A 124298-nucleotide genomic window follows, 5' to 3' on the forward strand; every position below is an offset into this window, starting at 1 on the left:
CATTTTGTTACGATAGATCTGGTTTGGCTTCTTACACTGTGTGTCTGTAACGAATCATGATAATGAATTTGTCACCGGCTACTGCCCTGCCTGGAATGTCCCGCAATATGGCATTAAAGTTCTACTGCTTTTATTTGAAATGTGTTTTTCTTGTTTAAAAATACCTTGAAAACATGTCTTCTCACTATGAGCGAGGTCACGTTTCCATAGATCTGGCTTGTAACTTTACACCTTGTGTTACCTGCTTGTCTCTAAGGAGATGTCACTGCTAGCCAGGAATGTCCCACAGTGTGGTTTTAAACTTGAGCATTTTACAAAATCTATTTTGCCTTCAATAACAAGTTTTAATGCTCAAAAATATTAAAACATTTTCACTGTGAGCGGGGGTCGCCTTGCCACAGATCTGACCTGTAAATTTACCTGGTAGTGGTAGCATCACTGTTGCATGTCTCCATGGAGATGCTATTGCTTCACCAAGAATGTCCCACAGTACGGCATTAGGTGTATCTATCTTATGTTATTTATGGAAACAGATAAGTTTAACACTACACTGTGAATCATTCCTTACAAAGCAGTAACATCTCCATGGAAACCAGCAAGTGGCTTCAGAAAAGTTACATAGTGCTCCTTTACAGTGGGACAAAACCCCTTAAATCCATCCAAACCCACATTTCAGTGGTGTTGTTAAACTGTGTAAAAGAGTGAGGAGGAGGAGGGGCGGGGTCTGGAAGTATAAGGAACAGTGTGATTGGTCTAACAAGGTATCCACACTTCAAAACCTCGCCCCTTCAGCCAGGTGTTTGTAATAAGAAAACACATGGCTGAGATCAGAGCAGTCTTTTGTGATGTCACCAAGTACATGAACCTGCAAATGCCACTGGAGGCAACACACACTCAGTTTTATCAGGTTTTGACCACAAAGCTGCAAATTTACCTACTTTGCACTAAACTGACCAAAGAAAAAGATGAATAGGACCAGTAGATAATGTTATAAAACACCGTGCACACACAGTTTAGAGTTTAGTAGTGAATAAAAAAGTGGATTCAGTTTTGAGTTCACCTTTAAGTGCTTTTTCTCATCTCAGCCCACAGCTCAGTGTTTATGGTGGACAGTTTAACAGGACTGACATCTGATCATAAGACCCCCATAATCCTCCTGAGGCAAAGTGGACTTTGGCTGTGTTGGCGTCACACACGTCTGTACGTCTCATGGTATCATATAAAGAACAGAGCAGGTGACATTATACAGGCTCTGTACAGAACATAGCAATTATATAAGACCACTTGTCACACAAATAGATGTCCTGAACTGACCAGGATGTACTTGGAATGGTTTCAGATTTAAGTCTTTACAGTCTTAAAACATGCAAAACTGAACTATAAAGATACTATATTATACGAGATGGACTCTTGTGAGCTTTTAGCCATGTTATAATGCTCTTAATTACGGAAGCCGAGAGGGCTCACAACAAACGCAAACGCCGCAACAAATACAAATGTGACAACACAACAAAAAGCCACAACAAACTAAAAAAAGCTACAATGGAAATGACCGCAGGACTCTATTTTAATGCAAACGCCACAACAAATACAGACGCCACAACACAAACACAAATGCCACAACACATTAAAAAGCCACAACACATCAAAAAGCCACAATGGAAGTGACCGCGGGACTCTATTTTCTGATGAACCGATCAAGCGGCAAATGAAGAAGAACAAGAACTACAACATGAAAAGTAAAGGAACAGAGAACTTGGAAACATAAGTAAAAGTAATTTATTGTTTTATCATCATTCGTTTCACGTTGTAGTTCTTCTTCTTCACTTGCCGCTTGATCGCTTCATCAGAAAATAGAGTCCCGCGGTCACTTCCATTGTGGCTTTTTGATGTGTTGTGGCTTTATAATGTGTTGCGGCACTTGCATTTGTGTTGTGGCGTTTGTATTTGTTGCGGTGTTTGCATTAAAATAGAGTCCCGCGGTCATTTCCGTTGTGGCTTTTTGATGGTTTGTTGTGGCTTTTTGTTGTGTTTGTGGCGTTTGCGTTTGTTGTGACCCCTCTCGGCTTCCGTACTTAAACGTATCTGGAGTTGTGTTTTGCTTCATTCATGTTTGAATAATCCTTTATTATCAGCCTGTCTACATCTTCAAAGCTCAAAATGCTCTGTTCCACCTTGTGATGTAATTAAACAGTAGCTTTTAAGTTAACAGCTACTTTTTCTTTTCTGTTTAGTAGAGATTGGCAATTCCAGAGATTAAATGATCCAAATAATTCTAGTGAAGGTGTATAGAGTTTAAAAACACAGTGGAGCACTTACTTTATTACCGCATGACAGAAGAACTCAGCCATAATACACAGGGTTTGTGTGTTAAATGTGTGAATGTAACAAAACACAACTCCAGGTCTGTTTGTGATGAGGAAACAACATTAGAACATAGATCAGAAAAGTGCGTCATATAAGCTCTTAATGGGAACAACAAAACAGAAAGATGTAAACACAGGCCTGACCTTAAAAAAACTCTCGATCTCTTGGCTTTGAGACTTGGAGAGCCTGTCTTATCCCTCCGTGGTGTAAAAGAAACACATGAGTGAAGGCAGTGTTGTGTAGGAGCTGTCATATCAGGAGCCAAACCATCCATCTACTTATAAAAGAAAGTCTCGGGAGAAATACTTTGTGATTTATGGGACCCAGGTTTACTATAAATAATGAGAAATCACTGTATTTTTTCATTGTTTTGTTCTTTGTCAGATCCAATGGCTCGTACATTAACAATTCCTCATTAATATTTTGATGTACGAAAGGATGTCCTGAAAATGTTCTTAAAAGTTTCTGTTTCAAGTACTCACAGTGAAGTGAATCATGATGAAAATACAGATCAAACTGTAAGAAAAATAAAATATTATGTGTCACACTGTTCTGAAATGAAACTAGACTAAACAGAATACATGTTTCCTACTTTGTCTAAATACACCAGGAATTCTAAGTGCCTGTAATAACCCAGATTGCAACTTTAGCAGTAGGGTCCGGTCAAGTGGTAACGGAGGGAAACAGGGGCAGATTTTTGACATTCAAATGTCTCTTATTCAGAAACTAGAGGGACTATTGAAATAAGTAAAGTATCAGAATGTAGGAAAGAGTTACACTCCAACAGGGTCAAGTTAAACCTGTGATATTCTTTCAAGTTCAAGACAAAAAATTTAAAAACTCATGTCGGTAACGGAGGGAATGAAATATGCAGCACTTTTTGGGCAATAAATCCAAACAGTGATAACTCTTGGTTCTCACTTACATATCCTTAACAAACTGGTTTGAATATTTGCTTCATATAGTTTTCTACCATATGGTACAAGATTAGGTTGAAAAACCTCTTACTTTTTGACTCATGAGATTTTTTATTAAGAAAGGTCATGGTAACGGAGGGAAAAGTAACGGAGGGAAAATTGTGCAAACAAGTAGAAGGTGCAGGATTTTACATCATTTGTCAACTTTTTTCTTCCGAATACTTTAATATTACTTCAAAATGAAAGGAAACTATTTCTATAAAATATGTCAGTCCTTCCAAGCAAATTTTTATCATTTTAAATACATTTTTTGGGAAAAATCATGAACCTTCATCAACAAAGATGGAATAACACAAGATATGATGAAATACATCTATATCTATATTTATTTACATGATTTTCAGGTCTTTGAAATTTGGGAAATAATTTTTGTTCCATGTTTCATACATGGTCTGTTTAAAACATATGGAACTTTAGAAGCAAAAATGGTACAGAAAAAAGGTCAACAGTTTGATAAACTAGAGTACATATGTATCTGTTCAATACATTTTTATATCAGATGCATTAACTTGAATTTTTGGCCTTGATGTTTACTTCTGCTTGACCGGGTCCAGTTATTAGAGGAACAAAGTATTCCACAACCATAAGAAAAATTTAAAATTATTTACAAAAGGGACAAAAGTCAAACACAAGCATGATGGTAACCTGCACACAGACACAGCACCTCCCCTCGACAAAGGTGAGAGTGGTTTCTTTTATACGCCGCCTCCGTTAACTGGGTGAGCTCATTTCAAATTCCAGATAAGTACAGGTAAGAGATCTCAATGTTTAAATATTTGAACATATCAAAAACAGTGCAGACAAATATCCATTCAAATCTAAGTACAAAAACAGGTATCGCTTTATTCATTTCTTGGTGTTTTCATAATGTAAAAATACTAAATGCAAGATGAATTTGTTTAAAGTCATACCATGGAACATTCCAGGTGAAGCAAAAACATGGAGACAATGGAGACGAGCAGGTAGCCGACCCTCCTACAGAAAAGTAGCACAGTGCACCGTCTGGTACGTCAAATCATCATTCGAGGAATCTGGGTTTCCAAACGTGTGGAAGAACTCGCTCGACCTTCTCCTCTGATGTTGATGATGGGACCAGATCCTGTAGCTCTGCATAAACAGTCCAACTCTTTACATTTTTGGCACCAAGTCTAAATTTGTTTTCCAGTTGGTGAAGTTTTTCCAAATGTTGCATTGAAGCTGCACAGTGTTGGGTGAGTGTGTGAGCAGATTCTAAGACGCAAAATGACTTCTGTTTGGGAGTGAACGGCTCAACCTGAAAACAGAACAAAAATAGAACATACAAAATAAAATCTTGATCTGTTTCTGTACATTGCCAATTGCCAAAATGCCTGACCTGTGAAATGATGTCGCATTTTTGGGACAGTCTGTATATAAGAAACATGTATGTGAGCATAAAGTGTAGCTTTAACACAAACGAGGACACGTCTCTGGAGCTGGATGTGTTTCTGAATCGTTTTCCGTCTGCTCTCTTACAGTTCACCTTTCACATTTCACCAGCAGTGACTTGGAGCTATGCTGCTGCTGGCACATGCAGTGGAAAACAGTGGATTTGTAAGGCTCATAAAACACCATGGGAACGCACCCCTCTCCTCCCTCCTCCTCCTCTCTCCCTCTCTCCTTGCTCTCACTCGCTCTCTTCTTCCTCCTCTCTCTTCTCCACCCCCTTCCTCCTTTTTTCTCTCTCTCCCTCAATGCCCCCCCCCTTCCTCTCCTCCTCCCTCTCACTGTTTCACAACTCTCTATCCATTTCTCTCCTTGCTCTCACTCCCTCTCTTCTTTTACAGTCTCTCCCTCTCCTCCTCTCTCCATCTCTCTCCCTCCCCCACTCTCTACTCCCTCTCTCTTCATTCTCTCTCTCCTTATCCCCCCTCTCTATTGCTCCACCCCCCCTCCTCCTCCTCCTCACTTTTTGTCTCTCTCTGTCTCTTCTTCCCACTGCCCTGTCTCTCCCCCTCTCTTGCTCTTTCGCTCCCTTTTCTCTCCTCCTCCCTCTCTCTGGTTCACGACTCTCTCCCTTCTCTTCCTCCCGCTCTCTGTCTCCCTTCCTCTCTCCTTGCTCTCACTCCCTCTCTTCTTCCTCCTCTCTCTCCTTGTCCACTCCCCCTCACTCTCTTCCTCTCCAGTCCCCTCCTCCTTTCCTCTCTCTCTCCCTCGGTTTCTCCCCTTTCTCTTACAGTCTCCCCCTCTCTCTTCCCTCCTTGTCCTCCTCTCTCCATCTCTGTCCCTCCCCCCTTTCTCCTCCTCTACTTCCTCTTCTCACCCTTTTCTCCCACCTGTCCCTTTTCTTCCCTCTGTCTCTCCCTCTCTTCTCTTCTCCTCCTTACCTCCCTCCCTCCCTCTCTTCTCCTCTCTCCCTTCCTCTCCTCCTCTCTTCTTCTCTCTCCGCCTCTTCTTCCCACCGCCCTCCCTCTCCTCTCCTCCACCCTCTCTCTGGTTCACGACTCTCTCTCCCTCTTCCTCATCTTTCTCTCTCCCTCCCTCTCTGTTCTATCTCTCCAATCCCCTCTCGCCCTCTCTTCACCCCTTTCCTCCTCCTCCTCCTTCTCCTTCCCTCTCTCCTCCTCTTCTCTGGTTGAGGGCTGCTCCAGTGTGGATTTACAGATGTTGTCCTGGTGGAATGTAGGGGAAAGGTCTCGGTGGCGGTAGACCAGGGGAGCGGCCATTTCGTGGGCTTTGGACGTGCAGCTGTGGCCCCTCATCAGAAACATGTGGTGGTGCAGCGGGAACAGAACTCACACGAGCGTCACGTACCAGCGCGGATCACACACGCCAACCAGCTCCCTGTGATCAAACTGTAATCAGAAGGATCCAAGGTGTAAAAGGGACGTGTCGGGGCAGGAGTGTGTTTTGAAATAATCACTAGTACAGTACAAGTGCAACAGTATGAAGATGTACAGTATGTAAACAGTGTTGGGAAGGTGACTTTTAAAATGTAATCACCTACAGATTACAGATTACATACCCCAAAATGTAGTTTGTAACGGAATCCATTAAATTACTTAAAATGAGTAACGTAATCTAAATACTTTGGATTACTTGGTTTGCTGTAGAGAAGCAAAGACGAGGAAATCTTCACATAAGATGTTTTGTCTGCTTAAAGACAAAGAAAAGCCCAAACTTTACTTAACTGTATTAAAAATATTATTAGACAGCATGGTTTAGTCCTGGTTTAGTCCTTGTTCAGACCTGTTTTAGACCTGTTGTAGACCTGGTTTAGTCCTGGTTTTAGTTCTAGTTTAGTCCTGGTTTAAACATGGTTTTAATCCTGGTTTAGTCCTGGTTTAGACCTGGTTTAGTCCTGTTGTAGACCTGGTTTAGTCCTGTTAAATCCTGGTTTAGACCTGGTTTAGTCCTGGTTTAGTCCTGTTAAATCCTGTTTTAGACCTGTTGTAGACCTGGTTTAGTCCTGTTAAATCCTGGTTTAGACCTGGTTTAGTCCTGGCTTAATCCTGTTAAATCCTGGTTTAGTCCTGGTTTAGAACTGGTTTAAAAGAGTGGAATTACAGAGGAAAAAAAAAAAAAGAAGGGATATAGCTCCAAATGTGAAAACAGGAAAATCACGCCGTGTAATCCATTTTTTTCAACAAAGTAACTGTAATCCAATTACCACTCACTGAAACAGTAACTGTAACTGAATACAGTTACTCATGATTTGTACTCTGATTACGTAACATGTAATCTGTTACTCCCCAACACTGTATGTAAATAAATCAAGTCATCAAGTAGCAGCAAGTTTTAAAGATCTAGAAAACACTTAATGGCTAAATACTCACTGTGGTACTTTTCTTTTCCGTCAAATACTTTGTTCATGGAGATGTTATTACTTTGTCTGGAATGTTTCGCAGTATGGCATTAAACCTTTTTATCTTCATGGAGACAGAATCAGACCAAATTACAGGTCAGAATAAAAGCATAAATGCAAAGTAGAACCGTTTAATGTCATACTGTGGAACATTCCAGGCAGAGCAATAGGAGTGTGCAGAAATATGAAAATATCGATATATCGTATCCTTTAATGTGATGGTAAAGTATCGATCCCGGGGGCGGTCAGAGGTGGGACCAGGTCATTGTTTTGCAAGTCTCAAGTCTTTAACCTCAAGTCTGAGTCAAGTCCCAAGTCAAATACAGGTAAGTCCAAGTCAAGTCCAAGTCGTCTGCTTTGAGCTTCAAGTCCTTCCAAGTCTATAAACCAAAGTACCAAATATAGATTGATAGATTTTTGCAATTTATATGAATGAATTTTAAGATAAATTGTACTTAAATCATAGTATATTTATATAGGAGTATTTATAGAGTATAAAAGAGTTATAAAATGAATTGAGTTATTTTTTCCTTTTTAAAAGTTTTTACAAGACCAGAATGGATCAGAATAGAAAGAATTCAAATTTAAAAGCGCTTCTCAAGTCTTCTCAAGTCACAGGCCTCAAGTCCGAGTCAAGTCCGAGTCAAGTCTGAGTCAAGTCTCAAGTCAATGACCTTCAAGTCCAAGTCGCGTCCCAAGTCTTAGTCCATTTTATCAAGTCAAATCTCAAGTCCTAAAAATAGTGACTCAAGTCTGACTCGAGTCCAAGTCACGACTTGCAAGTCCTACCTCTGGGGGCTGCTGTATCGATATATCAACAAAAGTACTTTTTGTGTATTTTGTTAAATAATTTAGTTACAGCGACAGTTTTCTTGCTTGTTCAGAGAAAAGAAACTCATTCATGTGACACATTTGACATGTTCACTGGTTTGATGAGTAAAATGTTTGTTTCATATGAACATTGCACAAGAAGTGGTTTAACAAAGACTTTTAGTATCACAGCCATGATTTAACCTTTATTTTTTATTGAATCAAATGAAATAGAAAATGCACACCAAAGTTCCTGTAGAGGTGCAAATACAAGGAACAGCAAAAATAAAAAAAATATAAAAATAAAAAGGCTTTTAGACATCGGCCATCTGAGTGTGTTATGCATTTTTTCACTTTTAATTTATTTTTTATTGAACCGTATTGAATCAATTTGAAATATATCGTACTGAATCAAAAGTGCACGATATCGAGATATGTATCGTATCATGGCCTGTGTGTGTATGTATGTGTGTGTGTGTGTGTGTATGTATGTGTGTGTGCGTGTGTGTGTGTGTATGTATCATAGTTTTACATCAGTTAAGTGTCAGTTTGTGAAGAAAAGTTTGAAAAAAAAGTTAAAAGTCTAAGGAAGTAGTACTCAGAAGTAAAAAGGAATCCCTCTGTCTATGTCACCAAAACACAAAATGTGATCCATAAAGCAGGAGTACTTCAAGAGCATGTAACACGTTTTCAGACAGTTTAAACATTCATTTAAAGATGCATTGTGTAACTTTTCTGGTGGAGATGTTATTTCTTTGTCTGTAATGTTTCAGAGGACGGTATTAAATCTTTCCATGGAAACCAGACCAAGTTACAGAGGGTCAGATCTTTGGAGAGGCGACCCTGTTATTTTCGAGCTGTAAATCCACCTGTAAATGAATAAATGTAAAGTAGATCTGTTTAATGTCACACTGTGGAACATTCCAGGCAGAGTATTCACATATCAATAGAAACAAACATCCAACTGAGTAAATGCTGCGACCTTTGACCCTTGTGTACAGTATGCTCGATGTGTAAAGTTATGCGCTGACCTCTGTGCCCAAATGATTTCTCTCGTGGATCAATAAAGTTTGTCTAAGTGCAAGTCTATACAAGTCACATCTGCTGCCTCTGTCCAACGTGGAACTTCACCTGTCAACACTGTGAAACTAGGTGAAACTTGGTAGACTGAATGAACAATATGCACTCACTTTTATTATTTATATAGCATCTCTGAGTGTTTAGAAAAACACTATATAACAAAACATATTATTATTGTTATTAAGCTCTGTATTTATGCCAGGTTCAGTGGTAGGACTGGTTTTGCAGAGTTTGTATGTTTCGGTGAATATAGATGATATTGTGAATGCTCTTTTTAAGGTGCACTGTGTAACTGGTTGGGATTGGAAGTGCATCACCTCTTTGTTTTTACGGAAACATCTTTATTCTTCTTCAAATGTTCCACAGTGTGACATTAAACAGCTCTTTATTCAATTACAGGTGGTTTTATAACTCAACAATACCTAGAAAATCAGGCGTTGCCTCTCCACAGATCTGACCTGTAACTTAGTCTGGTTTTCTTTCCATGAATATAGAAAGGTTTAATGCCCTACTGTGAAATATTCCAGATAAAGCAATAACATCTGCATGGGGAAAAGCATTTGACGGAGCCTCCACCAGAAAAGTGATGCACCTTTATACATACAAAATGTAAATGTTTGGTATATCATTTAAAATAAAAAGTTGTAGAAAAAAGAGCTGATAAAAAATGAAAAGATAAAAAAACATGTTTTGTTTTTTATCTTTCTAACAAGGGTATAAAGTGATCATTCCCCCGTCAGTTCACATTTGTTTAAGGTGCACTACGTAACATTTTGGTTGAGGGTCAGTTACCTTTTTGTTTCTATGGAGATGTCATTGCTCTGCCTGGAATGTTCCACAGTATGACATTAAACAGTTCTACTTTACTGCACTGTTGTCTTATGACCTCTTGTATATAACTGTGATATACGGGATTTAGATTACAATATTTGTTTTTTACTTACTAGTTAATACATTTACATCATTTACCAGTTTCTTGTTATTTTTATTGCTAATTATTTGGAAATATATTAACTTTTTTGAAAGATATTTTTTTTACTCTTTGTTATTGTAATATAACCTGAGGTGAATTTCCCTCATGGATCAGTAAAGTCTGTCTGAGTCAAAAGCTAAATAAGTCTAAGTAAGTCTTACATTTATTCTATTACAGGTGGTGTTATAGCTCAAAAATACCTAGAAAAACTGTGAGCGGGTCGTCTCTCCACAGATCTGACCTGTAAGTTGGTCTGGTTTGATCTCCATGAAGATAAAAAGGTTTAAAGCCATACTGTGAAACATTTCTGACAAGGGAATAACATTACCTCCATGGAGAGAAGAATTTGATGGAACCTCCACCGGAAAAGTTACACAATGCAACTTTAAACATACAGAATTTGATTGTTAAGTTTATAAATAAATGTTGGAGCAAAAAGATAAGTTACACAAAGCACCTTTAACTAAAACTAAACTAAAAAAAAGAAATTATACCACATTTATGTTGGATTGAAATAACATTGTCTGATTATTGTTATCGTGAAATTCCTGAAAATGTCCAGTGTAACTATTGTAGAACAGAACATTCTATTTTGAAACATCACTATTTCTCATCTTTACAACGGCTACTAAAACTGTGATAATGTAGTTTATGTTTTGAAGTAATATATTCATTTAAAGCCATAGTATGTAACTTTTATTAATTATTATTACTATTATTATTCAGTAAAAGCTTTTTTTTTCATTATGGATGTTTTTATTTTTTATTTAAAGTGTCCTTACTGTGTGCACTGAGCAGGCCTGCATCTCTGACTCTGTTGGCCTGTTATGCTGCTTGTTTCCATGGAGATGTTGAAATCTTTGGCTCTAATATTCCACCGTACGCTATAAAATGTATCTCTCTCCATGGAGAATGTTCCAAAGTGTGGTTTTAATGTTCTGTTTCCATGGAATTTACCACTACTACTTTAAATATTCACTATTCAGAGATGCCCTATTGAATTCATGTGTAGTGGACATTTTCACTCATTGTTTACAGGAATACGTGTTTGCAGTGAGTCATACATCTCCACACAATTCAGGAACTGTACAAACATTAGATCATCTCCACTTTGATATCAACAAACCAAAAATTCTCCTTCTATTTCACCGGTTTGATCCGCTTAAGCCCGCTGGAGCTGAGCCATGGCGGTGGAACTCCCCGGTGGGTTGAAATAATAGCCATTTGTTACATACCAGACGATTCCAGCTCTGTTCCCCAGGGCCGGAGCTTCGTCAGCACTCTCCCGTTCACCTTTCACCCAGTTGGGCTGCGCTTGCCTGGGCATGACGGGGTTAATGGTCTGGTGGAGCTGGTTTAAAGGGCCATGGACGGTGAGAGGAGAAGGAGGAGGAGGAGGAGGACGAGAGGAGCCGTGAACTTTCCCCTAATTCTCACAGTCTCGTAGCAGGTTCCTTGGTATGACGTGAGCAAATCACTAGATAATCACATATTAATTGATACTAAAACTACATAATTTGAGCAGGTATCTAAACTAAAAAGTCAAGTGTTGTTGTTCTTTTCTTTCCTTTATTTCCTAAATAATTGTAGAATGATGTTGAGCTGTATCAGAACAAGTGTAAGAGCACATAGACTAGTATACTATTATTATTTTATTTATTTAAAACATGGACAGTGCAGAGAAAACATTAATCTCTGTGCCAGATTTAGCTACAAGCTCCTTTCCATCTGCAGTCCTCGAGCAGGTACAAAATATATTAAACACAGTATTTACATTAAACCAACTCTAACAACATTTCAACATTAACAGTGTCTCCTTAAAATAACCACTATCCAATTCATTAAACAATGAACAATTAATTCATTCTAATTTCGATAAATACAAGATTTCAAATTCATCATTATCTTCTAGAAATACTCAAATTCATTGTCATCAAAATCCTCTTAACAAGTTCATCAGTATTATGATCCTCTAAAATACAATTCATCAACAACACGACCATCAAGACAAACGTCATGAGTCAAACACAAAACATTGACATCTACACAAAACATGTGCAGTACTGTCAGAATGTTCAAATGTTTGAAGAGGCTTGATGTTGAGGGTCATCTGAAAACATCGTTTTAGCCCATGAGAAAAAGTGTGGGAGCTAGTGCAAGTTTTAAGTTCAGCTGAAGCGTGGTCCAGTTTTTTGCTGCAGTGTCTGAGAAAAACGACTGTCCCATCACAAGACATTTAAAGAGAACAGTCAGATGAGAATGTTCAGAAGAGAGAGATGTTCTAGTCATCTGCTCTGATCTGAACTGGAGGAAGTCACTTAAAACAGGCCCACTATATTTAGACAATGCAGTGTGATTTTATTGGTTTTATAAAGATTTTTTTTAAATATATCTTGGCAAATGTATATATGTGGATATTTTTAAAGGTGCATTGTGTAACTTTCCTGTTGGAGGGTCTGTCACCTTCTTGTCTTCAATGGAGATGTTATTGTTTTGTCTAGAATGTTCCACGATAGAGATTACTGTATTTTCTGGGCTATTAGTCGCTCTGGATTATAAGGCGCACTGTCATTAAATGGTCTATTTTCTAAACTTTTTTCACAAATAAACCTCACTGGACTTTAAAGGAAACCCAACAGTGTGATGGGTGAGTGGTTTTGTTTGTTTGTGGCGTTCACGGTGACTCTGGGCTTTGTTCAGTTGTGGCGTGTAGGGAGGGTGCTGTCTGGGACCAACGGATTGTCGGCGTGTTCACAGTGACTCAGTTGTTCAGTTGTGTCTAGAAGTGGCACATTGCACTCGCTTTTTCGGTTCGTTCCTCTGTTCCGTTCCTCGTCGGTGTGGAGTGATGAGTGTGTCTGTGGGTGTGTTTGGCTGTGCGGTCGCTGTCTGCTCCGTGTGTGTTTGTGTGTTCTGCGGCTTAGTAGTTTACTGAAGTCGTGCTGGGACACCTGAGTGGATTCGTGTATAGGGCGCTCGGGATTGTGGGGCGTGCAATCATTTCTTGATGGGGTTGGAGGCTTAAGAGCGCGTCTAATAACCCGGAAAATACGGTAAACCTAAAATATAAATCTATCTCAAGGGAGACAGGTATAGGCTATGTCACAGGTCAGATCTGTGGAGAGGCCACCCCTATTCACAGGAGCAATTACAGTATTTTGAGTAACAGAAAAACCTGTAATGAAGAAATGCTCGATACAGATGTGTTTAATGTTATTCGATGGAACATTCAGGGACTGCAATGACCTCTCCATGGAAACAAGCAGGTGACAGACCCTCCACCAGAACGTTGCACAGTGCACCTTTAATCAATAATAATGTTTGATCACAGTCTTCACAGGTGACAGGAGATTGTATTCCTGTACCAAGTAGAGGTGATTTTTTTATGGTAGTCTTCAGAAACATCGATGAATTAGACGATGTGTGTAAGAGACATACAGTGTTACCCAAACACACATAAAAATCTACATTACACACGACACAGGGCCTGTAAAGTTTAATGTCCCTTTAAAGAGACAGAGACATACACACATGGCCACTGTGTCGTTCCATTATCTTTACATAACGCCATGTCCTTTAATAAACTGATTATTTTATCTGGAATATTTAAAATCAAAATAAAACGTCAATTAGTACATTGAATTTTCATTTAGTACAACATCAGTGATCATTTTCTGTGAGGGTCAGCATTTTGCTTTTGGTCAAATATGCTGAAATGAAATCATATCTGCTGAATACAAATGTATGTGTTACACAATGTATAGAAGGGATGGGACAAGATCTCGCAAGACTGTGCTCCTGAGGAAAATGATCTGCTGAGTAAATCCTCTTGAGAAGCTGTGTTACCAAAAAAAAAAACACTGCTACAATGACAGCAAAACGGTAAAAGTAAATAAGCAAAAATGATGAATCGCAAATCAAAATCTAATCTTGTCTCAGTCTCGTGGCCTGAATCTCAACACATACAGTGTGTCTGGTCTCGCAAAAATTGTGTCTCATCCCGTCCTTAATATACAGCTTCATTAAACAGGTGAATTACTTTGATGGAACATGATTAGTTGCTGGGTTATTTTCTCTCAAATGCCTTTAGCGTCATCACTACTCTCATCTCTCTATTTCTTTAAAGTGGTTCAATAAAAAATAAAGGCTAAATCATGTCTGTGATACTAAAAGTCTTTGTTAAACCAGTTCTTGTGCAAAGTTCATAAGAAACACAAACATTTTACTCATCAAAACTGTGATAAATGTGTCAAGTGTGTTGCATAAATGAGTTTCCTTCCTCTGAACAAGCAACACAACTGTAGCTCTGTAACAAAATAATTCAGTAAAATATACCAAAAAATACTCTTGGCGATATATCAGCAGCCCACGATATCGATACTGTATCATCACATTAAACGATACGATATGTTTAATTTCAGTATTTTTGCACACCCCTATTCTCCATGGCGACAGATAAGTTTTATATTATACTGTTGAATTTTAAAAACAAGCAGGAAGAGGCTCTTCTATAGGTGAACTAAGTCAGGTCTGTGGAGATGCAAGTCCTCTCAGACTAATAAAAACATCCATGACTTTATATAACAAAAGAAAAGTTACATACTGGGGGCTTTAAGTAATTTATTCATACATTCCTAGAATATTAAAAGGTACACTATGTAACTTTTCACCATTTGCTTGTCTCCATGGAGATGCTGTTGTTTTGCCAGGAAGAGCACTTTAATTGAATACATGTCTTTGTATGACATTGTCATTCCAGTGACGAGACGACAACACGAAATAATTCAATCAGTGAGGTGAGTAAGGTGAGAGTGAGACTTAAAACTTGACTTAAACTGTATTGATCCACAAGGGACATTATTTGGACACAGTAGCTCAAAAGCCACAATATATAATAATAATAATAAAGAGCAACAATATAAATGGTAATAAAAAATTCTAAACAAGTAGCAAAAATAGCAAGAGACAGGTGTCAAATAAGGCATAATCCTATAAATGTATATGTACAAGTACATATACACCCGGCCCTGGATAAACAGAAGAAAATGGATGGATTTACAAGTATAAAAATATAGTAATACAACTATATCTCTATCTCAGCTACATCCATCTTATTCCGCCCGACCCACTTTTGTCTCTAAACACTCTTAAATCTCTTTTGTTGTGGCATTTCCTGTTTAACGGGAATCCCATTCATGTCAATGGAGAGCTTGGGAAGTGTTTTGTGTCTTAAATCTGACATAAAGTCGGTTCTTTTGTGTCAGATGTTCAGTGTTCATGTGCACCAACATGTCACACTGCATGGAGTCTCTCGGGGCTTTAAACAGCTTTATCGTCCGTATTGAATTTATTTGCTGTCAAGATTGGCAGCCCCGTACAAAATAATACAACCCAAATGATGACAGAAGCGCCCATGGCAACTTCCGGAATAAGATACAAGATACAAGAGGTGGATCATGACGAGGCAGAACCCTGAAATAGGACAGACTCCAGACTCCAGTTTAAACCACTCCAGCCCACTCAAGCTTCATTCAGATCTGAGTGAGATGATAGTATAAGTAAATGTACACTGCGTAACTTTTTATTTGGGGGGCTGTCACCTGCTTGTTTCTATGGAGATATCATTGCTCTGCCTGGAATGTTCCACAGTGTGACATTAAACAGCTCCACTTTACATTTATTCAGTTACAGGTGGTTTCATAGCTCAGAAATACCTAGAAAAACAGACATTCTGACTGTGAGTGGGGTCGCCTCTCCACAGATCTGACCTGTAACTCGGTCTGGTTTGGTCCCCATGAAGATACACTATCATTCAAAAGTTTGGGGTCACCCAGACAATTTTGTGTTTTCCATGAAACGTCACACTGATTTACCTCCATGAGTTGTAAAATGAATAGAAAATATAGTCAAGACATTGACAAGGTTAGAAAATAATGATTTATATTTGAAATAATATTTTTTTTCCCTTCAATCTTTGCTTTTGTCAAAGAATCCTCCATTTGCAGCAATTACAGCACTGCAGACCTTTGACATTCTAGCTGTTAATTTGTTGAGGTAATTTGGGGAAATTTCACTCCACGCTTCTAGAAGCACCTCCCACAAGATGGATTGGCTGGATGGGCACTTCTTGTGTACCGTACGGTCAAGCTGCTCTCACAACAGCTCAATAGGGTTTAGATCTGGAGACTGCGCTGGCCACTCCACTACAGATAGAATACAAGCTGCCTGCTTCTTCTCTAAATAGTTCTTGCACAATTTGGAGGTGTGTTTTGGACATTGTCCTGTTGTAGGATGAAATTGGCTCCAATCAAGCTCTGTTCACAGGGTATGGCGTTGCAAAATGGAGTGATACCCTTCCTTATTCAAAATCCCTTTTACCCTGAACTAATCTCCCCCCTTACCAGCACCAAAGTAACCCCAGACCATCACATTACCCCCACCATGTTTGACAGATGGAGTCAGGCACCAGCATCTTTTCAGTTGTTCTGCGTCTCACATATGTTCTTCTGTGTGATCCAAACACCTCAGACTTTGATTTGTTCACCCATAACACTTTATTCCAATCTCTCTGTCCAATGTCTGTGTTCTTTTACCCATATTAATCTTTTTTTTCTTTTATTGGCTAGTCTCAGATATGGCTTTTTCTTTGCCACTCTGCCCTGAAGTCCAGCATCCTGGAGTCGCCTCTTCACTGTAGGTGTTGACACTGGCATTTTGCAGGTACTATTTAATGAAGCTGCCAGTTGAGGACCTGTGAGGCGTCTATTTCTAAAACTACAGACTCTAATGTACTTATCTTCGTGCTCAGTTGTGTGGCGGGGCCTCCCACTTCTCTTTTTACTTCTCTTTCCATGCGAGAAATTGCCAAGAAACTGAAGATTTCCTATAACTTTTTGTACTACTCCATTCAGAGAACAGCACAAACAGGCTCTAACCAGAGTAAAAAGAGAAGTGGGAGGCCCATTCAAAAATAAGGACATTTCTAAGTGACCGCAAACTTTTGAACCATAGTGTAGAAAGGTTGAATGCCATACTGTGAAACATTCCAGACAAAGCAAAAACATCTAAAAGCCTTTGACGGACCTTCCAGCAGAAAAGTGACAAAATGCAGTTTTAAATATAGAAAGTGGAATGGACATTTGTGCGTTTGAGCTCGTGCTATGATTGTTTTTTAGATCAGTGGGTCCCAGGCTGTGCCTCTGTAGCAGACACATACCTCCACTAAATATAGATATGATGACTGGAGATTCCTAAAGATTTTTTTTCTTCTTAGTCATCCATTTGTAAATATTAAAAGGCACTGTACCTGATTTTTTAAAAAAACTGGCTCATTTTAATGTTTGGCAATGGTCCAAAGTTATTCCTCATTTATCATATGTATTCTGAGCATCTTAATTATTCACCGTGATGAGTTTATAAGCACTTTTCACAATTCTCAGAAACCAGAGCTGAGTTACTGTACGTTGCGAGAGAAAAGCTAACAGCAACTAGCAAGCTAAAGTGCACTTCCTGACTATCAATCAATAAAAGGCTTTATAAAGAAGAAGTTTTGACCTGTTTTTTTTTTGTTTGTTTTTTAGCATTACAGTGCATTTAAGCATAATTAAAATGATGTCTATTTGGAATAAAATACTTGACACACTTGCTACAGCTGATACTTGACACTGGTACAGCTGATAGTGACATCATCACGCTGGGGGTGTTCTACATGTATGCAAATTGGCGGAATGTTCACCAGTTACCATGGAAACACAATGCACACATTAGTAATACGTTTTAAGATCATCTGAAAGCTCAAGAAAAAAAATACTAAATGGATTTAAACAAATTTTCTGAAGTGGGTGATCAAAACAAGCATTCATGATCATGTTTAGGGCTTTGATTTTCAACAAAAAGGAGAGAGTGACAAACTGAAAAACTATCTTGTGACTATAATTTTATGTGAGATAAGGGAGACCACACGTCCCTATTTACCCCAGATAGTCCCAGTGTTGAGCCTGTGTCCACTGTCCCAGCAGATTTATTCAAAACCAGTGATTTGTCCCAGTTTTATACAAGACATGTCCCAGGTGACAAATTTGTTGCCTGCCAATAGTTAAATGAGGCATAAAATACAGAAAAGCTGCTTAAAAATGACCAAAACACAAAGAAAACGTGACTATACTGACCCATGTTTGTCATGAATGGGCCAAGCACAGAACAATTTTACACACTCGTTTCACAATTTTATTATTACCAACCACCCCAAACCGGGAGTGTCCCAGGATTTTGATTTTAAAAATTTGGTCACCCTATGTGTGAGACACTTGTACATACATATCAGCTCTCCTGTTGTAGTTGCATCTAAATGAGCTTTTTCTGGTCAGATTGTATTAAAAATGTCTATGATGTTGGATTTTGACACTAAGATAACCTGTTTATTTGTAAGATAGTTTTTTTGTTTTTTTTTTAATATAGCATATATATGCATATATAACCTCAATTTGTCCTTCTTATCTGAGAGGAAGTCATTAAACAGGCCATTGCGTAGCTCTTCTCTCTTCTCCACAGCTGATAGCCCCCACTGCGCTCAGATGAAAACCTGCTCTTTTGTTATATCACGTACAGCCTGGTGCCTCCTCCTGTGTGTCATGAATACTTAACACAGTAACCCGAGACCTGCTCCTGAGCCCTCCCACTCCCCCTCCAACTCCGACCAATCAGATGCCACCTTCCCCTGGCTCAGTTTGTATATAACCCTGCAAGGCTCTGCTGAGAGACCCAGGAGCCTGAGCTCTCATTCAAACCTCAACCACAACAAGCAGGACTTCAGGAAACACCAACCGGTAGATATGAAGACCAGCCTTGCAGTGTTGATCTTATGCATCGTCCCACTACTCACCACCAGCTTCCCCTTTGAGCGAAAAGGGGGTTCTTCCACATCTGGAGGTGGTAAGGAAAAGCGCGTCCAGTATGCCGCATGGGACGACGTCAATGTTCTCGCGCATGGTCTCCTCCAGCTGGGACAGGGTCTGAAGGAGCACGTGGACAAGACCAAAGTCCAGATCCGTGACATCTCCACCAAACTCAAGATCTTCAACCGCACCGTGACCGAGTTCGGCAAGGAGAGCCAGAAGTTGCAGCAGGAGGGAGAGGCGCTGAAAGCCAGAGCCAGAGGGTTGGAGGACAGAGAAGGGAGGCTGCTGAACGTGACCGTTGAGTTGCGAGATAGGGCCGAGGAGATGCAGCTGGACAGGAGGACGTTGGTGGAGAGGGTCAGCAGACTGGAGGAGAAGGTGGAGGGGCTGGTGCAGACGGAGAGAAATGGGACAGATGCACGCCACATCCAGGTAAGCAAGAAATCTGCACAAAAACAAGTAGTTAACATGACAATTCCCAATAGAAGCTTCAATATAATATTTATGGACTTGTTAGAATGGAGTTCTGTTGATATATTGCATTGAATATGGTGTTATATGTCTTAAAGTAGGCAAAAAACTACAAATAATGTATTCACTTTAGTATCTTCAGCTACTCATTCAAATGCTTTTACAGTTTGGAAATCAGTTAAATCGAATAAGACTCAGAAGATTCGTAGTAAAATATTGTAAAAAGTACTATTAAAAATGGATATTGCAGTAGTATATGATAAGTGGTACTCTGATATCTTGCAATACTGGACTACTACTATTTATAGATTCTATACCTTTATGTTTGGCCAGTGTGTATTTAATATTGTACAGTGAGTTCAAATGTCATGTTTTAGTTGCTGGTTTAAATACAATGCTTATTATAAACTAATGCATGTTATAAAGCTAAAAGAACAGTAAATATGCACGTGTCAGTCAATCAGTATTGCAACCAATTAGTTGTAAAATTTAACGCTAATCAACCCAGCGTTGCCGGTGCCAATATTACATCAGAACGGCTCAGTACAGTGTCCATTATCGAGGCCAGTTTAACACGGGTTCAAATGCCAGAGCGAAATGCACACGGGTCACTGACAAAAGGGGGGCCTAGGGGTGCGGGATAATAGCCCCTGTGGCCGTGACGAACGTGGCCTACGTGCAGTTCTGCGTGACGCATGAAGCTGTGCACCCCGCGCCGCCGCCACCCCGCACCTGTCAAAACACGAACCATACCAAACACTGACTGTGCATTTCGCTGTGCTTTAGTCATGATGCCCTAAATACATAGATGCATAGATCCCTCACTGCAGCCGGGGGCTCCTTTCATTTTGTAGTGAATGGAAAATCCCGCGCTGCGAGTTATGTAACCGAGAGCGCACAAAGACGCATGCGTAAAGGGGGAAAAAGACTACAAAAATGTTAATAGTTTTCGCTTTTTTCTTGCAGTTGATGCTAGAGGCTCAGAACAAACGTATTGATGATTTGATGGAGCGGATAAGACTTCAACAGGAAAAGCTTGACAAGCAAAACGTGCGCATCAGAACGCTGCAGAGCCAGGTAAGAAAAAAAACAAAAAAAAAAAAAAACAAAAAAAACGTGTTAACAATGTAGCTTCGAGGCACTTTGTTTCATGATTTGGTTCTAACGGTGAATTAATAACCTGTTTTAGATACAACAGTCCAGACAGAGAGGTGATGTCCCGCGGAGCCCGAGCCCAGACGCGGTGGTGGAGCAGCGGGATTCTCCGGCAGCCGGTAAGGGCCAAATCCACTCCGTTCTTTAAACCGCACGCTAAAAGTGGGAGCCATCTGTTTAGCATAAAGAGAAGGCAAGGAGATTAAAGCTTTTAAGCAATTAAAAACAAGGAATCGATTAGAGGAAGCGCTGCGGGAAGTCTCACATGAACTTTAATTAAATTGGTGGATTAATGAAATAAACGATTAGCTTGAGCAGAGGCGAAACAACGAGGCGTAGAAAAAGGGCAAAGGGTTGGGCACCGTGAAAAGGGGGCCACATATATTAAATAAAAATAAAACATAAAACTTGAATAACCTACAATAATACGAATATTACTAGTTAGGTTTAATTAAATAAAAATATGGACCAAGCACCAAGAGTATTGTAAGCTGCTCAAAGGTTAAAAGTAGCGCGCTATTAAAGTGTATCCAATATAGTACATAAACTTCTGTTCCAATTGAAATGCAAGGGCCTTGGTCATTTTTATGCAAGCATTTTAAGTACAAATATCACTAGAAAGGCCTAGTTAGAAATAAAAGTATGGAATAAAAGCTAAGAGTATTATAATTTGCTATTTGGTTAAACGAAGTGCACTATAAACACTATTAGTATTTTGTGTAGTATTTGTATAAACTTCTGTTCAAATACAAATAAATTATGTAAGTATCTCTAGTAGGTTATTCCTCCAAAAAGTAAGTGAAAGTGTACTCTGTCTCTCTAGTTACAAAATGTTAGTCAGCTGAATCCAAAAGTCCACGTTCTAGCTACTAAAGCAGAAAATCTGTAGAGTTCAACTAGGCTCAGAGAAGAAGTAGGGGAAAGGTGAACGCGCCCCGACTTGACTTGGCACCGAAAAGCACCGCAACACTTCTCTATTGTGACATCAGCTGGATAGCAGGGAGAAAAACACTAATTTCACTGGACAATTTTCAACTGGGGGAAAGTTCAGCGGTCTCGCAAGGGTCAGAAAGCTCGGCGGATTACTGGAGGGGTGGGGTGTGGAGGGGCGTGTGGGAGGTCTGGCTTTGAGAAAAATCTACAAGGAAAAAAAAAAGTGAAAAGAGGTCAAATTTAAGGAAAAAACAAAGCTATATTTATCCACGACCTTTATACAGACTTCCATAACTCCGCCCACTCCCCTGTAAAACAAACTGGAGTGAATGAGATTACCTTTGGCCCACTTTGGCATCCGCTGGTTCACGGTGGATCAAACACACTCCCCCGCTCGCCCCTCTACACACTTTCATGTACTTCCTCACGTACTAAGAGTCATAGTATGGAAAAAGTGTGCGAAAGTTCAGGAGAGCCCAGACGCAGTACACAGCCTTTGAAGCAACAAGTGGTATTACTACTACTACTACAGAATCCTATAGAAGTACACATGACCAAATGAACTGGCTTGGGGCGATGGAAAAAATAATTGATGTGACTTGATGTTATCGCTCCAAAAATATGTAGTAGGGTTAGATAATTAAAAAAATGAAAAAGCCTGACACGTTTCAACAAGTGCGTAATTAAGAAATAATGATATAATTATAAAATCTTGACACATTTTTTAGCACTTAAACTGGTATGTTAAACAGATTACAAGAATAAAATTGTAAGGGGCCAAGAGTTTGTAAAATTCTTCTTTTTTTTTTTTTTTTTTTTTTTATTCATACACAATACACAATTATTGGAACATCATGTGGTCTTTTTTTAAAATTGTGTGTGAATTAAATTACAATATTTAAATTTTTATCACTATGACATGAAAGGGTTTTTTAAAATTATTTTTTATATTTGCTCTTTTATTTTTTTATTATTTAGGCTAATTTATGTTTTTTGGGGGGGTCTTTTTTGTTGTTGTTGTTGTTGGGCTCTTATTCATAAACTTTTGGGATGCCATTATCAATGCTCCTTCAGTGGCCAAACGCGAAAACAACTCACAATTGCCACTTCTCAAATGTCACCCTTGTTTTGCCATGAGCCCCACCCCCCCCCCCACCCTCCATACCACCCCACCCCCACCCTCCAGCCACACAGAGCCCATGCACCGTCCATGCAGCGTCCATGCAGCCTCCATGCGCTCCCACCTCACCGGGGGCTAACTGCGCACGTGAGAGACGAGTGACAAGTCAAAGCGAGGGTGGGTGGGGGTTGCGGTGTGGTATGGCCCGTGAGGAATGCGTGGGCCTGGTTGGTAGTTGGTAATTCAATCGGCGTAAAAAAGACTCGAGAGACAGAGAGAGGGAGTGAGCTTGGGAACTGGGACAGAGGTCGAGACACAAATTTCGAAGCATTGTTAAGACTACGGCGATATCAAGGCACGCGCTCCTATCTGCAGACTTCAACTCCGGAGTGATAAGACTTAAGTTTGTAAACAAGGTGCTGTGGAGGTCTGAGTCAACCTTTCACCTGGTTTGGAAGTGTAGTGACCTTCTTAGAAAGACGAGGAGGCCGGTGGAAAAAGCGGAAAACATAATTCCCAAGTGTAGAGAAGAAGAAGGAAGATGATGGAGAAACAATTAAGCATCTGTTGACAATGGATACACGCCAAAAAACAGTATCAAATAAGAAGGAAATCAATACGGCATTATCCGGAGTTGTTGTTGACACTGAAATCCGGGTTAAATCAGGACAAAAGTCAAGAAAAAATTGGATACAAAAAAGTTAGGAGTTTCTGTGCTCAGTGCTTTCTCCGAGCTTTCTCATTAACAAACATGTTTCTTTTTTTTTCTGTTACAGATACTGCTTCAGATTGTCATGAGCTGTTCTTAAGAGGAGAGACCACCAGTGGAGTCTACACCGTTCAGCCGTTCAACTCCGAGCCCTTCCAGGTGTACTGCGAAATGACTCCAGGTGAGTTCACAGTTGGAACATTTGATACTGAGAACAGACCAGTGTATTGTGATGTTACCATGTTACCCAAAGTGTACAGAGAATCAAACAAAAGACATTTTAAACTTGTTATTTTGAGTTGTGAAGTACCTGAAAGAACTATTAAAAGACAAAAACAACAAGCTTAGACCAGTGTCAACTCACGATGCAACAGGCAATAGTCCTTCACCTTAAACAGTCACGATACTAAAACAGTTTCGATTATGATGCTATGAAATTTACTCAATACCCAAAATCAAATGTAATTTTCATACACAAAATAATAGGTCTTGTATTTGTTCTGATAAAGCTCAAAATGACACCAAAACTGTTCAGGAAAACTCCAATTTTTCGATTTTTAAGATTTTCGATACTTTCAACAATCTTACTTGTATGTGTTTGTAACATTGTAAAAACATATGATTCAATTGTAGTACTTTTTGCTAATAAAAACTTCTCTTCTCTCGCAGCTGGCGGTTGGACAGTGATCCAGAGACGTCAGGACGGTTCTGTGGATTTCCATCAGCCCTGGGAGGCCTACGAGCGCGGATTTGGCAACCTCAACGGTAAATACGCTTAAATTGGGCTTTTAAGTGTACGCTCTAACGGGGCTCAGATTAGTCATGTGCCATGGTACCAAACAAGGTCACAAACAGCACCTGATAAGATAAGACAGTTTTATATATATAGACTGTTTATGTGGATAATTCTGACGGAGATGCAGAAGACTCAATATCTTAGAGCTTGCATTTCAGACTTCAGAAAATGAAAACAAAGAGTATGAAAACAGACCGACCATTTCAATACATTATAATGTTTGGGGTTAGAAAAATGGAGCAGAGGGTTTTAGAGCTGTTCATTCACACAAAACAAATGTTAGACTTGGCTCTGTGGTTCAGATGGTGTAGGGTGACCAGAATTTAAAAATAAAAAACTGGGACATCCCTGTTTTTTTTGTGGTTGGTAATAATACAATTGTGAAATGAGTGCGACTCATCCATGAGTCAGAATAGTCACATTTTCTTTGTGTTTTGGTCATTTTTATGGTCATTTTTAACCTAACTAAATTACAATATATTCCTCCGGTGTAAAAAAGCAAAAACAAACTTCATCATTGTTTATCTTGCTCAATGTGGCAAACAGAAATCCTTGAAAATACGTTTTGACTTTCCAGCGTTATAATGTCAATTTTCTATCATAAATTTGAATCTAACCCAAGTTTCCTCTTTGCCTCTTCAGGTGAATTCTGGTTGGGCTTGGAGAAAATGCACTCAATTTCCAAAGACGGTGGCTACGTTTTGAACATTGCCATGTCCGACTGGAACGGCGACCTCGCTAGCGTGCGCCTCCCCTTCACTCTCGGTGGACCCAGCTCCAAATACGCCCTGTATGTCAAGAAAGAGGGTCCCTTCAGCCCCCTGGAGAGCTCCCTGGGCCCCGACGCCAACGCCCTCCCTTTCTCCACCTTCGACCAGGACAACGACCTGAAGAGTGACGCCAACTGCGCCATGAACCTCTCCGGTGAGTTGAGCTGAAATTTCTCTCTCTATCCATATATTTTGTATTTTAGCCATGTTTGGTCTAACTTCATTTCTTTTGGTTTTCCAGGAGGTTGGTGGTTCAGCAGTTGTGGCCAGTCTAACCTGAACGGACGCTATTTCCAGAGTCCACCCCCCAAACAGCGGCACCAGAGAAAACAGGGAATTTTCTGGAAAACCTGGCGCGGACGCTACTACCCTCTCCGATCGACCTCCATCATGATGGCGCCCGCCGAGATACAAGAGAACCGGAGTCGTGAATCATGAACAGAATGGACTAAATGACTAAATCTGGTTGGGGCTGGTTTGTTGGGACTTCGAAAGCACTGAAACGCGAGTCTTAAGGGGCCACGTGTGAAGCAGCTGGAACAAGATCAAACCTGCTCACTCCGCTTCCAGCCGAGACAAGTCAAGTCCCGTCTCTGCACAGAATGATGGGAGATAATGTTTCATCAGATTTTGAATTTTAAATGCAATTGAATTTGTCATAGTGACTCAAATTTAGAATGTTGTTTTTTCAGTGTTCAATAATTTCATTCTGAATTTCAGTGGATTTTTTATTTTTATTTTTTTCCTGTTAAAAATATCATCAATCAATCATCAATATCATTTCATTATACATTTAAGTTACTGGACTTTTCAGCATGTTTAAAATAATAATAATAATAATAATAATCATAATAAAAATAATACTATAAAAAAAAAATCACCTTTTAAATATTCAGCCTAAATATTTTTAGTCCTTAAATTCAAGAGTGTAAAATTTGCACTGAAAAAGATCCAAGATGCAGCAAAGATCAGTATGTGCAGAATATATTAAAGGTGATTTTTTTTTAGTATGAATTTTTAAACATTGAAATGAATAGTCAAATAATACAAAAATTTTCAAAGTGAGAAATTCAACAGCATTTACATTTCAAAATCTGCCTGAACAAATTCTCTTTCGGACAGAATGGTGTTGAATTTTCCGCACAATAAGCTCTGAATATACAAGAGCTGCTCGAACTCTTTTGTATGTAGCATTAAGTGAATGTGACCAAATGGACCTGTACAAACGCAAACGACTGAAAATACAGCCTTTTTTTTTTTTCGATCTGTAACTTCAAATCGAACTTTCTTCGCTGCCTCTAAGCTCCAGTGGAGATTTGATGTTTCTGAGTCATATTGACTGTAACGATGCCAGGCGTTGTTTTACATGATGATGTTATGAATGTGCTCTGACTGTTCATTTGAGAGTTTTATTGTTGTAGAAATGTTACTTTTACTTATTTAAATCAGTTTATATATTTGTGGTGCTGTCTACTTGTAATTTATACTGTCCGTGTTGTGATGATGTAAGATGTTTTTTTATAAAGAGATTATAACCATTTTGGCCTCGATGTGCCAATAAAATTGATTGAAACTATTTTTGGTGTTTGTTGCATTTCATGGAACATTATAAGAAGCAGATATGTGGTTTATTCATAGACTGTAGAAACAAGTGGACTAAGAGAGTGTCCGGCTCCAGTCAAATGAAGCTCACGGAGGCCTGCAGTCATAGGAGTCGAGTTTCAGATTAGGGATGGGAATTTATTTACAGGCAAAACAGCAAAATAATAACACCAGGACCATGTAGAGCAGGATAATACGAACATTTTAAGACTAAAATGACGAGGCTCACAGCAGCAGTTACACAGAGAGGTGTGACAGTTTTTCAATGTAAAGTGAACTGGAGCCAGAGTTGATGGAGCCAGACGCACACCCATGAACACTTCCTGTTTGGAACGCAGCAGCTAGAAGTTTAGCTATGTCCAGTTACATATCCACTCTATGGGCAGTGTTGGGAAGATTACTTTTAAAATGTATTCCCCTACAGATTACAGATTACATACCCCAAAATGTAGTTTGTAACATAATCCATTAAATTACTTAAAGTGAGTAACGTAATCTGAATATTTTGGATTACTTGGTTTGTTGTAAAGAAGCAAAGACCAGGATATTGTAACATAAGAATTTTTGTCTGCTAAAAGAAAAGAAAAAAGCCCAGACTTTACTGAACCAAATTAAAATTATTATTGATAGAAGACGAAGAGACACGTCCACACAGCAGGATATAGTCCTGGTAAATCCTGGTAAATCCCAGTTAGTCCTGGTTTAGTCCTGGTTTAGACCTGGTTTAGTCCTGGTTCAGACCTGGTTTAGTCCTGGTTTCAGACCTGGTTTAGACCTGGTTTTAGTCCTGGTTTAGACCTGGTTTAGTCTGGTTTAGTCCTGGTTTAAGACCTGGTTTAGTCCTGGTTTAGACCTGGTTTAGTCCTGATTCAGACCTGGTTTAGTCCTGGTTTAGACCTGGTTTAGTCCTGGTTTAGACCTGGTTTAGTCCTGGTTTAGACCTGGTTTAGTCCTGGTTTAGACCTGGTTTAGTCCTGATTCAGACCTGGTTTAGTCTTGGTTTAGACCTGGTTTAGTCCTGGTTTAGACCTGGTTTAGTCCTGGTTCAGTTCAGACCTGGTTTAGTCCTGGTTTAGTTTCCAGCAATGAGTGGAATGAGTGGAATTCCCCCCCCCCCCCCCCCCCCCCCCCTTTTTACATTTAGTTTTTGTAAATATTCAGATATCGTCTGCTATACACAGTATGTTCATTTGTTTATTTATTTGGATCCTCTTTGGCTGTCACCAAATTGACAGCTCTTCTACTTTTCTTTCTTATTCAGAAATACTAATAAAAAAGCATTATGCATTTAAAACACTATTTCACAGATAACACCATCCTCGTATTCTTCCAAAAATACTTCCAATATTTCTTTCAGAGGCAGATTTTGTAGAAGCTTCAGTAAAAGTTGGTGGCAGTTTAATATAATCAAGATGGAAAATAACTAGTGTCATGAAAAAACTACTATTTTCTTCATTATTTGTCTCATGTCTAATGAAAAAACAGATAACGATTTGTTTTTTCAGTTTCAATTTTGTGTTTAAATGAAAAATGGACAAAACGGATAACAGCCGTTTCCTCTTTACGTGACTTAAACTGTGATGCCAGACTGAACCAGAACTGAACCAGAACTAAACCAGGACTGAGACTGGGACTGAGACCGGGACCAGACCTGGACTAGACCAGGACTGAGACCAGGAACAGGATCAGAACTGAGACTGGGACTGAGACTGGGACCACACCAGGACCGAGACCGGGACCAAGACCAGATAGGGACGGAAACAGGGACCAGACCGGGACTGAGACCGGGACCAGACCAGTTTAGTCCTGGTTCAGTCCTGGTTCAGTCCAGCATCTCAGTTTAATTCACGTAAATGGGAAACGTCCATTATCTGTTTTTTTCCCCCCATTATTCATTAATTTAAACTAATCGTTATCTGTTTTTTCATTTTGATTTTGGAGACAAATAATGAAAAACACAGTTGTTTTTTTTTCATTTTCTTTGGTTTTATATTGAAAAACAAATGAACAAATGATACACAGATTGTCAATATACTTTTACGTTATGAGTCGACTCACAGTAGTCTTTATTTAGTATTTTTTAAACCTGATTATATTAACTATTTTTCAGAGTCCGAGGCCATCAGCTTCACAGAACAACGGGCCAGACAAAAACACAGATATAACGGGAGAGACGAGAACAAAATATTCAACCACAAAGGAAAAAGTGATGCAACCAAGTTATTAAACAAATAATATACATTTCAAGTAATAAAGTAGAAGACGCACACACCACGTAGATATGACACAAATTAATTAAGGTTAGGATTAATTGCAATTGAATCAAAAGCACAGTTTGAGTGGTGACAGTTGGCAAAGGCAGTTAAAGCTGTTAAGTAACATTCAACAAAGAGGAGTGTGTTAAAACTGCAAAACACACGACTCCTCCTCGTTGTTTAATGTGTTTATAATCTGAAAACTGAAATGTCTCACTTGTGATTGTGAAGAACTTGTCCACTGCTTATAAATGTCTCAAATATCAGTTACGTCAGTGTTTTAAACAAACCTAGTCCCTACATTCTACTCCGAGCACTTAAGCAGTTGAATACTCATTGCTATGGCGTTGTCATGGCGATGGCCACAGAGCAGAGATACAGAACAGTGATCTGGCGGTCGCTGGACTACTTTTGCGTTATGCAGTATGGCCGGGTTTCAGATGACATCACAGTATTCTACAGGATCAATATCAGTGTATACAGACGGGGGCAACTGTAATAAATCTTCTTAAAATGCAAAAGGATGTTGTAATAAAATGAGTTCTTGGGTTTAGTCAATAACTGAAAATACCAGGTTCAACATTTTGGATATTTCAGTAGTACAATGTAATATGAACAGGGAAATCTGACTCTTGCCTCCATTTGAGAAGTGTGAAGAATCCCTCAGTCGTCCAGGTAGAATCTACGGTGAGGAGAAAATTCAGTTTGTCGACTGGACAAAAGTTGAAGACGTTTCTCAGCTCATCCAAGCTGCTTCTTCAGTTCTGGTCAGACACTGGTGGACACTTCCTTATATCTGTCTGCAAGGACGAGCTAACTACACTGAAACTAACACACACACTTGTTTACAGTTTGTGTTTGTTAGTTCGGTCTATTGACCTGTACAGGGTGTGGGGTTCAATTAGCAGAACAATTCATGGTCATAATGGAGCTTCTACACCTCTGGACCTGACCTGATACACCTGTTGTTCACTTGTTTGTTTTGATTTAGGTTTGAGGATGGAGTTGGAAATAGGAGATAGATGGTGTCTGAGTCTCCATTTCTGTTTAGAGAAGGATTCTCATTCTTAATAAAAATAACTTCTTTCACTCTCCTCTCAAACCAATTCTTTTCTCTGGCTAAAATCTGTACCTCACTGTCCTCAAATGAGTGGCCCGTGGTTTTTAAGTGGAGATGAACAGCAGACTGAGGTCCACTGCTGCTCTCTCGTCTGTGTTGGTTCATCCTCTTGTGAAGTGACTGTTTAGTTTCTCCATTGTAGCTCACTGCAGTCTTCACTGCACAGAATGAAGTAGACCAGATTGCTTTGTGGCTCAGTGTTTTGTCCTTTGGGTTTTGTCCTTTGGGTGGATTGTGTTAGTTTCACAGTAGTTTCAGTGTAGTTAGCTCGTCCCTGCAGACAGATATAAGGAAGTGTCCACCAGAGTCTGACCAGAACTGAAGAAGCAGCTTGGATGAGCTGAGAAACGTCTTCAACCAAACTAACTTTTGTCCAGTCGACAAACTGAATTTTCTCCTCGCCTCATTTGAGAACATGACATAATCACACTGTAGAATCTGGAAATTATCATTAACTCACAGTAGTCAGCTATTGGAATTCTCTCTCAGCGTGGTATAAAATAATATTCTTGGGTTGTGTAAGTGTGTAAAATGTAGTTTACACTTCTCTAAACCTGTTCTGAAATGCTCTGGATTCTTGGGTTTTATTAGCAGTTCATCGTTCAGTCTTTTCTTTATATCTCTTGTTTAAATGCTTCTTAAAACATGCAGTGTCAGCAGAATGTTTTTTGTTTTTTTTTGTTCTGTCTGATGATCTGATATGAGCTGCCATGTGGTGTGTTTATTTGCACACCAAACATCTGATCGTTATCTGGATCTGGAGTAATGACACTGATGAAATGTTCTGTAAACGGGGCAGGTTTTTACAGAGTTCACAAAAACATTATGCAAAATAGGAAAACTCATGTGAAAAAGATTATTTCAATGAGCTGTAAACGGTAAAGTCCTCGGATTTGTGTCTGATCATGGTCCCTGTGGTTTCTCACATCACACTGTGCAGTTTGAGCCTCATGAAATCATGAGAAAGGTCCAGAAATAAACCAGGATCTCAACTGGATCTCAACCGGATCTCAACTGGATCTCAACTAGCTCATATAATCCTGAGTTAGTCTTGGTTTTACTATAGTCCTGGTCCAGTCCTGGTCTCACAAATAGTCCTTGGTTCAGTTCTGGTCCAGTCTTGGTTCAGTCTTGGTTCCATCCTGGTCCAGTCCTGGTCTCACTATAGTCCTGGTCCAGTCCTGGTCTCACTGTAGTCCTGGGTCAGTCCTGGTCCAGTCCTGGTTCCAGTCCTAGTCCGGTCCTGGTTCAGTCCTGGTTCAGTCCTGGTTCAGTCATTGTTCCATCCTGGTCCAGACCTGGTCTCACTATAGTCCTGGTCCAGTCCTGGTCCGGTCCTGGTTCGGTCCTGGTCCAGTGCTGGTTCAGTCCTGGTCTCACTATAGTCCTGGTTCAGTCCTGGTTCAGTCCTGGTCTAGTCCTGGTTCAATCCTGGTTCAGTCGTGGTTCAGCCTGGTCTCACTATAGTCCTGGTCCGGTCCTGGTTCGGTCCTGGTCCGGTCCTGGTTCGGTCCTGGTTTAGTCCTGGTTCAGTCCTGGTTCAGTCCTGGTTCGGTCCTGGTCCGGTCCTGGTTTGGTCCTGGTTCGGTCCTGGTCCAGTCCTGGTTCAGTCCTGGTCTCACTATAGTCCTGGTCCAGTCCTGGTTCGGTCCTGGTTCGGTCCTGGTCCAGTCCTGGTTCGGTCCTGGTTTAGTCCTGGTCTAGTCCTGGTCTCTCTATAGTCCTGGTTCAGTCCTGGTTCAGTCCTGGTTCAGTCCTGGTTCAGTCCTGGTCCAGTCCTGGTCTAGTCCTGGTCTCTCTATAGTCCTGGTTCAGTCCTGGTCTGGTCCAAATGGAAGAACCAGTTTTGTGAGATAATAATCAGATTTTGTTGTACATGTGAACAAAGTGAAAGAAAATGTAGATTCAAACAGATATTTGAAAATTCATTGCACTTTGTTTTCCAAATATGACAAGCTCCGATCTAAATATTGTTTTATCTGATTATACTCTAATTATCTCATTTCTTTGTGGCCGTGTAAATGTACCTGATCTGAATTATGACAATTAGCAAATCACAAAAGCTGCAAGTCACTGAAATGTACCACAGGGTCTCGTTATGTCTTAAAGATGCACTGTGTAACTTTTCTGGAGGAGCGTCTGTCAAACGTTTTTCTTTATGGAGGTGTTATTGCTTTGTCTGGAATGTTTCACAGTATGACATTAAACCTTTCTATTGTCACGGAGACCAAACCAGACCAAGTTACAAGTCAGATCTGTGGAGAGGCGACCCCACTCACAGTCAAAATGTCTGTTTTTCTAGGTATTTATGAGCTTTAAAACCACCTGTAATTGAATAAATGTAAAGTCAAGCTCTTTAAAGTCACACTGTGGAATATTCCAGACTGAGCAGTGACATCTCCATAGAAACAACAGTTGACAGGTGACAGACCCCCAACCAAAAAGTGAACCTTACCTGCTAACTCTGTAGTTTAGACGTCTACAAACATGTTCTGAAATGCATGAGTTATTTCAGTTCATATTTCAGTCTCTCTAATAACAGATGCTCCTAAACATACTTTTATTTCTTCAATTTATCAACTAAAACAGTATAAAAATCCAAGTGATATATTGTCCTATTTGTCCAGTGTCCCAAACTTTAAAGTTCCTATATTACTCAAAGTGACTTTTGTGAGCTTTTAGTCATGTTATAATGTTGTTACCTCATCACAAACACACCTGGATTTGTTTTATGTTTCATTCACACATATTTAAGTAACACTTTATTATTACTCTGTTTCCAAAGCTCAATATGTTCTGTTCCACCTTGTGATGTTGTAAGATAAGATAAAATAAGATAAAATAATCCTTTATTGTCTCCCATGGGAGAAATGTGTCTTGGGACAGGGGGTCACATGCTTTATCAAAAAACAGGACAACACAACACAAAGCAGCACATAAACAAACACCATAGAACAAAATAAATATGAGACCAAGTCTGACCACGAGTGATGCACCAACAAGACCTTTAAATCATTCTTTACAGGGAAACCCTTTGTATTCTTGTGTTCTATTAATAACTGCACATTCCCTGAGCCTTTTACATTTCTTTGTTTTATTGCACTATCTTAGTTTAGTAGATTAACGGCTAATGGCACAAAAAGAATGTTTGAATCTGTTCAGTTTACAGTTTGGGACCCTGAATCTTCTGCCTGACACATCAACTCAAACTGACTGACTGACTAAGAAATAAGAAATAAGAACGGTCACTGTGTTCCAGCCTGATTCATCAGCTGTTTTCACTTCCGAAAAACCGTCTGACATTAAGATTTGTTCACTCGACAGTAGGTGGGTATTTTTTATCAGTTGCTGTTATTTGGTGGTGATGTATGTAATACTCCGCTAACAGGACTAACTGGTATATTAAGCTTTTCCCAAATCCTGTAGGAAGAAGAACAATAACGTCTTTCCCCTTGATAAAATTCACCAAACATTCTGTTTGTTTCGGCTTTAAATCCTCGATTTCAGGAATCATTGCCAACACAAAATGTCTGGCTCTTCTCTGATTGGCTGGTGCCTGAACTCACACTTCTAGGGTTTTTACAAACCGTCTAGTGTTTTCTGATTCTGACCTAGTCGTTGGAGAGAAATTAAACTGAGTGGAGGATCTAGGCGGGGCCAGCCTGGCTCCTGATGTTATAGTTTTTAAGTTAACAGCTCCTTTTACTTTTATTTTATTCAACACCATTAGTAAAAACAAGTCAAATCCAAGAGTTTCATTTCAGGTATAAGACTCAATGTCCAATCCTAAACCCCGTCTTTTTAATGATGTATCCACTGAACTGTGTCAACAGTTTTTAAAGCATTTTATTAATAAAGTTTCTGACATTAGAAACCAAATATCTGCCCCGGACCAAGCTGTTTATGTAAATAGAGAAGCTCTGGAATTTAATTGTCTTACTCATTTTATTCTTTTATCCCTTCCTTACCTTCTCAATTTTTTATCTCACATGAAAGCCACCACGTACCGTCTGGATGTCATACCCACCAAATTCCTCAAAGACATTTTTAATGTGGTTGGACTCAGTATTTTATCTGTTGTCTCGATCAGAAGGTCTTGTCCCATTCCATTTAAAACATACTGTGCTCCAGCTGCTTTTAAACAAACCTCATTTAAGCACCTCTGATTTGAACAACTTTAGACTATTTCAAAGCTTCCATTTTTATTAAAGGTTTTAGAGAAAGTTGTTTCTAAACAGATTTTAGATTTTATGAAGAGAAATAACATCTTTGAGAAATTTCCATCAGGTTTTAAAGCATCACACAGCAGTGACACAGCCAAAGTCTCAAATGATCCTCTTGTAGCCGCACGCAGAGGAGAGTGCTCGAGTTTCATTCTATTTTAATGATTAGATTTAAGTGATATCCAAATCTCTTGGCACGATATTTTCACGATATACATCTCACGATATTTACTGCGATATTTTGTTTAGGTCAATAAAAGTGTGAATATGTTACTTTTTCCTCTTTAAATCCATTGACATGATTTAATCCAATGAACTAAAATTTAAAAGTGTTAGAACTGTTATTTCTTCCTGTAGTCTGCACTGAAACGGAGCAAAGGATCATGGTCTATGTAGTTCCTGCTGTCTTTTTTACATATTGCTGCACCAGAACTAATCATTTAAGCGGAGAAACTCAATGCATTGTGATGGTCCATGATATTACTGAGAGACCTTTGACGATCACAATTTCACAGTATTTGGGTTATTGTTACATCCATCGTGAGAGATGCCTTGGGAGCTCTTATTGTATCATTTGTCATGTTTTATGAATGATGTGTTTGATGTGGCTGGTCTTGGTCCAGCAGGGGTAAAGATGGTAATGACCTTTGGCTACAATCCTGAATATTTACAAGTACAAGTTTTTTTTTTTCTTCTGTATTATGTTGTCTTTTAATATGCATTGTCCCCTTAATAAACACAAATACAAGAGGAGATTGGCAGTTCTAGGTCTGAAATTACAAAACACACCTCCACGTGTGTTTGTGATGAGGAAACAACATTATATATAAATCATAAAATAACCTAATCTGGTCCTTTAATTCCCCGCTCCACAGCTCCTGCTCACGTGTGGCTCTCCTCAGGTGTGGCGTCCTTCTTAAGTCTTAAGCAGCTTGCCTCACCTGGACCAGACCTGGAGCTGTCCGCTTTAATCTCTCCTTCTCCACTTTCACTCTTTGGATTTAATTCATTAATCTGTGAACCTGAGCAGAGGTCAGAGCCTGAAGTGAAGAAACAACATGTGAATTATACTAAACTTACATCATGGAGGTTATGGATGCTCCAACTGATACTTTACAGTCACATCATGGTGGGGGTGTTCTACATGTATGTGTATGCTGGAATGTTTAGGAGTTACCATGGTGACCCCATGCACACATTAGCAACAAGTCTCATCTGCACAGAACTGTGGAACATAAATGTTTCAACAGAATTTTTAAATGCAGTTGAATTTTGCATAGTAACTGAATTATTATTATTTATTTATAATTCATTATTTAAATAAACAAATAAATAAAATCACCTTTAAATATTCAGCCCAAATATTTTTAAGTCCTCAAATTCAGCTGTCAAAATTCAGTGTAACATCTACACTGAAATAAATTTGCAGCAAAGATTCAATACCCAATATGTGCTGAATATTTAGAAGGTGATTTTTTTTTTTTACACATTCAGGAGCCTGTGATCAAGCCGAGCGTTCATGGTCCTGTTTAGAAGTTTGATTTTCATTATAAAGGTGAGAGGGACTCACTGAAAAACTGTTGTGATTGTTACATGTGAGACGTTTGTTTTAGAGCACACATCAGCTCTCCTGCTCTAGTTCCAAATCACCTCTTTCTGGTCCGACTGTATTAAAGTAAAGATCAGATTAAAGTCTAATTTGAGTAACAGCACTTCAGACAGAGCAGTGCTTACAGTTAGCATCACATCCCAGGCGAATATTGATGACATCAGTTGCAAAGTATCAGTACGGACTTTTTAATTCTTATTTTTCAATCACCTCACAGATCAGACCTGGGCCTGGTGGCGTCTCTGGTTTGCCTCCCCAAAAAAGGTTGGTTTAATGCCAAACTGCGGAACATGACAGGTGAAGCAGCATTTCTATACCTCAGAAGTCACATAAGGCACTTTTGATGTTAGATAAGATATGGGGCAGTTGAAGCTTCATCTCTTTCTTGTTGAGTGTGAAGTGCGTCCATGTCCAGGCTCCTCTTGAGGCTGATTCTCCTGCACTGTGACGACCACAGACTGTGGACTAGTGTGTACACGGTGAGGACATGAGATGGAAAGCAGCTCTCTCACCTCCACACCTTCTCATGACGTCTCCATGGAAACGGGGCTCTCACCAGTGGAACAGCAGAAGATAAGAGGCGCCTGAAGAGCCTGGAGCACTCTGCACCACTCACCCGGTGAAACACATGGAAGAGAATGACGGCAAACATTTACATCTCAAACCATTTTATACACACACAATTCTTTATTTTCATGTTTGTTTGTTTTTTTTCATTGTAGATTCTCACTGAAGTCGTCAAAACTATTGAGGAACACATGTGGAACGTAGAAACAAAATGTGTGAAGTAACACAGAATATTATTTTCTGTTCTAGACTCTACATAGACGCCTGTTCCTTTGCTCTTCCAGTGATGAACAATGACAAGGCACTGTGGTAAGTGAAAACCATTTCAGGAGACCAAGGGTTTGCAGCAATGTTAACAAAGCAAAGGGTGGCGGAAACTAAAACAAAAAAGGTATACAGTATAGTTTTTTTTTTCTTTGCTACATAATTCTCTACATCTTGCTTCATATATTTGATGTTTTCAGTTTTTATCTAGAACATGCTGCAAATTTCTCTGATCTGGCCAAGATTTTAAAACTTATACCAGATTTATTTATTTACATCATGTTTTCAGATTTATTTTCTACTCACTAGTTCTGAGACGCTTCATTCTAGTCTAGAAGTCGTTTATTTTAAGAGAACTTGTCAAGTCAAATGATCTTGCTGCATGGACAGATCATTTCATTAGTTTTTAAGTAGAGGTGTAGACGATATCCAAGTTTCACAATACAATATCTTCACGGTATGAATCTCATGGTACGATATTTATTGCAATATCGTGGGAAAGCTCACGATATGGAGGGGAGGCTCATGATTAGGGATGTAACAATATCGAAATCTCAGTACGATATTTTCACAATATTCATCTCACGGTACAATATTTATTGTGATATTTTGTGGAGGTTGACAAAACTGTTAATATGCTTCTTTTTCCTCTTAAAACGCCTTGACAATACTTAATCTAAAGAACTAAGATTTAAAAGTGCTTAAAATTGTTATTTGTTCTTGTAATCTGCATTGAAATGTAGCAAAGGATCATGGTCTATGTAGTTCTGTCTTTTTTTTAGCTGTTGCTGCACCAGAACTCTTGATATATAAAAAAAGATTTGTAATTCAATATATTGTGATGATCCATGATATTATTGTGAGAACTTTGACGATACGATATGATATTTCGGTTATTGTTACATCCCTAATTTTAAGTAATTTTCTGATAAACTGAAGTGTTTGTATCTTAAATTTTGGCCAAGCTTTTTTGCACTGTAGAAAAAAGAAGTAAAACCGTTGCATGTGAAGGTTTTGTTAAAGGTGCACATTTCTAGTGAATGGTCCATCGACTGCTCTTCTCCATGGAAATCTTATTGCTTTGTCTAAAATGTTCCACAGTTTAGATTAAACCTGTCTATCAGCAAGAAGACAAGCACTACGCTACATTACAGTTCAGATCTGTGGAGAGCCATCGCTAAGTTCCAGGTTTAGAATACCACTTCACTTTCATGGTTCATCATTTTAAGAAGAATTGTGACATGGAAACTTGAATTGCCCTCTTTAGCATCTCTCTCATATTGTGTCACATTCGAAAGCAATATGTGAATAGTAATATATACTGTTATCTGTACTAAAATAATATAAATGTTTGTCCACTGATTTGAGGGTCGGTGGTTCGAATTCTACTCTCGGCATAAACATCGTTGGTTGAGTGGTCACATCCATTGACCCACAGGTTGGAGGTGCAATTCCAGCTCACAGATGAATGTTGTTGTGTCCTTGGGCAAGAGACTTAACCCATCTCACTCCCAGTGTGTGCGTACACGGGCGCTGTAGAAAAAGGACAATTTACCAACACCTCAAACTCTATTAAACAAAAAAGTTAAAAGGTGCACAATGTAAAGTTTTGGTTGGGTTCTGTTATCTGTTTGTTTCTATGGAGATGTCACTGCTCTGCCTGGAATGTTCCACAGTATCACATTAAACAGCTCTATATAACATTTATTCAATTACAGGTGGTTTTATAGCTCAAAAATACCTAGAAAAAACATCATTCTGACTGAGTGGGGTCGCCTCTCCACAGATCTGACCTGTAACTTGGTCTGGTTTGGTCTCCATGAAGATAGAAAGGTTTAATGCCATACTGTGAAACATTTCAGACAAAGCAATAACATCTTCAATGAGAAAAGCATTTACTCAGCTTTTCCTCCACGGGAAAAGTTACATAATGCACCTTTAGTTTCTAATGTAGACCCACGTGAGTTCTGAAGAAACAAAAGGGAGTTGATGTGGTTGAATCATACATTTATTCATTATCATGTACAAAGGATTTCCGGTGGTACAAAGCTGTTGTAATACTCCGGTGCTCACCCTTCTGTCTGTTTTATTGCAGTAAAAAAAGGAAATACCGGCATGAGTCGAGAGGTACTTTGGCAAATATAAATTATGAGTTAAGAAGGCAAGCAGACGACTCGCGTGATGCTGTGAGAGGGGACAAAACCTCCACGAGGTCATAAAACGTCATAAAAATAGTTTATTTAAAGAGCTATAAGCAGAGGACACAGAGGCCTGGGTCTGTGTCTGTCTGTACAAAAGCACCACACTGTAGAGACGCTGGCCCAACTGATGCACATTTGATACAATTTACACACACACACACGCACAAGTGCATATGGGGTGCAGACATGGACCAGACTGACGCAGGCATTAAAAGCTCCTATATTACACAGAATGGACTTTTGTGAGCTTTAAATCATGTCAGAATGTTGCTGCCTCGTCAAAAACAGACCTGGACTTGTGTTTTGTTTCATTCACACATGTCTGAGTAATGTAGTGGTAGTTTAAGTTAACCTTTTACCGTTAGTTTAGCTCAGTAGATTGGAAATTCCAGTGCTGAAATTATCCAAATGATTGTAGTGAAGGTGCATGGAGTTTAAAAACACAGTGGAGCACTTCATGAATTACCCCAAAGTGGAACAGAGTGTTTTCTGCTTGAGAGAAGAATTCTGCAGGATTTAACATGTGTGAATGAGAGAAAACACAGCTCCAGGTCTGTTTTGGATGAGTAAACATTCTAACAGAGCTCAGAACAGTGTAATATAAACCTTTTAAACTAGGAGAAAGTCAGCATGTAAATATATTGGTTTTATATGTCAATAGTTAATCAGATTCACTTGAGTAGTATTGTTTAAAATGCACAATTTGCAATAATGAACTGAAAAAAAAAACACCAAGTACCCTCTAATGCTCTGGGTAATGTAATGCTAGTGCAAGGTGATAGGGCAGATAAGAGACAGAAATGAACAGTCATGTCAGTAACGCTGAATAATCCAGATAAGCAATAAGATAAAAAAAAAATTAAATAAAGTAGCATTGTTTGTTGCTATTGTTGCAGAGAAATAAAGATTCCAATGAAAGCATCAAGTGTAATTAAAAAGCAAAGCTCATTTTGTGATAAAGGTCAAAGAAATGTACCCGCCCTCAGTAAACTGTCAACACAGTTTTTGTCCAGAAAGTATATTTATGTATTTAAAACTTGAAGTGCGTATGACAGGTTTTGATGATTCTCAGATTTTTACTTTTTGGTGAACATTTAAATTATAGTTTTACACCAATCAAGAAGCAGTTTGTGAAGAGAAGTTGAAAAATATGGTGAAAATTACAGGTAGAGAGTTCGATTTTAGAGAATCCCACACTGATGACATCACACTGGGAGAAATTCATCAAAAGTTCGGCACAATTTACACACAAGAAACGCCTTTTCTGATACTTTAATAACAATAATAACATAATAATCTCTGTATACGTAAGAGAACATTTGGCTTACTGTACCTCATGGTTGCTGGGTAACAGTTATGGAATTCCCTAGTGCGATGTCACAATTTCTGAGCAGAAAGTAAAATTTGAAACCTAAAATATGCCAAACTGGGAAAAAAGGTAAAATATTGTGTAAAATCTTAAATATAATGGTTTGAAGTGTGTTTTAGTAAAATGAGTAGTCCAACCTGTCATAGGCCCTTTAAGAACCCATGTTAGTAGTAAGTAAAAATATCTGTTTAACTTAAATAAAGATCTGAGCCATGTTTACACCCCAAGTTTCATGCGTCTATTGTAACTTAAGGATAAAATACTTGTCAGTTGAGACAATCTCTGCAGTAACGCGTTTGGTGGTGCGTGTCATTTACATATATGAGCCCGTCCATTTCAAATATAAGACTATTCTCTAGCACAAACTCACACAGCGCAAACGGGCACAGGGCAGTCGAAACAACACGTTTGGCAAAAGGGGCAAAGGGTCAAAGGTCAAAGATGGCGAATACCGAATAAGAATAGAGGACCTGGGTGAGCTGGAGACCACACCAAGCAGCCATAACAGCAACAAACGTCAACAAATCAGGTTATCTGCCAAACAGCCCACCTTCACTCCAAAGTATTTAGTATGAAAATCCAGTTTGAAGAGCTAAAACGACGTAGTTTCTTGATAGAATATTGTATCTGATATTCTCATAAAAACTTAAAACGCAAAAGCAACAGACGCAGTTCATTCCGTGATCAAATCTCGGCCCAGACTCTTCCCAGTTCCATCAGCGAGTTATGAATGGTTGGTGCGTTTCTCCTTAAGTCCATCGTCTCCTCCACTGTCTTCCTTTTAAAAGCTGGCTGCACGGGCGCGTTTGTGGGCATGAGACGGAGGGTGAAGGTGCCATGGGTAGGCGGGTGGGTGTGCGGGTGGGTAGGGCATGTGTGGTAAGCTGGGGGTGGGTGACACAGGGCAGGGCATCAGAGGTATTGTTGTAGAAAGTGCAGCAGCATTATCTCGTAGTGCTCTCCGGACTCAGGGCAGCGGATACTGTGGCGCTCGTTGGGATAAACCTGAAATAAAAAATTAAAAAAACATTTACTATTGATTGCCTAGGCCTGTCAGTCATTACTGCGGCCGCATCACTGCTCTGCACCAATCACCAATGACATCAGCACAGTGGATAGAAGCCGTGGTATAAACACATTATACAACCTGGAGCCGGGCATTGTGCAATTTTAACGCACTGCTGCTCATTGTTTTTTTTGGTTCCATGACAACCGAGCGGTTGCTGCTGGTTCAGTTTGAAACTTCTTCTTTTTTGAGCTCAGTTTTTAACATCCTGTCATGGGGTTTTGACCAAATAATAAGTGCAACATGTGCAGTTCAAAGGGCACAAGTAACAGACAGTTGGATTTTGGAAAATGGGTTAGTTTTTCCCGTATCCATGGAGACCATGCAAGAGGCTAGCTAAGGAGCCAGCGAAGGAACTAGCTCTAGCTGTGGACAGCAGCAAATGTGTCAGAAGATCTTCAGAGGAAAAACTTTGAGGGACTGAACACAAGGGACTGCTGGATTGTGTGAAATGAACTGTTATCCATGGAGACTGTGTCCATGGAGACAGTGTGAGAGGCTAGTTAAGGAGCTAGCTACAGACATTTGAGATGTTAGTTTAAATCTGCTCTTGGGTCATTGTGTCAGGGACATAAATGAGTTTCAATATTATCGCCTGTCGTCTATGTTTAATTCAGCAAAATATTAGCAATATACATTAAAAAATGTGTTATCGTGACAGGCCGAGAATTTGTTCACTGCCAACTCAGTCCTTGTTATTAATGGTATAATACTCCCTACAACAGAAGCATAACCAGACTGGACTGGGCTAAACTGGAATGATAACACTATCACAATGTCTTGAGCGTTCATGTCTGATGTACTGATGTAAATAAACTTCTCCAGCCTCATGTTTCTCAAAGATTCACTGAAATCATTAAACCCCAGTGTGAGAAGAGGAGGAACAAACGCACAAATGTCACACAGTAAAACTTTCCATCTTTCATAAGCTCCGCCCTGTGCACACGATCTGTCTGGTTGTCTTTGATTTGTCGGCACGTGTTGTATCGGCTCATTTCCAGCTCTGTGTGAGCCACACACACTGATGCAGACAGAGGAGCAGAGCAGGTTATCAAAGACCACACAGCACGTGTGTGGAACCTTTTGTATGAGATAAGATACAGCGCAGCAACAACAATCATGAGCCATACTGGAGAAGTGAAGTTTATCTATTCTTATTTGTTATCATCATGTTGTGCACAATGTCACTTCTCTGGAGGGCTTCAGACACCTGCTTGTCTCCATGGAGAGCCAGGAGTGTTCCACAGTATTTAAGGTACACTTTATTGTAGGGAACAGTCCATCCAAAGCCACATATCCTCTTCTATGGAGACAAGTCAGTCAACTTTTACAAAGAAATCTGCTTTGTGTGTTCAAAGTTAGATAACTTCACATTCCTAGTGAAAGATGTTTTTGCCAACTTTTATAGCACCATAATCTGCAGTGACTGATGGGAGGGCAAGTCTAGACTGAGTTTGTCCTGAAAATACTGAAAGGAGCACAGATATTCACGCTCATGTGTCCTGCTGTCTCTACACGTCAGGAACTGTGCCCATAAAACTGTGAAAAGAGCTGCATTCTGAAGACGTTTAATGGTTCATGGGAGAAAGACTCAACAGGCTTAAGTTACGTATGAAGATATACTTCATTTTGATCTACTTTCTACTTCTCACTAACCTGATGAAAGGTCCCATATTGGGCTGTTTTCTGATCTATGTTCTAATGTTGTTTCTTCATCACAGACTTTGAGTTATGTTTTGTTTCATTCACACATTTAATGCACAAACCCTGCACGTTTACATTGTTCTTTTCTCAAACAAAAAACACTCAATCTTAGATAAACTAATTAAAAAAATACTCAAACATGTGTGAATGAACCAAAACCTAACTCTGTGTACGTTTTTGATAAGGAAAATACATTTCTTTCATTGGCAGTTCTCAAAAGGAGGAAATTTGCAAGTGATCTCAAACACAGCACAAACTCACCTGCAGCTGGTATGGCTTCCCCGCGCGGATTATCTGTGACACAAGGAAGTTGGTGTGGAAAAAGTGCACATTCTCGTCTAAAAACCCATGAAGAATCAGCAAACGGTTGGGCCTGAAAGGGATGAGACAGATTTCAGATTTTAAAACGGCATCAAAATCTTAAACTTGACATGAACTCAGGAGAAACTGTTCAACACAGGAATTGTAAACCTGAAGCTACATATTTCCTCTGCTGTGGCATGACTCGGGCCTCCAGGCTGTCCATGCAACTCCTCTATACATCCAGGATTCTGAACTAGTACTCTTCATATCTCCAGCAGTTCTTTTTATAACGTAGCAGTTTTCTTCTTTATAAGACCAGCATGACTAGACTAGGGTTGTCAAAAGAACTAAACATCAAATACTAATAGAAATCGAGCAATTCTCTCTCCTCTTTTCTCAATTTAAACCAAGTTATGGATGAAGAAGGCCTAAATATGTCTTTGTGGATCTTTTTCAAATTGTGTTTAAGTGGAAAACACTGCATGCTCCGTGCTGTCTGTGCGTCAATTAGACACGTGTTTATTGTCATTATAGCTTTTCGTAATCTTTTTGTACAAACTTAAGCACTGATTATTTGTGTCAATATTGGTGCTATCACTACGAAATAAAAAGTGGAGCAGAGTTTAAGGTGTGCCACTCTCTGTCTGAATATGTGACCTACAGTCTGTGTATGGAGAAGTCATTTAGCTACAGCTGCTCAAAGAAACGCAGCTTCCAAGAACTTGGGCGAAGCGTAACCCTTTCGTGCCCGTGCCAAAGGTAAGCAGGATAAAAGGAGGATACAATTTTGTGACATAAGATCTTGTCTAAAAATCGTAAATATAACGCCACAGTTTGTACAGAATAAAGATCTTTGTTTAATGGGCCGTACTCGCTGGGCAGTTTGTCCACATGCAGAGCCACAGAGCCCTCCTCGTAGCCCTGCTGGTTGTTCTCCGGCACGTCCATGTATCTCTCTGTGTATCCTGTGTCGTAGGCCATCCACACGGTCACTGGAGCTCCAGCTATGGCCAGCTGAAACACAACACACACATAACATTAAGACCAAAGATCATGAGAACTCTTCTTTCAGTTGATCTTATAACTTGAGTCCTGCAAAGATCCTTCATAAACCTATGAATACAATGAGGTACAGATCCAGTGAAAAGAGGTGGTTTGAGAGGAGAGTTAAAAGTGCATCGTGTAGGGTGGAAGGTCTGTCAAATGCTTTTCTCTGTGGAGATGTTATTGCTTGTATGGAATGTTCCACAGAGATCAAACCAGACCAAGTTACAAGTCAATTCTCTGAAGAGGCAACCCCACACAAAATCAGAATGTCTGTTTACAAAGTCTAAAAACATCTGTAATTCAATAAATGTAAGGTAGAGCCGTTTAATGACACATCCACAGAAACAAGCAGGTGACAGACCCCAACCATAAAGTTTAACTTTAAACAGGCTGTTTTCCATCTTTGAACAGAAACGAGGGCTTAGACATCATTTATCTCTTAATTATAGCTCAATAGTCAGAGCTAAATCAAAACAAGGGAAACAATAGTGATTGCCTGCATGCAAATAGGTGAGTCAGGGACAGTTGGCTGGATCTACTGAACTAGCAGACTAACTGAAACTGTAAACAAGTGGGTGTGTTAGTCTCAGTGTAGTTCAAATGCAGGAGAAAACGCACACCAAAGTTCTTGTAGAGGTGCAGATGCAATGTCCAAAACTTAAAAAAAATATTTAGATAACCTTTCGGCAAAAAGTCTTCATCAGATCTTTTTTTTTTCTGTTTTGGACCACAGTCTGGGTGTAGTTAGCGCTTCCATTCAGCTGATAACTTTTGTCCAGTTGATAGAACTAAATTTCTCCTTTACAATTCTTGATAAAATAAAATTTGAATTCAAAAATGCATGAGAAAAATCATGCTATGTTCACATGCACAGCCAAATCTGATTATGATCTGATTTCTGGAACTTATTTCAGTGACATACAAACTGCTGCATGTGTAAGTAATCAGAGGGACCATGTTTAGAAAAAATCTGATTATTTTGCTGTTTACATTTTCATTTTAATAATTTTATAACTCCGAAAATATAATGTCTGAATCTGATCTTTTCCAAGTTGGCTGACTAAGCACAGCCCAACAGTAACACCATGTGGAGGAAAAAGGTATTACATCAGAACTATCTACTACTAGTACATGGTTTACCAACAGTTTTTCAGTTAGTCACTCTCACCTTTTTAGTTGAAAATCAAACACATAACACCTGGGACTGTGAATGTTCACAGGTTACTGAAAATGTGTTGTTTAAATCCCTTTTGTATATTTCTTGTGTTTTCTTAAAACTTTTTTGTCAGTATTTGCTCATGAGTGCATCTCATCACCATGGTAACTGTTACACATACTGCTACAGACATGCATGCAGAATCCCCAGCATGGTGTCACTACAAAGTACCAATCAAGCTCATTAATCAACATTTATGTAAAATAATTCTAAAGAGATTAGCTAAAGACATAGCTGATAACTGACCTTGAAGACGTTGGGTCTCTGGATGAGCCCCATGAGCGACAGGAAGCCCCCGTAGGACCAGCCGTGAATGGCCACTCGACTCAGGTCCACAAAGTTAAACTTCTGTGCCACGTACTGCAGCCCCTCCACCTGGTCCTCGATCTCCACCTGACCCTGAACACCACACACATATTGGATATTATTTTCTGATCTGTTATAATGTAGTTTCCTTATCACAAACAGACCTGGAGTTGTGTTTTGTTTCATTCACACATGTTTGACACACAAACCTGCACATTTAGAGTTCTTCTCTCAAACAGAAAACACTCTGTCCCACCTTGTGATGTCATGTGGTGATACAGGAAGTCATCTACTGTGTTTTTAAACTCCGTACACCTTCACTTGACATCATATGTCATCACACTTGACTTCACATCATTTGGATCATTTCATCCTAGGAATTACTAATCTTTACCGAACCAAAGCTAAAAAGGTAGATGTCAACTTGAAAACTACAGCTTCATGACATCACAAGGTGGAACAGAGCATTTGGAGCTTTGGAGGAGATGTAGACAGACTAATAATGTCTGAATGAAAAAAAAACACAAGTTTTTGTGGTAGGTTTTTGAGGAGGTAACAACATTACAACATGGCTTAAAGCTCATAATAGTCAATTTAATGTAATTTAGAACCTTTAACATGACATTCAAAAGTCCCCAAAAAATCCAAGTCTTTTATTTTTACCATTTTGTTTTTAAGCGCTCCTTCGAACTCCAGCCCCCTCTGACAGGACCCCCTGCCATCGATCACCACCACGGCGTATCCCAGGGAGGCCAGAGTGTTGAGCCGCAGGTACTTCATCCCCTTAAATGTGTTGTTCACTAACTGCACCTATGCACAAAAAAATATTGTATTTAAAACAGTTGGTGAAATCTTTGGTCTACCTGATGACCCATAGAATTCTAAACTCAGACACTAGCAAAGCATTCAGCATTTTTGTTTATTTAAAATGTGTATAGTGTAACTTTTCTGGTGGAAGGTCCGGCAAACACTTTTCTCTATGGAGATGGTATTGCTTTGTCTGGAACATTTCACAATTTCACAGAATGTTTCTATCTTCATGGAGACCAAACCAAACAAAGTTACAGGTCAGATCTATGGAGAGGCTCACACTCAGAATGCTTTGAATGTTTTTCTAGGTGTGTTTGAGCTATAAAACCACCTGTAATTAACCTGTAATAAATGCAAGGTGTTTAAGAGCTGTGTAATGAAACAGAGCAATGGCATATCCAAAGAAACAAGGAGGTTACGGACTCCAAATCAAAAAGTTACATAGAGCACCTTTCAATACATAACAGTTCTATCATAAGGAAAATGGACAGAAAACACAAACACATAAGTGAATCACAGTGCTCCAAACACTGTTCTCTTGAGATGTTTTTGAAAAAGCAAGAAATGGCTCTGGATGCAAAGTTTTTTGCAGTCCATTAGTTCCTGGTTTGGCAGAGTAAAGGAAAGTGATTTTAGCATCTAGTGTAATTGGATTTTCTCAGAACTTGGGTCACGTTTTATATTTATTATATTATATTCAGGAGATATTCAGGAGCAGTGTGGAGCTATGTGTAATCTTGTGCTTTTGGGCAAACGTTTAGAACATGCTCTCTGTATCTGTTAGGGACTAAATATTTAAACACAATCTCCAGAAAATGCGTTGTTTAAATCCATGTTGTATTTTTTCTTGAGTTTGCAGACTATTTTGAAAACTTATCAGGCATTGTTAGCTAATGTGTGCATGGTGTCACCATGGTAACTGCTGAACATTCGGCCAAGGACATACATGATGTCACTGCCGAGTGTCAATACAAAACAGAACGGTCCAAACCTGTGGCCCTCCGTAGACGAAGAGCACAGTGGGGTGTTTCCGGCCCGGCTGCAGGTTGTGAGGCTTGTACACCATCCCGTAAAGCTGAAAGCCAGACTTCCCCGGAAAGTCAAAGATCTCTGGGGGGTTATAATCTCCGGGGCAACCTGGAGGAAGACATACACAAAATATAATGTTAAGTGCACTGTCTCTTTAGGCTGGGTCAAAGTAAGAAAATGTGTATCTGCTTTTAGGTGTTCCAGTTGATACTTTGGAGCTGATGTCAACATTTCCTGGGGGCGTGAATCTGACTGTAGGCACTGATCTGTCTGAAGCTGTTAGACATGAATCTGAGTTTTATTTTACTACAATCTGACCATAAAGAATCGACTTAGCTGGAAATAAAACAGGAGAGTTGATTTGTGCTGTTAAACAAGTCCTTACATTACAATCACAAGACAGCTAGTACTAGTCAACAGTTTTTCAGTTAGTCACTCTCACCGTTTGTGTTGAAAATCAAACAGGACCGTGAAAGCTCGCATTGCTCACAGGTCCTGAAAATGTGTTTAAATGCATTTTTTCTCAAGTTTTCAGACTGTTATATAACTTTTTAATAGTGTTTGTTAATGTGTGCATTGTGTCTCTATGCTAATTGCTCAACCCGCAGTGTGATGTCACTGTAAAGCATCTATAAAAATGGAAAAATTCAGAAGAGAGTAGGTGGTTTTGTTTTTGTTGGTATTTACAGGTCGTGTTGTTTGCTTAGATTACCGATTCCTGCTCGTCCTCTTGGTGAGGAAGGCTCAGAGCCATCTCCACATCCAGTGAGGCCTTGTCTGGAGGACGCCCCAGATCAAACCCCAACACTATGGACTAAAATAAGTTTACAGATACACTACCAAAAGGAAAAAAATTTGTCCAAAAAGTGTTCTTAATTTTCATGATTATTTATATTGTAGACTCAATGAAGCCATCAAAAATATGAATGGACAGCTATAGAATGTTGAAAAGATAAAATGAAGTGAAAATAACTCCAAACTTGTTTTACATTTTAGATTTTTTTAAAGCCATCCTTTGCTTTGATCACTGCTTTACACTCTTGGCATTTCTTAACCCTGACAAGGCAGAGCTGTGAAGTGAAAACCATTTCAGGAGACTTCATCATGAAGCTCAAGTGTTTGCAATGCAGTATAGTTGAGTTATTAACTTCCTTTGCTACATAATTCCGTACGATTGCATCATATATTCAATGTCTTCTGTATGTATCTAAAATGTAGAAAGTAGTCCACCAAGAAAAAAAACAACACTGTATGAGAAGGTGAGTCTAAACACTGACTGGCAGAGTATGTGGACAGCCTTCACCTCAGCTCACACTGGCTTTGTTTATACACACACCAAAATTATTACCTGTTTCTGGACATTTCAGATTATTTACATGACAAATGAACAGCAAAATCTGTGAGTGATCAGAGGGACCATGGCCAGAAAAAAATCAGGTGACTTTGCTGTTTACAATGCATTTTAATCTTCCAAATCTGATAATTAACTGATTTTGAGTGTGCATGTAACCACTGCCCATGTCACAAATGAACTACAACGGAAGAATACAAGTGGTAGAATCCTAATGCATATACCTGGGGACTCCATCATACTGGCCCAAAACTCTGGCACCAGGCTCAGCGGGTCATCCTCACTGCTGTTCAGTTTATACACGTGGACACAAGGGGGCGTGCTGACATTACTGTAGTGGCTAATGAAGAAGTCAAAGTTCTGAAGAGAGAAACACAGCACAAATCCCAGGTCAAAATTATAGTAAACAAATTTCAGCCTACACGGAAGCTTCATATGGAGACATTCAGTCCTCTGCATTGTTTTGTTCTTTTTTGCACGTTAACTTCAGTGTTAATTTTGAACACACTTTGACCACGTATTTGTGTGAACTCTGAGATAAGAAGAGTACACATCTTTGGAAAGATTGGCTACAAATATGTCTGCATGGCAGTTCATGCTTTTCTTATATTGTACAATGTTTGATCATGAAGGAAATACAAACATCCTGGGCAATTCTGCTGTTTAAAGGAACTGTATGTAGTCTGCTCTCTTAAAAAAGGCAAAAATCACAAATGAACCTAGGTTGCCAGTGACTCAACCTGCAGATAGAGGACACACACAAGTTTTCTCATCCTCAGGGTATGGCCTTCATATACAGCAGCAGCATTAATGATTGTGACCCAAATGATACTCGTGAGGATGATTCTGCTTTCTCTCAAGAACCAAAATATCATTCTATAACAAACCACTTGGCCATCATGTACAATGTTTTTGTAATTAAAAAGAAATCAGCATTACAGTTGTTATCAGTAAAAGCTATATTTGATTTGAACATGTTTATCTCGTATCTGGGGACACCGGTTCATGGAATTTAAAATCGGAATCTTACATACAGTTCCTTTAAGATACCACAACTGATTCACCCCAGGAACAGGAAGAAATCATTGTTTTGTGAGTGTGCTTCTATGCACAGGCACCATCACGGCAAACTATGAGTGATGCGTTGGTATGGGGTCAAGATAAAAATGAAGATTAAGAATTTATTGTAAATTTTACTCAAACACAAAAACAAGATATTTTTTCACAGAACCTCTTAATGGTGCAGTGCGTAGCGTTTCTAGTGGAGAGTTTGCCACCTGTCTTCATGGAAATGTTATTGCTTTGTTTAAAATGTTTCACAGTAGAAATTAAACCTATCTATCACAAGGGAGACAAGCAGGTTACAGCACTACGCTACATTACAGTTCAGATCTGTGGAGAGTCACCCTAGTCAAATTGTATTTTTGAGCAACAGAAACACCCATAATGTATAAATGCTTACTAGATAAGTTTAATGACATACCATGGAACGTTCCAGGCAAGCAATAACATGTCACTGAAGACAAGTAGGTGGCAAACTCTCCACTAGAAATGTTACACAGTGCATCTTTAATTCAGTATAAAAATAGCAAGATGTTAATAAATATAAAACGTTGTGATATACATGGTGTACTATAAAAGACTGCTGCTGAATGTCTTATTTAAAGTTCATACCTGACTAACAGAGCAGCTGTGTGAGAAGCCAGGTTTGGTTAATCTGACCACTTCCCCCGGACATTCATAGCTCACTACATACAAGTGATGCTCCAGGGGTGTGTCTTTGGTGCCCTGGAAAAACACCACTTTGGTCGTCTCGTTCACCCAGATCTAAGAAAGAAAACACACAAATAAACAATTATTAGGATACAGAATATGATAATACAAATGTATACAATACAAAAACTATGTGTATGAAAGGGGCTGCACTAGATTTTTCTTTCAAAACAAAGTTACATTTGTTTTGCCATAGTACAGATATTAGTGTTGTCATGATACTAACATTTCAAGCTCAGTTTAGGTACCAAGGAATAGACTTAATACATAATTAAAAACACTCTTCAGACAACAGAATGTGATTTTCAACATTAAATGGTAGTAGTTTCTTTTCTATTGTGTCTTATTTGTGTGTAATCCCTCAGTAGTGCAGGTGGGTTCTATACTGGTCCATGTGTGTATGTGTGAGGAATAAGTTTGGACAGCTACAACATTTAAAAAAAAAATTCTGTTACAAATTTAAGACAGTGATGACCAGATACAGATAATAGTAATCGTTTTACCTTTGAACCATGTCTTGCCAAAACTTCCCACTCCCCACACGTCAATACAACCTCCTCCTTGATTGCACATGTAAAATCTCCTAGAAACAACAAACAGCATTGTCAGTTAATGGTATTGGTACTGATACTTCGCAGTGACATTATGCTCCAGGGGTTCTGACTGTATGTCTATGATAAAATTCCAACAGTTAGTAACATACACACAGTTAATAACATAATAACTAAGCAAAACCAGACTTACCTTTTGAATGCTGGTAACCTTCTGTCCACCGATAACACCGCGGTTGAAACAGAGATGTAATTTTATACAAATGGCTAAAGCCTGTTTTGGACTCATTGACCCAAATGAAGCTAAACTCCTCCTCTGACGTTTGAATAAAAGGATAAAATATGTCATGGACCTGTAAGAAACAAAACACAATCAGTATCGTGACAACACTACTAGTAACTTTCAAAAATACTGAGATTTCAAATTAAATTCTCATACTAAGAAATAAACTCAATACTCAATACTAGATTCTGATATCACAATGATAATTAAAAAGTACTCTTTATTTAGACAACAAAATGTGATTTTCAACATTAAATGGTAGTACTTTCTTTTATATTATAATACAGTCTTATATGTGTGTAATTTCAGTGGTCCAGTAGGTTTATAGTGTCCATGGGCCTATACTAGTCTATGTGCTCTTATACTGCTTAAGGTTCATTTCTGTCCTGTGAAGGTGATTATTTTAGTATTGATACCTGCTGAAATCAATACTAGTTTTAGACTTGATACTTTTCACAGCCCTAGCTACTAAACAACAAATCAATAAAGTTTGATAAAGTCGTACATTGATCCAGACATCTGTGGTCTCTTCATAGATGATGTAGGGCTGTGTGTTGGGGGGTACAGACTCTACATGCTCCTGCCGTACTGTGGGGTCATCTGTAACGGGGATGAAAAGAGCGGGAGGGAGGAGGACTGCAGTTTCCTCTGACTGCGGTCCAATAGCACTGCCCAGCCACTAGAGGGAGACAGGAGATGAAAGTGAAAGGTGCACTGTGTAACTTTTCGGTTAGGGTTGTTTCTACAGTGATGTCAGTGCTCTTGCTTGGATTGTTCCACAGTATAACATTAAACAGCTCTACCTTATGTTTATTCAGTTACAGGTGATTTTATAGCTTAAAAAACAGGCAGTCTGACTCTCCAAGCCAGACCAAATTACAGGTCAGATCTGTGGTCTCCAGAAGATAGAATAGTTTAAAGCCATACTGTGAAACATTCCAGATAAAGCAATAACCATGGAGAAAAGCAGGTGACAGGCCCTCCTCCAGAAAATTACACAATACATTTTTAAAGAACACACTGTGCTTTTGTCTACTATGTAGTTATAATAAATGATACCTGTGGATCCTTATGTTATATTTTGGACATTTTAAATACGTGACGTGTCTGGTCACAGCAACATCACGTGACCACTCTGAGGAAGACGCTAGTGAGCAGTCGAAACTGTCAGGTATGAAATAACACTCTAGGTCTGAAAAAAAGAACCTAATAACATAGAATATCGGAACACCAAATGAATCTCATGGGACACTCTAGATATAACCTTTCAAACAAATATAACATGATTAAAAAAATGATTCTGCATAACATGTCCACTTCAAGTGCACACTAATGACTCAATAAATACCACATCAATAAGCTACAAATAGAAAATTATAACATTAAAAACACATATTAGAAAATGGCAGATGTCACTCACTATTTTCCATCACTAGTCCACCCCACTCTCGCGATGTATTCAGTCCCAGGAAACAAGGAGTTGAATGGGACTACTAGCTCTTTGTCTTGTGTGCTGATAATCTGTAAAGACATATGTTAAGATGTTTTTAAAATGCTTTAATTATGATGAATAACCATAATTACTTGTCACTTACTCTTCCTTGATGGTCTGTTTTGATCTCTGCTAATTTGAGTGTTGCCTGAGGGTTTTTGCTTCCTGAAATGAAATATATATATTTTTTTGTTTAAGCACAAATATAAAAGACTACAACTCTGATAAATATTTAGTTTGTACCCGACATTTGAAACAAGAAAATCAAGGAAACAGTAGGAAAAAAACAGTTAGCTGTTAAACAATAGGGACACTGCAGACTCAAGGCACATTCATCATCTTACTTTCTGAGTCTGTGTGTTGGAGATTAATTAATTGTTGTAGGGTGACTCAAAGTGTCACCCGACAACAATTCATCTTCCTGTATCGCTCTGCACAGCCACAGCAACAACAGAGAAAACTACTGCCATTTTGCAGTATAAAGCTAAACTGAGCTTAAAAAATACTCTATGGACCAAAATTAGGATAAAAAAGCAAAGAAACACATTTTGTCTGGGCCCAGGTTATCCTGCAAATCCTGCAAAGGTTTAAGTTTAAAGTTCTTCTCTCATATTGAAAACACTCTGCTCCACCTTGTGATGTCTTGTGGTAATACAGTGCTCCACTGTGTTTTTGAACTCCATACACCTTCACTAGAATCATCTTGACAACTTCAGCCCTAGAACTGCCAATCTCTACTGAACTAAAGGTAAAAGATAGCCGCTTCATGACATCACAAGGTGGAACAGCCCATTTTGAGCTTTGGAGATGCAGACAGTCTAATAGCAAAGGGTTACTCAAACATGTGACTAAAACAAAACACAACTCCAGGTATCCAGGTTTTGAGGAGGTAACAACATTCTAACATAGCTTAAAACTCACAAGAGTCAATTTTGCGTAATATTGGACCTTAAAGATGGCCATAGTTCTGCCTCAGTGCCCCTCAGTGTGAATGTTGAGGGACACATTTCAGATATAATGCTGTCAGTGTATAATCTGTGTAGCGTGAGTCTGACCTGTGCGTGGGTATCTGTAGGCGTCTGCTTTCCGTTCCTCCAGCGCTGGCGAGGGCACGTGGATGATTTCTACGTCTGTTTCATCCACCTCCTCGTACAAAAGGTGCACCGTCTTTCCTCCATCGTTGTCTAAGGTGGGAGATAAAACACAAAATAAATATGTTCTGGAACCTACAGAAAATTATCCAAACAAAAAGAGATGTAGAATTGCTGTATAATTAGTTTTAAAGGTGCACTGTGTAACTTTTCTGGTGGAGGGTCTGTCAACTGCTTTTCTCCATGGAGATGTTATTGCTTTGTCTTTGCCTGTTTATTGTTTTTTTTTGTAAGTATTTTTGAGTTATAAAACTACCCATAATTGAATAAATGTAAGGCAGAGCTGTTTCATGTCATACTGTGGAACATTCCAATCCAGGCAGAGCAATGACATCTCCATAGAAACAAGCAGGTGACGGACCCCCAACCAGAAAGTTACATAGCACACCCTTAAAGTTGCAGTGCAGCAAATAGTGAGCTCATGAGATGTCACTATGAGAAGTGTTCATATTCAAACCATCTTCATGACTCTATTCAAAGTTGTGTCATTTCTGGAAAGACTCTTCTTTGCATGCAGCCCTGTTGTTGACACAGTTTGCAAGGCTGAGCTACAGAAGCCCAGAGGACCCTTCAGGAAATAAAACTGATTTTCATCCAGACAAAATTTAAAATGTATAGATTAAACCAATTTTTCTGTCCAGCCCTAAGCAGTAGTATTTTTTTTCACTATATTAGTTATTAGGAATGTAACAATAATAAGCAAAATATTGTGGCATTGTATCATCAAAAGTCTCACAATAATATTGTTAATAACTTAGTTCATTTGCTTAAATGCATTGTTATGGTTCAAAAATAGAGAACTACATATACCATGTGTTTCAGTCCAATTTACATGATGAAATAACTGATTAAATGTTTTTACATCTTAATTATTTGTGTTATGACAGAAAATCACAATAAATATTGTACCATAAGAAGTATATAGTGAAAATATTTTGTCAAGAGATTTAGATAACGTTACATCTCTATTATTTATATGTGCTTTGTTGTAGAACATTTACATTTAACGTTGCATCGTTCGTTTCCTTAACTGGGCACTTGCTTCACTGTCCTTATTATTATTCTCGATGTAAGATTGCAGAGTGCCTTGGTAGTGGTCTAAGGTCTATCATTCAATTCTGTGTAATTCTGTATATTTACCAGGGGTGGGACGAGACACATTTTACACAAGACAAGATGAGATTTTAGCATAATTCATAATAAATAAAAATAAATCAATGATGTGATTCAGTTCATAATTTTGGCCTTAACATTTATGATTTAGTTTGTTGAATACTTTTTATGTCATTGCAGCACTGTTTTTAGTACATCATCTTCTCAAGAAATTTTACTTTCCAGCACTTAATCCTTTTTGGCATGAGATCTTGTCCCATCCCTAAAATGTATTGCAACTGTTGTTTTTGTTTCCACTGGTTCTTACTGCTATAAAAGCTACTAGCCCTGCAGTTTAGACATGACACACATTTTCAAAAGGCCTGTGATTCTTGTACTCATTTAGCAGTTTCTATTTTTTTCTCTCTAAGCTGATATCTTCCCCAAATCAAAACTACATCTTACCTTCTACAGCTGAGGGACTCCACCAGTACCCAGTGAAGCGGTCGAACTCCTCCTGAATGACAAACGTTGCTACGCCTGCAGATTTGGGATCTTCTTTGACATTATCTAAACCTAAAAAAACATATTTATTAATTATTATTCTTTTATTTTATTCAGACATGTTTAACACACAAATCCTGCATATTTAGGCTGTGTTCTTTTTCTCAAACTGAAAACACTCTGTTCTTCCTTATATTGTCATTAAAGCTGCGTTCAGAATGCGGCGTCAAAAAACAAGCTTGGACGCCTTTGTATTTGAGTGCAGACGCCGCTTGGAGGAATAGGAGATAAATACTAATCTGCTCCGGTCTGCGAGTGCCTTGTTTTCCAGGTCAAGAAAGTGTCTTTAGTGTATCTATTACATAAAACCCATCAGTGGAGGCGATCAGCTTGGTGGTTGTAGTGTGTATATATTTACACTCCACTCATGACATGCTGTAAATTTCTTGGGTCTTTCTCTTTCTTCTCCCTCATCTGGGTAATAACTTCACTATGTCACTGATAGTCGTCCCTGATTATTTGAAGATGCTAAAAGTTCAGCTTTTACAACTTCTGACGCAAACGCTCTGGATGTGCGTCCACATAGACTTTGCATGGAACCTAGAGACAACCTCAACCTTAAAACTACTACTAAATGACAACATAAGGTGGTAATAATAACGATTACTTAAACAGGTGTGAATGAAACAAAACACAACTCTAACTATATATTATATTCATGTCTAAAAGCTCATAGGAGTCAGTTTTGCACCTTTAACCAGGACTAACCTTTGTGGCAGAAAGTTAGTCTCCTCTCCTCCCCGGTTTTAATGTTTGCTATCCATAGGTCGTTGTTGTTGATGAAGGCGATGAAGTTTTGGTTGGCGGGGCAGATTTTGGGGTCCATGCGCGTCCCCGTGCACTGAGTCTTGATCTCCACAGGCTTGACTGGGGCAGACTGCTAAAACATCAACAATAACTGTTAGATGGGACTAGTTTTAAAACAAAGACTCTTTTGGATTATGAACCAGAAGTGGAGCAATATATATTTAAATCTCCAGCTTATCCAATATTGTGTTATGGTCCATCTGCTGCCTAAAGAGTGTAAGGCTCAATTTGAATGCTTTAGTGTGAAGAGATAACTGCAAAAACGTGACTGAACAGCTTTCTTATAGGTCTGTGATAAAAAAAAAAAAAAAAGGGCTGTGGGTGAGTTGGTAGTATATTTTAATCACAAAATTTGGGGAAAATTATTCAAATCTGTCCTATACACTGGGCCAAAAATATCGTCAGAACATTGGCCATAAAAGAAAAAAAAAAAAAAAAACATATTGGTCAATTTCTAGATATTCCAGACATCTAGTGCCTCAAGTGAAGCTAACTTGAGTCACTGCTCTGTCTGAAGTTCTACTACTCAAGTTAGACAAATTAAGACTTTGAGCTGAGCTTTGTTTTCCACAGGCTCCTGAAACCTGCTGTTTAAATCCATTTTGTATGTTTTTCTTAAAACTCATCAGGCTGTGTTTGCTGATGTGTGTATTGTGTCACCATGGTAACTGCTTAATATTCTGCCTTAGACACACAGGCAGAACCCCCCAGCATGATGTCACTACAATTATCAATTGGTCACAACAAGGGAAATGTCAGACATCATCTCAGACTATCCCTAAAACTAAAATAACTGATAACGATAAAAAGTGTTGCTACTCTTGCTATTTCTGCTACTTATTTAGAATTTATTATACCACTCATACTTTTCTCTTTGTTATTCTAATATATTGTGATGTGTGAGTTAATGTGTCCAAATAATTTCCTTTGTAGATCAATAAAGTTAGTCTAAGTACTGACTATGAAGCCGTTGTTGCCTCCGTCTTGGCAGTAGAAGAGACTGTTGCTGGCCTGGAAGAGGAACAGGCCGGTCTGGGGATGGTAGTCGTACGACGTGATCCCAAACGCTCCTAATCTTTTACGCTCCCTCAGCAGCTCCTCTTCTCTGGAATAAGCTCCTTGGTGTGGCGTGGCCTGAGACAAAGAGATACGAGAGTCACAGTTTAGATCAGATTCAGTCCATACACAGTCCAATATCTATGTAACAAAAGCCCATAATGAATTGTCTTAAAAGGTTCTATAATATGCAAAATTGACTTTTGTGAGATTTAAGCCATGCTAGAATGTCGTTATGTCATCAAAAAGATATCTGGAGTTGTGTTTTGTTTCATTCACACATGTTTGATTAATCCTGCATTATTAGTCTGTCTACATCTGTAAAAGTCAAAATGCTCTGTTCTATCGTTTACCTTTTGTTCAATAGAGATTGGATATTCCATGGCTGCAATTATCCAAATACAGTGGAGCACTTTCTGTATTACCAAATGACATCACAAGGTGAAACAGAGTGTTTTCCATTTCAGAGAAGAACACTGCCTAAATATACAGGGTTTGTGTTAAGCATGTGTGAATGAAACAAAACAACTCCAGGTCTGTTTGTGATGGGGAAACTACATTCTAATATAGATCAGAAAATAGCGTCTATAAGCAAACCCAACACAATAGTACAGACTGAGGATGCCCCTTCACTTTTCCTTCACATTTTATAGCAGAGTCACTAATGAAGTACGAGTCACAGTGCGTGTTGGCTCCTGTGTGAGAGGATGTGTGATGGACATGAGTATTCTCAGAAGTCTGACCCTGTCATGGTGACCTGGTCCAAACATGAGGGGCTCAACAGTGAAGCTCCGACACAGGCTCTTTACAGGACACTGCTAAATATATACAGCCATTCACACTTACTGTACAAGGAAGCCACCATTTTCCACAAATGTATTTCAAATATTATTAGAACAGTAAAAGATGCAGGTGTAAAATAGTCTGAAGGGGCCAGTAAAGGCTGCACCCATTTTTTTTAACTTGCTATTCACCTTCTGGAATGACCTGCCATTGTCATTTAGGTTGTATTATTTTCTGCTAACAGAAAGGTGTCCAAACTATGGCCCGGGGTCAAATGTGGGCCTCAGAAGAATATTTATTGGCCCCAAGGCCTCCTGCTGAATTGGCCTCAAATTATAAAAAGTATTGGTTTTCAATGAAATTTCTGAACATGTATGCCATCATAACCCATCAAAAAAGACATTTTGATGTGAAACAGAGTGTTGCCTTGTTGGTCACATGAACATTGAACATTTCTTTATATCAACTTTATATCAGATTTTAGCAGCAAAATGTGGTTTGGAATTCAGATTATGTTCATGAAATCAATACAATTTAATTTTGTGTTTGAAAAGACTAAATAAAATGGAATCAATCAATATGTCAGAAAGAAAATCCCATACTGCCCAGCCCTGGATAAAGAGTCCATTTATATCTTTCACAACTGAATGTTTATGTGTTTTATCCCACTTAAAATCAAACAGTATCCCCACACACATCTAATCTGAAAACAAATATTTAATACACTGCAAACTTCAGTGAGTAAAACACGGATGTTCGCAAACGCTACTGACCTGGAAGTGGTCCAGCATTTGTTTCCAGGATAAAACTAGCAGGGCCTCTTTGCGAATCTTCTTGGGGATTTCTGAGTAGAGCAGGGAGTTTTCTCTGCTTCCATAAGGCATCCCTGAGAACAGACGCACTCAGAGTTAACACAACAAACATGCCTGTGTGTATACTGCAAACAGGTGGACATGGTGGAAAGAAACAAATACAAATAATATTCAGTAGGGCTGGGAATCACTGGGTCCCTCACGATTTGATAATGATATATTTTATACATATGATAATGCAATACACGTATCACTATTTTTAAGAACCAAATACATTTTAAAGAGCAGTGGAGGGTCTGTCAAACCATGAAAATGTTATTGTTTTTTTCTGAAAACTTTCACAGTATGTCATTAAACCTTTCTATCTTCATGGAGACAAAACCAGACCAAGTTACAGATCTGATCTATGGAGAGGTGACACTGCTCACAGTCGAATGCCTGTTTTTCTAGGTATTTTTGAGCTATAAAAACACCAGAAATTAAATAAATGTAAGGTAGAGCTGTTTAATGTCACATTGTGGAACATTCAGGTAGAGCAATGGCAGGTGACGGACCCCAAACCAAGAAGTTACACAATGCACCTTTAACAATATTTCTTTGTTAAACCAGATGTAACCAGGAGAATACATCAAGTGTATTGCATGAACATGATTACTTTCACTGGACAAACATCAAAATTGTAGAAATGTCACAAAATAATTTAGTAAAATATTAAAAAAATACTCTTGGTGATATATTGATACAACAGTTCACAATAACAGCTGTAGTATCAAGATGTATTGATATTTCACTATGCAAACCCCTAATACTCATGTTACTATATCTGAGTAGATTTTGGGTTGTTTTACTTTAAGTAGAATTTGTACTTTTAAACTCTAAGTGGGTGTTATTCTATCCATGTAATTGTAGTTAGTTATATATTAATCACAGGAGCTATTGAGTACTGTACAAATCCCAATCCAATTTTATCTCTGCTACTTTCTATTGATACTTTGCAGCTCGCTCATCAACATTCTCTGGTGGGCCAATGCTAACAAGAGGCACTGCTCTGTCTGAAGCTCTGTTACTCAAGTTAGACTTTAATCTGAGCTTTATTTAACTCAAGTCCAGAAAATAACTCTTATTTAGAACTACAACAGGTGAGCTGATTTGTGCTGTTAAACAAGTCTCTCACACATAAAATTACAATCACAAGCTTTTTTTTATTTTTTATTGCTCTCTCTCACTCTCTGGAAAACTCTCGAAAACCAAACTCTTAAACAGGACCATGAACTCGTATTGAGCACTAATGAAAAGGTGTTTGTTTTCTTCTTGACTTTCCAGCAGACCATCTTAAAACTTTTTTGACAGTGTTTGCTAATGTGTGCACTGTGTCACTGTGGTAGCTGTTGAACATTTCACCATACATGTAGAACACCCCCGCATGATGTAAGTGCATAGTACCAACATCCACCAACACAGAACAGTATCGCCTCGCTAGCTTTCATTGGCCAGAGTTCAGAAAGTATGCAGATTATGGTTTACTAAAATGCTAAAACTGTTAAAAAGTAACTAGTAAATAGTACTTTGACTGGTGTGAACATTTTACTTGTAACATTATTAGCCATTAGGGATGGGAAGAACAAGAACAAGACAAGTTTTTTAACATAATTCCTAATATACATACATATACATTTCACAGTTCAGTCTCCAATTTTGGCCTCACAATTTAGTTATTTATTTAATTTAATAGTTTTCTCTCCATTTTAGTACTGCTTTTTGGAACTGTAAGAGATGAAACTCACCAACCCCTTTTTGTCCCATCCAAATATTAACACTTGGAAAAAAATCAAAAAGATTATTTTTTCTCTTGTGTGCACGATCTTGTGGCAATTTTGTCTCATGAGATCTTGTACCATCCCTATTAGCCATGTAACCACTTTTACTTAAGTACAAATTTTCAGTGCCCTTTCCACCCCTACATGTGAGACAAAAGCTGTTTACAGACTCCCAAGTCAATAATGAACACAACTCGGTACACAGTAATGATAACATCTGGTGTAATTACTGTGTGGACGGACGCCATCATAGAATTAAAGGTTTTGTGAATGCGTCAAGCAGTTGAGTTGACATAATAATAACAATAATAATGATAGTTTACAGTTGAAAGTTGCCACACGCCCAACATAGGGCTGCAAAATAAAACAAATATCTACTTGTAATTTTTCAGTGTTACAGCACTGACATTGCTTACGCTTCATTTTCATTCTTTGTTTAAGTTACATTTTAAAGTTGTCTAGAAGAATTGAGAAAAAGACTGAAATATAATCCGATAAACTAACACAAGAATCACATTTCAGAACAGGTTTGTACAGATCTAAAGCACAGGGTTTGCCATTTTTATGCCGAATAAGATTTTTAGTATGGAGAGAAAATTAAAGATGCATTGTGTAACTTTTCTGGTGGAGGGGCTGTCAAATGCTTTTCTCCATGGAAATATTATGCTTTGTCTGGAATGTTTCACAGTTTGATATTAAACATTTCTATCTTCATGGAGACAACACCAGATCAAGTTACAGGTCATATCTATGAGGAGAGACGACCTTTCGAGGTATTTTTGAGCTATAAAACCACAAGTAACTGAATAAATGTAAGGTAGAGCTGTTTAATGTCACACTGTGGAACATTCCAGGCAGAGCAGTGACATCTCTATTGAAACAAGCAGGTGACAGATCCTGTACCAAAAGGTGACATTTTGATTAATCTTGCAAGCCTAAGACTAACAATATCATTTAAAAGTTTTGTTTTCATGTGATGTGTGTTAAAGGTGCAACTTTCCTTGGAGATGGTACTGTTTTACCTGGATTATTTCACAGCATGGAAATAAATGTAGTAATCACAATGGAGACAGGTTAATGGTCAGATCTATGGAGGAGCAAGGCTGTTCATGATAAGAATTCATGTTTTTTAATGTATTTTTGAGTTATAGAACACCTGTAATTGAACCTATGTAAGGGAGATAAGTTTAATGCCCTACTATGGAACATTCCAGGCAAATAACTAACATCTCCATAGAGACAAACAAGCCGCAGACCCTACACCGTAGAAGTTACATGCATCTTTAACTATTCAAGAACACTGTAGTGTAGATACTGGGAATGGCTCCATTACAAACAAGACGGGTACAAAGTTGTGAAATGTGGCTAGACATTTCACTAAATAAATGAGATAAAAAAAATCGATTTTCCACTCAAACGTGAACAGCAGAAATGCAATTATGACATGGAGGGAGCTTAAATTGTTATTAGCCAGTTTTTCCACAATACATTACCTTGACTGATTTTAGGCCTGTCACAATAACTACTACAAGGACTTATCGTTCCAATACATGACAAGTATTGGTTACAAGTAAATTATTTTCAAGGGGTCAATATTTATCGTGGATACTTTTTATATGTACTAGTGTGTTATTTTTCTGTGCTACGATGAGATTTGAGCTGCAGAAGGTTGAATTATGAACTTCTCTGACTCATTACATTGTAGATACAAATTGGAGGGTCCACTGTTTGCTTGTCTCCATAAAGATGTTATTTCTTTGCATGGAATGTTCCACTGTATGGCATTAAACATGTCTGGAAAGGATTTTATTCTATTACAGGCATTTTATAGCTCAAAAATACCTTGAAAAGCATGAATACTATGCTACTATGTGTAGGCTTGCTTCTCCATAGATCTGACCATTACCCTCCATTGTGGTAATCAAGTTTATTTCCATGCTGTAAAATAATCAAGACAAAGCAGCAACATATGGTTTTTACATTAGTTACCCCTCTGAAGAGGCATAAGGTACATTTTTGTTAAATTCGTGTACAGATATTGTAATATTTTGTGTACCCAATGTGAACGTTTTGTTTATTTTGTCATTAAAATATAGTTAATTGATTTGTGGTTACAAATGTATATAAATCTGATGTGACGATACGGTTTAACAGGCTACAAGCAGGGTATTTTAAACAAATGCCAGGTTTTTTATGCGTTTCCTCTGCTATTAGGGTCTATTTGAAGATTTCCTGCCATGAAATCTGAAAATCATCAGTAAAGTAAAGCAGCCATCTTACCGAGGTAGTATAGCCTATGTGAGTGGGGTCCGTTGTCGTCCTTCTTCTGCACAAACTGGAAGTCATGAGGGGCTTTGTTGGCGATCATCCCAGAGTACTTCCTGCTACAGTGGATGATGTCCCGGAGCCCGTCCCAGGAGTGCTTCTCCACAAAGAACTGTGACGGTACATCCTCCATATCCACCACCTCTGTGCTGTCCGTCAGCCCGTCCACTCCGCTCATGTTTACGCTAACACAGCTGCAAACGCACAACAACATGGAGGTTTATTATTGTTATTATATATTTGTTTCTACACCGTTGTTTTTATTATGTTTTTATTATATTAAAGGTGCATTGTTACTATGGAGATGTCATTGCTCTACCTGGAATGTTCCACAGTATGACATTAAACAGTTCTACCTTACATTTATTCAATTACAGGTGGTTTTATAGCTCAAAAAGACTTAGAAAAACAGACATTTTGACTGGGAGTGGGGTCGCCTCTCCACAGACCTGACCTGTAACTTGGTCTGGTTTGGTTTCCATGAAGACGGAAAGGCTTAATGCCATACTGTGAAACATTCCAGACAAAGCAACAACATCTCCACGAAGAAAAGTATTTGATGGACCCTCCACCAGAAAATTACACAATGCATCTTTAAATTGCAGCTTTTTAAAAAAAAATTCTATGTACAGCACTTTGGAAACAGTCTTTGTTTATAAAATGTGCTATAGAAATAAAGTGAATTGGAACAGCTGTTACTCCAGACACATATCTACAACTAGGGATGGGCAATATATATATATGTACACTACCAGTCAACAGTTTGAACACACCCTCTCATTCAATGTTTTATCTTTGTGTTTACTACTTAGAGATACTGATATATTAGGCCAATATTTTGACTTTTTAGCATATCAGGTGTCATCCTTAAACCTCCATCATAAACTGAGATTTTGTTTTGGTTAATTTTCTGCCTAAAAAAAAAAAAAAAAAAAATCACACAAAGCTTTCTATGAACACTTGAATACTTAGAGATAAATGTTTTTGATGAAAAGGGGTTTGGGGGAGTTTGTGATAAATGTATAATAATTAGGAAAAATAATCCAAATCAGCTCAAAAATATTTGTATCAACACTGGCCTTGAAAAAACGCATATCACTCTTGATCTCTATTACTTTCTGCATTTTAGATACATACAGAAGACATCAAATATACGTGATGTCAGGTATACGGCATTATGCATCTGTGCACTATCTGCATCTAATTATAAAGCGTTTTATTGTCTGAGAATCAGGAAGTGCGTAGCCAAATTGTATGCCAGATGTTTCTAGCTCCACAGTGATGGCAAAACTCGGCTCAGATCTCTGTTGTGAAAGTTGTGAAGTTGTGAAAAGCGCTTATAAACTCATCATGGGAAATATTTAGGATGCTCTGAATGCGTAAGTGAGGAATAACTTTGGACCTCTGAGAACTGTTTAACATGAACTAGTTCAGTTTTTCATGTTTTTATGCCTTTAAACAAAAACAGACTTTTAATCATCTGCCATTCAAAACAAAAAATACAAAGTCTGAACTCCACGTGTTTTCAAACAACCCAAGCTAATCATTGACAATTCGATATTACCACATCTTTAGTTGATAATAATAAAAATGTCATCACTCACACAGCCATTTCTACAACAATGTTTAACAGAGTATCTAGGTTTGGTCTCCCCTCCAATCTAAAACATATCTATTAAAAATGCATACAATCATATACTGTACCTTTTCCAAATGCCTTCTGATTTGTCACAAAGTTTCACCTTCTTAACTCTATGCATTCACTGGTTGACACTCCTCGCTGACTCTGCAGGAACAAATACATGAGTCTAGATTACAAAAAAAAACTATATACACAGTATATTCCCCCCCAAAAGTTATTCACATATATGTTCCAATAGTAGCTTGCTTTCTCACCACAACTACATTTAGACTTAGACAAACTTTATTGATCCACAAAGGAAAATAATTGGACACAGTAGCTCACACATCACAATATATTATAATAACAAAGATTAAAAAATATAAATGGTAAAAATACATTTTAAATAAGAAGTAAAAAGGATAGTAAGAGACAGGTGTGAAATAAGAAATAATTATATAAATGTAAATGTCCAAGTCGAAATAAAATAGAAAATCTCAGCTTTATACAAGAGGTCATAGGAAGACAACATTCAGTAAATATATTTTAATTACGGTCGTCAAATGTATGGAAAATCAGATACTAAATCAATGATAAAACTAACATCAAAATGACTCAATCCTCATTTGAGCAGAAAATCAAAATTACATTAACATTAACAATTTAAGCTTTCAGTTTCATATGATTTAGAGCTTTAACAGAATAAACATAAGATGCCACAGTAACATAAAGAAAACTGTATTATTTTGTGAATGAAAATTACATTCTATTGCTAAAACAGAAGCATTTTTTCTTTATTGTGTTAACGAGTATTGAGTGAATTCCTTAGTATCTAAATCAAGTTTGAAATGTTAGTATACAAATGAAAAATACATATTTGTAGCGATTAACTTTAAAAGGAGTATAAAAAGTTAATGAAATTCTTAAAAAGTTAATGAAATTCACAGATAGTAGCTAAAACTAACTAATCTACGCACAGATAGAAGCCTTGGTCCCGTGAGTGAAAGTGAAACGGTGTTTTGTTTTGTTGTGTTGGTTTCCTTACGTAAAGCGTCTTTGGGTCTCTTGAACAGCGCTATACAAATGTTATGTAATATTATCAGCCTTATTATTATCAATGAATGGTTTTATGTAAACAGCTGGGAGCCGCTCTGAGCTGTCACTTTTTACTAAGCTGACAAACTAAAGAGAGAAACGCACAAATCTGTATGTGGCCATAGTGTCTGGTGTTAGTATACACTGACAAAGGTTTAGTACATGACACTGTACATGCCCTGAGGTCCGCTACTTGACCAGTGAACAGTAAAGGGTGTGGATCAGTTGATTCAGTGTTGGAGAAGTAGTAGCACTGCCTGCTAGCTCTTATCTTTGTTCTCCACTATATAAAGAACCCGGCAAATTCGTCTCAGGTGAAAAATAGTCAAGAAAACATGTTAAGTGTGGTCGAAAAGCAGAAATGAAGAGCTAAATCTGATGTCATAGTTGTTGACAGCAGTGTAGGAGCGGCCGGGGTGAACAGAGGCTTAGCTGGCTTTGACAGGACAGCTGCTTTCTGTTATTTCACTCCAGCTAACTGCTGCTAGCCTCTGAGAGCGCAAAAATGTTAGCCGGGCGCTAGCTAGCGATTCGGAGGTTTCTTGTCAGAAAAACAGACCTATAGTTGACGGAATCTTTTGGAAAATATAAACATGGACAAAACACTTACCAATGCGACCGCTGTTAGTCTAATGATGGCCGGGACTTGTTTAACTGGGTGTGACAGAGCAAATGAGACGCGTGCTAAAGGCTGCTTCCATGGCCCACAGCGGCCGCTCCAGAATGCAGCAGCGAGCACCGGACGGAAGCAAGAGGAACCTTGTGTGGAGAGGTGTTTGTGCCGGAATGTTTTAGTGTGGCACTTACTCGACGACAGCTGCTGCTCAGCTGCTCCTCTGCTCTGTGAATGACTCTGTCAAGGATCTATGCTCCTCTGTTGTGTGCACATAGATCTATTCAAATAACGTGTGTGCAGGACTGGATCATGGATCTATGCTCCTCTACTACGTGCAAGACTGGTATTGTGCATATTTTAAGTCCCAAGTCACCTTTCTAACAAATTTTATTTTGCATCTTTAGTGTTGGTCATAACAGCTCCCAATATCTTGGCATTATGCGTCAGGTGTCTGGGATGACGCCAACCTACATTAACACTCAGTCACTGATAGATGTATAGCCTGTTAACTAATGGAATCCATGATAACTTGTTTTAAATTATTCCCACATGGCATGATCGTAGCTCGATTTTTAATGGTTTATTCATCTCGCGTGTATTATTGACAATATAAAACTATACTATTGTGAACAGTGACAGGGAAAAATACTTTGAAAATGTATTTATAGAATACCTGCATTAAGATCCATTTTGTAACATTCTGATACAACAACCAATCGACTGCTGTATTCTGAATACTTGGAATACTTCTGCACAGTTGAATTGTACTGGTTAAAAAATAAATAAAAAATTCAAATTAAAAAAAAAAAAACAATTCCTCACCAATACTGTGCAATTCAAACTCTAAAATTTCCCTTGATTAAACAAAAAAAACAACTTCTAAAATACCACCAAGTGAAAAAATAACTGTACTGAAACACAGTTGCACAAATTTAGTATTAATATGTCTGTTCTTGTATTTAGTTACTCCCCAACACTGATTGTGGCCTAGCCATGTGAAAAGCATCGACAAAAGACATTTTGGACCACCAAAATTTATTTATACAAAGAAAACAGCCATTCTACTTCAGAGGGATGAACCGAGAAGAATGTGTAGCACCAATACCAGGACGACCGTGCTTCACAGGCTTGTATGTGATGGAGAACTCGCCCAGGTAGTGACCACACATCTCAGGCTGTGGGGGGAAAATAACAAGGCTTTAAGAGCAGTTCATAAATCAGTAAATCATTAAAAGTTCAAGACATTTTTATTCCTACAGTGACAATACAAAGAAAAAGAACTGTAATGAGCCAAATGTTTGCCCACTTAATGCCTCGCTCAGAATCCAGAGCAACGACTGCGGTGTGTGAGCAGCGTTTAGTGCACTTCACATGCACGGCTGTGCTGTTGCAGTTTTCCAGGAATTAATCCAGAGTACCACAGCACCTCTGCCATCTCCACAGTGCTGTGAGGGAATTCTGAGCCACTCATCACTTTTACTGCTTTGGCATTCTTGTGGCTGAACGAAGCCCAACAGCTCAAAGCCTGTGCAGAGTGCACATGCCCCACAGTGTTTGATAGAGCTTTATACTGGAATGACACTGAACAGTTTCTGGGTTTGATAAAAACAAATACCCTTATTTGTGTCAATTTCCTATTCAATAAATGTTTCTATTAATGTAAATTTTCATCAGAACTGCATTCATACTATTGAAGGAACTGACACAATTCTGTTTACATATAATCCAAGTGCACCCTTGTCAACTGTTGTTCCAAACATTTTATGGAATGCAAACTAGTCTCACTGCACACATAAATGAGGCTGCACACTGGTCTGTGGCTATAAGCCTTAAGTGCATCAGTTACCCTTGTACTGTACAATATCATACACCCATAAATCTACAATGATTTTTAAATGGGGAGATGTTCAAGAATGTTCATTTGCCCACCTTGATTTCAACCTGGTTGAATGTCTTTCCATTGTACACGCCAACCATGGATCCGACCATCTCAGGCAGGATGACCATGTCCCGGAGGTGGGTCTTGACCACCTCTGGTTTCTCCATGGGGGGAGCCTCCTTCTTGGCCTTGCGCAGGCGCTTCAGGAGAGACTGCTGCTTACGGCGAAGACCACGGTTCAACCTCCTCCTCTGACGAGCACAGTACAGCTGCATAAGCTGCTCACTGCACAAAAACAAAATATTTCATTACTTTTTTATTTTTCTATATTAAGCTTTTCACACTTGTTATGAATTTCAATTATGCAATGAATGCATCTACAACAAATGTTGGATTGTGACATGTGTGGCAAGCCAAACTCCACCAACCAAAACACCTGACATGCAATATTTTTAAACACCTTGCAATTAGGGGGTGCAGTTGTCATGTCAATATAGCAATCTATTGACTTTGGAAAGTGGGCAGGTGTTTGGGCAAAGCTAGCTCAAGCTCAGGTAGCACCAGTTCACAACAGAAGTTCAACAGTTTATCACATAACCAGTGGGAGTAAAAACAGGACAGGGACTCGGACTCACTAGGACATGTCCAGGAGCTGGTCCAGGTCCACTCCTCTGTAGGTGAACTTCCTGAAGGTACGCTTCTTCTTGATCTCGGTATCCGCCTGGAAAACATGGGACAACCTCCGTCAATGGGCTCATTAACAGAATGTACAATTATGATCTCTGCATACATTACGACTATAAACATGTATCGAATAGAAGCATATTGTGTATGTTACGGTTAGTTGTAAAAATAAGTGAAAATGGTTGTACACACAACCAGGCCCGCCGGTTAGCTTAGCCACGACTGACACAAATTGCTAACAGTATTTATTCGAAACATCTCAATTTAAGGCCAGAAATTCAACATCGTATTCCACTCGAACATTAATAACTCTTGGAATATGTAGACAGTCAGCTTCTAAGGTCTGTAAAAACCCTAGATGCTCACAGATTTCATTAATTCATGTCCCAGTGGCTCAGATACCTACCATCTTGCCTGATGCTCCGGAGGAAAAGAACGGGCTGAACTCTCGTTGAATTTAATATCGCGCGATTTGGAGACTGTTTCCGGTCTACTTTGCTTTGTCTTTTAAACAGAAGGTGGCGCTATTTGACCATTTTTGTTTTCAGTTTTACCACTCAACTACGTTAACCTTATGGTAGGTTTATATCGTCACGCTTTATGTCTTTAATAGTCTTAAATAATAAATTGGAAAATATAATGGAAATGTCTGTATTACATGATGTTGGATAAAAAGACTAAACCATTTTTATCTATAAGCTTGCTTCAGTCTATGCTCAATACCTTCATAATACAGCAAATAAAATAAAAAAATCTACCCAAACCTTAAATAAATAAATAAATAAATCAGATATGTAGTGTTTTGCTTTCTTTTTTTTCTTTTGTTCCTTTGAGCCCATGTGTGTAAAATATACTGTATCTTCTATTTTGAGTTATTAATTTGTTTATACTTCCCTCAAATGCTTAATTGTTGTATATGGACGCACTCTGTTATTTCAAGTTATCTTGTTATGTATGTTATGTTTTATTATTTTTATTTTAGTTTGACTTTACTTCCGGGATGGTGAAGATGACTTTGTTACCATGGTGATACACCTTAGCAACATTGACTAGCAACGACGCTTGACCGTGGTCAATACTTTCATAACAACGTGCTCCTGATTCAGAATGCTTTGATCTCGAACACGAACATATGGATTTACCGGCTACGTATTACGGGAAACTTGACAAAAGAAACCCTGTGGTAATAGCTTTTTTACGAGAGATTAACTCGTTCATAGCAGTTATGAAGAAACTCGCTTCTTCGCCCGCACGAGAGGACAACACTGCTTACGTTAAAGGGTAACGATGGCACAGCACATTTCATTCTAGGAAAAATATAACTTTTTTTTTTTTTTCCAAGACAACACAAACTGATCCAATGATAAAATAATCCAAAGAATGGCCTAATGGCTTTGGGTGCATCTAATAAGATTTGAGTAGAAATGTTAGTTAGTTAGAGTTCAACAAGAAAAACAAAACACTGGCTTTCATACATTCTGCCTTAGTTAAATCTCCTTTCACGTTCTCCTGATGTTTTTGTAGGATTAAAATATGTGTGGAAATATGGAAAAAGTACAAAAGTAGACTTCCGCCTAGCTTCTATCATGACCACATGTTACAGGTGGCAGATGTGCTGTTTCAAATAAAGGTAACAAAAGAATTGATACTTTGCAGTGACATCAGGCTGGGGGTGTATTTTGACATAGTGGAATGTTCTTATTTATTATAAATTAGCGTGGTGAGAGAATGCACACATTGGCCAGAATTTTTTTGTTTGTTTGTTTTTTTTAAGATTCTCTGAAACTCAAGAAAAAAAATACACAATAGATGTAAAGAGCATATTTTCAAAAGCCTGTGATTAGGGTGACCAGACGTCCCTATTTAACCTGGACTGTCCTATTTTTGAGCCCTGTGTCCCCTGTCCCAGCAAATGCAGAATAATTTTCCTTAATTATTCACTCATTTTACATTTTTGTTATTACCAACCACCACAAACCAGGGGAGTGAAAATCTGATCACCCTATCTGTGATCCATCCCAGCATTCATGGTACTTTTTAGGTGTTTGATTTTTAACAAAAAGGTTAGAGTGACTAACTGAAAAACTATTGGCTAATGCTAGCTAGTTTGTGACTTCAATTTTATGTGTGAGATGTGTGAGACGTGTGATCATGTGTTGTAGTTCCAGTTAATAAGCTCTTTCTGCTCAGATTGTGTTAAAATAAAACTCTACCTTGAGAGCTTCACACCGAGCAGTGCCTACAGTTAATCACACCCCCAGGGAATGTTGATGACATTAGCTGCAAAGTATCAATATTGTATTTATTATTGTATTTTTTAAAGGCCTATTGATGCATTCAGCCTTGAGTCATGTCTCATCATTTGTCCTTTGTGCAGTTCTATGACATGGCCTTGTGGTATGGCTACAGACCACACGTGCAGCAGTTCACATCAGTGGACATTCTTGACTTTAAAGACGTAGACCACTTCAAAGCTTCTCTTTTCCCTAAAGGTTTGGACACAGACCAAGACGCTCTTCTCATGAAGGTAAAGTCGGTCTGTTCTGTTATAATGTTGTTTAATCATCACAGCAGACCTGGAGTTGGATTTTGTTTCATTCACACATGTTTAACACACACACCCTGCCCTTGTGATGTCATGTAGTAATACAGGAAGTGCTCCACGGTGTTTTTACACCTTCACTGGAATAATTTTGATAATTTCAGACCTGGAATTGCCAATCTCTATTGAACTAATCTTTATTGAACTCAAGGTAAAACATAGCTGTTAACTTGAAAACTACCACTACATGACATCACAACGTGGAAAAGAACATTTTAAGCTTTGAAGGTTACACAGAGTAATAATAATAAAGTGTTGGTCAAATGTGTGAATGAAAAAAACACAACTCCTGGTATGTTGTGTGGAGGTAACAACATAATTTGGCTTAAGTCTCACAAGAGTCAATTTGCATCATATAGTAGTTTTAATATGCTAATACATGTCAAGATACCCTTTGTTTATGTGCACAGATCCGGGCGCTGTATGGCTGTGCCCTCTGCACTTTTGAACAGGTGAAGGCTCATCATGACCTCACTCCTGATGGTCTTTGTAAACTGCTCTGTGTGCTGAATCTTATTCAAATCATTATGCAAGTTTTTCAGCATTACGACGGCCTGTGCTGGCAAATGTATAATGGTATGAATTCTTTGAAGTAAGATGTGTACGTGTGTATGAGGTCTCATGTCATCTGTTTTGCAGGCTCAGTTCTCATCTACAACATCTGTCTGTACCTCATGACAAACAACTACAGTGCACAGGTCTGTGGTAACAGCCACTGTCTTAAGGCTTAACAATCAAAACCAAGTTATAGTTTAGATTCTCATGTACAGACCTCTATTTATTTCATACCTTGACTTCCTCAGAAGTGTAATGTGACTTTGCTGTGACGTGTCTGCTCAGCTAATTTAAATAAAGTTTGACACTGTCATCCTATTGCTCCAAGTAAGGAGACGACAAACCTGTAGTCTGCCTTCTTCAGAACTGTGTCCCGCTGACAGAGTTGGTACGCTTCCAGTGTTCGTGTTCCCATATCTTAATGGCCTGATCCAGTGAGGGTACTGGCTGCTCTCTGTGCCTATGACCTTAGCGTTGTCCCAGTCCATGAGATGATTTTCCCTCTTGCAGTGGTCTGATATTGCCGACTTATGTTGTTCTTGGTGGGCTTGTCTCTTAGTGGCTTAGGTCCATGTTTTGGTTGTTTCCTTTTCACTGAGCAGCAGAAACCGAAAGACTGAGATACATAAATAGAGGTCTGTACAAGAATCTAAAGTATAATCAATGCAGACTATAACTATAACCAAGTGGTAATAAAACCTACTTGGTTTTTGCCTTAATTTTTTAAAATTTCATTGCTTGTTTCAAGCATCCTCATATTTATTGCTGCATGATATAATGAATACAATTCCCAAACACACTATTTAAAAGAAAAGCAGGAGAAAAAACCTCTCTCTTTCTCTGTTCAGGCGCTGGATTACCTCTTGTGGGCGAGTATCAGTATAGAGCTGTCTGTCCCACTGATGACAAGTAAAAATGTGCCATGGCTTGTCACATTGTACTGTACTGTATGCCAGTGTTACTATGACAACCAAGACACAGTGAAAGGGGAGGTAGGTATTTCTTTAACCATGTTCTTTAGCCAACAATCAGTCGTTGTGTCAAGTGTTCTGCTGCACAAAAGGGACAAATTGCCTGTAGAGACAATATTGCCAGGAATTATTATTATTTTTTAAGTGTTGTTTATGTCTCGAACTTTCTTCAGGTGTTTGCCAGACGAGCTCTTGTAAAAATCACGGAACTTTTAAAATTAGAAGAGCAATGTGGGATTCCAGCCTCCAAAGAGACAAGAAGAGCCTACAAAGAAGCATCGATCAAGGCACGTATTATTTCAGTATCAAAAAAGATTATTATATTGTTACTTTGCAGCTGATGACATCAACATGCTAACTATAGGCATATTCTGTCTGAAACTCTGTTACTCAAATTAGACTTTAATCTGAGCTTTGTATTAATTCAATTTGACCTGAAAGAGCTGGCTTAGTTGGAACTACAACACGTGAGCTGATTTGTGCTGTTAAACAAGCCTCTCACACATAGAATTGCAGTTCATCACTCTCACTTGTTTAGTTGAAAATCACCTAAACCACAAATGCTCACATTGATCAGAGGCTCCTGAAATGTGGTTTCTTGAGTTTTCAGATCTTAAAAGAAATTTGACAGTGCTTATTAATGTGTGCAATGTGTTTCCATGGTAACTGCTGAACATTCTACCCTTAAGGATGCATGTAGAACCCCCCCAGCCTGATGTCACTGCACAGTATCAATAGTGTTAAAATTATACAATAAATGATAAATACTGTTGCACTAACATGTATTTTATGTTTCTCTGTTTTAGTTGGTTACAATGGTTTTTAAGCGGGCTGTTTTTGAAGCAAGGATTAAAACGCTTCGATATAAAATAAAAAAGGATCTATCCGATATACCAAATGTAACTCCAATGTCTCATATAATGAATGCAAAATAATCCACTTCAAACTTCCAGACATAACCAAAAACACAATCTGCTCTTATGTAATACAGGCTCCTTGGCCACGTACCACAACTGAAAAGATGCTCTCCAGCCTGTTTGATGGAGGAGCAGCACAGTTTCTAGCTGTTCTGGAGGCACTGAGAGACAGCAGGAAACTCCTCCCAACAGCAGGAGGACCAGGGTACCTGGAGGGACAAGAGGTGGTCCTAGAGCTTCTTGCTGCTGGCATCAGTCTGTTGTCCGGTGGGTTAAACATTAATAATATAAACGTCTGGAAATTCCACCTGTTATTTAATATTTAAAGCCTGAAGTATTGTATTGTATTTTTGAAACAGAAAGTGAACCAAAGAATGACTGCCAGTCCTCAGGATCTCTTTGTGCAGTCACATCATCATCTTCACTTCTAGATTTAGCTATTGCAGGTTTGTAAACTCATTCTCATTTAAATTTTATATGACCATGATATGTTTTCTGTTTGGGTTCAATTCTGTGTGTGTCACCAGGAGAAAGCAAGATATGCTTTGAGGCCGCCGTGGAGTTCATTAAACTATTGTATTACAACAAGCAGCCAGAGGCTTTTTCTGAGTACTCAAGAAAAATGCTTCAGCTTTTGTCGGTGAGAGTTGTGCATCAGAAATGTGCTTCTAATCTCCTGAGCACACTATGTATTTGATCAACTCTATCTTTAGTGTTTGAAAGGCCTGTCATCAGAAACAGCAGAGCTGGAACTGGGTTTACTTTATTATTACAGCTGCGTGCAAAAAGGTACATGCTTTTATAAACTGTCTATGGGTGCTCTCCAGTGGAAGTTGAAGAGTTATAAATAAATTCTTGTTGTATCTATCTCCAGCAGAAAAACAGAAGGTAACATTGGCTGTAAGTGAGGAATTCAATGAACTGGTGAAAACACTGCACAAATATGTTTGTGACTCCGTAAGTAATGTGGAATTATTATAATCTATGTTTTTGAGTAAACTTGACCTTAAACCTTTTCTAATAAAACAGGGTTCGGAGCTGAACAGAGATCTGGTCTTGTCTGTGATATTGTTTTTTTGGGAAAAAATAGCATCTGTGATAGATTGTGCCCATCGACCTAACTTAGACTCAGAGAAGTTGGAGAAGGTCTTCTTTCATTTTTTGTCTGTTTTTGGTGTTGTTATAGTCATTCATCATGTTCATTTCATGAACACATTCACAGTGGGCCTGGTGTGTGTCTGTGCTGTGTGAAGTGGCCTTTGCCTTTGAGCCCTGCACAACTCACCATTGTTTACTGACGGGAGAGATGACACTGAAGTTTGCCATGCTCCTTGAAAGTGCCTCTAAAGGGGTTCAACAAAAGTCTTCTCCAAGTAAAAAAAACCTAAACCATTTTCGTCACTCAATTGTGCCTCTGTAAGATGTTGATGTTGTTAACTGTGGTTCTTGTCTCTAGAAGTCAGTGCTGCAGAAGGCGATGCTGGGATAGTAAACTCTCTCTCTCTTAGCAAGGTAAATCCTAACATAGCTGAACAATAAAGTGAATTTGTGATGACTCTCTGCATTGTTGTATGTGTTTGTCAGAGTTCCAGGATCCAACTGCTTCAAAATGTGTGTTCAGTGGTAAAAAAGTGTCTCGTAATTTTGTCCAAGGGAATGAGCACAATGCTGCCTCAAGATGGATCCACGCTCATCGACACGGCTTATATGGAGGTGATTCAGTTATTACTGATGCTGAATGTAGATCATGAATGTGAATGTTTATGACCTTTATGTATTCAGCACTGATGTATTGTAAGCATGTCATAAAAGCATTTCAAGTGTAATATATTTCTGAAGTAAATATAGACGATAAACGATAATATAAAAACCAAACCATAAAGTGCTCTAAATGTACAATATTGTTAAAAAACATGCAATAAATACAGAACACAACACAGAACACCAAAACAGTAACACTAGTAACAATCATTAGTTTGTATCTTTAATGAGCCATAGAAGTTCATAATTTAACCTTCTAGTGCTCAACTCTTATCATAGTACAGTAACATAACCAAAATTGTCCCACCAGTACAAAGAAAAAGTCCCCACAATGAATACTGAACCTCCAAAATAATTGTTCGATATATCATGTACAGTAAGTCGATATGGTGTTTATCGTGACAGGCTTATGTATTTATTAGAAGCAGAAAAACATTGTACGGTTTGAATAATATGGTTGTTGATATCAGAAAAATTCAGAACTTTCACCGATACGAGGTTTGATGCTTGCCAGTTTCCATGTTTTGATTCCCATTTAGGTAGGTGATTATTTATCCTGTAAAAGTACACACTGTTCTTTTTTTGTCAGAAATATGGAATATCTTCATCCACTTGGCCGTCTGAAGAAGGAAACAGTGAAGATAGCTCTGCACATGTAGAAACATCTAAACACACTTGGAGCAGAGGTGACTTCCTGCTGGTTGTGGATCTTCACTTTCATCTCAGTGCCATTTATTATAGAGCATTTCTGGGTTTGGTGCATGATCACGCAGGTCAGATAACATTCAGAATTTAACACAGTTTTGTGTAAAAATCATATTGCAGATGAGTTCATGATTTTTCTTTCATTATTATTATAGCTGCAGAGTCTGAGATACTTCAGCAAATTAAGAAAAACAAAGTCTACAAAGCTGTTTATCTGATGCAGACTGCTTTAATGGAATATAACATGGACTCCAGCATCAAGAACCTACTAGAGGTTGTTCATAAAACTTTAAAGACACAATATGTTTATTTACGTCTGTACACTGTATTGTGCTGACTGTGTGGCTTAACCAGGAGTCTGCTGAACTGATAAGGAGAGCGGGATCAGAAGAAAAAAAGCTCTACATGTCCACTGTTGCAACCAGTCAGTCTGCATCATCATCATCATCATCATCATCATCCAAACGCAGAGGCTTTAAGGATAAAGAAGACTGCCCTCCACCTCCACCTGTTCTAATATCACGCTCAGATCACTCTTTGAGCTTTGTACCTGCTCCCTACAACCCAAATGAAAAAGTAAGACATATTTTGTGATTTGAATTGAATTATAATCTCAGAATACTAATGCATTAAAGACCTGATCACAGGTGTGCTGGTATCAGCTTTTGGGCCATGCTGCTGAGGATTCTACTAACACCAAAGTCAGACTTGGAGACTGCAGTTTGTCAGGAACAGGCAGTTTGGTACGATCCAATGTAAAATGTGTGTTTGTTCCTGAAATCATGTTCTTTTGGGGTTTTTTTTTCAGATCTCTGCTGAATCTGACAGATGTGTGTTGAAGGCAGAGGGCTTAGACCCAAACCAGAAATATGTGTTTGCTGTAGCTGCATACAACAGTCAGGGGGAGCTTGTGAGCAGCAGCGTCGGGGAGACCACTATCCCACTGTTAGCCTCACCTCCACTGCCCCTGCTCACCTCCTGGGCTTACCTCGCACAGGTATCCACACAGTCTCTTTGACATGGAATTCTCTAGGATGTGGCTAAACTAGTAAACTATTGAAATTCTTCAGGTGGCATTTCAGACCAAACAGTATGATGTAGCCAAGACAGCCTGCCAGAAAGTCTGGAGCCACTTCACTTCCACTGAATCCAGAACTAACATAATGCAATATGAACTTTTCACCCCAAGGTAAGAGTAAGAAAGCAACTCATTTTCTTCTTATATGTTTCTTCATGAAATATATTTTTCAAAGGTTGCAAGTTACCACACTGAGTCACTCATCACTCGCCCTGCGCCATTCAGTCTTTGCCTCCATATTCATTGAAACAGAAATGAACATGCAGTGTGCCTCTCTCCAGTTTGACCAGTTTAGTGACAGAGGACTGTTTATTTGGGAGCAGGTAACCAGTGCACATATTCTCCTTTCACCTGGGAGTGTACTGTTCTGCATTTCTGTGTGCAGGTTGCCAGACTAGAAGAGTGTGAGCGGATGCTGGTGGCCATAGACTTAACATCCTGGTTAACTGACCCCAGTGATGCTGTACAAGCTGTTCTAGTTTGTTATGCTCTTGTGAGCCCTCTCATCTACCATCAGATCCCATGTGACCCTGTGATACAGGTGACCAATGATCCTTTCTGAGAGTTTTAATTTAGTGAACTGATTGTGTCATAATGTGTATGGCTTAGGTTTTAACTAAATGCCTGAATGTTGTTGAGAAAAACCTTCATCAGCTCAAACACAAGTGGACTGGGAGCGCCTCAGAAGCTCTTATGCAAAAGATCGCCTGCATCACGTACTATCTCTACAAGGTTTGGATGACAGCTTTGTGTTATTCCTTCTGTCCACTACTAAGAACATTAAAAGACAAAACGAGTCTTACTAAAATATTTTTGATCAACCAAATAAGGCATTGCATAACCTTAATGAGAGTGAGAAAGCCGCTGTCACGATGGACTGTGGCATCAATCTAATTCAGGAAATCTATGATGCACAAAATGAACAAATCAACAAAGCAGTTGTATCGGTAAATACAGTTTATGAACATATTTGAATTCATTTCAATAGTTTGAGTTGAAAGTAAACATGATGTCTGTAGGTAAAACAAGCCTCTGTACAGAAGTGTGAGATGAAAATGAGTCCCCAGCTGAAGGCTCTACGTGGAAAGAAAAAGATCAAGATCAGTGGTATGACTCATCAGATGTTTAATATATATTTTTATTGACTAACTTCTCACCTCTCAATTTTGTCTTTAAAGAGAATGTAAGTAAATTTACTTTCAGTGAAGATCACAGCAAAATGTATGATGTTGTATCAAGCGCTCCGATAAGACACGTCTTTCAAGAAGGTAAGGCTCCATACACAATAACAGTGAGTGTGTGATTTAAATGCCTGTATTTACTGTAATGATGCCCTTTGTGTGTGCTGCTCTCCATCAGTGATGAAGCTCAGACAAAAAACCCTCTTTATTGAGTTATCCTCACTGCTCCTGGAGAGGGCGCTAGAGGAAGGAGAGGCAGCTCTGGTGATTGAGTGGGGAAACTCTTTTATTGAATTACTGAGGTGCTTATTTTTTATCACAAATATGTGAAGTGACACTTTTAAACATCACACATTATGTTTCTCTTTAACAGAAAGGTGAAAGGAGCAGCTCATATACATGAGGTGTGAAAATGTCTGCTGTTTTAACATATGGAAATATAATATAGTGTGATCTGCATAAAAGTCATGACGGTATTTTTTATTTTATTTTATTTTTTCAGGATGATGCAAAAAGAAAAGCAAGGCAAGGATTCAACCAAAAGCCAAGAACTTCAACTTATATTGTATATTATAGACTTGTTTTACTATTTACTGTATAACTGTTGTGCACAGTGAGAAGTGGATTAGGAAGAAGATGAGCTGCTTTAGGAAGCAGGTGATGCTCAGACAGATGTACTGTGAGGAGAGCGTGTGGAAGACCAATCTCAACTATGTCGTAGCTCAGGCACATTTAGCCCTGTTTTACCAGGGTCTGGAGCAGCTCCAGCAAAGACCTCCTCTACACAGGTTTGTCACGAACTAAAACACTACTGGCTGTTATACACTAATGTGAACAAATCCAGCCCTTCAGCTCTTGCACACTCTTTATATTTCTTGCAGGTACAGCCAGTTAGATCCTTTGAGTTTCTCCATGGCGTACACTGGCGTCTCCCTGAGCATGAGGAAAAACCCACAGCAACAGCAAGCATCTAGATCTGACCCAACACTACAGAGAGACACAACAACAGAGAGAGAACCACCAGGTATGTTATGTTTTATACTTCTGAATCCTCCACATGTAACAGTATTTAAAAGTCCATACTACACTATTTTCTGATCTGATTTTCTGATTGTGTTTTGTTTCATTCACACATGTTTAACACACAAACTATTTAGGCTGAGTTCTTCTCTCAAACACAAAACACTGTTCCACCTTGTGATGTCATGTGGTAATACAGGAAGTGCTCCACTGTGTTTTTAAACTCCATACACCTTCACTAGAATCGTTTGGATAATTTAAGGTAAAATGTAGCAGTTAACAATAAAACTACCACTGCATGACATCACAAGGTGGAACAGAGTATTCTGAGCTTTGGAGATGTAGACAGACTAATAATAAATGATTAATTAAACATGTGTGAATGAAACAAAACACAACTCCAGGTAATATAACATGACCAAAAGCTCACAAGAGTCAGTTCTGTGTAATATATAGGATGTGTAATATTATTTATTTGATTTTCCAGCACAGACAGATCTCAATGAAGAAAATGGATCCACTGTGAACCCTGAAGTGCTTTACGAGATGCAAAAACAAACTGCTGCTGCCATGTTGGTTTCACTCACCAACGCTGCGCTTCATCTTCATCGAGCCATGGTGCTTCAGACTTTTCATTTTCACACTTAAAGGGCCACTGTGTAGAGTGACCAGATGTCCCTATTTACCCGGAACAGTCCCAGTTTTGAGCCTGTGTCCCCTGTCCTAGTAGATTTATCCAAAACCAGTGATTTGTCCCAGTTTTATACAAGAAATGTCCCTGATTTCCCTATTTTTCACTAATTTGACACCTGCCAACAGTAAAGAGAGGCACACATTGTTATTTGATTAGGTATAATACAGAAAAGCTGCTAAAAATGATCAAAACACAAAGAAAATGTGACTATACTGACTTATGTTTATCATGTTTATTATGTTTTCCTTAATCACGCACTCGTTTCACAATTTTATTATTACCAACCACCACAAACTGTCCAAGTGTGTCCAAGTGTGTCCAAGTGTGTCCAAGTGTGTCCAAGTGTGTGTCGGTGTCCAAGGTGTACAAGTTTTTGGTTTTGAAAATCTGGTTGCCCTACCACTGTGTAACTTTTAAGGTGGAGAGTCCGTCAAATGCTTTTCTCCATGGAGATGTTATTGCTTGTATGGCATTAAACCTTTCTTTCTTCATGGAGACCAAACGAGGCCAAGGTACAGGTCAAATCTGTGGAGAGGCGACCCCGCTCACAGTCAGAATGTCTGTTTTTCTGGATATTTTTTAGCTATAAACCACCTGTAATTGAATAAATGTAAGGTAAAGCTGTTTAATGTCACACAGTGGAACATTTCAGGCAGAGCAATGACATCTCCATAACAACAAGCAGGTGACGGACCCCCAGTTGAAAAGTTACACAGTGCACCTTTAAACAATATTTAAAAACACTCCATTTCAGGTGCTGGCGCATCGTAACAGTCACTGGGCCATACTGCGCACTGTGGCTCAGACCACGTGGGACCAGTACTGCAGAACCGCTTGTATCGCCCAGAGAGGACTCCATCTCGACCTGCCCGCCTTCATCACATCTGAGCAGCAACTCAACATTTTCCGCCCTTTGCTTGTACTGGCGACTCGACTGATCATGGACATGTTAAACCAGCTCGGGGTGTGTGCCTCTTATTGTTACACACATTTACTTGTGTCTTGTACAAGGCCTGTCACAATAACACATTTTAAAGTGATTAATAGCTGAAGAAAATATAGAAGTTAAACAATAATACTGAAACAAATGTATCCCCATAAAATGATTCTAAACCTTAGCTGCAAAAAATAAATAACAGACTGAAATACTATAGTAGTTAGGATACATCTAGAATGAGTGACAGAAATGATTTATTAGGGATGTATCAATATCAAAATCCCTCAATACAATATGTTCACAATATGCATCTCACAGTACATTACTTTATGTTATTAGGTTCTTTTATTTCATACCTGACAGTTTGGACTGCTCACTAGCGCTCTTCCTCAGAGTGGTCATGTGATGTTGCTGGGACGTGTCTGGTCAGCTGATTCATACAGGTTTTGGTTAGTTTTGTATAAATCAGCTGAGCAGACACGTCACAGCAACATCACATGACCACTCTGAGGAAGAGCGCTAGTGAGCAGTCGAAACTGTCACGTATGAAATAAAACTCTTGGTCTGAAAAAAGAAGCTAATAACATAAAATATTGGAAGACCAAATGAACCTCATTGAACTATCACGGTACTTTACTTATTGAAATATTTTGTGAAGGATTACGAAGTTGTGAATATGCAACTTTTTCCTTTCAAAAGCCCTAAAAATCCTTGAAAATCCTTTGGTACTTTTATAAGATTTGAAAGTGTTTAATAACAGTTTCTTCTTTGTTAATCACATTTCTTCACATAGTCTGCACTGACAACACCAAAGGATCATGGTCTATGGAGTTCCCTCTGTTTGTTTGTAAGGCACAGTTCGTACACAAAGTAATTCAAAGTGCTTTACAGAGTAAGAAATACATTAAAATGACAAAGAAAGACATTAAAATCTATTAATTTAAGCAAAAACCTTGTAATTCAATATACTGTCATGGCCCATGATATTATTGAGAGACTATCACAATATTTCCATTATTGTTGCATCACTATTATTTATTCAGCACTACAAAGTACCCACGATAAATACTAAATAATTGTTCCATCTTTCATATATTGAACAATAAGTTGGTATAGTTTTTATTCTAGTAGAGCCAGTCTAATCCATATTCTCATGTGTTCTGGGTCATGTAGCTGTGGAGTGTTTATGAAAAGGACATTTCAGAAGAAGATACACATTCCTATCTCTACTTCTCTCCATCTTTGGACGAAACAACCAAAATCGACATGCGCTGGGTCAGTGCACTGGTGATCCACACGCTGGAGCAACTTCATGACTTTGGCAAATGGGAAACGTTAGCTCATTTAGCTTTACATTTCAATACATACACACGGTAAGAGAATTAGATAAAGTAGACATCACAATACTGTAGAAATCTTTTACTGATTTATTTTCTGTTTGTGTCTTTTTAGAGATTGTTATGCGTTAATAGTTTCACCTCTGCTAATCACCGCTCAGAGAAAACTGTTGGAGAGGATTGAGTCGTTAAAGGGACCCCTGGCTCCTCAGCCTCACCACGTCAAGACAACAGAAGTGACTGGACGAGAGGTACGGCATCTGGGCACTCGAGAACACGGCTCTCAGGCAGGACTTGTTCTGAAAATAGAGACCAGGACTAACCAAGGACTATACCAGGACTTAACCAGGACTAAACCAGGGCTCATGTATCATCTCTTTTTAATTCTTGATTTATTTTTGTCCTTTAATATGATTTGGTTCAAATTTAACCTCCAAACCTACAGATTTTGACTATTGCACACATTACCATATAGTGATAGAAAAAAAACTATGAGTGTGTATACATGCACATCAGTATCCAGGTTATTAGCCATATCCCAGTTCTGTCAGTATTTGGGTTACTGCGTATACATGTGCACTGAGAAACCGGGACACTCACATCCCCGTGTACATGATCAAATGGAGTATCCCGGTTTCTTGACATAATTTTACAAATGCGCAAGTGCAAAAATTAACTTAAATCAATTTAATAAACCAGGAAAAATACAAACCATGAGCTCATTTAGCATAAGAAGGAGGTTTAACCAGCGGTGAGGAGCTATGAGATATCCCACAATTAAATCCCACATTAAAATCTTCTGCATAAATAAACTCAACTTTACAACATATAAACCATAATCACTATAGAGCCACATCAGCATGTGTCAGTGACAAATTAAACTACTCATTTTACCAAAACAAAGTTAAGATCAATATATTTAAGCTTTAAGTTGATTTTATTATTATTTATTTTTTTTCCGAGCCAATTTGTAGGTTTTACTTTTTTACTTTTTAATTTTTTTTTTACTTCCTGGTTGGAAATCATGACATCATGGTAGGGAACCCCATAATGTGCACAGACATGTTTATTTGACAAATAAAAATACAAGAAACTACCTTTACTTTGTTGAAATCATGTTCAAAGTGTCAGAAAAATGTGATGTAACGTACAAAATGGACAAAATTCTCCCTGACCCCAGTGTGATGTCATCAGACTACAGTCCCTGACAAAAGTCTTGTCGCTTATCCATTTTATAGAAACAAAAGCTTATAACCTGACTTAAAATTAATCGATTGGTTTTAGAAATGTCTCATATGAAAGCTAAAACCCTCCCAAATTATGCTCAATATACTAAAATAAATTAGCTTCACTGAAGAAAGATTGATCATTTAATGAACACAGAAAGGTCAGATTTTGGCAAGACAAAAGTCTTGTCGTCTTGTCATATGATGCACCCAATCCTAGATTACAGCCTCACCTGTGATCAGTTACTGATCAATCAATTAGTGGGTGTGTATAAAAAGACCCCCAGCACACCAGACCTTCACATCAACTGCAACTTGACCTCTGACAACATGTCTAAGATCCACCCTGAGACCAAAGTGTTAATTATCAAGAGGCTGAAGACCAGATCCACTGCTGAGGTGGTGACACCTTCAATGTGTCTCAGCGTCAAGTACAAAGAACAAGAAAAAGATCTGAAATGACTGGAGATGTTTTTGACAAGCCCAGGTCCGGCAGACCCCGCAAGACAACTGCTCGGGAGGACCGTTTGTTGATTTGAAAATCCAAGGCCCCTTTTCCACTGCAGCAGACTCCACCAGGCCTGGTCACCTCAAGTCCCTGTGTCAACCACAACAGTTTGTAGAATTCTGTCTCGAAATGGCCTCCATGGTCGAATCAGTGCACAGAAACCAGCACTAAACAAAAGGCAATTAAAAAACCGTGTGGCATTTGCCAAGGCCCACAGCCTGTTAAAAGGATGGACACTGGAAAAGTGGCAGAAGGTGGATTTCTCAGATGAATCCTCGTTTGAATTACATCACAGCTGCCGCAAATATTGCAGGAGACCTACTGGAGCCTACATGGATCCAAGATTCACCCAGAAAACAGTTAAGTTTGGTGGTGGAAAAATCATGGTCTGGGGGTTACATCCAGTATGGGGGTGTGCGAGACATTTGCAGGGTGGAAGGCAAATATCAATAGCCTAAAATATCAAGAAGTATTAGCTCCTCTTACATTCCCAACCATAAAAGGGTCAAATTTTGCAGCAGGATGGTGCTCCATCACATACTTCTATCTCTACATCAAAGTTTCTCAAGGCGAAGAAGATCAAGGTGGTCCAGGACTGGCCAGCCCAGTCACCAGACATGAACATCATTGAGCATGTCTGGGGTAGAATGAAAGAGGAAGCATGGAAGGCAAAACCAAAGAATCTTGATGAACTCTGGGAGGCATGTAAGACGCTTTCTTTGCTATTCCTGATGACTTCATCAACAAATTATATGAATCATTGTCGAACCACATGGATGCGTCCTTCAAGCTCATGGAGTCATACAAGATATTAAATATGGATCTCACAGCACCACTACTTCATTCACTGACGTTATGCAACATATTTTTGTATTTGAAGTAAATTATTTGTTCAATTTTCTGTAGGCAACAAAACTTTTGTCTTGCCAAAATCTGACCTTTCTGTGTTCATTAAATGATCAATCTTTCTTCAGTGAAGCTAATTTATTTTAGTATATTGAGCATAATTTGGGAGGGTTTTAGCTTTCATATGAGACATTTCTAAAACCAATCGATTAATTTAAAGTCAGGTTATAAGCTTTTGTTTCTACAAAATGGATAAGTGACAAGACTTTTGTCAGGGACTGTACTTTCAAATTTTTAACATATTTTTACATTTTTCTTCTCAAATTGCTTGTTGATTGGTGTAAAACTTTAATTTATATTTACAACTGTTATTATCCCACCAAATTAAGTCCAAATTTGATAATAAGAACCTGTCATATGCACTTGAACTTTTCTTCTTTGTCCCAGGTGACATACAGGAGTTATGTGGATGTTCAGCTTCTGAGCGGGTGGACGTCCACACTGGAAAAGACCACTGTTAAAAAGGAAGCACCATCCAGGGACCAGCTTATAGGTTGGAACTGTCTGTTAATCAAAATATAGAAAGACACAAGTTGGAATTTTGTTGGTTTAATACATGATTCCGTAAACCTTTGAAAGAGGCTGAAGTTCAGAGGTCAAAGGTCCTTGTGTGTGTTCCTCTGGATGTTGAAGACACACTGTACTGGTATCGAAAAGCTGTTGAGAAAACGTCCCCATGTCTCCGGTTCTTCCAACACAGCCGCTCACAGTTACAGCGTCTGCTGGCCAACACACAGTCCTGTAAGTGACACGCAGCTTAAAGAACCATATGACTCTAGTTTCTGATCTGTGCTAGAATGTTGTTTCCTCATCACAAACACACCTGGAGCTGTGTTTTGTTTCATTCACACATGTTTAACACACAAACCTGCACATTTAGGCTGAGCTCTTCTCTCAAACTGGAAATACACCTTGTGATGTCATGTGGTAATTAGGGAAAAATATTGAAATATCAATATATCATATAGTTTAATGTGTTGATACAGTATCGATATCGTGGGCTGCTGAATCGATATATGGCCAGTATTTTTTGGTATACAGTATTTTACTAAATTATTTTGTTACAGCTACAGTTTTGTTGTTTGTTCAGAGGAAGGAAACTCGTTTATGCAACACATTTGACATTTTCTCTGTTGAGTAAAATGTTTGTGTTTCATATGAACTTTGCACAAGAAGTGGTTTAACAAAGAATTTTAGTATCACAGTCATGATTTAGTCTTTATTCTTTATTGAATTCTATCAAATTGATTTGAAATATATTGCATCAAACCGAAAGTGCACTGTATTGAGAAATGTATCGTTTCGTGGCCAGTGTATCGAGATTGTATCGACAACTTCTTAATGATTCCCAGCTCTAGTGGTAAAGTGCTCCACTGTGTTTTCAGACACTATACACTTTCACTAGAATCATTTGGATCATTTCAGGCCTTGAATCTTTACATATGGGCCCGGTCAAGCAGAAGTAAACATCAAGGCCAAAAATTCAAGTTAATGCATCTGATATAAAAATGTATTGAACAGATACATATGTACTCTAGTTTATGAAACTGTTGACCTTATTTCTGTACCATTTTTGGTTCTAAAGTTCCATATGTTTTAAACAGACCATGTATGAAACATGGAACAAAAATTATTTCCCAAATTTCAAAGACCTGCAAATCATGTCAATAAATGGATGTATTTCATCATATCTTGTGTTATTCCATCTTTGAACTGTTGATGAAGGTACATGATTTTTCAAAAAAAATTGTTTGAAATGATAAAAATTTGCTTGGAAGGACTGACATATTTTATAGAAATAGTTTCCTTTCATTTTGAAGTAATATTAAAGTATTCAGAAGAAAAAAGCGACAAATGATGTAAAATCATGCACCTTCTACTTGTTTGAACAATTTTCCCTCCGTTACTTTTCCCTCCGTTACCATGACCTTTCTTAATAAAAAATCTCATGAGTCAAAAAGTAAGAGGTTTTTCAACCTAATCTTGTACCATATGGTAGAAAACTATATGAAGCAAATATTCAAACCAGTTTGTTAAGGATTTGTAAGTGAGAACCAAGAGTTATCACTGTTTGGATTTATTGACCAAAAAGTGCAGCATATTTCATTCCCTCCGTTACCGACATGAGTTTTTAAACTTTTTGTCAACAACTTGAAAGAATATCACAGGTTTAACTTGACCCTGTTGGAGTGTAACTCTTTCCTACATTCTGATACTTTACTTATTTCAATAGTCCCTCTAGTTTCTGAATAAGAGACATTTGAATGTCAAAAATCTGCCTGTTTCCCTCCGTTACCACTTGACCAGACCCTGAAATAAAGGTAAAAACTAGCTGCAAACTTGAAAACTGCCACTTCATGACATCACAAGGTGGAACAGAGCATTATGAGCTTCGAAGATGCAGACAGACTAATAACAAAAAACATTACTCAAACATGTGAATGAAACAAAACACAACTCCAGGTCTGTTTTTGACTAATGTTTGTGACAAACTTTCTTCCTGGATTTAAAGCTCATGTGATTGTGATGATGATAAATGTTTTCTGTGTAGGTTTTACAGCTCAGGGTGTCCGGAGCAGAGAGCCCAGCAGGTTAGAGAGTCAGGTTGAGTTTAATCCTGTGGTCATAACAGCTCCAACAGTCAAACCATGTGATCTGATGGAGAAGGAATACAAGAGCGTCGAGTCTCTGTACAGTGTGCCCTTCAGCCCAGACCAAGTATCCACCATCACTGCAGCGTACACCACAGCTATCAGTGAGTAACTACGAGTGCACTGATGTTGGTGCTGATACTTTGCAGCTGATGACATCAACATTGTCTGGGGTGTAATGCTAACTGGAGGCACTGATCTGTCTGAGGCTCTGTTACTCAAGTTAGACTTTAGACTTTTTTTTTTTTTAAACAATCTGACCAAAAAGAGATGGTTAAGCCAGAACTACAACAGGTGAGCTGACTTGTGCTCTTAAACAAGTCTCTCACACATTAAATTACAGTCACAAGCTAGAAACAGTTTTAGTTAGTCACTCTCACATGTTTTTTTCTTGAAAATCAAACACCTAAAAGGATCATGAATGTTAGGGTGACCAGAATTTCAAAATCAAAAACTGGGACAGCCCCAGTTTGTGGTGGTTGGTAATAATAAAAGTGCATAATTAAGGAAAATTGTTCAGCCCAGTCATGAGTAACATGTGTCAGTATTGTCACATTGTCTTTGTGTTTTGGTCGTTTTTAAGCAGATTTTCTGCATTTTAGCCAAACAAGTGACAATTTACTTTACTGCTGGCAGGAATCAAATTGGTCAAAAAAGAGGGACATCAGGGACATTTCTTGTATAAAACTGGGTCAAATCACTGGTTTTGTATAAATCCAGTGGGACAGGGGACACAGGCTCAAAACTGGGACTGTCCCTGGTATAAAGGGACGTCTGGTCACCCTAATGACAGCTCAAATTGGTCACTGTCTCCTGATGCTGTTTCAGTCCATTTTGTATTTTTCTTGAGTTTTTAGAGAATCTTAAAACTTTTTTGGCAATGTTTGTTAATTGTCTCACCATGGTAACTCCTGAACATTCCATCATAGAGATACATGTAGAACACCCCAGTGACATGTCACTGCAAAGTATCAGCTTCTAAAATAAAAGCATCTGATGGATTTTACATGGATGCATATTTTATTTAGAATATTTCCATGAAAACAAGTGTGACTCCCTGACTGTTGTGGCGATGCATGAACTGGGAAATCTCCATTATTATAACAGCAACACAAAGTGAGTAAGAATATGACCTTTTTGTTATGTTAAAATATGATTCTTGTGCCCTTTAGATCATCTTTTCTTTCCCTCTCAGGGCAGCACATGCATGTTGGACAAAGGCAGTCAACGTGGCCTTGAAGATCCCTGATGCTTTTGAAAGATGGGATGGTGTGACTTTTGGAGACTGTTCCCTTCAGCACAGACTGAAGGTGTCTGGGGTTTGGGGCTGTCTACATGCTGCCTGCCTCACAGCCAAAATTGCCCAGTAGGTTTTTTTTAATATATATCAATAATAATATGCAGAATTAAGCATCTGAATACTTATTGGCTTTTTGTATGTTAAGGTATATTTTAACAGACATCAGTAAACGCACTGATAGTTGTCTCCAGTCTGCTCACTTGTTCAAGGTAAAGTCTCAATTATGACTCGATAAATAACATCTTTAAAGGTCCTATATTACACAAAATTGACACTTATGAACTTTAAGCCATGAGCCAACCTTCAGGAAAAAATCTCATCTAAAACTGAGGCTGCCTGGGCCCTTTGTGTTTTATTCATTTGGTCATGTAGCCGGAGAACACCATATAACCTAAATAAATAACCAATCAATATGACGTGTCGGAATAGTGATTCTAAAAGTGTCGGAAAAATAGCACATCTAAATAGAGACATGTCGGAATGAAGGGATGTCAGTTATAATGCTGTTACCACCTCAAAAACATACCAGGAGTTGTATTTTGTTTCATTCACAAGTTTGAGTAAATCTGGTTCATTAGTCTGCTCCATTCCACCTTGTGGTGTCATGACGCGGTAGTTTGCAAGTTAACAACTCCTTTTACCTTTAGTTCAGTAGAGATTGGTAATCCCAGGGCTGAAATCATACAAATAATTCTAGTGAAGGTGTATGGAGCTTAAAAACAGAGTGAAGCACTTTCTGTATTACCACATGACATCACAAGGTGGAACAGAGTGTTTTCATTTTGAGAGATGATGCTGGATTTGTGTGTTAAACATGTGTGAATGAAACAGAATACAGCTTGAGGTGTCTCTGATGAGGAAACAGTCTGACACAGATCAGAGCAGAGAGTAATACAAGTCGTTAAACACGTATGTCTCTGTGTCCTGTTTTCTCAGTGTGTGTTGTGCTGCTCTCTGGCACAGCCTCAGTCCGATCTTTATTATGCGTCGGATGTGCTCATAGAAGACCTGTTGCCTGGTGTGGACCTCTTCTCAGACTCCTCCAGACTTCACCTGGGCACTGCTGTAGCAAGTCTGAGCTTCATCTGCCACTGGCTCTTCTCCACAGGACATTACATGAAGGTGTGTACAGACTGTCCCGCACACCGTCTTACTTGCAAAATGTCAGACTTATTAGGATATGCGATGTTCTGGCACATCAGGTAAATAGACTGAGAGCTCAGGATCTTAAATGGGGTGTGGCAAGCACCCAAGGGTGACAGGTCGTAAAGGAACAGTACAACATAATTCAACACGTATACAGTGTAGTAATACAAATAATTATTATAATTTACAACCTGTCACCTTTGGGTTCTTGACACACCCTATTTAATATAACCACATAAGCTCTGACTCTATTTACCTGATGAAGGTCGAGTGCTGAAATGTTGTATGTCCTAATAAATCTGACATTTTGCAGGTAAGACAGTGTGCAGGATTTGTCTCTGTTCTTGGGCTGCCCCCTCTCCTCCAACATACTCATTTCAAGAAATTGATGTTTGAATTTCTCTTTCTTTTATATTTTTGTGTACAGACTATGTACAATGTATTAATACTTTGCAGTGATCGTGCTGGGGGTGTTTTACATGTATTTGTATGGTGGAATGTTCAGCAGTCACCATGGAGACAGAATGCACACATTAGCAAACACCGTCAAAAAACTTCTAAACCTCTAGTAAAATACTAGTGTTCATAGTCGTGTTTAGGTGTTTGATTTTCAACAAAAAGGAGAGAGCGACTAACTGAAAACTGTTGTTTAATGCTGGCTAGCATGTGACTATAACTGTGACTTTATGTGTGAATCAGCTCACCTGTTGAAGGTCTGCTAAGTCAAATCTTTTATTACGTTAAATCAAAGATCAGATTAAAGTCTAATTTACTTGAATAACAGAGCTTCAGACAGAGCAGTGCCTACAGTTAGCATCACACGCCCAGGAATTGTTAACATCAGCTGCAAAGAACAATACAATACAATTACAATTCAACCATGAAAGACTTAAACACATTTCCTCTTTATCTTCTAAGCTGCTTCCCATGTTGTCCCTGTACTTCTATCTGGTTGGGTCTGTGTGCAGAGATGTGCAACGTACTGTTCAATGCAAAATCCTCAAGGTCAGACTTTTCTTATTTTTAATTCAAATATTATTTTTGATCTCATATATGAATAGTTTTCACAGGTTCATAGTAATAACTTGTTTGTTTTTCATAGATACGCGCCCTCACTGAGTTAGGTCTCTTCAGTGAGGCTGTGAGGGAGACTCTGCTTCTCTCAAAAGGAGGAGGAATCCGTCTGCCTCAGGGTCACTACATTCAGACACACAGAGATCATGTATTTGAACATGTTTATGATTTTGAAGCTGAATTGTTTACTTTTCTGGCAGTTGCATTTATTCATGATTGTCTTTTTATTATGCTGCAGGCTAAAACCACATTCAACAGCTCCCACACTATCCTAGAAAACATGGAGGTATGATCATGCTGCATGTGACTGTATTATTAAAGGGCCCATCTCATGCAAAATCCACTTTTCAGAGCTTTCTACCTTCTAAGAGTGACGTGTGGGCCTTGTATTTGTCGCTGAAGTGTTTTTTAGATTGATTTGGTGTGTTTTTTTTAACAAATTACAGAGTATTTCTGCCACCCTCCCACGTGACAATGAACTAAAGCTGCTACAACGATGATGGAGCAGAAACACCTATGATGTGTTTGATGTAGCAGAAAATGCTTCGCACCTGCCCTCGTCCCCTGCTCCACCACCTCCGCCTCCACCGCGCATCTGCTGACTCGTATATGTGCAGAAGATACAATGTGAAAAGAGTTCATTTTTCATGAGATGGGCCCTTTAAAGGTCCTATATTACGCAAAATTTACTTTTGTGAGGTTTAACCATTGCAAAGTTGTTACATCTTCATACTGTATATAAAACATACTCAGAGCTGTGTTTTGTTTGAGTAATCCTTCTGTCTAGAGACTAATAAAAGACTGAAAATGCTCTGTTCCACCTTGTGATGTCATCAGGCTGTAGTTTTCAAGTTAACAGCTCCTTTTACTTTTTGTTTAGTAGAGATTGGCAATTCTAGATTTGATTTATGCAAATGATTCTAGAGAATCTGTTTAAAAACACAGAGTGGAGCACTTCCTGTATCACCACATGACATCACAAGGTGGAACAGAGTGTTTTCTGTTTGACAGAAGAACTCAGCCTAAATGTGCAGGGTTTGTGTCTTAAACATGTGAATGAAACAAAACACAACTCCAGGTCTGTTTGTGATGAGGAAACAACATTATAACATATCAGAAAATAGCGTCATATAAAGCCTTTAAAAATATATCTTGTATGTTTTATTTAATGTGGCATCATTTAAAAAGCATTTGATCATATTTTTTCTTATTAGGCGCTGAAAGAACTTCTAAACTGTGATGTGACTCCACCTGTTTGTGCACTTTATGGATCTGCACTGTGCCTTCAGTTTAAGCTCGCACAAGCTCAGCTGATCCTAGCAATAAGCTCCACTGTATCCAGTCCTTTGGAAGGTTTGTGGAGAAAAATATCTGTGAACCAGACGTCTCCATTTACCCTAGACAGTCCCAGTTTTGAGCCCTGTGTCCCCTGCCCCAGCAGTTTTATTCAAAACTATTGATTTGTCCCAGTTTTATACAAGAAATGTGCCAAATGTCCCTATGTTGGACCAATTTGATCTACACCAGGTCTAAACTAAGATTAAACCAGGACTACATCAGGTCTAAACCAGGACTAAAACAGAACTATCACAATTTTTGACTAATCTGATCCCTGCCAACAGTAAAGAGAAGCATAAATTGTCATTTGTTTTGTTGTTTGTAGCTCTGATGTTTCTAAACAGTCTTTGTGAATGACCGTAAAGCAAAAAAAATGTAATGAGAGAAGTTCCTCAGATTATGACTGACATAAGAAAACACAATGTTACACACTCTTTTAACACTTTTATTTATACCAAGCATCCCAACCCGGGTTTGTCCCAGTTTAAAACTTTGAAAATCTGCTCACATTACTTTTTGGTACTGTTTAAATCTTCATGACGAAGTTGTACAACAGAGAAATACAGCGTCTATGTTTATGTCTTTAGTTCCAGAAACAGAAAACCAAACCAGTGACTCTAAAAACAAGAGAGAGAAGACACAAAACTGCTCCATCTTGAGTCTCGAGTCTCTTCAGGAGCCACTCACTGCGGGGATGATAAAGGTATAAAAACTGCTACACACAACTTACTTTGCAGTGACATCATGCTGTTGGTGTTCTGCCTGTATGTTTATGCCAGAATGTTCCGCATTTACTATGGTGACACATTGCACAAACATTTGTGAATGCTGTCAAAAAGTTTTTAAATCATCTGAAAACTCAAGAAAAAATACAAAATGGAATTAAACATCACATTTTCAGGAGGAGGATCAGTCTGACGCTCATGGTTCTGTTCAAACAACCAAAATGGTGAGAGTTGGCTAATGCTAGTTAGATTTAGTTAGAGCACAAATAACTCACCTGTTGTAGTTTCAACTTAGACTGTGTTAAAACAAAGCTCGTAGTAAAATCTAACTTGAGTAACAGCGCTTCAGACAGAGCAGAGCCTCCAGTTAGCATACAATAGTGTGACCAGACGTCCCTGTTTATACCCGGGACAGTCCCAGTGTTGAGCCTGTGTCCCCTGTCCCAGCAGATTTGTCCAAAACCACTGATTTGTCCCAGTTTTATACAAGAAATGTCCCAGGTGTTTCTATTTTTAAACAATTTGATACCTGCCAACAGTAAAGAGAGACATACATTGTCATGTCAAGACAGAAAATCTGCTTAAAAACGACCAACACTTAACGAAAATGTGACTATACTGACTATACAATATATGTTTGTCATGAATGGTTTCTGCAGAACAGTTTTCCTTAATTATGTATCTGTTTCACTGTTTTATTATCACAACCACGGGGTTGATGTCATCGTGTCCTCCAGTGCGCATGCGGGACACTTTCGGGCCGTTTACCGTTCACACTGAAGTCACAAACAAGTCGCATTTAATTGGAAATGTGAACGACCTCGCAAAAACATCGGATTTCACAAAAAAATCGGAATTGAGCATTAAGCCCTGCAGTCTGAACGTAGCCTTTAAGACTCCTGCTTTCCAGCTGCTGGCTCCTCATTCTTCCCCCACCTATTCTCCCCGGCCAATAAATCTTTGTTACTTTTGCTTTTTTTTCTCCTTGTTTTGAGTCTTTTTTGGGGTCCTCTCCTGTTGTGCGTAACAAGTTCAGCATCACACCCCCTGATATGTTGATGACATCGTCTGTGGAGTATCAATAGTACATGAGAAGTGTTTATAAAAAGTGAAGTTTGTAAATAACTCTGTTGTGCTTTAGTACGAGCTGTTGGAGTCAGTGTCCAGCTCATTAAAGTCCATCCTGAATGAGCTGAGAGTACACGGCCCTGTGGGCACAGAGGACCTGACTGTGGAGTGCAGTCTGCTCAAGGCCAAACTCTGTTTACTGAAGGGAGAAGCTGCTCTCAGGTGTGTGTCTGTGTACGACTCCAGTGGGTGCATGTTTCAGCTCTCTAACTGTTGTGTTTTTCTTTAGTGCTGAGATGGCCATGTCAGCCCTGATGTTTCTAAAGTCAACTTCTGACATCACAAACGAGAACACATCGGTTTTTGAGGAACAAACCGCATCTGAAGGGGTAACTTTTCACGTTTGTGTTTTACTCAACTCAACTTTACTCACAAAACACAAAAGAAACAGTGATAAATAGAGTGACAGGTACAGGTAAATATAATCCAATACAACAATACAAATAGAGAGAAAAAGCCAAACCTCAAGCTGAGATAAAAGACAGAGAAAAAGTGAGTGTGTGGGAGAGGCTTAAAGACAGACAGTGAGGCAGCAGTAGTTTAAATTTTACAGCAATACAGACTATACATACTGACTTTACACTGACATCAGACTGGGGGTGTTCTACATGCATCTCTGTTGTGGGAAAGTTCAGCAATTACCATGGTGACACAATACATAAACAAAAATGTTTAAAGGGCACATTTTCAGGAGCCTGTGATCAATACGAGCATTCATGGTCCTGTTTAGGAGTTTGATTTTCAACCAAAAAAGGTGAGAGTGAAAAACTGAAAAACGTAGTCACATGTGACGCATCATACAGACTCTAGAGATTTTGACTAATTTGCTTCTAACAGAGTAGTGCTTTCTGTTAGCATCACACCCCCAGGGAATTTATTTATTTATTTGTTTTTATTTTGCACATATATAACATACAGCAATAAAAAAAAAAAACACACTAGATAAAAAAGTAGGTGCCGGAAGAGGCAAAAACCCCAAAAGAGCTGATATTAAACCCTCCATTTTATGAATACATTAAAATTGAACATTATAGCTGTGTATGAATAAAAAAAAAAAAAAATCCTTAAATTCTTTTTAAACAACACTTCTGATATGCATCACTAGCCAGATGTGAAAACTGGCTCCAGAATTTCCCACCTCTTTATTGCAGCAAAACTGCGCTCTTGATGTGACACATTTTGGAACATGAAAATTACATTTTAGATGAGTTTTGTATCTGTGAACCTGCATTGGTTTTAAAGTAAAATATGAAATGATTAGGGATCTTAGTTGTATTATAAAGAATTGTATACATGAAAACAAAAATCTGATAAATATTAAGAATGTTAAGTTTGATGAATAAATTAGTGACATGGAATGAGTTTCAATTTGAACAAAACATTTTTGCACCAATATTTTGTTCAGAGGAGTAGAGAAAGTGCTTGCACAGACGTTATTGCAATATGAGAGACAGGGATAAATTAAACTATAGTATAATGGAAGTATAATTTTTTAGTCCAGGATTTTACAAACTTTTCTTATAATACCAAGAGATTTATACATTTTTCTGGTCACTCAGTCAGGACACTCTTTCTAGTTTAGATTATCATCAACTATTTCAATCAAGTTACAGTATTTCATTTGAATCAGTTTTGATTTTAGGGTTAGTTGGACATTTTTTTGCCGCAAAAATCATAATTATTTTTTGTTGATGACATCAGCTGCGAAGTATCAACAGAGCATCATTCATATTTACAGTTGAGCTTGTGTGTTTTATCAGTGCAGGTTTTGTCTGGAGCTGTAAACTGAAACAGTGTGTCTTGTTTCTCTTTCACAGGGCACCGCTCGGCCCCGTGTGGAGGGGGACTGTGTGGAGGTGGTTGAGGCGAGCGAGAGGATCAGCTCTGTGTTGTGGATACGCTGTCGTCTCACTCTGGCTCACATTCTGACTGCACATGATGTTACTGCTGGAGCTGGACCAGGTTCATGCACTTCTTCATTTTCTTAGTTTTTATTTAAGGGCCTATATATGACACTATTTTTCTGATCTTCTGTATGTTATAATGTAGTTTCCTCATCACAAACAGACCTGCCGTTGTGTTTTGTTTCATTCACATGTTTAACACAGACTTTTAAATTTAGGCTGAGTTCTTCTCTCAAACAGAAAACACTCTGCTCCACCTCATGATGTCATGTTTGTCATTTTGATGATCTGAGTCCTGGAATTGCTGATCTCTACTGAACAAAAGGTTAAAGGTCGGTGTTAACAAGAAAACTACAGCTTCATGACATCACAAGGTGGAACAGAGCATTCTGAGCTTTGGAGATGTAGACAGATAATAATAAATGGTTCCTCAAACATGTGAATGAAACAAAACACAACTCCAGGTCTGTTTTGTGGAGAGAACAACATTATAACATGGGTAAAAGCTCACAGGATGTGATTTTGGTTAATATAAGGCCTTTAATTATCACTTTTTGACACTATTCTCATTTTATTTAGGTGATAAATTAAGAAGGGGGACAGCCCGTGTGATGAGGGAAGGGATTGAAGAATGTAAAAGATGGGGAGATCCTGACAGTGAAGCTTTGCTGATGCTGGAAGCTGCACACTGGGACAAAAGCAGTGCAGATAAATCAGACCAAGTCAAAGTAAGAAAACCTGCATCAACACAGACCTGAGCAGAGATTCTGAATGCTTTCAGTGTTTGAGTATTTTGAGTATCTGTACGTGTTTGTTTTCAGGAAGTCGTGAGTCTTCTTTCAGGGTGTCTGAGTATGCCTCCTCGTTCATCCATTACTCTGGCTCGAGCAGCTCTGTTACTGCATGACATGAAAACACCAGAGAGCATCCCGTTTTTAAAACTTTCACAAAAGCTGTTACAGAATCAGGTAATGCACAGATCCACACATCTGTGAAATGACATTACAACTGTACTCAACTCAATGAGTGTTCCATAGGTGAAAGGTTTCAGTCAGAGTATTGTTGTGGACGCTGAAGGTTTCCAATGTTCCACCTGCCTCCCTTTTCTCCACCTTTTACATCACACCACGTCCTGCATAGGTAATGTCTGAGGTTTTGTATTAGTCACAACGTCACCTGGAACAGCTTTTGTAAATGGTGGAAAATTAATGTTTTTTTTTGTTTTTTTTTACTCAGTGATGCTTTGTTTTAAGAGAGCAATAATGATTTGTTTTTGTTTCCACAGGTCAAATTATTGACTCCCAAATGTATGCTGCTTCTGAGACTTCTGAAGAGAAGAAGAACCCTTAAATCATCCTTTCTGTAGATATAAAACAAAATACTGAACAATAATAATCATAAAATGTCAATAAAAATGCATTATCTTTTTCTGTCAGATTTATGGTACAACAGTTCATATGCCCAAAATAAACTACAGTTTTGTTCCTGGAATAAAAAAAAATGCAGTCATGGAAGTTCTTCATGTTTTTATTTATTAGCAGCAGACAGAAAGTGTGGTTCAGCAGGTCCCTGTTGTCCTGACAGGGGAGTGCTCCCTCTGGTGGTACCATAGACTTTGTGCACATGGATGATTCAGGTTCATCATATAAATCAGAAACTGGACATCTATAAATCTGTGTCCTGTTATACTTTTTGCAGATAATGTAGATCTGGTGGTACTCAGAAAGCTGAATTTTCTTTTGGTGATACTTTGTTAAAAGTTCGAGCCCCTGCACGAGACCAGATAAATCCACTGTGTAGTTTGTTTTATATTTGAACACTCTCATGAATAGTCCATAAATACCTTTGGTACTGTCCTGGTTACATATTATATTTGATTTATTATACTTAGTGTGAAAAGAACATTTGATTCATTTCCCTGTGTGCTTCTTATCTGAATAGACTGGAGTCATATCGTCTTATCTGGCTCAGGCCTGTTGCATAACCACAAAACCACTTCAGTCTCCAGGAAAGAAGTTTTCATAATGCTCTTAAACTGAGTTTCACAGGAATGTGACAGGAACAGAGGAGGGTAACGTTTTATTAAAGAAATTGTACTTTTTACAGTACTTATCTATCAGCATACTTTTTTACTCCTATTTGAATAATATTTTTATTGAAGTAACAGTACTCCTACTTGATTTAAAAGTTTTGATGACTCTTCCACTGTGAGTGAGTCTAAAGTGACCAAAGTTTTATGGGACAATATGAAATGATTTGAACATTTGTGTTTTTTGCTCCGCTCCTTCACATATTATTGTTTTTTTCTGCTGTTTATCCTTTTGAAAATACTAGATTTTGTGCATTATTTTATGTTTTGTTCTTCAAATTACATAAACTTTGAATTATAAATACTTTTTTACTCTTACTTGAGTCATTTCTAGGACCACTACTTTGTACTTCTACTCGGTTAATTTTATTTTGAAGTAACATTACATTTATTTGAGTACAATGTTTAGCTGCTCTACCAAAGTCTGGACAGGAAGGGCATCTGGCATTAAAAAAAAAAAAAATCTATCTATTAACCCTAAACTCTATTAACCAAACTAAAACAAAATGCCTTGTTTTTTCAAAATCTTTTATTAAACAATATTTTTTTTATTAGTACAAAGATGACTCCAGAGGAAACAGATTGGTCCAACGCTGAAGGTTCCAAAGTATAAAACACCATTAAAATCACACATATGCTTAAATAATCATTGGAAATTAAAAACATTTGCAGGAATTGTTTGCATATTCTACTATATTCGATAATCATTTTTTTACTAAACACTATTCATTCACAAAAGAATCCAGTATTTTTTTACACGGAATGTTCTGAACTTCACTTCAGTTTCTTCTTATCGTACAAATCCAACCAAAACAAACCCCGCTCCAGTCAGACAGCTTAAGCAAACAAAAAATGATTTCCGCTAATAAAAAGACGTGAAATGAATTAAAGGTGCAATGTGTAACTTTTTGCATATGCTGTTGCTCTGCCTGGAATGTTCCACAGTATGACATTAAACACTTCTACTTTACATTTTATAGCTCAATAAAAAAACAGACATTCTGACTGTGAGCAGGGTTGTCTCTCCACAGATCTGACCTGTAACTTGGACGGACCCTCCACCAGAAAAGTTACACAATTCACCTTTAAACTAAATGCATTTTGTTCCCTTATTTTAACCAAGCATTATATCCAATACTGAACAATGCCAACGTAACACTACACAAAAGAACATTCACAAAAGAAGTACAAAATGATTGCTTAAAATACTACAAACGAATACAGAAATATACGGTTCATTTTGCCCTTAGAAATCTCCCTTACTGTATAACTATAATTATAAGGCTGAAGATTTGGCACAAAAATATTCCAAGCTAAGCCTAAAACTGGCTACTGTGGTCCTTTTAAATACAAAATCACAGAATACAGATCATTTTGATATGTGTAACATGGTTCTCGCACAATAAGATCATAAAAATACTACAAAAGGACAAGAGCTACACAGCAGAGCCCCAGAAGTCAAGAAAAACATCTTCAACTTGAAACATAAAAGTGGGTTGACTCAGAATTGGACTGTTTAAAGAGGGAGTATTATACTTTTCTGGAGTATTAACTACTAACATAATATATTTAGATCAGCTTGTTAATTTTTATAGTTTTGAAAATATTCGCCAAAAAAGAAGTTTCAGTTTTGTTTTTGACTCTCAGTTGTTTGCTGTCCTGCCTTTGCTCTCTGTCACATTCCAGTCAGGTAAAGAAACTACTGTACATCTGTCACATCAGGTTTGTGAAGTCGTAGTGTACAGTTTTGTATCGTTCTTTTGTGTATTTATGGAAAATGTTTGACTTGTGACTTTGTCTTGGATTGTACTGCTAAATGGCCATACTGACTTGTCAAAGCCTGATCCCATCAGCTCTCAGAAGCTAAGCAAGACCAGGCCTGGTTGGGAGACCCTGGGAAAAATCAGGTGCCACAGGGGGGCGCCAGTCGTAAAAACTGTTGTGTTCTTAGCAAGACACTTCACCCTCATTGCCTAGTATGAAAGTGGAGCGTGTGTGAGTGATGGTGGTGGTCGGAGGGGTGGATGGGACAGATTGGCAGCCTCGCTTCCGTCAGTCTGCAGCTGTGGCTACAGTCGTATCTAACCACCACCGGGTCTGGAGTGAATGAATAATGCTCTGTAAAGCGTCTTTGAGTGTCCAAAAAAGCGCTAAAACTAATAATAATAAAACTGATGGATTATTTATTATTAAATGTACAGAGTGTTCGAGGGATCCCTGGATCGCTCAAACATGCACGAATGACATCTAGAACCTCTTCAGGCATGTTTTTGGTGAGAGAAAAACATTACAAGATACTAGAAAGCTCCATTTTACATAACAGTCCCTCTTTAAAGTGATACAACAGGTCTATTGCACATCTCTATTTCAGATTGTATTGCTAAATATAAGTGTGTGCAATGAGAGAAGATGTTGAAATCCTGCTGTTTCATGTGAACAGGCAAAGTTACAGATGGTAGCTTTAAATGGTGATGCTGATTACCAGTAAATCTGTATCAGTTATCAGGTATTTCCACAACTAAATTCACAACAGTTTTCTTCGTGTATCTTGTAATAATGTCCATCTTCACAAACTTTTCACCCACTCTAAAAATTCAGAGGACAATAACAATATTAAGAGACAATATATTTTAAAAATGCATCAAGAATGTGCCAAAATGTGACTTTAATTTTCTTGATTGAGTTTCGCACAAAAAAACTACTGTTTGGGAGATTTGACTAGTCTGTCTTTTTTTGAGGTCACTTTTATTCCTTTTAAATAGAAACAATGTGGATACTTTGCAGCTGATGTCATCAATATTTCTTCGGGGTGTGATGCTAACTGTAGGCTCTGTTCTGTCTGGGACTTTGTTTAATCTGATCTTTTATTTAACACAATAAAGAACTGACTTTTCGTACAACAGGTGAGATGATTTGTACTATTTTAAAACTTTCAGCTGTGTTTGCTAAAGTAAGTATTGTGTAACCATGGAAACTGCTGAACATTCCGTCATAGAGATACATGTAGAACACCCCCTCCATAGCCTTCTCAATATCTAATTGTGATATCATTCATTTTTCAGTACATCTCCCACTCTAAAGTATGATCTTATTATCAACAAACTACCCATAACAGTTTCTTCAGACTTTTGGGGCTCTCCGCACGACAGCTGTTCCAGATAGAAAAATCAAACACTCGCCATGAGGTTGTTTTGCGTTCCTTCTTAACTCTCTCTCTTCCTTAAAGGTCCTGTCTTACGCAAAATGTGCTCTTAGGAGCTGTTCAAATGTTGTAACCTCAACAAAAACAAACCTGGAGTTGTTTTGTTTTGTTCGCACATGTCTGAGTAATCCTGCATTATTAGTCTGTCTACATCTCCAGAGCTCAAGATTTCAAGTGAACACTTCAACCTGTTACCTTTAGTTCAGTAGAGATTGGCATTTCGAGTGGTGAAGTTATGGAGTGAAGGTGTATAGAGTTTATAAACACAGCGGAGCACTTCCTGCATTGCCATATGACATCACAAGGTGGAACAGAGTGTTTTCAGTTTGTGAGAAGAAGTCAGCCTAAATCTGCAGGATTTGAGTTTGAGTGAATAAAACAAAACACAACTCCAGGTGTGTTTGTGATGAGGAAACAACATTAGAACAGAGATCAGCGTAATATGGGCCCTTTAACCTCTCCTCGCTCCTCTCCTCCTCAGTACTCAGTCTCGCCGTGGTTGTACTCCTCGTGGTAGCCCTGGTCCTGGTACTCGCTGCTGTAGTCTTGGTCTCCTCCCGCTCCGTTCTCTCCGTTGGAGGCCTGGGCTTTGGGGCAGTATTTTGCGTCGTAGATCTGGCGGCCCAGGCCGAAGTTCTGGCCGCTCTGGTTGGCGCCCTGGCTGTAGCCCATCTGCAGGGACATGGTGCTGTTGTCACAGTGCTCCGTGTTCAGCTTGTGGTCGTAGATGGCACGTCTCGTACCCGGGGCGGTCATACCAGACTGTGGAGAGAGAGATATATAAGATTAGACATCGACTGATACGGGCTTTTTCATGTCCGATGCAGATACTGATGGTTTAGAATCTGGAAAATAAGGAGGCCAACCAGCTCTGCTGATATTTTGGGGCTGTTATATAGGACCAATTTTGGTTATTTTTCTCAAATTATGTTATTTAAATTTAAATTCAAAAAAGGACTTGCAGCTCTTTGTTTAACAAACCTGTAAGAGGGGTGTAGTCAAATTCTGTGCAGTTTTCTCCTCGTATTAAAGTGTTAATATCAAGCTTTGTGTGTGTTTTTAGGCAGCAGATTGACCAAAATTAAATATCAGCCTGTGCTGGAGATTTAAGTCCCAAAAAGTTGATTATGATAAAGCTTATTTATTAGTTAGTTGTTAGTTGTTTTCTTTGTTTCTAGTAAATGTGCATGTTTAAAATAGGAATGTAGAAATGTGACATGTCACCTGCATAATTCCAGGGAAAGTTAAAACCAGACTATAAACATTTTCTTGGAAACAAGCAGGAGTAGACCCCCCTCCAGGCCAAATAAAAGTCAGGTTTATGGAGATGCAAGCTCGCTCTGAGTAAAGAAGCATGTTTAGCACCACGATAAACATAGTTAAATGAAATGCTTTTATTGTGGTCTGTATTTTTGGGCTAAAAGTTATATATTGTGGCTTTAATCAAATAAAATGCTGCTAAAATGGCGTTCAACGTTACTGGTATCAAGAGGATTCATGATGTAGTACAATCCTTTTTAAGAGGTCCCTAGTCAGTTAAGTGAAAGGAGCACCCTGCCTGCACCCTCAGGAGAAACCAACCACCCCAATGTCTCTGAGCCAACACATGGAAACCACTGATACAACAACCATCATTTGTGTGTAAAAATACTCAAATTCCTAATGGTGGTGGCGTCCACAGACATGCTTGTCCGGGAGAACTGGAGTAGACAAATTGCCTTGAGTGAGTGAATGAGAGGCTGAATTGTGGAGGGTCACGGGGCTGGAGGCTCTCAGCATGAGGACACTGGACAATACTGCTTAATTACAGGGTTAGGGCCAAACTGAATACACTCCATTCATTCACTGTTGCCTATTTACTCTCACCTATTAACCTAAACAGAAGAAAGCTTGAGAAGCAGCGCAGGTACAACAGACTCTGGTCTGGTTTTAAAAGGCCCATATTATGCTATTTTCTGATCTATGTTGTAATGTGGTTTTGAGCTTTGGAGACATAGACAGACTAATAATGCAGGGTTACTTAAACATGTATGAATGAAACAAAACACAACTCCAGGTGTGTTTTTGAGGAGGTAACAACATTATGACATGGTTTAAGCTCACAAGAGTCACTTGAGTGTAATGTAGGATAATTAACAGTAGTAAATGATGATCAGTACTGTGTGTCTATCAGGTAATTAATAGCTAAATACTAAACTAAGAGATACAGCTCAGGGCTCAGTGGAAACTTTTAATTTCTGAGCCGGATGAGGATCTACACAACCTGTCCCTCACAATACCGATAGTGAAAGACACACAAAAGAATACAAAAAAGGACTAAGTTTTAAACCAACTTTTAAAGAAACCAATAGAATACTCAACAATTTGTGCGGATGTGTGTTGTAAGACTGTTTGGTTTGGACAATAGTGTTTTTCAGGAAATCTTTCTGAATACAAACACAGACACATGCAGGAGTTTGACACAGAAGATTAAGGTTTTGTTGTCTGTAAAACTGTTTAAAGGGCCAATATGACACTATTTTATGCACCTGGAGTTGTGTTTTGTTTCATTCACACATTTAATTAACAAACAAACCTTGCAGATTTAGGTTGAACAGAAAACCCTCAGTTCCACCTGGTGATGTCATGTGGTAATACAGGAAGTGCTCCACTATGTTTTTAAACTTCATGCACCTTCACTAGAAACACTTAGATGATTTCAGCCTTGGAATTATCTATAGCTATTAACTTGAAAACTAACATTACATGACATCACAAGATGGAACAGAGCATTTTAAGCTTTGGAGATGTGGACAGACTAATAATGCAGAGTTACTCAAACATGTGTGAATGAAACAAAACACAACTCTAGGTCTGTTTTTGATGAGGTAACAGTATTATACATAGATTAAAGCTCACAAAAGTCAGTTTTGCATAATATAGGACTTTTAAATAAGTGTTTGTCACTTTCTAACACTCAAAGTATTCCTCTGTTGTGAACCTGATCTCCTGATGTTGGGATGTTTGTTTGTGGGTGAACTGCTGTGTAGTGCTGTGAGATGAGTTTTAAAAAAAGTATGAAATTTGTAATACACAATAATCTTGAAAGGCGACAAAGTAGATCTTCATATACATTGAATTCTGGGCAACAGTAGCTCAGTTAGTAGAGCGTTTGTCCACTGATCTGAAGGTTATTGGTTTGAATCCTGCTCTCGACATAAACATAGCTGGTTGAGCGGTCAGATGCACTGACCCAGAGGTTGGCAGTGTGTCATTGTGTCCTTGGGCAAGACACTTAATCCACCTCACCTATCAGTATGTATGTGTGTGTGTGTGAATGGGTGAAGCACTTTGAATGCCTTGAAGATGGAAAGGCACTATATAAAACGTGACTATTTACCAATTCTGTGTCCTCCCTCGATGAAGAAAAGAAGAAAAAGAAAAGTTATAGTGTTGTTTCAAAATCTGTTTCAATACTATGAGAAGGCTCAATATTTATACCACATAGTTGATCAATATTACTTGTATTAGCAATATACATGTAATATTTGTCCACCAAGATCTCACACTGCTACTATCAAGATCCTTCAGTCAGCGTCCAGTTCCAGTACTAGTTTCAGTATAAAATAATGTCTGGATTTTTCGGTAACCATTAATAAAATAAATAAATAATAAATAAATAATGGACATGTAGGCAAACAAATAAATAAATAAATAAATAATACATGTATTAAAAGTATTAAAAGAAGTGCATGGTTGTACTAACTTGCAAAACCAACTACATATATTATTCTTTGTTTATCACAGGAATAAACCAAGGTTCAAATATTAGGAACAATAAATATCTTCTATAACCAAGAACCTGACATTCCTTTAATTACTGAATAACAGATGCTCATATAAAACAATGATTAAACAGCCCAGTATCCATTCACTGTTTATTCACTGTTACACATTGATCCGTTTGTGGCTCTGGTTTGAGGTGTTCAGTGACCTGTGTCTGACCGCACATTTGACTCACAACTGCAGTGTGGACACCAATGCAAATCTACATTCAAATACACAACGCCAAAAGCAGATAGACAGAATTTTAAGATTTAACTAAAAATCTTGCATAGTTTTTTGATTTGCATAGTTGTTTTTTTTTCCATTTTTTAACCATCATGTTAACAATGGCCAAATTCTGCCTGTATTACACAATAGATAAGATTAGACTAATGAAAATAAATAACACCTTTATTTTGTTGAAGATGGTTTAAAGTGCCAGAAAAATGCCTTCCTTCTGAGTAAATTGTCCGTGCAGTTTGGATGGAGTTGATCAGTGTTGATGACAAACAGTAAGAAGGCTACAGGTATTTGCTTTAACAACTGCCTCATACTTCCTGTGTTTTTGTTTTTCTTCTAAACTTTATTTTTGTTTTTTTTCCACAAACTGCCACTAAACCAGGTCCAAACTAGGTCTAAACCAGATCTAAACCAGGTCTAAACCAGGTTTAAATCAGGATTAAACTAGGTCTAAACCAGATCTAAACCAGGTCTAAACCAGGTCTAAACCAGGACTAAACTAGGTCTAAACCAGATCTAAACCAGGTCTAAACCAGGATTAAACTAGGTCTAAACCAGGACTAAACCAGGGCTAAACTAGGTCTAAACCAGATCTAAACCAGGTCTAAACCAGGTCTAAACCAGGACTAAACCAGGTCTAAACCAGGTCTAAACCAGATCTAAACTAGGTCTAAACCAGGGCTAAACTAGGTCTAAACCAGGGCTAAACTAGGTCTAAACCAGGGCTAAACCAGGACAAACCAGGACTAAACCAAATCATAATTAGAAGAGCTTCAAAACCATCTTGTGCTCTTTATGAAATAAGTGGAGTGGTATTTGGAGCGTCCATATGGTATTTGTCTGCACGGGGCCACATACACTATTTGTTTCATGTGTATGTGTGAATGGGTTTTCTCTAGTTGTCATACAAGTACAAAGTACTTTTGGAAGGTTCTACTGTATATTACTACTAGATTGTTGAGCTTTAGGCTGTGTTATAGTGCTGTTACCTCCTTAAAAACACACCTGGAGTTGTGTTTTGTTGAGTAATCCTACATTATTAGTCATGTGGAGGTAATACGGAGCCTTTAAAAGTCCAGAAGCCCATTTTGGTTTTATTTTGTATTTCTGGTGCAGGGTCTCTCACATACTTTTCTCCATGGAGATGTTATTGCTTTGACTGGAATGTTTCACAGTATGGCATTAAACCTTTCTATCTTCATGGAGACCAAACCAGATCAAGTTACAGGTCAGATCTGTGGACAGGCGACCCCACTCACAGTCAGTATGTCTGTTTTTCAAGGTATGTTTGAGTTATAAAACCACCTGTAATTGAATAAATGTAAAGTAGAGCTGTTTAATGTCACACTGTGGAACATTCCAGGCAGAGCAACGACATCTCCATAGAAACAAGCAGGATCCTCAACCAAAAAGTTACATAGTGCATCTTTATATAGTCTTTATATAGTCGACATAGTACAGATCCACCACTAACTACCTTTAAGTCCTTTAAGTATAAACTAACTCTGAATTAGTTAAACCTAGAATGACAACATTCCAACTACTATTACTACTACTTCAATAGATCTTTAGTAATGGATGTTGCTTGTAGACTGCCGCTGCTTTGTTTTCGTTGTAAAATCATTTAATTGCAGAAGTATTCCTGGAAAAAGTCTACCTTCCACAGGACTAAACATGCCCACAGTTTTATGGCCCCAGACAATAGCAGGTCACAAAGTCCTGGGGGAAGATTCCAGAATAGAGCTTTATAGTCCTCCAGACAGGGGCGTGCTGACGTGTTCTTGCCATGTTCTTGGGTGTTATATGTGTGCTGCGTGAGTGTATGTGGGTGTGTGTGTGTTTGTTTGGGAGGGCGGGTGGGTACCTGGCTGGCTCCTTTGTTGGTGCCCATCTGCAGGCTGATGGTGGTGTTGTCCATTGGCGTCTGGACGGGTGCTTTAGGGTCGTACAGGTGCCGCCGGGTGCCGTACGCACTCATGCCCGCCTGACTGGCACATTTGTTGGTGCCCATCTGAAAAAGAGACACAGATCACAGGTGAAAAATTATGATACTACACAAATATGATTATCTATATAACTACATCTCCAAATCATGTCGTGACAAAACGTACTGTAGATAATATAACACAGATCATAAAATAGTGTCATATGAGCCCTTTAAACAGTTTTACAGACAACAAAACCTTAATCTTCTGTGTCAAACTCCTGCATGTGTCTGTGTTTGTATTCAGACAGATTTCCTGAAAAACACTATTGTCCAAACCAAACAGTCTTACAACACACATCTGCACAAACTGTTGAGTATTCTATTGGTTTCTTTAAAAGTTGGTTTAAAACTTAGTCCTTTTTTGTATTCTTTTGTGTGTCTTTTAGAAATAGTGATCATGTTTTAGTTTCTGGTTGCAGGTTGCCTAGCTCAGAAATGAAACATTTCCACAGGGCCCTGAGCTGTATCTCTTAGTTTTCTAAGTTTAGTGTTTTGCTGTTATTTGAATAGATAAACACACATTACTGATCATTATTTACTCCTGTTAAAAGTCCTATATTTCTCTAAATTGACTCGTATGAGCTTTAAGCTGTTATAATGTTGTTACCTCCTCAAAAACAGACTGGACTTGTGTTTTGTTTCTGTTGTGTTGAGCTCAAAATGCTCTGTTCCACCTTGTGATGTCATATAGTGGTAGTTTTCAAGTTTACAGGTACTTTTTACCTTTAGTTCAGTATATATGATACATACTGTATATGATTATTGACAAATCTAACTTAGAGACAAGCAAGAGATACCATGTTACAGATCAGATCTGTGGAAAGGTGACTCTGCTCAGAGTAAGCATGCATGTTTTCTCCAGGTATTCTTTTCGTAATGAAATAAATGCTATAAAGATAAGTTTAATGTTCTACTGTGGAACATTCCAGGCAAATAAATTATTATACAATACATTATTTTTATTATATAGCTCTACCACATATGTTTGGTTCACATTTCATCTAAAAAATGCTGTTGCTGTAGTTTTTCCATTTTTATATTTGTTTTGCTGATTTAATGATAATTATATTTTTATGAGTGCATTTGCCTGTGGGGTGATACAGACGCATATCAGTCTAAAGCCATTTTCACATATATTTTCATTTTGCATCAAAATAATCTTTTGCCTGTTTTTCAGCCACCTTTGATATTTTTATTTTTTCTGATACCAATGGACCACGCGTGTTCCTGACTGGCTAATCCACCTGTCAAACACACCCAGCTGCACTGTGGGAGGTCCACCAGTGACCAGAGTCAGGTCTTTGTAAAGTGTTGGAGAAGCATGAGTTCAGGATGTCAGGTAAACATTTTGGTCATTTTCATTTATCTTTTCCTTAACTGTGAAATCTTACTTCACATTTGACCTGATACCACAGAAAATACATATGTGTTTTTTATTTATCTTTCAGTATCTTTAAAGACACTGTATGAATCCAATGTATTATAATAATTATTATTATCTTCTAACCTTATGGGCCTTATTGTGACACCTGTACTATAATCACCTGGGCATTCTGGGCTGTCCACACACTGTCAGAGTCACTCACTCTCAGCCTGTGCCTATTTAGTTCTTCTTGTCTCTTTAGCTTGTCTCTCTGCAGCTCTCACACAAACATTCAGAGCGAGTTTGGGCCCTGACATCACACCTGCGGGTTTCGACAGGAGCTGTTTCACCAGAGTCTGCTCCTCGTGACTAAATACACGTTTCACTTGTTTATACTTTGGTTTGTGTTATGATTTCACTCACATACAGGCAGTGCATGGGATCATGCAGGTTATCAAATGAAAGTCAAATCTGAAACATCAGTGCATGGTTAGAAGAAGCCCAGAACTATTTTGTGAAAATATCTACTTTAAAAATATGCAACGTTTCAGGTAGAGGGTGTGCCACCAGTTGTCTTCATGGTGATGTTACTGGCAAATCTTTGTTGTTTTGTTTCTGTTGTCATGATTGCACTAATGTCTTCCGGATAGTAGTTGTCCAAAATAAATAGATAAATGAAATGAATGTTCCACAATATGCCTTAACATGTATCTACTTTACATTAAGTAAATTACAGGTTTTATTGTTCAAAATTTCCTTCAAACCTGCTTTTCCATTGTCAGCATCTTTATAGATCTGACCTGTAATTTGGGTTTGTGGCATCACTTACTTAAATTTAATGTTGTACAAAATTCAGGCAAAGCAATGATATCCGTGGAAACAAGCAGTTGGCGGACCCTCCACCAGAAAAGTTACACAGTCCACCTTTAACATTTGCAAGAAGACTGAAATCTGAACTGCTAAACTGAAAAGTAGTGTCCAACCATAGACTGTACAGAATGAGGCAGTAAAGAGCACAGGCCTCTCTGGTGAATGAAGGTTAGGGACTAAAATAATGCAGCAGTTTGCAATAAAATTCTCACTGATCATGGAATAAATTTAAATTCTCATGACTCAGATGAACAGATTTACAACTACAAATGATACTCATAAACTGTTATCAAAGCACACGTCATGTCAGCCCAGTGCTTAGATACGATACATCTTTGTCAGTTATCAGTGTTTTTAATGTAAAATATATTTAAGAAACATTCTGCACTGTGTGTTTCTAACATAGACTGTATAAAGAAGTGGACTATGTGAGTGTGACGTCACCCACAGTGTTCAGCTTCATTCAAATGAAACTCACAATCACACAGTTAAAGGGGCCAATTTGGAGTCAGGCTCTACAGTATATTAGGAATAAGGTATTTTTAGGATAAAATAGTGAAATAAAAACACCGGGATCATGTAGAGCGGGTCAATTATGAACATTTAAAACCAAAACAACAAGGCTCACTGCAGCAGTTACAGACAGAGGAGCCACAATATTCCAATGTTAGTCAATGGGAGCCAGGGTCAGAAGGAGCCAGAAGAGCCATATATGAACTTCCTATTTGGGATGGGGAGGCCAGCACGTGAACCATTTCCATTTACATACACAGTCTATGGTTTCTATTTAAATTTTGGGTGTTACATAGTTGTTCTGTACCTGTAGTCCAATCACACACTGTCCGGCCTTCAGTTTCTCCTCGTCAAACATCCGCTCCTGTTTGTCTGCATACTTCACTCCGATCTCCACCTGGGAATGGCCTTTAGTCTTGGCCTGAACAGGAGAAGACACATGAGTTACAGACAAAATCAAACTTAAAGGTCCTGTACCCTGTTCTTTAGCATGTCTTTGAGCAACATTTGTCTCTCCTCAGTACAGATCTATTGTACAAGCAGCTCTTGAGGTCAAAATAAGTCTCCTGTGTGCTGTTTGCATTCAATTATAAACGCGTTGTATTGCCCAAGTATCAGGAAATGCACATTAGTTTGCTAGTTGTTGTTAGCTTTGACATGACTGTAAAACCCTGCTCTAGAAAGTTGTGAAAAGTGCTTATGCTTATGCTAGGACCACGCCAACAACGACAAAGTGCGAAGAAGTTTATTGATAATGTAGGAAGCGAGGCAGAGATGGCTGGTTGAGACTATGGGTGGGGGCTCCGTCTCAATCTACAATTGGCTCAGCCGGAATGGGACCCCCCCTGTAGGGGTCTTATGACTGAAAGACAAAATAGTGGATGGGAGGGTGGGTTGAGTTAACAGAGACAAACTGGGATGATGGGAAAGGCTGCTACATAAAGACTTCTGGGAAATTAGAGGCGTGGTGGAGGTGAGTTGTGGTTCTCTGGTGAGAGGAGAGGGCGGCTGAGGCCTGGTCCTGCTCCTGAATCTCACTTCATCATATTAACTACATTTAAGAGCATTTTATTTAAGATTTAATTTAATTTTTTCCAATTCAATTCAATTCAATCAAATTTGGCCATTTTTTAAAAGAAATATGTGTTGTTTTTTTAAGTATAAATTGTGGCTACGTTTTGGATGGAATTCTCCTGAGTGTAACATCATCAATATTTTTTCAATATTAATATTCAATCAATATTAAGTATCCACTTCCTGTAAATCTCAACATGTTTGTTCTACTTTTTTTTCACAAATTGCTTCTTGATTGGTGCAAAATTATAATTCATATTTACAACAGGTACTGTCCCATCAAACTAGAGAAGAGTCAAAATTAGAGAATCATAAAAACCTGTCACACACACATTAAGACAGTAAAAAATCAGGTACAGCTCCTTTAAAGGTGCATTGTGTTACTTTTCTGGAGGGTCTGTCAAATGCTTTTTTCATGGAGATGTTGTTGCTTTGTCTGGAATGTTCCATAGTATGGCATTAAACCTTTCTATCTTCATGGAGACCAACCCAGACCAAGTTACAGGTCAGATCTGTGGAGAGGCGACCCCACTCACAGTCAGAATGTCTGTTTCTCTAGTTATTTTTGAGCTATAAAACCACCTGTAGTTGAATAAATGTAAGGTAGAGCTGTTTAATGTCACACTGTGGAACATTTCAGGCAGAACAATAGAAACAAGCAGGTGACGGACCCTCAACCATAGATGTACATGTAGTGCGTGTGTACCATGCTGGCGAGGGCGAGGAGCGTGGTCTGGACTTGGGTGAGGTTGGTGTTGTCGAACAGGTCACTGGCCTCAAACGTGTCATGGGTCTTCAGGCCGTAGGCTTTGATCGCCGCCAGGAAATTATTCACATTCTCCAGCTGAAACAAAAACAAGAGTAAAACTGGATTACAAAATTGGAAAAGAGGATTTGGAATGAAAATGGTAAACAGCCTTCAACAGAAAAAGAGAATACTCAAGTAACTAAACGTTAACCAAACTCAAACCTAGACCTACATATTATGCAAGTGGTCCTATAGTCATATTGATCGAACATTACTTTTTTCATTTTGTGGCTTCAAAACTTAATTTTCAGAGCATAAATTATTAGCCTACCAGCAAAATGAAGTTTCATAATTTTCGTGAGTTTACAAACTCCTGAGAATCCATGAGTGCTGCACTGTGGTGTGCACACTTCCTAATAAATATGCTTATAGTTAGCTTGCAGCAGAGTGTCCACCAGCATTCTGATTAGAACTGAAGAAGCAGCTTAGATGAGCTGCAAAACATATTCGGCCTATATAAACATTTGTCCAGTTGATAAACTGAACTTCTCTTTGCCACAGATGAGACAGATCCTGTAATTTTCTCTCAAATGGATTTAAAAAGTTAGATTTTTCAGCTTGTTGCACTGTTGTGACAATAGACTGTATGAACATAGGAAGTTTTGTCTTAAATTTACTTTGTATTGGAAAAAACATTGCCCTTCTGTCCATAACCGTTACTATCAGCTCCTCATTTTGGTCTTACATTTTTTGTATTAACGTGCTCTATATGTGTTTTTGTTTAGCTATTTTGCCTGTAAATAAATTTCGATTTCTACTGTGGGACCTGACTCCAAATTAGCCCTGATGAGCTTCATTTGACTGGAGCTGAAAGCTGTGGGTGACGTCACACTCCCTTAGTCCACTTCTTTATACAGTGTATAGTTATGACACTTTGACCAAATCAGACCAAATCACTGGTTCTGAAAATTACTCTGGTGACAGGTCAGCAGTTCATATCTAGACTTAATATCTTTATATTACAGTTCATCAGTTGGAATCCTCTTTAGTATAATTGATTAATTCCAGCTGTCACTCACTCAAAGCCTTAGGGAAGAGAAGAGGGTGGAGAAAACTGTCTGTTTAATGCCTCTCTATGCTCAAACACAGAGAAACACTGAATCTGACCACATCACATGAATGAGGTCACCACATGGCCCAGTCCTACTTCAGAGACTGCAAGTTCCCTATCAGTACTTTTATACTCTTGGTTTCTATGTTCTTCTGTCTATCTTCAAAAGCACTGCATTCAACAGCTTCAACTCTGTCTGACATCATTGCATCAGAGCAGTTTTAAAAGGCCCTTTTGTTGAAGAACAACCTCACTGAAGATTCACAAAGCAACGTGAGTGAGACACTTAAGAGCTCCAGCACACAGGAAACCAGTGAGTGAGACGAGGGGGAGCACAGTGTCACCACGTCTCTGTAGTGTTGTCATGATACTGACATTTCAAACTCTACTTCGATACTAAGGAATAGACTCAATACTCAATACTGATACCACAATGATAATAAAAACACTTTATTTAGACACTATAATGTGATTTTCAACATTAAATCATCATAGTACTTTCTTTTCTACTCCCATGTGTGTTATATGTGTGTAATCCCTCAGTGGTGCAGTAGGTTCATAGTGTCCATGAACATATTCTAGTCTATGTGCTCTTATACTTGTTCTGATACACAGGGGGTCCGATTGGGTGGATAAAGGGTACTGTTTACCCAGGGCCCAGGGCAAGTAGGGGCCCCTCATAAAGCTGGTGTGAGATAGTATTTTGACCCCCATGGTATTTGACCCCGGGGTCAACATATCGCTATAGTAAAGTGACCCCCCTAAAGGATTTTGACTCCTCTTACTTTTTTCTTTAGTAGTTACTTATATGATTATTATTTCTCATGTAATTTACTTTTATTATATATTGGTACATATTCATGATCTTGAAAGGTATTTTAAGGAATGTTTTGATGGATAACGGGTTGGTATTTTGTGTAAATGTACAGTATGTAGGTGAGACACTTGAAAGTAACTGATTATAATACACATATTCTGGGGTTAAATATGTAAGTATGTTTTAAATTGCAAATATAGTATTAATATTCAAATCTTTTCTATATAATTCAAGATTTTTATTAATAAAATATAGATGGGGGGGTCAACATACCATAAAAGGATTCTGACCCCGGGATCAAAATACTATATGTTATGTTGGGTCACCTCAAAAAACCTATACCACACCTGTGATGTACATTTTTCATTAGGCAACATCTAGTGCGGCCCCACCAAGACTGATTTGTACCCAGGACCTAAAATTTGGTGCTATACCTGTGCTCATACAGCTCAAGATCTTTCTAAAGCTACTGAGGAAAGTTCATTTCTGTCCTGTCAATGTTACTTTTTAGTGTTTATACCTGCTTAAATGAGTCTCTAGTTTTCGATACTAGTTTTAGTTTCAATAAGAATCTGGCAAACCTCCTCCTATGACCACACCTCACAAAGTGCTTCACAGGCACAGGGCCAGATCGTGCGTGCTCAGGCGGTTATCTGCACTATTATTATTATTATATAACAGGCTATATTGTGAAACATGAGAGCAGTAGCATTCCACTTTGTCTCAACAAATTCAGGAGTTTGGATCTTTGACTGTGCAGCCATGTCTTTGTGTGAGCAGCTGAGACATAAAAGAGTTTACACAAACAAAACTTACACAGGTATAATGATATTGGACCTTTCCTGAAGAGTTTTAGACTGTGTGCCCCCAAAATCAGTTGCAATACACACACAAGCCTATCACCGTATTTCACATTCATCACCACAAATATGACATGACCTAACTCTACATTATTCTATGGTTCTATTATTCACATATTCTGCTCTGTGCTCTTTACCTGAAGCCAGTTGATCCCAGATGTGTTGATTTTCTTCACAGAGTTTGGCTGCAGTTCATTGATGAGTCTGCGAGGAAAGAGAAGGGAAACCATTTTAATCTGCTGCACATGACTTCCTCTCAAAACACAGGACAAAACAAAAAGTTCATTCACTATGTTTACACACGAGGAAAACTGCAAAACTGACTTTGTCCAGTTTAATCAAAAATTCCAAAACGCAAATAAAACCCAGGAAATACAATTGTGGTTCAGATCTCCCAGTCCATGTGTTTTATTACTTACCTACTCAAACACAAACACACACACACACACACACATGCACACACACACACACACAAACACACTTTTCTCCTAAAAGAAGAACTGTCTTTCAAAATGTCAAAATGTCTCCTGTGTTATACTATTTTTTTCTCTCTAATATCACAATAAAAAAAGAAAATAAATAAATACATAAATATATAATATAATATAATATAATAATAAAAAAACACCTTCATCCTAAAAAAAAAAAAAAAAGTGCAGCCTAATTTCATACAGGAGCAGATCAGAGAGGCGTTCAAATGCACTGGGTAAGAAACAGCCAGGCAAATATTATATTAGTATATTAGTGTTTGAAAGGCTTTAGATCAGCAGTAATGATAAAACTGAAGCCGTTTCTCTACCCACAGATTAGCACGTGTTGTTTTGTTCTCGTGGTCCGTTATGATAAAGTGAAAGTGAAAACTATACGTTAGATTCTTGTGTTCAGATCTCGTTTGTTTTTTCATGCCTTGAGAGTTTCGGCTGCACTGTTTGTTCCTCAGAAATATCACGTAATGAGGTAAGAGCAAAGTGCAGCCGAAACTGACAAGGTGTGAAAGAGGTCTGAACATAATCTGAATCTGAACTATAATCAATACAGAAGATAGACTAATATCTGCGCTTTTTAGCAAATCGACTATTGGAAGTAAAGGTGCACTATGTAACTTTTTGGATGGGAGTCTGTCACCTGCTTGTTTTTCTGGAATGTCCCACAGTATGACATTAAACAGCTCTACCTTGCATTTATTCAGTTACAGGAGATTTTAAAGCTCAAAAATACCTCGAAGGCTGGTGGCAGGAGGCTGTTCGCTCCTTTTCAGTTTTGGGGCTTAAGCTGTTACATAAGCATCTCAGAGCCTCTTATTGTACAAAGGTTCTGTAGACTGAGAGCTGTACTCTGCTGACTCAGTGTTGTGTTGGATTTTATATCTACTGTAAATCTTTATGGTATAATTAACTTGATATTGACTTTGATTGCAGGTTTTTATTCTCCTACTGTTCTCGAACGTCGCATCACAACACTGAAATTTCCTCACTGTGGGACAAATAAAGGTTTATATGTAAAGAAGTGGACTAAGTGAGTGTGACGTCATCCACAGCATTCCCCTCCAGTCAAATGAAGCTCACTGAGGTTATACAGTTACAAAGGCAAATTTGGAGCAGAGTTTCATATTTTGGAATTCCAACCACAAGTATCATAGCAACCGACGAGCCAATCCTAAGCGAGGCTGCTGAAGGTAACGCCCCTATATATATATAAATGGACAGAGCTAACGTTCTATCCACCACCTTCCAAATAGGGGTGTGCATTGCCTTGAGTCTGACGATACAATACATATCATGATACGCATGTCATGATTCAATATATCCCGATATATCCCAATACTAAAACATACGATGATATATTGCGATTTATCACTAATTACTTCTATTAATACAGTCAGCTGCTACTTCACGAGAACACACTTGTATGAAATATAATTTATAAAAATGTTTAAATCATCAGAACAGTGAATGTAAATAATGAAATTTTGTAAAGAATATTATTTAAAAAATCGATTCGGATGCATTTTGAATCGATTCGAGAATTGTTTGTGAACAAAAGAGCAAATGAACAACCCGAGGATCATGTAGAGCAGGTTAATACAAACATTTTAAGACCAAAATGAAGAGGCACACTGCAGAGTTACAGAGGGGCCACAATATTCCAATATAAAGTCAACTGGGGCCAGCTCAATTGAGCCGGAAGCACAGTCATGATCACTTCCTATGTGGAACATGGCAGCTAGCGGTTTAGCTGTGTCCATTTATAAATACAGTCTATGGGTTTATTTTATCGTCCCTCTGTTCACAGCTGCACGTTGACTGGGACAGAAGTGGTCTGACAGGTTTTGGGGTGGAAAGACAAACACAGTGGCTTGTGTCTTACTTGCACAGGATCACTCCACTCTTCAGGCCTTTCTGGAAGTCTGGACCAATGGGGCAGCCGGTCACACCCTCTATCCAGTGCCTCAGCTCCTCTTCCGCCTGGGGGTCGTACTTCTGCGCAATCTGTCCAAAAGAGAAGTCAGAGGTTAGAGGTCATGCGGGAGGTAGCACTAACACAGACCAGACTGATTTTATGAGCTGTTTGTCGCTTAAATTGGCTCGCCACACGTAAATAGAGTTATAAAGAGGAGGAAGAATACAATGGGACAAAGCAGCGTCTGGGGTGACAGACAATCACACCAGACCAGAGAGTCAAGGCTACTTTACAACTTATAAACAATGGTGCAGTTACGTAATATTCTCCTGGGAACTGCAGGGTCACTGGTTCTAATCCTGACTGAGAACATGTATTGCATCCCTCAGAAAAGTAAAATGTAAATGACTTTCAGTGAATTCTATCACGAGTGGTAACTTATAACTTCTCACAGTAACATGGATTCTCACAATATTTGAAACTTGAAAGTGAAACTTGGTGTATGTCCACAGTGCGATTAATCGGGAGGGTGAACCAGTCACATCATAACATTGTTTTTTGGCCAGAAGTCAAAGGCAAAATGCCCAAATGAACCAAAACAAACATGGCGATGCTGACAGACGCACTTCAGCCTGTTTTAGTGAAAACAGAGACTATTTTGTGCATAAAAAATGTGTAGAAGGTAAGTGCTTTGTGCATTTGTGGACAGGGATGATGTCTGCACTTTTCTCTCAACTGGATTTAACAAAAGTTAGATTTTTCAGCTTGTTCTGCTGTTGTGACGCTTTAACCAGATTCCAATATTAGTCATTGCATTCCACTTGTTCTGATCACTTTTAGCACGAGCCGCTCTAGATTGATGATGTGTAGAACTCAATTCAGAGTCACACATAGATTCATCTAGCGTAAGGCGTAAGGCAAATTGTGACAAGTCAGTGATATTGATTTTTGTGATTCAATCATTAATTCATTAATTCAATAATAAATAAAAAGTGGTTAAAATTTGATTGTAAATGTCTTGTCCTGAAAAACCCTTAATTATACCTGTAAGTAGATGCAGACAGCACACAGTGGCCTCATTTTGGCCCTAAAAGCTGCTTTTATAATACACAGTACTGAGACAGGACAAATTTTACTTTATTACTTACTTGAATCTTTATCTAAAACTGACCTGGGCATTAGAAAGATCCACATACGGCCCTTGGGTTGACTCTGACCCACCCCTTTAAGACCATTTAGAATCACAAAATAAACTGATTTTATAATGTGACCTCGTGCATGAATTAAAGCTGCATTTATTTTAGAGGTGTTTTTTTAAAGGACATTTTTGTAAGGCAACCTCAATTTTTCATTGCTTAATCATGACATAAATGCTATTTACTGCTTTTTATATAGATAAACAATTAATATGATGCAGAATTGAGTTAAGCATTTTGTTCTGGCCCTCCACAATATTTTCTGTTTCTCATGTGTCCTCATGGAAAGAAGACCTGCCCACCTCTGATCTAAAAAATACATTTGAAAACACCATAATCTTTGACAAGTTTAAATTGACCTTTATCGTTCACTCTGTCCTTTTTAATCACCAGTTTTATAGCGTGTTATGACTGCTGGTGTTTTATCACATTCCCAGGGTCACCTCTGAATGAAAGCTCCCCCTCTCCAAACTCCAGCAGGCCCACACAGCGCCGCTTGTCTCCTCCTAAATAAAGCGAGCTGTGAATTGGCCAATACTCGCGCACCAACTCACGGATATCCTGTTAGCTTCATACGCTAATTAAAAAGGCTAGGCAGGGCCAGGTCCATGATAATCGATGTTATTGTGGAGGTAGCGAGGTGTTGTGTAGAGGTAAAGTGAGCTTGGTCTGACATAAGTGTGAGGGTCTGGGCGCTGGTGAATAGCTCTTTTAGTGCGATAAGTACAGGGCTGTTGGGTAATGGTGCACAGGAGGAGTTGAGATAGTAGCATGCAAACTCACGCACTTGCAAATTGAAACCTGTCTTTATTTCTCCGAACTGTAAAACGACACATGCGTTGTGAAACAGACCCCACTTTTACCGTAAATGCACGGAGGCAGAAGTGTGGAAAGATTGATCTGGTCTTTCAGGTCTCTGTAGTATATACTAGGGATATTTATTGCAATATTTATGCAACTTTTTTAGGGTGACCAGATGTCCCTATTTATTCTCTTACCCAGGACAGACACAGTTTTGAGCTCCGCGTCCACTGTCCCAGCAGATTTATCCAAAACCAGTGATTTGTCACAGTTTAATACACAAAATGACCCAGGTGTCCCTATTTTTAAACAGTTTGATCCGTGACAACAGTAAAGAGAAGTAAATTGTCATTTGTTTAGGGAAAATACAGAAAAGCATGATTAAAATTAATCAAAACACAAAGAAAATGTGATTATATTGACTCACATGTTAGTCATGAATGGGCCGGGCGCAGAACAATTTTCCTTAATTACGCACTTGTTTCACAATTTTATTATTATCAACCACCACAAACTGGGGTGACCCAGTTTTTGATTTGAAAAATCAGGTCACCCTATAATTTTTCCTCTTAAAAAGCTGTGGCAAGACTTTATCTAGAGAACTAAGATTTAAAAGAGCTTAGAACAGTTATTTTCTCTTGTAGTCTGCACTGAAATGGAGCAAAGGATCATGGTCTATGTAGTTCGCTCTGGGTTTTTAAGTCATTGCTGCACCATAACTCTTCATTTAAGCAAAGAGACTTGTGATTTAATATATTGTGAAGGCCCAAGGTGGTATTATTGTGAGACTTTTGATGATATAATATCAGGATATTTCAGTTATTGTTCCATCCCTAGTTTATACCTGTTCTAACCTGCATATGACTCCAGTCAAAAACACCATTACACACAAGTTTGACCAAGTAGTTGTTTTAGCAACTGTTTCCATGTATTTCTGTGTAACTAGCAACAAGGCAGTTAGTAATTTTCAAGTAATTTTACAGAGATACACTTGAGCACTCATGAATGCACTTTCATTTTTATATAACCATGATAAAAGTAATAAAACTTCAAACATTTTTTTTCAGCTTGAATCTGTTACTTTTGCCTGGAATGTTCCACAGTATGACATTAAACTATCTTGCATGTATTCCATTACAAGTGTTTAATTGTTAAAACAAATGACCGTGAAATACATGCAGTCCTATGAGAGGGGTCGCCTCTCCAAAGATCTGACCTGTAACTTGGCCTGTAGGCATCACCTTCTTGACTCCATGGAGATCAATAATGTTAATGTCATATTGTGGAATATTCCAAGCAAATCAATACACAAGCAGGAGGTTCATGGTCTAAAGCAGTAAACACACGGCCAGGACCACCTCAATATAATACAGTTCAGTACAATAAAATGCATTTAATATGAGACAGGGCTCCACGTTACTTTGTTCAAAAAAACTCGGGCCTCAAGTTTGAAAAGATTAAGAACCCCTGGTCTAAAGTGTCACTGGTGGAAGCTTTTTCACAGTATCAGTGAGTGAAGATACTGGACTTTTGCACCGCATACGGACTGAACCAGGATCAAAGCAGGACTAAATCAGGACATAAACCAGGACTGAACCAGGTCTAAAACAGGTCTAAAACAGGACTAAAACAGGTCTAAACCAGATCTAAACCAGGTCTAAAACAGGACTAAAACAGGTCTAAACTAGGACTAAACCAGGACTAAACCAGGTCTAAACTAGAAATAAACCAGAACTAAACCAGAACTGAACAAGGACTAAACCAGGACTAAAACAGGTCTAAAACAGGTCTAAACCAGGTCTAAACCAGGACTAAAACAGGTCTAAACTAGGACTAAACCAGCTCTAAACTAGGACTAGACCAGGACTAACCAGGACTAAACCAGGACTAAACCAGGACTAAACCAGGTCTAAACCAGGACTAAAACAGGTCTAAACTAGGACTAAACCAGGTCTAAACCAGGACTAAACCAGGACTAAACCAGGTCTAAAGTAGGTCTAAACCAGAACTAAACCAGGTCTAAACCAGAACTAAACCAGAACTGAACAAGGACTAGACCAGGACTAAAACAGGTCAATGTGAGATCTACTGTTCTCTATCTGTGTATGGAACGTACCTGGATGACTTGAGGGATTACACAAATATAAGACACGTGGTAATAAAAAAGAAAGTACTATGATTTAATATTGAGAATCACATTCTATTGTCTAAAAAAAGAGTGTCTTTTATCATGATCGTGGCTTCAGATTCAGTACAGAGTATAAAGTCTATTTCTTAGTATCAAGTTTGAAAAGTCAGTATCGTGACAACTCCAGCAGCTCGCTTTCTTCCTTCTAAACCAAAAAGTATAAGTAGCAATGCGCTGTCTAAAATTGCACAGTGGTTTCCTTGAACACGCTAACCCTGACTTCAAACTCGACCAAAACCCTAAATCACCACGTATCTAACCTCTGTAAAGTACACGATAAAGAGTCTACTTCATGCTCGCTCCTCACCGCAGCTCCCAATCCCTTCTCTCCCTGAGGCCATGGAAAGCCAACCACCGAGCAAGCCTATTATAAAAAAACACTGGAATCAAACCCGCAGCTGCTGTCTTGTAATTACAACGCGCTCCCTCTCGTATTAAAAACATCTCAACGTGCTCTAATTGGAATCCAGTACATGTTATTATAAAAGACGACGGGAATGTTCGGAATTTCCCCCTTCGGAGTGCAGCAGGAAAAGACAGCGTAAATAATGGCAGCTACTTGGACAATGAGCGCCCAGCTGGAGGTTTTCCGTTGTTAAGACTGTTAAATGAATGAACTTAGTGACCAGACGGCGTTTATGGAGCACAAATCGTTGCCAGATTTGGAAAAAAGTGAACATTTGAGACGGGGGGAATTGAAGTGAGAGGTGGAGTAAGCGGAGGTGCTAGAGTAGATTATACAAAGGTAAGAGTATTGTTACTTCAGAATACTCAAGTAGAAATACAAAGCAGTGGTCCAAGAAGTTACTCAAATAAGGGTAAAAATGATTTGGGAAAAGTACTACTCAAGTAAGTTAGCTTGACGTTTACTCAGTTACTTCAATAAAAAATATTACTCAAGTAGGAGTAAAAGTATGTGGCTAGAAAAGTAGAAGTACAGTTTCTTTACTTACTTAAGTTACTCAAGTAAACATGACGTGAGTAGGACCCACCTCTGTGCATTATATAACTTTTCTATTCAGAGGTGTCAGTTTCATATTTTAAAAAAAAAGTTTCATGTTCTCTGAACTTTCCCCCATTCAAATGTATAATCATTTGTTTGAAATGGTCAATCGCTACGGCAACAGTCCTACTTTTTCACCATCCTAGAAACCCATAGACATGAGGCTCCACCAGGTGCTTGACTTCCTGGAGAGAAGTTATTGTTTTGCTGGAATTTTCCCGGAAATGAGAACAGCATTAAACTTGTCTCTGTGGAGATAAACAGCCAAGTTACAGGTCATATCTATGGAGAGAGGAGCCTGCACACAGTAACAATGCATGTTTTTCAAGGGATTTTTTCAGCTCCATGAACTGCTGTGACTGGGTAAATTTAAGGCCAAACTGTGGAATATTCATAAAATCTTCATGGCGACAAGCAAAGGGGCAAACACTGTACCAGAAATGTTACGTAGTGCACCTTTAAGATTTTACTTTCAAATTGGTCTGTTTATGACATGAATCAATGAGTGGTGTTCGAATGATGAGGTCCAATCAACTTCCTTATTCAAATGATTACATCAGATGCCCTTCCTTTCGCAACCAGTCACACATGATCGACCTGCAGTTGGCAATGCAGCTGCTGAATTCCACTTTAGTGAAGTTCGAACCGGCAACCTTACAGACGGAGGGCGTATACTTATCATACTGCGCTCTGTTATGGAATATTTGCAGCCTTGGAGCTGTCCTTGTTCCATTCGTTTTAAAACTGCAGTCTAACCCAAAAATACTTTTATCACTACTGAATAAACATTTATTTATTTTAAAGTGTTACATATTAAGAAATACACTGCATTAATGGAATGAGGAACTGGTGACTTTGTCACTTCCTGTTTCGGATAGATAAAAACTGAACTATTAGTGTCCTCATTGATCAAGTTTCTAATCATATCAAAACAGCAACCTGCAGATTTCCGGTCAAGGAAGGATGAGATTTTTGAATTGAAAAGATAAAATGAGAAACGGATAAAACCTGATAATCGTGCATTACCATAGATGTCAGCACCAT

General features: G+C 38.5%; 5 protein-coding genes across 5 annotated transcripts; 2 read left to right on the forward strand and 3 right to left on the reverse strand.

Annotated features, from left to right (window-relative positions):
* Positions 1-18772: 18772 nt before the first annotated feature.
* angptl4 (angiopoietin-like 4) lies at positions 18773-26457 on the forward strand. Its single transcript, XM_055151628.1, has 7 exons — positions 18773-19359; positions 20365-20475; positions 20588-20672; positions 23383-23496; positions 23985-24080; positions 24754-25035; positions 25123-26457. Exons 1-7 carry the CDS (start codon positions 18862-18864, stop codon positions 25317-25319), a joined length of 1383 nt encoding a protein of 460 aa, XP_055007603.1. The 5' UTR covers positions 18773-18861; the 3' UTR covers positions 25320-26457.
* Positions 26458-38511: 12054 nt separating this feature from the next.
* dpp9 (dipeptidyl-peptidase 9) lies at positions 38512-66939 on the reverse strand. The gene is given in 22 exon segments (XM_055151625.1): positions 38512-41096; positions 43123-43234; positions 44036-44178; positions 45674-45826; positions 46397-46543; positions 47535-47680; positions 49148-49283; positions 50598-50750; positions 51200-51279; positions 51441-51600; positions 52036-52166; positions 52169-52209; positions 52951-53051; positions 53126-53187; positions 54078-54206; positions 55731-55841; positions 56538-56709; positions 57597-57770; positions 59249-59361; positions 63385-63623; positions 65134-65215; positions 66756-66939. Coding segments are annotated over 21 exon segments (2652 nt in total). The 5' UTR covers positions 65190-65215; positions 66756-66939; the 3' UTR covers positions 38512-41003.
* An 840-nt stretch (positions 66940-67779) lies between these two features.
* Positions 67780-69825, reverse strand: rps15 (ribosomal protein S15). The gene is made up of 4 exons (XM_020940922.2): positions 69731-69825; positions 69276-69361; positions 68691-68925; positions 67780-67936 (listed from the first exon to the last, which is right to left on the reverse strand). Exons 1-4 carry the CDS (start codon positions 69731-69733, stop codon positions 67823-67825), a joined length of 438 nt encoding a protein of 145 aa, XP_020796581.1. The 5' UTR covers positions 69734-69825; the 3' UTR covers positions 67780-67822.
* Positions 69826-70456: 631 nt separating this feature from the next.
* Positions 70457-98338, forward strand: LOC110174804 (cilia- and flagella-associated protein 54). Its single transcript, XM_055151886.1, has 56 exons — positions 70457-70605; positions 70849-70954; positions 71702-71851; positions 72337-72502; positions 72566-72624; positions 73330-73473; positions 73626-73739; positions 74259-74351; positions 74444-74637; positions 74721-74815; positions 74897-75009; positions 75083-75158; positions 75244-75269; positions 75592-75742; positions 75826-75881; positions 75954-76082; positions 76720-76903; positions 76991-77109; positions 77190-77411; positions 77483-77578; positions 77644-77832; positions 77906-78024; positions 78089-78236; positions 78299-78454; positions 78523-78645; positions 78744-78860; positions 78933-79020; positions 79092-79181; positions 79273-79396; positions 79468-79498; positions 79597-79619; positions 79709-79882; positions 79976-80118; positions 80602-80732; positions 81563-81772; positions 82919-83118; positions 83198-83333; positions 86110-86215; positions 86302-86463; positions 88274-88477; positions 89402-89489; positions 89569-89739; positions 89819-89882; positions 90610-90795; positions 91738-91824; positions 91922-92041; positions 92132-92179; positions 93108-93246; positions 93819-93934; positions 95098-95246; positions 95314-95413; positions 96902-97046; positions 97568-97716; positions 97810-97956; positions 98026-98128; positions 98274-98338. Exons 1-56 carry the CDS (start codon positions 70457-70459, stop codon positions 98336-98338), a joined length of 6993 nt encoding a protein of 2330 aa, XP_055007861.1.
* A 1249-nt stretch (positions 98339-99587) lies between these two features.
* Positions 99588-118164, reverse strand: cnn2 (calponin 2; the record flags this gene model as incomplete). Its single annotated transcript, XM_055151888.1, has 6 exons — positions 99588-103041; positions 108188-108334; positions 111364-111477; positions 112837-112974; positions 115804-115870; positions 118034-118164. Coding segments are annotated over 6 exons (882 nt in total), but the record flags the coding sequence as incomplete, so codon positions are not given.
* Positions 118165-124298: the final 6134 nt, after the last annotated feature.

The sequence above is a fragment of the Boleophthalmus pectinirostris genome, unplaced genomic scaffold, assembly GCF_026225935.1.
Source record: "Boleophthalmus pectinirostris isolate CB_2022bp ecotype Guang Dong unplaced genomic scaffold, ASM2622593v1 HiC_scaffold_16, whole genome shotgun sequence".
NCBI lineage: Eukaryota > Metazoa > Chordata > Actinopteri > Gobiiformes > Gobiidae > Boleophthalmus > Boleophthalmus pectinirostris.

Excerpts from the sequence above, each read along its gene's own strand:
- angptl4 (XM_055151628.1), top strand. The coding sequence starts at position 18,862 with ATGAAGACCAGCCTTGCAGTGTTGATCTTATGCATCGTCCCACTACTC. Across the intron at positions 19,360-20,364 it reads CAGATGCACGCCACATCCAG|TTGATGCTAGAGGCTCAGAA; the intron begins GTAAGCAAGAAA and ends TTTTTCTTGCAG. Across the intron at positions 25,036-25,122 it reads CTGCGCCATGAACCTCTCCG|GAGGTTGGTGGTTCAGCAGT; the intron begins GTGAGTTGAGCT and ends TTGGTTTTCCAG.
- LOC110174804 (XM_055151886.1), top strand. The coding sequence starts at position 70,457 with ATGGATTTACCGGCTACGTATTACGGGAAACTTGACAAAAGAAACCCT. Across the intron at positions 78,025-78,088 it reads TATGAACTTTTCACCCCAAG|GTTGCAAGTTACCACACTGA; the intron begins GTAAGAGTAAGA and ends TATTTTTCAAAG. Across the intron at positions 97,717-97,809 it reads ATAAATCAGACCAAGTCAAA|GAAGTCGTGAGTCTTCTTTC; the intron begins GTAAGAAAACCT and ends GTTTGTTTTCAG.
- rps15 (XM_020940922.2), bottom strand. Across the intron at positions 68,926-69,275 it reads CAGCTCCTGGACATGTCCTA|TGAGCAGCTTATGCAGCTGT; the intron begins GTGAGTCCGAGT and ends GTTTTTGTGCAG. Across the intron at positions 67,937-68,690 it reads TCAACCAGGTTGAAATCAAG|CCTGAGATGTGTGGTCACTA; the intron begins GTGGGCAAATGA and ends TTCCCCCCACAG.